The following is a 144,179-nucleotide window of genomic DNA, read 5'->3' as shown; positions in this document are numbered from 1 at the left end:
AGGGAAATGACCCCCTTCACAATAGCCACAAACAGTATAAAGTATCTTGGGGTGACTCTTACCAAACATGCGAAAGATCTGTATGGCAAGAACTTCAAGACTCTGAAGAAGGAAACGGAAGAAGACCTCAAAAAATGGGAAAACCTCCCATGCTCATGGATCGGTAGAATCAATATAGTTAAAATGGCCATTTTGCCTAAAGCACTATACAGATTCAATGCAATACCCATCAAAATCCCAACTCAATTCTTCACAGAGTTAGAAAGAGCAATTATCAAATTCATCTGGAACAACAAAAAACCCAGGATAGCTAAAACTATTCTCAGCAACAAAAGAAAATCTGGGGGAATCAGTATCCCTGACCTCAAGCAATACTACAGAGCAATAGTGTTAAAAACTGCATGGTATTGGTACAGTGACAGGCAGGAGGATCAATGGAACAGGATTGAAGATCCAGAAATGAACCCACACACCTATGGCCACTTGATCCTCGACAAAGAGGCTGAAAACATCCAATGGAAAAAAGATAGCCTTTTCAACAAATGGTGCTGGTTCAACTGGAGGTCAGCATGCAGAAGAATGCGAATTGATCCATCCTTGTCTCCTTGTACTAAGCTCAAATCCAAATGGATCAAGGACCTCCACATAAAGCCAGACACTCTGAAGCTAATAGAAAAGAAACTGGGGAAGACCCTTGAGGACATCGGTACAGGGAGAAAGTTTCTGAACAGAACACCAATAGCGTATGCTCTAAGAGCAAGAATTGACAAATGGGACCTCATAAGGTTACAGAGTTTCTGTAAGGCAAAGGACACCATCAAGAGGACAGATCGGCAACCAACAAATTGGGAAAAGATCTTCACCAATCCTACATCACATAGAGGGCTAATATCCAATATATATAAAGAACTCAAGAAGTTAGACTCCAGAAAACCGAACAACCCTATTAAAAAATGGGGTACAGAGTTAAACAAAGAATTCTCACCTGAAGAACTTCGGATGGCGGAGAAGCATCTTAAAAAATGCTCCACTTCATTAGTCATTAGGGAAATGCAAATCAAAACAACCCTAAGATTTCATCTTACACCAGTCAGAATGGCTAAGATTAAAAATTCAGGAGACAGCAGGTGTTGGAGAGGGTGCGGAGAAAGAGGAACACTCCTCCACTGCTGGTGGGGTTGCAAATTGGTACAACCACTCTGGAAAGCAGTCTGGCGGTTCCTCCGAAAACTGGGCACCTCACTTCCAGAAGATCCTGCTATACCACTCCTGGGCATATACCCAGAGGATTCCCCACCATGTAATAAGGATACATGCTCTACTATGTTCATAGCAGCCCTATTTATAATTGCCAGATGCTGGAAAGAACCCAGGTATCCCTCAACAGAAGAGTGGATACAAAAAATGTGGTATATCTACACAATGGAGTACTATTCAGCCATTAGAAACAATGAATTCATGAAATTCTTAGGCAAATGGATGGAGCTAGAGAACATCATACTAAGTGAGGTAACCCAGACTCAAAAGGTGAATCATGGTATGCACTCACTAATAAGTGGCTATTAACCTAGAAAACTGGAATACCCAAAACATAATCCACACATCAAATGAGATACAAGAAGAAAGCAGGAGTGGTCCCTGGTTCTGGAAAGACTCAGTGAAACAGTATTTGGCAAAACCAGAACGGGGAACTGGGAAGGGGTGGGAGGGAGGACAGGGGAAGAGAAGGGGGCTTACGGGACTTTCGGGGAGTGGGGGGGGGCTAGAAAAGGGGAAATCATTTGAAATGTAAATAAATTATATCAAATAAAAAAAAAGAAGACAAAAAAAAAAAAAACATTTCATCCCATTTAATGTGAATGATGAATATATACAAATACAAATAAGTACAAATACTTGGACACAAATGTACATAGAGATACTTGTAATAGTTGAAAACTGGAAACCAAAATGTCCCTCAGAAGGGTGCACATAAGTATTTGTACACCAATCTGATAAAATATTAGTTATCAAGTAAAAGATTTGAAAACATTGAGTGGAGACTCTAAAATATCTATGTCCACTGGTGAAAGTCAGACAAAACTGATCTGTCCTAACATAAAACACTAGTGGGTGTTTATGCAGGTGGGGAATAAGAAGCACAGGAGCCTATAGAGGACACTTTGAAATGTCATCATGCTTACTATCTTTATGGAGATAGTAGTTTTGTAAGTATGGACATTTAACCAAACTAAGTTTATTATGTAAAATATATTCCACTGAATACCAATTGTTCTTCAAACAACCTAAAAACAAATGAACAAATCTGATGGTTTTTTTTTTTTTTGAGATTTATATGTGTTTTTTTTTGGGGGGGGGGGATGGTTGGAATGGATTTTACTTTGAAAGAAATTATAGCATCGTAATCTCTGCTGACCATATATGCATATGTAGATATGAAAGCCTAAAGAGATAAAACAAGAGGTTCTTGCCACAACAGTAGAGATAAGAATGCAGTTGTGAATATTCTTGTAGTATTATTTGCTGTCTGAAATCTTTCAATAATTAACCAATAATGTTATCCAAAGACAAAGTCTTATTTTTATTTCCTTATTTTTACTAGATATTTGCTTTATTTATATTTCAAACGGTATCCCCTTTCCAAGTTCCTCTGAAAAATCCCCTATCCCATCTCCCCTCCCCCTGCTCACCTGCCCTTCCCAATTTCCTGAATTGCATTCATTCCCCTATTATGGGGAACTGAGCCTTCACAGCACCCATGGCCTTTCCCTCTCATTGATGTCTGAAATGGTCATCTTCTGCTACATATGTAGCTGGAGCCATGGGTCCCTCCATGTGTACTCTTTTGTTGGTGGTATAGCCCCTGGGAGCTCTGGGGGTACTAGTTGGTACATATTATTGTTTTTCCTGCAGGTCTGCAGACTTCTTCAGACCCTTGGGTCCTTTCTCTAGCTGCTCCATTGGAGACCCTATGTTCATTCTGTTGGTTGGATGTGAGCCATGGGTATTTTGATGCACTTTCCAATAAGGATCAAAGAATCTACACTTTGGTCTTCCTTCTTCTTGAGCTTCATGTGGTCTATGAGTTGTATCTTGGGTGTTCTGAGCTTTTGGGCTACTATCCACATATTTATTTACTATAAAAAATAAATAGATACATAAAATAGACATCAATAAAGTTTTTAATACAGTGAGCAACTGGATTATCTAACCTTACAATATATAATAAATATTGGACACACACAAAAAAGAAAGAAAGAATGTTGATTTTGTACCTAAGTGGCACATACAATGGAGAATTTCCCTAAAAGATGAATTTATGGAAATTTACTTCAATTCCTTGCTTTGCTTGCTGCATCTTCTCCCTGCCTTGGCTCCCTATTATAAAGCTGATAAAGCTGGAACTAATAATTGTGGCTGTAGAAAGCCTCCGTGCCTGGACTTTAGTATGGTGTCTATGATTGTGACTAGTGCCATTATAGACAGAGTTAATCTAGATGCTGACTCTTTTGTTTTCTGGAAATAAAGTATTATTAAACACTTCATATGAATTTTTTATATATACCCAGTTTCTTCTTCCCTGATACATTGGCAGAGTTGGGTGATGACTAAAGAGATCACATGGCCCACAATGGCTTAACATAGTTGACTGAACATTTATTTTTTAAAAATTATAACAATCCATAATAAACTATGCTTCATTTTCTTCAACTTCAAGACTCTGAAGAAGGAAATGGAAGAAGACCTCAAAAAAATGGAAAAACCTCGCATGCTCATGGATCGGCAAGATTAATATAGCTAAAATGGCCATTTTGCCAAAAGCAATATACAGATTCAACGCAATACCCATCAAAATCCCAACTCAATTCTTCATAGATTTAGAAAGAACAATTCTCAAATTCATCGAATAACAAAAAATCCCAAGATAGCTAAAGCTATTCTCAACAACAAAAGAAATTCTGGGGGAATCAGTATCCCTGACCTCAAGCAATACTGCATAGCAATAATAGTGTTAAAAAACTGCATGGTATTGGTACAGTGACAGGCAGGCAGATCAATGGAACAGGATTGAAGATCTGGAAAAGAACCCACACACCTATAGTTACTTGATTCTTGACAAAGGGGTTGAAAACATCCAATGGAAAAAAGATAGCCTTTTCAACAAATGGTGCTGGTTCAACTGGAGGTCAACATGCAGAAGAATGCGAATTGATCCATCCTTGTCTCCTTATACTAAGCTCAACTCCAAATAGATCAAGGACCTACACATAAAGCCAGACACTCTGAAGCTAATAGAAAAGAAAGTAGGGAAGAACCTTGAGGACATCGATAGAGGGGGAAAGTTTCTGAACAGAACACCAATAGCTTATGCTCTAAAATCAAGAATTGACAAATGGGACCTCATAAAATTACAAAGTTTCTGTGAGGCAAAGGACACCATCAAAAGGACAAATTGGCAACCAACAAATTAGGAAAAGATCTTCACCAACCCTACATCAGATAGAGGGCTAATATCCAATATATACAAAGAACTCAAGAAGTTAGACCCCAGAAAACCAAATAACCCTATTAAAAATGGGGTACAGAGTTAAACAAAGAATTTTCACCTGAAGAACTTCGGATGGCGGAGAAGCATCTTAAAAAATGCTCAACTTCATTAGTCATTAGGGAAATGCAAATCAAAACAACCCTGAGATTTCACCTTACACCAGTCAGAATGGCTAAGATTAAAAATTCAGGAGACAGCAGGTGTTGGAGAGGGTGTGGAGAAAGAGGAACACTCCTCCACTGCTGGTAGGGTTGCAAATTGGTACAACCACTCTGGAAATCAGTCTGGCGGTTCCTCATAAAACTGGGTACCTCACTTACGGAAGATCCTGCTGTACCACTCCTGGGCATATACCCAGAGGATTCCCTAGCATGTAATAAGGATATGTGCTCCACTATGTTCATAGCAGCCCTATTTATAATAGCCACAACCTGGAAAGAACCCAGGTATCCCTCAACAGAAGAATGGATGCAAAAAATGTGGTATATCTACACAATGGAGTACTATTCAGCCATTAGAAACAATGAATTCATGAAATTCTTAGGCAAATGGATGGAGCTGGAGAACATCATACTAAGTGAGGTAACCCAGTCTCAAAAGATCAATCATGGTATGCACTCACTAATAAGCAGAAATTAACCTAGAAAACTGGAATACCCAAAACATAATCCACATATCAAATAAGGTACAAGAAGAACGGAGGAGTGGCCCCTTGTTCTGGAAAGACTCAGTGTAGCAGTATAGGGCAAAACCAGAACAGGGAAGTGGGAAGGGGTGGGTGGGAGAACAGGGGGAGGGAAGGGGGCTTATGGGAGTGGGGGGCCAGAAAATGGGAAATCATTTGAAATGTAAATAAAAAATATATCGAAATTTAAAAAAGGACACAGAAAAAAAAACAGGCTTAAAAAAACTATGACAATCCATAATATACTATGCTCATTTTCTTCAACTGGCACAAAACTATCCTCAGTAGAAAAATATGGTAATTCTATAGATTTCATGATTTTCCTTTATCTGTCCTCTAACTTAATGAACCTCACTCCCTGCTGCAAATTTATTTACTTATATATTTATTTTTCATGCTGCTGAAGATGTAGGTACTCTCTTGCCAAGCTAAGAAGAGAGAAAAATCATTTTACGTTTGGTCATACAGAGGTCTTTGTGAAGAATCTGGAAATTAAGTCTGGAACTAAAAACAGACAATGAATTTTAAAGCAATAACAAATAGAAAAGAGAATGAATTCATAACTAAGCTGCGGGAGGTCAGAGCACTCAAATTTTAGTCAAGTGAGTGTTTGTGAACCAGACTGGCATGTTCACACAGGTCAGTAGGAGACAGGGTCAGAAGTCAAAGGTTATTGAGAGAGTTCTTCACTCTGTGTCCCTTCCAACATTCTCCCCAGCCCCAGGCCCACACAATCAGTGTCTATGTTTTCAGATCTTTATGTTGTGTACATGCAAATTGATGTTTGAAAGACAAGAACAGAGAGACTCATGCGGATGCATGAAACTGGGTTTTCAGAAGATTGCAGCCTTCATCCCAAACTGGGTGACCTTGGGTAAAAAAAATAAATAAATAAAATTAAAGTCCCAAGCTTCAGTTTCTTTATGCGAACCCGTGGGCTCTGAACTTTCCAACTCTCCAACTCTGTTCCTGTGGCCAGTAGACCTCAGCTGAAGGGAGAAGGTTAAATAGTTAAGTTTTTGAGGGTCTAGATTAAGGCGGGTTTCAAAAGGAACTAGAGGGGAAAGGAGAAAGAAAAACAAAACCTGTAACTTCAGCTAAAAATCGCGTGGTTATTAAAATATCTAATGATCAGAATGTTGAAAGGATTTCTTTTATTTTCTGTTCTAATTCATTGGTTTTCTTTTCTTTTTAATCAATTAATTATTTAATTTCAAACACCAGATTTTATTCCTCTCCCAGTCCACCCTCTGACTGTTCCACATCCCATACTTCCTCCCCACCCCACCCCAACCCCCATTCACCATTCTACCAGACTTCTAAACTCCCTGGAGCCTCTAGTCTCTTGAGGGATAGGTGCATCTTCTCTGAGTAAACCCAGCCCTGGCAGTCCTCTGCTGCATATGTGTTGGGGGGTCTCATTATCAGCTGGTATATGCCACCTGGTTGGTGGTCCAGTGTCTGAAAGATCTCGTGGGTCTAGGTTAATTGAGACTGCTGGTTCTCCTACAGGGTGGCCCTCATCATCATCATCTTCTTGCTTTCCCCTAATTCAACCCCAGGGGTCAGCAGCTTCTCGACATTCTGTATATCTGCATCTGACTCAGCTGCTTGCTGGGTCTTTCAAGAGGGCAGTCATGATAGGTCTCTTTTTGTGAGTACTCCATAGCCTCAGTGATAGTGTCAGGTCTTGGGGCCTGCCCTTGAGCTGGATTCCACTTTGGGCCTGTCGCTGGGACCTTCTTTTCCTCAGGCTCTCCTTCATTTCCATCCCTGCAGTTCTTTCAGACAGGAACAATGACTGGTCAGAGTTTTGACTGTGATGCCCTGTCTTTCTGCTGGATTTGGGCCCCACAAGTTCCCTCTTCCCAATGTAGACCATTCATCTAAGGTCCCTCCCTTTGAATCCTGAGAGTCTCTCACCTCCCAGATCTCTGGTACATTCTTGAGGGTCACCCCCAACCTCCTACCTCCTGAGGTTGCCTGTTTCCATTTTTACTGCTGGTCCTCAGAGCTTCAGTCCTTTTCCCCAACCCAATAACAAATCATGTTTCCCTCTCTCTGCCCGTTCCCTTTCCTCCTCATGTCCCTCCCTCCATCCCCCCATGTGACTGCTTTCTTCTCCCTCCCAAGTGAGTCTGAGGCATCTTCACTTGGGCCCTTCAGCTTGTTGACATTTTTTAGTTCTGAGGACTGTATCTTGGGTATTCTGTACTTTTTTTGGTGGTGGGGGGGGGGCTTAGTAGTGAGTACATGCCAGGCATGTCCTTTTGGGTCTGAGTTACCTCACTCAGGATGATATTTTCTAGTTCCATCCATTTGCCTGCAAAACTCAGGATGTCCTCGTTCTTAATAGCTGAGCAGTATTCCATTATGTAGTTAAACCACATTTTCTGTATTCTTTCTTCTGTCATAAGACATCTGGGTTGTTTCCAGCTTTTAGTACAAAATCACTTACCAGTATAGATACCTTCTTAATAAAAGAACCATATCCCACTATGTCTGTTTTTATTAGTACTTTTATTAGACGCATTAACCTATATGACACAGATCATACAAAAGGAGCAGTGGTGAGGAAGGCAAGGAGAACCTCTGTGCATCCAGCAGAAGCAAAGCTATCTCAGCAGCTTCAATGTTAATCAGAAAAAGTTACAAAATGGATTGCTGTTTGGTTGTAGCCATTCCACTAAGATGGTTGCTATCTTTCTGTTTGAATTATTGTTGCAAAATCTTGCAGCCTTGAAACAAGTTTCCACACCTCACTCCCTCAAAAATAATTATGACATCAGCATTGCCAAAGGCACTAAATGATTTTATTTAACATTTTTATTTATATTCATTTAATATCTCTATGCACATGCTTGCCGTGGCACATATATAGAGGTCAGAAGGCAACCCTCTGGAGTCAGTTTTCTCCTTTCCTGTGTGGGTCTTGGCGATAGATCTCAGGTCTTCAGGCTTGATTGGGACCCATGGAGTCATGTTGCTAGCCCAAAAGCATGAAATGATTTTTTAAAAAGCATATACAAGTTGACAAAATACTGATATTTTTATTCCCAAGGAAAACATTTATTTTAATGTATTATTTTGTCTAATGACCCATTGGGAGAATTTATAACCTGTCTTTTTTACTTTTTAAAGATATTTTTATTATAAAAATTTTCCTCCAATCCACAGTAAGTATCTTTGACCATCTTTTCCAGATAAATACAGAGTGTCTGTCTACTTGAATCGATTGAATTCAATAGGTTCATTTCAGAATCTTTTATTTATGTCTGTCCACATTTAAAATAAATAAGGTTAATACTGATAGAACACAGTCCCGTGTGGGTCTTAGAAGGGCCTAGTTTTTTCATTACATCTCTTTTGTTTCCTCTTGCTTAGCAAATCAGATGCTAGATATATTTTGATTAGTTTGTACTTTAATGGATCATGTATGGAAGGTCCACCTTTCACACTGGGGCCATTAATTTTTCTTGAGTCTGATGGCAAAAACAGGTAGAGCTTTTTTGTGTGCTGATTGAAAAGTGATGGATTATTTTCATGTGGTAAGGGACAATGTTTTCTTTAGCACAGCAGGATATGATGTTTGCAAGGTCTAACAGTGAAATATTATGCATATCTGCTGCTGGCTGCCTGCCAGAAATGTAACAGCAGAACAGGAGAGATGCTGAATTTGAATCTTAAAAGCAGTGCATCCTACAACGCAGCTAATGAGCCATTCTAAGCTGAAAAGCATCTGTACTAGTAGATGATGCCTGCCACGCATGCTCGAGTTTAACAGAATGGTAAATAATTATTCATTTAACTGTTGCCTTGAACTTTATTTTAAGAAAAAAAGAGGGAGAGAGAGATTTATTTCCTAGTCATTTCCTATAGACATGGTTGCATGTTTTTTTTTTTTTTCCTCCTAAGTCAGAGGCCCATAGTATTTCCATCCTAGTGAAGGTAAGGTCTTCTTCCAAATAGTTTTTCTCCCATAGTGCCTGGACAATTCAAAGAAAATTTTATTTCTCTATTTTTTAGTATTTAAAAGTTGCCTTTTCAAATCAGTAGGATCATTAAACAGCTTTGAAATGTCATAGGAATAAATGTATGAATGTGGTTTGTAAAGACAGGGAAAGGGACGTTTGGGTTTTGTAGATGTCTTGGGCCTCTTTGTTTGAGAAGGCAAATACCTGGCCATGCATTAAAGGGAACCATTCATTTGTTCACTCACATCCAACTGACCAAGACTGCGCTTTATAACAACCGTTTGATATCTTAGAAGCCTTCTTTTCTGGACCTTTAAATATTATTTTATTTAGAACCAGGATGTTTTTTCACTAGTATTTAAAAGAGGTTAAATCTAGCAGAATATTTACTCAGTATGAACTGAGAACTACACATACAATCAGTTTGAAAAATACACTTGATATTACTGCCCCATTATAACAGAGAAATTAAATGGGAGGAGTCATCTACGATACTGTAATGCTTTGCGCTAGTCCATGTTACTGTATTTCACTCCGAGTTTTAAGGGTGCTGTTGACTTTAAGTCATGGACTTTGCCATTTTAGATCATAATCATCATTCAGGGAAGCGGGCCACTACTCAGCCTGCAAGGTACAGGGAGCAGCAGAGAACAGAGAGAAGCCCTGTGTGTTGTTCTGTCTTATCCATTAAAGTCTTAAGAGGGGCTGCTAATCTTCCTCAAGGACATCCAAGAGGTTCTCGAAAGTTTGCTATAGTGTCCACAGCCTAATCTGTACCCAAGTCCTGAAGAAGTGCTGGGGTGGCCTACTCACTAAAAACCCACAGCTTATTTTCTAGATAACCATGTTTTAAATGCCATTTTAAAAAGAGTTAAGGTTTCATTTGCTGAACACCTTAAATAATAGATTATCTAAAAGAATCCAGTGGTCACGTATCCCATATGGTAATCAGCTGACAATATCTCAAAGTCTTTATTTATTTATTTTTAAATAGAGCCTCGTAAAATATGCAAAAGAATGTGATATCAACTTAGATATGCAAAAGAATTGTGATATCAATCTCTTTTTTGAGATTGCCATGTAGCACTCACACATGGTAGAAAGTGCATTCTGGATTTAAAAAATAAAGTCAACCCTTTAAGACTATCTATATATTGGATTCATGTAAATTTAAACCTAGTTTGTCAAAATAATTTTAAAAAATCATTTATGTTAAAAGCTTATTAAAATTTAGAAATTAAAACCCAGATACCTTAAAAGAACATATTGATTTAAAAAAAAAAGCAAAAGACTTTAGTGCATATGTTTTTACACATAGTACGTCCAGGTATCTGGTGAAATATTTAAACATCAAAGCAAAAACTGAGAGTGACATTTAGGATACAGTGAAATGAAAAGACAATGTGAGACTTTCAGAGATACTAATGAAAATTGATTCTGGCTGAGTTTTCATTTTCATTGAAATTTTTTTTTTTATTTTAAATGAGGAAAGAGAGGAAAGGGGGAAGGAGAGGGAATGTCCTCCTTTTGTTAGTATAGGTGAAGTATTAACACATTAAATTAGGATTATAAAGCAGTTGTGAATACAACTGAAAGCATGAAATACATAATTTACATTTGCCTTTGTATATGCATTTATTATGTCTCTACTTGCAATGAACTGGACAAATCTGGTTTGTGCACAGCTTCTGGTTTCCTGCTCCAGGATGTGTACTTTGCTGAGTGCTTTCTCATTTCGGCAATCACTATGGTCTAAGCTCCTGTGCATCTTATGTGCCTGTGCTGTGTAGGGCTTAGCTCTGCTACACCTCGGCCAGCCTATACATTTCAAAGGCTTGGTAGCCATCTTCCCCGTTGGTCTTCATGTTGGCCTCTGAAACATTCTTAATTGGAATTAATATATTTTAAATATATATGTATCATATGTAACACATGTATATCTTTTCATATTTTAATATTTATGGGGATAAAGATCCCATTTTTAGAGCACGCTAAATATAAAAAGTAACCGTAATAACTAGTGATTTTAACTTGATGCCTAATTAACACTGATATAGGTAGGACTCTTCTGCTTCTTAGAATTTTATAATACAGTTAGTATTATTGACCAAAGTTTGAATTTTAGAAATCCACAAGTTCAAATTTTACATTGTGAAGAGTTAAAAATGAAGCAGCTCGTGAACTCTGCCTGTATGTTATTATTATACAAGCACATTTTGTCACTGAGCAATTGAGTGCCTTAGGTTTGTCAAATATACTCTGCACAAAACGAAGAGTTTGAAAGTAAAAAAAAGCAATTGCAGAGCAGAGGCAGGCAGATCACTGTGAGTTCAAGGCCATCCTGATCATACCTAGTTATAGAATGAGAGAGTTATATAGTGAGAACTTATCTTAAGGAAAGGAAAAAGGAAGAGAGAGAGAGAGAGAGAGAGAGAGAGAGAGAGAAAGAGAAGGGGCTTTACAATTCTGCTTCACACTTGTGATTATAAACATTTAAACAATTAATATTTCTGAAACTAAATTTAGATTTGAATTTAAAATCATTTTCTAAAAGCAATTTCCAAATATGAGTCACAATTATGCCTCTCCTCTGTCAGAAAAATAAAACAAAACAGAACAAACAAACAAAAATGCATATTTTTAATATGTTAAAAGTTTTTCCTAAAATGTTCTTGGCATGTTCACTCTTACCAAAATATTTCATAATTCACTAAAATTTAAATTTGCCTTTAAGACAGCCATTTCCCTTAGATTCCAGAAAAATCACAATGACCTTGATTGGATTAAATATTCACTTGTGTCATTAAAAATCTCTGTGAAAACAAACAGACCTCTTCAAATATCTAAACCTCTGGAAGAGACTGGCTTCTGCAATGTAAAGCAAGGGTGAAATTCTGACTGATTTAATTTAAATTTTAACTGATTTTAAAGTGCTGTCTTCTTTAGAGATTGAGTTTCCAAAAGTTGATCCTAAAAACTGACAGATCTTTTATGAATATTTGGGAAATTATCTTTAGCTTTTTTTTTGTAGCCCAGCAAAAATGCAAAAGAATCATAATCTGCATTTTGGAAATCTGTGTGGCGATACAACCGAATCCCTTGGAAAGAACAGACGGAAAATGGTAGCTATTATTAATTTAGAAAGGCAAAGCAAAGCCCAACATTTCAGTAATGCGGAGAGTTGTGTGCTCTTGGAGGAGAGAGGGCTTTGTAATTGGATTTTGAAGTAATTTAAAAGACGAGATAAGACGTAATGGTTGTGTGTTAGAGGTTAGAATGACAACAGAAACCCATAATGTGAGGGTTCATTGAACTGGGGGGAAATACAACAACAAAGAAAAGCAGCATTAACAGAAAATGGCCTGAGCAGGAAGCAAGGAGCTGAGGATGGGAAGGCCAGGAGGGCGCGTTCTGAGTGGGCAGAACAGTCAGCAAGCAGCTGGAGCGCCAGTGAGGCAGGCAGACCACACCTCTCAGCCCTCCTCCCACCCCCAACACAAATCCCTTTTCCTACTGGAGAATTCTTCCCCTGCCTCTCACCTGTCAGTCCCCACCTTGGCTCTTTTACCTGCTGGCTCCTGGGTTCTCTGAGCACATGTCCTCTGACAGTGGCTAAGCTCTCCCATCAGCAACCATGCACTCAGAGAACCGGGGCAGCAGGACAGACCTGCCTACCCACAACTGTGGAAATTCACACCCTTAGCACACTGGGGAAGACAAAGAAGACTCCAACACGGAAATGAAATCCTCCTGTCTTCACAGCCCACCAATATTCAGTTCAAGTCTTGGGCAAGTAAATAGATTTATCTTTATTTTTTAAAATCTCTTTCCAAGGGACACAGTCACCTAAGCTCCAGATCCCAAGATAGGCCTCAGGTGAGTGGCTATTTTGGAATAATAGTTCATATATTGGCATTGGCCAGAAGAGCTGGTTTCTACAATCAGAGGGCTGTTTCTGGCTGATGGTCTGTTTCCTGCAGGAGTGAATTGCTTCCCGGTTGCCAGCACTTGGCTACCCCCTGCTGGGCAGGAAGCTAAGGGCCTGCAGATCACACCATTATGCTCCAGGGTCATCTCCCTGCAAGGCCTGGAACAGAATCCACTTACTTCCTGTCAAATTGTTATCACACATTCTTGACATGAGGCTGAAGTGTGAAGTTACCATCCAGTGCAGGAGAGGTGTTAAAGATTTTTTCCTCCTTCCTTCCGAGCTCTTTGTGTGCCGGTTTGAGCAGAACAAATCTATTTATTTCTTTGTATGTGTGTGTGTGATGATGAGTTTATTAAAAGCACACCAATAACTTGTAAAATAAAAGGATGGCAAACTTTGTTCAGCATGAAAAGCGTGCCTGCTCAAACCCCACTTCTAAGACTTCGGTGAGTGGTGAGTGAGTCCTGTCATCTTGGGGCAGAAAACAGGGCTTGTGCTGTGAAGACCCCAGGCTTTGGAATGAAGTCTGGTCCTGAGCCTTCTTCTCAAATCCGCTTTTCTAACACTAAAACCAAACCAAACCAAAACAAAACAACAAAAAAATCAAAACAGACACACAAACAAAAAAAAAATAGCCACACAATGAAACACACTTTGGCAAATATGTAAAAAGCAAGTTTAATCAGATCAAGATTTTTAATACAGATGAGCACGTTTGAATTGTCTTTCAAACTATTTTAAGAAAACCTGAACTGAAGGATGTTTCATGCTGTCATTGTAATGCATATATGTTGTTAAGACAGATAGGAAACCACAGACACATTTGAAAGACAGATCTCAAGGGCGACTTTAGTACCAAATAAGTAAAATGCAAATAAGAGGGGATTTAGATAGTATCCGAGAGCAGTGACAGGCAGGGACATGTAAACAGAGGGAGCTTCCAGTGGCCCGAGTGTGTCTTTCAGATTCCCACAGTTCTTATTCTGACTTGGGTTTTTTTATTTCACTAATTTTGCAGATGAGGCAGAAGTTAGGCAAACACTCCAAAGTAAGCAAGCTAGAGCCCCCTGTGCAGCACCAGCCTGGTAGACAGCTTCTGTTTACTCAGGGCACAAAAGTAAAGTAAAGACACAGTGTCTAAAGGTACAGCAACCCTTCTTGTGCTTACCCCATGTAACCTTAGAACCCAAATCTATTCACTAACAAACATACAAAGGAGGAAAAGGCTTCTAGCTTCGTTGTGCAAGTGTTAGAACACCTAAACTCTAAATCATAGGCAACAGCAGAAGTAAAAATTATTATTTCTTTCTGTTGGAAGTGAATAAACAACTGAAGATTTCATTAAATTTCTAGCTGTTTGAGTCATATGTTGTGGCTCAAATTAAGGCTGACACTTTTTCCAAATGAGGCTAACTCTTGATGATACCTTCAGCCCGTAAAAACTGGTGAAGGAAGCAACTTTACCATGACAGGGGTCATATCTCAAGGATTTACACCTTTACTTCATCATAAACTCATTTTTTTGGTGTTGTTGTTCATGCCCAGGTATTGGGTGACGAGCTGGGGTGGGTATGAACTAGAGAAGTCTTTCTCTGGTGTAGGGAAGGTGACCCTGAATTAAGTAACCCAACCCAGCTCGCCCAATTAGAAACTAGATTCTGCCAGATGAAAATCAGTACTTTAATCTCAATCTCTCCTAAGCCAATTGAGTGATTTCCTTTCTCCAGCTCTTGGCAATCTGTCAGCCCCAACTCCTTTCTTCTTTGAGTTCTTTCATCTTTCCATTTTTTTGGAACACTCATCACCCGCTTTTTATTCTCAAGAATTTCCTTACAATACATTCATCGCCCTTGAGATAGCTGGGATCTTGCATGTGTTGCTATTTCACCCTGAGCTATGGGAAATATAAAACTGACCCCACCCTATACTGCAGTATCATATTCTTAGAAAAAAGCATCTGAAACTAATAGTAAACAACAGAATATAAACAAAATTTAAGTAATAAAATCATGACAGTGAAAGATGATGAACTTCAAAGAAAAAAGGGGGGCAAAGAGATCATTCAGACAATGGTGACAAGGAGACACATTTCAAGTGAACCAATAATAAGAAACATGATTTGGCTAATCTGAATCAGATGCTATTATAAATACTTTTGTATACGTGATATTTTTTAATCTCCTTCACAATCCTATGAACTACGTATTATTTCTGTTCAGGTGAGACCATGAACCAAATCTCGGAGTTCAGGATTGCAGAGTCTAAGACAGACCAATCATCTTGACTTGCACAGAAAAAAGTATATAAGAGAGGCTTTTATTGCTTGTTACCATGCTTACAGAAATAGCTTATGAAAGGAAAGGGATGAAAAAGCAGCAATTTTTAATAGCAGCGAAAGCATATGATGAGTGTTCTTCACATGGTGAAACTAGGTATAGCCCTCAAGAGCCTCCCCTAGCCACCTGCTTCACACAGACAGACTAGCTCCTGAAGGTTCTACAGCATCACAAGTTGGCATATCTGCTGAGGAGCACAAAGGCGGGGACTGGAGCCAATAGGTTGAATCCACCTTTGACATTCTAGATTGCTGATTTTTCTGAGGGAGGAAGGTATTGTCTTGACGGTAGGTATCTTCAGGGGCAGCAGGTGAGAGCAGCAGCACGTGGCACCGTCTAGCTTTATAGTCCTCACGTCGGCTTTGGTGGTCAAGGCCCTTAAGTCCCATGTCGACCTAGGAAGTCGGGATTTAACAGATTTAAGCTAGTATTATAGCTCTTAGCCCTAAAGATAGGACAGTTTTCTCCAACTCTTCTGATAACCAAGGCCAACAGGTTCTATTCCTTGGCTCCACACAGCTTTTGATTCGTCTTTGGTGTTAGCTCTCTTGCTGGTTCTGTACTTCCAGAACCCTTGCTCTTCCTGCTGTGGTTCCCCAGTAACTGCCTCTTCACTCATAATCGGCTGGTTATTGTGCCACTCTCAGAGCTTGGGCTCTCCCTGCCTCTGTTGGGACTCTTGCTCTGTTGACTCTGCTGCTGTGGCTGATGTTTTCCTTTGAGGGACTAGGTTCGTTCCATGTTTAAAGTAGCAAGAAGTGACTGTTGGAGAGAAACCTTTCACTGGGTCTATGTTGCAACACCAAGGGAAGAAACACAAAAGTGTTTGGAGATGAGCCACTAAATACCTACACGCCCTGCTTAGACAGACAGAGGCCAGATCTTTAGGGGAATCATAGCACACCCGAGGCACAAATGGAGCCTTGTACTTACTCCAATCAAAGCCTTGATTCTTTTTTTTTTTTAATTTTTTTATTCGATATAATTTATTTACATTTCAAATGATTTCACCTTTTCTAGCGCCCCCCACTCCCCAAAAGTCCCATAAGCCCCCTTCTCTTCCCCTGTCCTCCCTCCCACCCCTTCCCACTTCCCCGTTCTGGTTTTGCCAAATACTGTTTCACTGAGTCTTTCCAGAACCAGGAGCCACTCCTCCTTTCTTCTTGTATCTCATTTGATGTGTGAATTATGTTTTTGGTATTCCAGTTTTCTAGGTTAATAACCACTTATTAGTGAGTGCATACCATGATTCACCTTTTGAGTCTGGGTTACCTCACTTAGTATGATGTTCTCTAGCTCCATCCATTTGCCTAAGAATTTCATGAATTCATTGTTTCTAATGGCTGAATAGTACTCCATTGTGTAGATATACCACATTTTTTGCATCCACTCTTCTGTTGAGGGATACCTGGGTTCTTTCTGGCCAATAGCAACCCCCTCCCTGCCTCTGGCTTCTCCAGTAGACTACCATAAGAAGTGTTCTTAATCCGGAGATAGCTTCAAGGTCACCTAGAGTTCAACCAGATTTGTGATATCCCAAAATCTGGTGCAAACTATTTGAAGCATTTCTAGCTGAGACTGTGCCTTCAGGAGCCAAAGCTATCAGCTCTGATCACTGTATGGTTTTTCTTAGGGATTCTGCGGAGTTTCCAGACAACTGGTGCTGGCATATGGGCAGTAGATCTGGCTGGTCGACTGCATTAGCAATCAGGCACATCCATGGACAACTAAAAACGACTTCTTGCCAATCAGGTATCTTTACAGCCAGCTTTTGAGGAACCCAGTAACAAGACACATCATCTCTAGCTGCCCAAGATGTGATATTGTCACTCCTAGCTTGTGTCCCTTTGCGCATCCGCCACAGCCCCACTAAAAGTCAGAAAGGGAGTCTAACAGGTGTTAGTTAGAAGGTCAAATTGCCCCATAGATTAATATCTTTGCTTATTCATAGGAAATTTAACATTAGTAAGTATGCTTATAATAAAGGCAAAAAGTACTAACTATTCACATTAATAGAGACTAACCTCTTCCCCATCCCCCAGGGAGAAATGAGTCCTAATACTATCTCAGTATTAAAAAACACCCAAGTCTGCTTTACCAATTTGAAAGCTCCTAAAATTTGGCTGAAGAATATATGCATTTTTATTTTAATAAGTTTTCCAGGTCATTTTGATACATGAGCCACATCCAGGCCTTGATTCTTCTCTTCTTATGTTGATATTTTTAAATTTGAAAGCATTTATTTAATTTTATGTGCATAATATGTGCATGCGTTTTTAAGTACTTATGTGCCCACCATGTTTGTACAGGAGCTCATGAAGGTCAGAAGAGGAACTGGATCTCATGGAGCTGGAGTTAGAGATGTTTATAAGTCAGCATGAGAATGCTGGGAACTGAAACCAGATCCTCTACAAGAGCAGTAAGGAATATTAACCACTGTGCTATCTCTGCAGCCCCGCACTTCTTTGAACAAGAAAGCACAGTGAAGTGTTTGCATTGATATTCACTGTGTAAAACCTACGTTTGTACTGGAAAGAGGCAATGGCTGGCTTAATCTGTTGCCAATAATTTCTTTTCAAGAGCTCACAGACTGATAAAGATACAGTCACCTTCTTTACATAAAGCCACATTTGCCATCTATTCAGTCTCCATAGAGATGTTAACAAACCCTTTGGTTCCAGGGTAGATCTCCATAAGAAATACATCTGACCCACAGATCTGGATTTTCATCCAAGAGGTGTGTTTCTACCCAGGATTCTGTCTTTATTTAGCTATGTTCTTTAAAGTGGATGAAAAATGAAAGATATTTCAAAAGAAAGAAAGTATAAACACAGAGGACTCTTAAGAAAATCACTTCCATTTCTCTATCCATTGCCATATGTGTAATCCAAATACAATTTATCTTTGGCATAGGAATGGAGTGCCACTTTTTCCTTACACAGTGTTTATCGAGAACACACTATCCATACCAGATACTTTCATTTCCACAGTCTTTGAGTGAGGTCCTCTACTTGAAAAACAAGAAGGAGAAGCATAGATTTTCTGTCCTTACTAGCTATCAACAGGATGGCTTTTCTCTGCATCATTTTCTTGACCTGTTTCTAGTAATTTCCATAAGGATAAAAGACACTATTTGTAAATCTAGGCTGCATAGTGGTTAACATGTAGAAATTGCTTTTACCTCATGGAATACCATAGACAGAAGTCACATTCTTATGGAGAAGAAGGTCACACATAATTCCAAATGTATATAATCAAGGATTAACTACATAACTTGAATGATTCTAGATTTGAGGATATCATTCCATGCCCTTCCCAATGTAATGCTTATTAAGAGGGCCTCTCCGAAGTTACTTGCTTCTATGCCCAGTGAACTCCATGGCTTGTGGTAACACGATCCATCATGAGTTGCTGCAATAAGCTGACATTTTCCACATGTAAATCCTGCACTTTGTAATGCAAGAACGATTACTTTTATGGATAAAACCTTTCCAATCCACCATTTCAAATCCTTGTCTTGCCATGTCATAGTCAAAACATCTGTCTATTAAATCCAATGTAAAGTATACTAAACCAAGTGTATTTGCTTGGGAACATCTGCTTCTTTCTACTGGTATGAGAACTATTCTAAATTAAATGGGTTCAGTCTGCAGGGCTTTCACAAAAACTTTTTAGTCATCTTCATGGGGATTATCAAGTAGCCCACAGTTTTGACTGTCATTTCAGGTTCAAATAAAATTCAGAGTTCAGTAAAGGATTCAACCAAATGATGCGATAATAACAGCGATAGTGTAAAGAATACAACCTTTCTCTATGATGCTTTCATATAAAATGTTTGATACACTGATTTAATTATTTTATGTATGTACTATAATGGCATCTTTTATAATGAGTTGCCTTTATTGTTAACATTATTGATATTTTCCCTTGTTCTTCTGCATTCTTTCTTGGTATAGTCATTGTTTTCCTATCACTAGAAGAAGGAAAACAAGGCACAGAGACTGAGTTCAGGAGACCATGGTCACAGGGGCTCCAGGCTTTGCCCTCTCTCCTCCAATGTCTTTATTGAATCTATTCAGACAGTTTTCACAGGAACCTGAAACTATAATGTTTTACTATATTCCTAGGAAATAGTCTACTAATAAATATGAGTCTGGAACTCAGTTGTAAATTTACCCAGGCATAATTAGATTTTTGGAAGTGTCTAGGAAAGAGTCAAGGAATGTTTGTCCTTGTTGAATGTAACCAGCAGTTGTCTCAAACAAAAAAGGTGTCGTAAAGTATCACCCAGCTGGATGACACTCCACATTCCTGTCATTCACTGATCACTTCCCATCATTCGTTTTCTTCCCAGTGTACATCAGTATGGTTTAATAGGCAGAATAGAGACTCTGGAACCAGATAACTTTGCTTACATCCCAATCAAGTTCTTATAAAACACTAACAACGAATTTGGTAAATATAATATGTCATTTATTTTCATTAACTTACAGAGTCAATCTATACTGCTGCAAAGAGACCAGTGTCATCTGAATAGAGTTGGAATAGGGACAATGTTAATCATTCACCAAATGCCTGTGTGCTGACTTTATTTAAGGTGTAGATGGTCCTTTAAAATGTCCCCAAATGCTTCTCTAGGTCTTCACCAGTACAAAGTGACTTTGCTCTTCTTCCCACAGACATGAGGTCTATTGCCCTACTCCTTGATGTGCCTCAGCCTAATGACTTGTTTTGGACAATAAAATACGACAGAAAAAATCTTCTGTTGTTTTGAACCTGGTCTGCTATAGCACCAGAATCCTACTGTGAATTGGATGTAAAATGTTCAACACAGGATCATGTGACAGAGACTTAATTGTCATATGACAAAGCTTTGGAAAGTTTAACTGGACCATGAAGCTTCTGACTTCATGAATGTGATAAACAGAGTAATCATCTTTGTTTAGATTTTTAAATTAAATGTGTTCTTTGACAACTTCATACATGTAGACAATATATTTTTAAGGTGTGTAATCTTTATTATTTAAAAAACTTATAGATAAATAACATCACACACCAAAATTAACCAGACTCAAAGTCTAAATAATTTAATGAACAAACCCATATAGTTAGCATATACATTTAAAACGGAGGCTGCATAGCTTCACATTAAATGTTACACTTTCAATATGAAATATATTTTGTAAACTCATCTACTACCAAACCCACCACCACCAACAGCAACAACACATGAGAGAATTAAAAAGGAAAATGTCAGCTTTGCAACTCTAGCTCCTATTTTTTCTCTTCTCATTCTTGCCCCTCTCAACCCCTGTACCCCACAGACCCTTTTCTGGAATTCTTATAATTTTTGTTGTTGTTGTTGTTGTGTTGTGTTTTTTGGGGGGTTGTTTTGTTATCCAGTGAGTTTAACCATGTCCCTCTGTGGCAAGGGTGAGATGGGGAAAGGGAGGGGACAATCTGTTGGACCTTGCTGGGCTTACTTAGAGTATACAAATGAGAATATGGAGTCATAATTTAATGGTGTTTTTAGAAACTTGTGGAAATTTAAGAGACAAAGCCTACTTAGATGAGATGTGTCACTTTGAATACACCCTTGAAGGGCATACCTTATGCGTAGACCCTCTTGGTCTTTCTCCTGTTCACAAGGAGGTGTCCTGTTTTACTGCAGTGTGTTCTTACCACCATTGCGCTTTGTTTTGCTTTAGCAACAGTAGCCAGGGAGTCAACTAGTCATGAACTAACATCTCTGAGAACTGAGTCAAAATAAGTCATTTCTTTTTTAAAGCTGTTTGGATCAAATCTATCATAGTAATGGGAAACAAATTAACACAGAGCTCCAAGAATAGCCTAAGAGCTTTAGATTATCCCAGTAGAGAAATAAGTCATGCCTTGAGAGAAAAAGGCACCTGAAGGTAAAAATCCACACAGAGGATAGTCCTATGCCAATCTATCCCTAGACCCATGCTTGCACAACAGAGATTGCTGGAGTTTTCTGAGACTTGTTCCAACTTCTCACCCAATGTGTAGTCATGAATGATATAATACAATTGTTATATTTAATTACTGGAATTTTGCATCACTTATTATCAGCCTGTAAGCAATATACTTGTGTTTTTTTTCATGCTTGCAAATCTTAGATTAACTCTCTGAAATAATAGTTCCATGGGAAATTAACATAAAGGAAACTTACACTAGGCTTGGATTGAATTTATATTTGATATTTCACAAACCACCAATTGATACTGCAATTGTAACTAGCAACAATGTCATGAAACTCTTTCTCCTCAACATTCTACAAATTAGAGTGGAGAAAAAGAAACTTTCAGTATATAACATTAATGTTCTGACTCAGAGTATAAGTCAGGTCACTCTTCAGTGTTACTAAGAAACACTATTATTTCCCACTAGTCCAAAAACCCTTTGTTAGATCTGGGGAACAGTAGAATAAAGCATGATATAATTTTCAGGAAAGTCTAAATCATTTCTATTGTAATGGAATGATTAGTTTCTCACACTAGTGGAAATAAGTGTGCTAAATATTGTCTCTTTAAAGAATTAGACTCTCCTAGAATCTCATAGCTACAAGGAAGTTTAGAAGTAATCTGGTCATTGCTTCCTATATGGCCTCCAATAGCTGATATCCTACACTTGCTCAAACTTATCTAGCAAGCTCACAGCTGCTGGGCCAAACTAGGCATCTGATCCTAGCCCAATCAGTGCTGTCTTTCATATATAGCTAAAAACTCCAGAGTCATTGTAATCTTGTATAGGATTTCCCACTACCAGTCACTTGGAAAATAAATATTATTGTTTTATTCTCCTAACATAATAGAGCCATCTTTTAGGGTTTTTTGTTTGTTTTTTTTTTAAATTGTGTTTTGTAGTCATTTAAAGTTATGCCTCAAGTCTTTCACAAAAGAGAGTATTCCCTTTCCTCATTTTCTAACTTCAAAATTATTTTTAAGACAGCATAAAGTGAAGTTCATAAAAATGACCACTCAGTTAGAGCAGCTCAATTTCTACTGTGCCATTAATGGTTCTTGACTATATTTGGACTGAACACCAGTGAGCAATTCAGTTTTTTTATCTCCGTGCTTGGCTGTATTTTATAGCTCACTTTGGGCTACAGCTAATACAACTGAACCATGACTGTATGCAACACGTGTTTATGCTTCATCTTCTCAACCCAATGAGGTTCCATGAGAGTAGAGGTTAGACCTTTAATATCTGCCTCTTCAGTGCCTAGCAAATTCTGGGATTATGGAAGAGAATCAGGGGTAAAATCATTCAACTATTGTTCTAAGCTTATTGCCACCTTTTCCCAGGAGTTATTCTATTTTTTTTTGTCAACACCCTTTTCTCAAGAAAGTTATCAAAGAAAGAAATGCACTCTATTCAGAGCATCTAGAGGGATCTCTGAGGATCTCTTAAAATTATTTATTTTTGATACTTATGTGTTGAATCCACTGAGATCATGTTTACCATTGTCTTTTCTTAACTCTACCACACTCTCTGTAGCCAACCATTTCCCATCCAATTTTGAGAGAAAGAGACACAGAAAGAGACAGAGACAGAGAGACAGAGACAGACAGAGACAGATCAGGTTTTGTGCAGATAGCTCCGTTAGTTGTTATGTGTTCATGGTTTTGATAGCCATGTCCAGAAAGCAGCATTTCACGATGCTGGTCAACTCTGCCTTTTATAATATTTCTAACCCCATCTTTCATATGTTCTCTGTGACTTGAATGAGACAATACAGATGTCCTGTTTAGTTCTGAGCACATAACAGTCACTTCCTCTTGGAGCTTTGACCAGAGTGACAATCCACTTCAATCATCATCTCTAAAGAAAGAAGCTTCTCTGACTGAGGCTGAAATTAGCACTAATCTGCATACACAACATGAAAACCATATTTAGGAGGTGGTTTGGCCACAGGTCAATTTAGCAAACCACCAGTAGCACATTCACCACTAGAGTCTGTGATCTCATAAGCTTTTGATGGGAATTACTATACCAACTATGTATTCTGTTCTGTGGAACAATACTCAAATCAATCAGGAAATGGTTTGTTAACTCCACAACACTCTTGTCACTATTACAGCAGAGGACAAATTAAGATCAAAAGTATAGCATGGAAGATCCACTGCTGACTAAGTTTGTTGATGGCTTTTCTTCCTATCAGTTTGGATAGCATCTTCTGGCACTATGAAAGTTAGCCAGAAGGGAGGCTGTTTTTCTACTCAGTTCCTAGCTTGATTTCTCTGTGTCCTATATGCAAGATATAGTATGTTTTCAGAAATAGGAATTTGCCATCTAGTTCTGGCAGGTAACAAAGAGTAGAACAGTAGCTTATATTGTTTGGAAAGTCTCTGGAAGCTCTATAAATATAAGAAAAGAATTCAGAGAGCAGTATCTAACACCTAGCCCCTAGATTTTCATTTGGAAATCTTTGGCTTCTGATAACATAATTATGAACTCATGCAAGGTACCAGCATATAGTCTCATATTCTCTCTCTCTCTCTCTCTTACACACACACAGACATTGACACAGACACAAAAACAATACACACAAACACACTATAGATAGATAGATAGATAGATAGATCTACCCCTATTTCTGTAACAAGAATCTGATACCATCTATCTTCTGGCCTCCACAGGCCCCAGGCATGCATAAGGTGAATATGAAACTAAGGAGGCAAAAAAACACATGGTTAAAATAAAAATGAAAACTCGTATGTGTATATATACATACACTTATATACACACATATATATCACAAACACACTATATATACATATATATGCACATATACACAATTACTCACTATATATAGTATCTAATATTATATATAATACCTATCATATATACAATATATACTATATTATACAGTTGTAGGTTTTTATCTTTTAACAATGATTTCAGAACTCAAGGGCAGTCACAATTTAGATACATAAATTATAAATAGTGAAAGGCGTGGTGTTACCTCAGTGTAGACCTACACCTGAGGGGATGTTTGTAGAGTAGAGGTGCCTGTGTTGACCCTCAGTGACTCAGAAAAGAAGAATATATGAAAGAAAAAGAAAACTGTGATGGATTCAACTAAGGAATGGACATGAAGTTCACAAAGTAGACCTCTTCCCCTCCCTGTGCAGTAGATCAGAAAACCATCGGACTGACCTCTGTTAGATTTTTGTAAGCTAGGTATTTGCTTCTCTATCAGAAAACCTTTCTTTGGGCAAAATAAGAGAGCAGTATATTTTAACCTGAAATATTCCATAAAGCACGTGCCTTTTCTTGGAGAGCTAGCATATTTTTCTCTCAGAACGATCTCTGCTTTCATATGCCTAATTAAATTTTAGAGGTCCCCTGCTTAAATAAAGATTTATTAGCTGTTAAAGTTATAGCATAATTCTTCTGCCACCTACAAGCTATCCTTGAACATATTTATAAGCAGATTCGTTTATCCACTATAAAAATATGAGTGATTTAATGCTGTTGTGTTATTGGTGTCAATTACCCCAAATTCAGCCTCACAACAGAGCTTCCTGAAGACATTGTCACTTGACTCTCAAAGTCCATGTGGTTGAAGAAAGAGGGGTCAGAAATCTGAACTACTAAGTGTTGGAACTAGTTAAACTAATGGAAGCAATCACCCTGTTGGGAACCCTGAATGCAGGGCTAACATAAGGTTGCATGCTTTTCTGTGTACAGACATGGTCACATCATGACAAAAGCCCCTCTAAGTGGGCAAATAAATGCAGTGGCACGGAATCCTTGACATGCTCAGAAGACTTCCCTGGGCTCACAAACACTATCATATTTTGAAAAAGAATCAAATACTGTCAGTCTTATAAATTCCCCTTTGTCTTGAACTTTTAGCTGTAACTTCACCAATTCAAAATTTTAGCCACATATCTACAACACTCAGGAATATTCAGAAGCATTTGAAAACTTTTAAGGTCCTGTTCAATGTGTGCATTTCTCAGCATCATTTTCAAAGTACCTGTTTCTTAGGGGAATTAATCTAATCAGAACTATAGTTCATGAAATCTCAGGACATGGAGTCTGGGGATGTAGCAAGAATACCAAGAGTTCCAGGCCAGTGTTTTCTCAGTGCATGAAGTACTCACTGAGTCCCTGCACCCTCATTCAAAACTGGTTGTGGTAATATGTGCCTATAATACCAGTGCTGGAGTGGCAGAGACCAGAGGATCCTGGGAATAGTGTAGCCAGTCATTCTAGACAATTGTTGAGCTCCATGGTCAGTGAGAGAAACTAACTCAAAAGAGAAGGAATAAAAGAAGGAAGGAATGAGGGAGGGAGGGAAAGAGGGAAAGCAGGATGGAGAGGAGAGAGGAAGGGAGGGTAGGAAGGGAAAGGGAGGGATGGTAGGAAGAGAGAGAAGGAGGGAGGGAGAGAAGAAAGGAAAGAAGGAAAGAAGGAAGGAAGGAGGGAGAAAGAGAAGGATGGAGAGAGAGGAGACAGGAAGGGAGGGTAGGAAGGGAGAGAAAGAGAAGGAGGGAGTGATGGAGGGAGAGAAGGAAGGAAGGAAGGAAGGAAGGAAGGAAGGAAGGAAGGAAGGAAAATGATGTGATTCAAGCACTAACTTGCCAAAATCTGATCTTCCAGGGCTGAACTCTGAGTTGTAGAACAAAGTCTGAATGATAACATGGGCTTAAGTAACATTACCTGAGGCCTGGTTCTCTCCACAGAGTCAACAGGACATGCTTAGTACTGTTTAGAAGTCAAACACCACTGGGGAGCCTTCTGTGCACCGCCCACCAGGGAAGAGTGATCTCCCAACAGTTCACTTCTGAGCTCTGAGGTGAGATCTCCACCTTCTCCCTGGAGTAGAACAGCTGGGAGTGCACAGGGCATTTAATCAGTGGAGCAGTTCTGATGGAAGTCTTCAGGCCGCTATTTGCATCAGAGAGCCAGGTGGCTTCACAGTCTTCTGTGCACAGACCCTGCCAGAAGACAGTTGGTCCCCCAGGAGTACAGACACAGGCTTACAGGCCCACAGGAGGGACAAGCTCCAGCCAGAGACAGCAAGATCAATTAAAACCAGAGATAACCAGATGGTGAAAGGCAGGCACAAGAACCCTACCAACAGAAACCAAGGCTACTTGGCAACATGAGGACCCAGTTCACCCACCAGAGCAAGTCCCAGATACCCCAACACACTGGAAAAGAAAGAGTTGTATTTAAAATCGCATCTAAAGAACACTCATGGAATGCACTCAATGATAAGTGGATATTACCTTAGAAACTTAGAATACCCAAGACACAATTCACATATCAAAAGATGCCCAAGAAGGAGGAAGAACAAAGTATGGATCCTTGGATACTTTGTAGAAAGGGGGAAAAATACTCACAGAAGGAGATACAAAGACAAAAGGTTTAACAGAGTCTGAGGGAAAGACCGTCCAGAGACTACCTCATCCAGGAATGCATCCTATATACAGTTACAAAATCCAGGCACTATTGTGGGTGCCCACAAATGCTGGCTGACCAGAGCCGAATATAGATATTACCTAAGAGGCTCTCATAGTGCATGACAAATACAGAGAAAGGCACTCTCAGCCAGTCACTAAACTGAGCACACGGTCCCCAATGGGGGAGCTAGAAAAAGGTTCCAAAGAGCTGAAGGGGCTTACAGAGCCAAAGGAGAAACAACAATATGAGTCTCCAAGTACTCCCAGAGCTCCCAGGGACAAAAACATCAACCAAAGAGTACGCATGGAGTTACCCATGGCCCTAGACACATCAGCAGCAGAGGATAAACTTGTTGGATACCAAATGGGGGAGAGGCCCTTGGTCTTAGAAAGACATGATGCTAGAGTGTAGAGGAATAACAGGACAGGGAGGTATAGGTGGGTTGATTAGGGAAGGGGAGATGGCTTATGGGATTTTGGGGGGAGGAGGGAACCAGGAAAGGGGACAACATTTGAAGTTTAAATAAAGAATATACCTAATTAAAATAAATAAATAAAATCGCATCTCATGATGCTGATAGAGGACTTCAAGAAGGACATAAATAACTCCCTTAAAGAAATACAGGAGAACATGGTTCAACAGGGATAAGCCCTTAAAGAGGAAACACATAAAATCCCTTAAAGAATTACAGGAAAACACAATCAAGTGAAGGAATGAAACAAAACCATCCGGGATAAAAAAAAATGGAAATAGAAACAATGAAGAAATCACAAAGGGAGACAACTCTGGAGATGGACAACTTTGGAAAGATTCAGGAGTCATACATGCAAGCATCACCAACAGAATACAAGAGATAGAAGAAAGAATATCAGGTGCTGACGATACCATAAAAAAGATTGACTCAACAGTAAGAGAAAATACAAAAAGCTTGTAACCCAAAATATCCAGGAAATCCAGGACACAATGAGAAGACCAAACCTAAGGATTATAGGCATAGATGAGAGTGAAGATTTACAACTTAAAGGGCCAGCAAATATCTTCAATAAAATTATGGAAAAAAATTCCCTAATCTGAAGAGAGAGATGCCCATGAATATACAAGAAGCCTACAGAACTCCAAAGAGACTGGACCAGAACAGAAATACTTCCCGTCACATAATAATCAAAACACCAAATGTACTAAACAAAAAAAGAATATTAAAGGCAATAAGAGAAAAAGGCCAAGTAACATATAAAGGAAGACCTATCAGAATCACACCAGACTTCTCACCTGAGACTATGAAAGCTAGAAGATCCTGGGCAGATCTCATGCAGACTCTAAGAGAACACAAATGCCAGCCAAAACAACTATACCCAGCAAAACTCTGACTCACCATAGATGGAGAAACTAAGATATTCCATGACAAAACCAAGTTTACCCAATATCTATCCACAAACCCAGCCCTACAAAGGATAATAGGAGGAAAAGACCAATACAAGGAGGGAAACTTAACCCTGGAAAAAGCAAGATAGTAACCTTCTCTCATCAAACCCAAAAGAAGTTAACCAATCAAATTTAAAAAATAACATCAAAAATGACAGGAAGTAACAATCACTATTCCTTAATATCTCTTAACATCAATGGACTCAATGCCCCAATGAAAAGACATAGACTAACTGACTGGATACGTAAACAGGACCCTACATTTTGCTGAATACAGGAAACACACCTCAGGGTCAAAGACAAACACTACCTTAGAGTAAAAGGCTGGAAGACAATTTTACAAGCAAATGGTCTCAGGAAACAAGCTGGAGTAGCCATTCTAATATCAGATAAAATTGACTTTCAACCCAAAGTCATCAAAAGAGACTCTGAGGGACATTCTTGTTGGTCAAAGGAAAAATACAACAAGAAGAACTCTCAATCCTGAACATCTATGCTCCAAATGCAAGGGCACCCTCATTCATAAAAGAAACTTTACTAAAGCTCAAAGCACACATTGCACCTAACAGAATAATTGTGGGTGACTTCAACACAGCACTTTCCTCAATGGACCGATCAGGAAAACAGAAACTGAACAGGGATACAATGAAACTAATTGAAGCTTTGGACAATTAGATTTAACAGATATATATAGAACATTCTATCCTAAAGCAAAAGAATATACCTTTTTCTCAGCACCTCATGGTACCTTCTCCAAAATCGACCATATAATTGGTCACAAGACAGACCTCAACAAATATAAGAAGATCGAACTAATCCCATGCCTGCTATCAGATCACTATGGAGTAAAAGTGGTCTTCAATAGCAACAAAAACAACAGAAAACCCACATACACTTGGAAACTGAACAATATTCTACTCAATGATACCTTGGTCAAGGAAGAAATAAAGAAAGAAATTAAAGAGTTTTTAGAACTTCATGAAAATGAAGATATAACATACCCAAATCTGTGGGACATAATGAAAGCAGTGCTAAGAGGAAAACTCATAGCCCTGAGTGCCTCCAAAAAGAAAATGCAGAAACATACACTAACAGCTTAATGACACACCTGAAAGCCTGGAACAAAAAGAAGCTAATTCACCCAGGAGGAGTAGAAGGCAGGAAATCATCAAATTCAGGGCCGAAATCAATCAAGTAGAAACAAAGAGCACCAGACAAAGAATCAACAAAACCAGGAGCTGGTTCTTTGAGAAAATCAACAAGATAGATAAACCCTTAGACTAACCAAAGGACACAGAGACAGTAGCCAGATTAACAAACTTAGAAATGAAAAGGGAGATATAACAACAGAAACTGAGGAAATTCAAAAAATCATTAGATCCTACTACAAAAGCCTATACTCAACACAACTGGAGAATCTGGAGGAAATGGACAGTTTCCTAGAAAGATATTAGACACCAAAACTAAACCAGGATCAAATAGATCAACTAAACAGTCCCATAACACCTGAAGAAATAAAAAGGGTCATAGAAAGTCTCCCAACCAAAAAAGCACAGGACCAGATGGCTTCAGTGCAGAATTCTATCAGACCTTCATAGAAGACCTAACACCAATACTTTTCAAACTATTCCACAAAATAGAAACAGAAGGAACTCTACCCAACTCGTTCTATGAAGCCACAATTACGCTGATACCAGAACCACACAAAGATCCATCAAAGAAAGAGAACTTCAGGCCAATTTATCTTATGAATATTGATGCAAAAATACTTAATAAAATTCTTGCCAACCGAATCCAAGAACACATCAAAACGATCATCCACCATGATCAAGTAGGCTTCATCCCAAGGATGCAGGGATTGTTCAATATAAGAAAATCCATCAATTCTATCCACTACATACACAAAGTCAAAGAAAAAAAACCATATGATCATCTCATTAGATGCAGAAAAGCATTTGACAAAATGTAGCATCCTTTCATGCTATAAGTCTTGGAAGGAACAGGAATTCAAGGCCCATACCTAAACATAGTTAAAGCAGTATACAGCAAACCAGTAGCTAACATCAAATTAAACGGAGAGAAACTTGAAGCAATCCCACTAAAATCAGGGACTAGACAAGGCTGTCCTCTCTCTCCATATCTTTTCAATATAGTACTTGAAGTTCTAGCTAGAGCAATTAGACAACATAAGGAGGTCATGGGGATACAAATTGGAAAGGAAGAAGTCAAATTATCACTATTTGCAGATGAAATGATAGTCTACTTAAGTGACCCGAAAACCTCCACCAGAGAAATCTTACAGCTGATAACCAACTTCAGCAAAGTGGCTGGTTATAAAATCAACTCAAGCAAAGCAGTTGCTTTCCTATACTCAAAGGATAAGCAGGCTGAGAAAGAAGTTAGAGAAATGACACCCTTCACAATAGCCACAAACAATATAAAGTATCTTGGTGTGACTCTAACCAAACAAGTGAATGATCTATATGACAAGAACTTCAGGTCTCTGAAGAAGGAAATCAAAGAAGACCTCAGAAAATGGAAAAATCTGCCATGCTTGTGGATCAGCAAGATTAATATAGTTAAAATGGCCATCTTGCCAAAAGCAATCTACAGATTCAATGCAATCCCCATCAAAATCCCAACTCAGTTCTTCATAGAGTTAGAAAAAGCAATTCTCAAATTTGTCTGGAATAACAAAAAATCCAGGATAGCTAAAACTATTCTCAACAACAAAAGAAATTCTGGGGGAATCAGTATCCTTGACTTCAAGCAATACTACAGAGCAATAGTGTTAAAAACTGCATGGTACAGGCACAGTGACAGACAAGTGGACCAATGGAATAGAATTGAAGATACAGAAATGAATCCATACACCTATGGTCACTTGATCTTTCACAAAGGAGCCAAAAACATCCAGTGGAAAAATGATAGCCTTTTCAACAAATGGTGCTGGTTCAATTGGAGGTCAGCATGCAGAAGAATGTGAATTGATCCATTCTTATCTCCATGTACTAAACTTTGCTCCAAGTGGATCAAGGACCTCCATGTAAAACCAGACACACTGAAAGTAATAGAAAAGAGACTGGGGAAAACCCTTGAGGACATGGGCACGGGGGAAAAGTTCCTGAACAGATCATCAATAGCTTATGCTCTAAGATCAAGAATTGACAAATGGGACCTCATATAATTACAAAGTTTCTGTAAGGCAAAGGACACTGTTAAAAGGAGAAAGTGGCAACCATCAAATTGGGAAAGGATATTCACCAACCCTACATCTGATAGAGGGCTAATATCCAATATATATAAAGAACTCAAGAAGTTAGACCCCAGGGAACCAAATAACTCTATTAAAAATGGGGTACAGATCTAAACAAAAAATTTTCACCTGAAGAAATTCGGATGGCCCAGAGGCACCTTAAGAAGTGCTCAATATCGTTAGTCATTAGGGAAATGCAGATCAAAACAACCCTGAGATTTCACCTTACACCAGTCAGAATGGCTAAGGACAAAAACTCAGGAGACAGCAGGTGTTGGCAAGGATGTAGAGAAAGAGGAACACTCCTCCACTGCTAGTGGGGCTGTAAGATGGTACAACCACTTTCGAAAGCAGTCTGGCAGTTCCTCAGAAAACTGGACATGACACTTCCAGAGGACCCTGCTATACCTCTCCTGGGCATATACCCAAAGGATTCCCCTGCATGCCATAAAGGCACATGATCCATTATGTTCATAGCAGCCTTATTTATAATAGCCAGAAGCTGGAAAGAACCCAGATGCCCCTCAAAGGAGGAATGGATACAGAAAATGTGGTATATTTACACAATGGAATACTACTCAGCAATTAGAAAAAATGAATTCACAAAATTTTTAGGCAAATGGTTTGATCTGGAAAATATCATCCTAAGTGAGGTAACCCAATCACAAAAGAATATACATGGAATGCAATCTCTGATAAGTGGATATTAATTAGCCCAGAAGCCCTGAATACCCAAGGCACAAATCACATAACAAATGACTCCCATGAAGAAGTATGGAGAGGGTCCTGATCCTGGAAAGGATTGATCTAGCATTGGAGGGGAATATAAGGACAGAGAAAAAGGAGGGAGGTGATTGGAGAATGGATGGAAAGAAGAAGGTTCATGGGACATATGGGGAGGGGGATCCCGGAAAGGGGAAATCATTTGGAATGTAAACAAAGAATATAGAAAATAAAAATATTTAAAAAAAGGAAAAAAAAGAAAATTCAAAATGCACAAAGCTTATAACCCAAAACATCCAGGAAATCCAGGACACAATGAGAAGACCAAACCTAAGGATTATAGGTATAGAAGAGAGCTGAATTTCTTAAATTTTCAAAACTTTGCTTCAGTTGCCTGCCATACAAGTATACCATATAATCTACATAGGATATATTCAAAAAATATAAGTTTAAATAGTAATTTTCATTTTTATATGTTATGCATGTGTTTGTCTTAATTCTAAGTACTAGTTTGGTACTTCTCTGTCAGATATACCAAATATAATACTTGTACCTTTTTGGTTACACATTAAATAAGAGGTTTTGAAATGTGTTCTAGTATGTTTATGTCTGTGTTAGCTAGTGGGAAATGAACACATTTTTTTACATAGAGACTTTAATACACAGGCCATTTCATCATTACTGATTTGTTTGTGAGTCAAGGAGTTTAAATGCTAAGTCACCAGCAAATAGCCCTAAAGCACTGATAAGTAAGAAATAATAAATATGCCATTAGAAGCTTTTAAAAGATCTATCATAACTGATGCCAGCATAAGGTATTACTAGCTAGAAAAGAGGAAGGCCAGGTAGGGTCAAATGGAGCTCAAAAATGCTGGGAACTTACTGGCTTACAGCTAGCAGAGACTTTCCTGTGGATATTACTTATGACTCTAAATCAAAAGCTACACTTGTAAAAGAACCACACTGCCTTATTAACGTTTCTTTGATTTTTATTACCAACTCGTTTTAAGTGTCAGAGAAAAAGGAAGTAGGGAAGCCAGACTGAGATATAGATGTATTTTGGAATTTATCAAAACGTAAACTTTTAATATTGTATCCCATTTGAAAGAAAACAATGTGTATAAATATGTGTGTTTGTGAACATGATTTTTCAGATTTCTTAATTAGGCTATTATAATATCCTTTGAATCATAAAAATAGCTATTACGATTTCAGAAAAACTATAAACTATTTGGATAATGAGTCTTCAAGGCATAAACATCTAGGTGCTTTGCTCTGGAAATATAGTTACTGCTGAGAGTATATATATATATATATATATATATATATATATATATATATATATATAGAGAGAGAGAGAGAGAGTGAGAGAGACATAGAACTATAGATAGATATAGATATTTAAAGCTGGTATATATCACAATTGCCTCATTCTATTTGGAACAACTTGACTAACTTAATATACTTTATTAATAACAGGAAGAGACAATAGGAAATAATAAATTTTTATAATACCCAGAATTAAATCATCCTGGATATTAATAACTGCATACTTTATTATATTCTGTGTAGCTTCTTATAAACTATAGAGTAGTGATTATATGGAATTATTTAATGGGAGTTATTAAAATGGAAGTTCATTTTCAGGGTGCAATATGTCTTCTTATGACATGAATTTTCTCTTCTAGGAAAAACAATATAATAAAGTTTAAGGTGTATAATAAAATGATTTGGGAAGCTTTCTCCAATCCTGAATTAAAAAAAAAAAAAAATATATATATATATATATATATATATATATATATATATATATATATATATATATATATTTCTCTTGCCTCCTATTCACACACACATGGCAACACACGCTTCCCCAAACACAAGAACATGAGTACACACACACACAGAGAGAAACACCCATACATGTATATATACACATGCACAAACACAGATACACACAGGTACACACACAAACACAAACCCTGAGTGTTGGAAAGTATTCCATGTTCTTTTCAGAGAAACAAAACCAATAGTGCATACTTTGTAAAAATGATACATTTAAATATATATATATACATACATATATATATGGTAACTAATATATGTACTTATAGTAGCTGAGAATACCTATGATCTGAAAGCTGAAGACCCAGGAGCTGAGTCTGTGATTCAGCCATCCTGTCTATCTACCATGAGAAAACTCAAGACCCAAGAGAAAGGATGGTGTGATGCTGTCTGCATCTAAGTGGGTTTGAATCTTATACTGGTTTAAGACTCAGTCAGAAACCCAAAGAAAAGGCCACCCAAAATCCAAGTCTAAATTCATGAGATGGGTATCTTATATCAACAGGGCTAGGGGGGGAGAGAAAAAAAGAGAAGAGAGAAATGGGTCAAATGGACCCCTTTGAAAGGGAAGAGGGGAGAGGGGTGATGAGAGAGGGGTGAGGGGAGAGGGGTGAGGGGAGAGGGGTAAGGGGAGAGAGGTGAGGGGAGAGGGGAGAGGGAGAGGGAAGAAGACAGGAAAGAGGGGAGAGGGGTGAGGAGAGAGGGGTGAGGGGAGAGAGGTGAGGGGAGAGGGGAGAGGGGAGAAGACAGGAAAGGGAGGAAAGGGGTGAGGGGAGAGGGGTAAGGAGAGAGGGGATTGGTGAGAGGGGAGAGGGGAGGGGAGAGGGGAGAGGGAAGAAGACAGGAAAGAGGGGAGAGGGGTGAGGGGAGAGGGGTGAGGAGAGAGGGGATTGGGGAGAGGGGAGAGGAGAGAGGGGGTTAGGGAGAGGGGAGAGAAGAGAGGGGAGAAGACAGGGAGAGGGGAGAGGGGTGAGAGGAGAGGGGTGAGGGGAGAGGAGAGAGGGGAGAAGACAGAGGAGAGGGGTGAGGGGTGAGGGGAGAGGGGAGAGGGGAGAGGAGAGAGGAGAGAGGGGAGAAGACAGAGGAGAGGGGTGAGGGGAGAGGGGTGAGGAGAGAGGGGATTGGGGAGAGGGGAGAGGGAAGAGGGGAGAGGGGTAAGGGGAGGGGGAGAGGGGAGAAGACAGAGGAGAGCGGTGAAGGGAGAGGGGAGAGGGGTGAGGAGATAGGGGATTAGGGAGAGGGGAGAGGGAAGAGAGGTGAGGGGAGATGGGAGAAGACAGGGGACAGGGGAAAGGGGTGAGGGGAGAGGGGAGAAGACAGGGGAGAGGGGTGAGGGGAGAGGAGAGAGGGGAGAGAGGAAAGAGGAGAGGGGAGAGGGGAAAGGGGAGAGGGGAGAGGAACAAAGACAGGGGAGAGGGGTGAGGGGAGAGGAGTGAGGGGAGAGGGGAGAGGGGAGAGAGGTGAGGGGAGAAGGGAGAGGGAGAGAACACATTGATCCCTCTATATATTCCTCTATCTCTATAGTTTGGACTCACTACATTGGACAACATCTGCTCAAGTTTGTGACAACACTGTCTTTACTTAGGCTACTGACTAAAATACAAATCCATTCCATACACTGGTGCACAGGTCACAAAGACCTGTGTATGGTCCTCCCTTTTCATCTAGTCAACTCAGCATATAAAAAGTAATGACCACACTTTCCATTTCCATTTTATTTTCTCTCAAAACTTTTCCTTCAGGTGCCTTTGGGATATGATTTCTGCTAAGTTTTTACCTACCCCTCAGGTGTATTGAAGGCCTTAGCACCATCACTTATACCTTTAAATATCTCTGTCTACCACCAGAATATCATTGATGTATAATTTCTCAATTTTATCTATTTTTTAGCTACAAATTACTCTTCTGTACCTTTAGTCCTGGAATTTAAACTTGAATATATATATATATATATATATATATATATATATATATATATATATATATATATGAATGAATAGGTCACACTTTTTATCTTTGCTGTATGATTCTTTTGCACACTGTGCATTTCTAGATTCATCAAAAATAAACAAAAGCCCATGCCCCATCAAAGAAAAATCAAGCTAGAACAGACCAGGAAGTTTCCTCTCTGCTGCCTAGTTTTCATAGAGCTAGAAGGTACCTGACAAGGTATGAGGTGACTGTCATCAAACCCTCAGAGTATTCTGCATAGAACACTACTTACAGGCAAAGCCAAATGTACTCACTGGTACACCAGTGGCAGTATGGTTGTTGGAGAAACCAACTACTCTATGAATGGATTTGAGGCCAGTTAATCAAAGACAAATTCAATTCATGCCTAGTACAGTACAAATTTAATCAAGAGGAATATCTGGTGAGACCATAGGTCCTAAAGAGGAACCACTACAGTTACTATGCTAAATGTATAGACGTGTGGTAGGGCTGGATAGAAGGCTCAATGGTTATGAGCATAGGCTACTCTTCCAGAAGATCTGGACTAGATTCTGAGCACCTACATTGTGGCTCACAACCAACAGTAATTCCAGTCCCAGGAGCTCCAGTTCCCTCTTGTCTCCATGGCATTGCGTGGATGTAGTGCAAAGGCAAAGTATATGCAGGTATATACTAATGTACCTAAAATAAAAATAAATGAAATCTTTAAAAAAAAAGAGCTCTTGTCAAACTTGCTTTGAAATGTTTATATTTATGGTCATTGATAGTTACTATTATAAACCTGACTAAGAGAAGCTTCTTCTGGCAGTGGGCAGCAGTCAACTACAGAGATTCCTATCGATCAAAATGATGAGATTAAGTTGTGGTTAAGTCAGTCATACCTAGTGTTGGTTTTTCCATGCAGTTCGTCTGCCTGCATGCTGCACAGGTCACCTGTTTGCCCGTTGCATGAGCTGCGGGAATAAGGAGGATATGCAGGCCGCAATGAAGTCACACCAGGCCAAACAGTTCCACATGGGACTTTATTTAACATGGGGAAAGGTGCAGCGGGCAGGAAGAAGGAAGGAAAGAAAGAGAGAGAGGAGAAATGCTACCCAATTATATACGAATGATGACGTAAATTACAGGTAAAGTTAGGCCATTGAATTCTGGGTATATGGTGTTGTTGCCTTGGCACTGTGCTAATTGTCGCTTATATCATGCCACAGGTCTCGCAGGTCTCGGTACTAACACCTAGGGAATCTGTATCAACCCTCCAAAGGCTCAGGGCACAGAACAGAAGGGGGAGATGGAAAAAGTGTAAGAGAACAAGAAGGAATTCTCTTTGGAACATAAAATAGTTAGTACATGCATGAATTACAGTATTTGTGAGTGTTGCACAAGACCTGTCCACACAAGATTTAGTCATTTAATCTTGCATGGAGCAGCTCAGGAGGCTCCACCCCTATCTAATGGATGTTGGGGGAGAGGAAGTCAACTGTTCGTATGGAGTGTGGCTGCTAATATGTTGCCAGTGCTCTGGTGGATGAAGCATGGGATGGATGCATGCACAAGTAGGCACTATAAAATGGACTCTGTAATTTAGGTTTCTTAAAAGAAGAGAACATGAATTTAGAAAGGAGAAGTATAGGAGATTGAGGAGAAGTAGGAAATATGAGTTCTTCTAGCTTCATTTATGATTTATTTCAATTCACTTACAATTAGTTCTCATCAAAAATGAAGCATGAATTTATGCTGGCTTTCCTTGAGATTAGATTTTCTCTCTGAAGCTTGATTCCATTGAATGTAGCTTTGTGTTTTAGTGTTCTCCTTTCTTAGAATGAGTTTTTTTTAGAAGACTTTGCTTCTTATTCATGGGCTCCTCTAAATGCATCCAAAATCCCTACAGATTTGATTAGGTCTAATCATGATGTATAAATCAATGCCAGCACCCTTTGTGGTCTATCAACAGAAAAATGGACCAAGAAGCATTGTGTGTGTGTGTGTGTGTGTGTGTGTGTGTGTGTTATGGTGTAGGAGTTAGGTCCTATGAATGCTCTCAGTTTGACAGTTTACTCTTTATGAGTCCTTATGGAGAAGGTTAGTTGATTCTGTAGATTTTTCTGGTAACCTAACCACTCTATTATCCATCCTTCTCCTTTTCCACAGGATTCCCCAAGCTCCACTTAATGTTTGGCTATGGGTCTATGCATCAGTTTCCAGTAGTTGCTAAACCAAATTCATAAACAAAATTTAAGAGTATATCAAAAAATTCACCCACCATGATCAAGTAGGGTTCATCCCAGGGATGCAGGGGGTAGTTCAAGATATGAAAATAGATCAATGCAATCTACCAAATAAACAAACTAAAACAAAACAAACCCCACATGATCATCTCACTAGAAAAATGAAAAATCCTTTGAGAAAATTCAACTTCCCTTCAGGATAAAGGTCTTGGAGAGCTCAGAGATTCAAGGCACATACCTAAAGACAATATAAGCACTGTACATCAAACCAATAGGCAACAATAAATTAAATGGAGAGAAATTTAAAACAATTCCCCTAAAACAAGGGACAAGGCAAGGCAATCACTCTCTCCTTATCTATTCAGTATAGTTCTTGAAGTTTTAACTAGAGCAATAAGAATACTAAAGAAGATCATGGTTGTACCAATTGGAAAAGAAGTCAAATATCACTATTCATATATATGATAGTATATATAAGTGACCCCAAAAATTCTTCTAGGGAACTCTTATAGCTAATAAATACCTTCAGCAAAGTAGCTGGATACAAAATTATTCAAAAAATAAAACATAAAACAAAAACTCAATAGCCCCCATTTATACAAATGGGGCTTATACAAATAGACCGAAAAACAAATTAGAGAAGCAGCACCCTTCAAAATAGTCACGAATAAAGTAAAATATCTAAAACTCTAGTCAAACAAGTGAAAAAACTGTGTGACAAGAACTTCAAATTTTTGAAAACAAAATTAAAGAAGAAGGTATCAGAAGATAGAAAGATTTCCCATGCTCATGGATCGGTTCCAGGAGCCATCCTCACTTAGAACTCAATGCCAAGAACTCTCCATACCAGGAGCCATCCCTACCTGGCTCTCAATGCCAGGAGACCTCGATTCCAGGAGTCATTCTCACTTAGATCTCTATGCCAGGAACCATTCCTAAATAAATCTTAAAACCCCATCCTTTTGAAGTTCATCTGTAGATAGGTTACTATAGCAACCCCTTTCCACTGCACCTTCTCATGACCCCCCTTTATCATGCAAGAATTCCAGCAGCAATAACTAACTTTACCAGAAATTATGAGAAACTGTTTCACAGAAATGATGCCAACCCCTTGAGATTGTTCCCCCCTTTACCCCTCCCAAACCTTGTAAGTTTCCCTTTATATTGACTTGTGTAAAAATTAAAATTTGACAGCTTGATCTGGATTAGACTTGCTGTCCAGCCTCTCTCTATTGTCTTGTTGCCCCATCACCTTTCTTCTAGGTGGCTTAAGAAACCCTGTTGATTGTTCTGCGGGTTGGGACACTCTGGCGCCCAGCGTGGGGCACCTGTGGAGTGATCTAGAGAAAGGAGGTCGGGGCTAAAGGAGGAGGGCCCTCTGCATACGGCTCCCAGAGAGGAGCGAATTTGGTTGAAGCAAGGTTGACCCACCAGGGGAAAATTTCCACGACAACTTCGTCTCAGAAGGTGAGACCCCATGGGGCAAGCTTTTACTCAGCAATCTCTGTTCATTTCAGGGCTAAAGGAATCTCTCAAGACATGGGGCTGTGTTAAGAAAAGGAGATCTTAGGTACTTCTTTGAGAATACTTAGGGTCTTAAGTATTATGTCGGACAAATTGTCCCTGCTTCCCAGAGGAAAGAACCATAGATAAGAAAACATGGGCTAGAATAAGAGTTACTATGCAACTTTTGGTCCGGGAAAAGAAAAGAAAAAAAAGTTCCGGTTAGTGCCTTTAACTACTGGTCTCTGATTAATGACATTATTCAGAATTCTTCCTGTTTCCAGGATTTAGTTCTCTGAAAAAGTGCTCATTCAGACACTGTCTCTGTGCTCTCTTATCCCTTCTACCTCTGATAGATATGGAGGAGGGACTTTTAAGACGGTCTCTGTCTCTGACTGCTCTTTTCCCTAATTTCTCAAAAAGACCAAAGTCTATCCTTTTTTAAAAACTCTGAAATCTAGTCATAATTCAGGTGCTGACACTCTATCTCCCAGGGAGGAAGCCAACTTGGAGGAGAAAGCTGCCAGCAGAAGAGCCACTGAAAAAAAATTTCTTCTCTCTGCCAAATGATAGCTGCAAGGAGCAAGTAGCCCTCTTAAAGGAGCCACGAGACTTAAAAGGACAAATGGTCACTCTAACTTCAAGATTTATTTTAAAGACAAATAGCTAGAAAAAAACCAGAGTCAAAACAATCCCCTTGACTTTAAAATTTTAGCAAAATTAAGGTCCACAGTCACAGCCTATGGGCGGACTGCTCCCTTCACTTTGGCACTTAAAATCTTCCGCTGAGGGCTGGCTTACACCTGAGGAATTTATCCAGCTTGCCTGAGCTGAGCTCTCTGGGGGAGAATTTATTCTTTGGAAGTCAGAGGCAGCTGAAGCAGCCGGAGAAATCGAAAGTAAAAACCACTCACAGGCAGAATGTAAGTCCTGGACTGCAAAGAAATTCCTGGGCTCTCCTTCCCTCCTACCTCTCTCCACATGGTTATGGCCAGTCTGTACTTATCTACACACACACTCTCTCTCTCTGCCATTCTCTGTCTCCACAGCCCCATTTACTCTGTCCTGAATAAACTATTCTATACCATGTCTGTGTGTGTTTGCCTAGGCACCCCCCTTCTCTACTCTGCTGTATATCACATTCTCTAAACTTCTTTCTCTTTTTATAAACCCAATAGGGGTTAAAAAAAAAAAAGCAGGGCAGTATGGAGTAACTATCAGTGGATGCCACTGTACCTCCCCTCCCTTCTCTGGCAGAATTTCCAGAAGAAAAAGAAGATAAGGAGTTAACTCTTAAGAAAAAAAGCAGGTTTCAGAAAAGCAGTTTTTTCATGTGCAGGACTTGGTATCAAAAAAAGAAAAAATGATTAAAAGCTATTTCAAAACTCTTCTGGGGAGGAGAGGAAAATGGAAGATGTTCTATTTTCTCTGAATCCTACTGGAGATATCCTTAGTTCTGGTTAAGATATTTGGATCTCTTTGGGACATCAAGTTCCCTCTCTGTCTGTTGTCTGTTTTTGGTGCACCAAAACCTGTCCATATGTGTGTCAATTTATGTTGTCTATTGTTTTGATTGGCTGAATGATTGTGTTTATGTTTTATGTTGAAAAGGAAAAAATGTATTTGGTTTAAATTTATGAGATTTGTGTGATCGCTTCATCTTTATTTCTAATTGATTTTAAGGTATAAATGTTTTACATGTCTTGACTATAGAGTATTGGCTCATAAGTTATTGGACATGATTAAAAAAATACATAATGATCAGGAAAAAATATAATGATGGTAACAAAAGGTAAGTTTAAAGCTGACAATTTAGTGTTAGCGCTATCTTAAGCAACACGTGACATGACACAACCCAAGAAAAACAGGTCTCTAAGATATTTCTAAATTGGCAAAATATTTTTATGTGGTTCTTATCCTAGAAATCAGACTTATAGAAAATAATGTCTGCCTCTGGGTGCACACCGGGTCTCCCGCACTTCCTTGAGACCGAGCGCTGTGGCTCTGGCCGTTCAGATCCCAAAGCAGGCACCCGAAGGCTCCCGCTGGGGCCCGCTGGATTCACCGGAGCACACCGACTTCTCTCCACTGGCCACCCGGAAGCCCCTCTTGCCTCTTGCAGGACCTGGAGATGTGGTGTTGCCACCCAGGCTAATCTGGATCTGAAAGCGGAGAGAGCTGAGCTGAGGGCTCCCGCCAGAGGCCTCAGGACTGGGACACAAGCTCTGGGCCACAGGAGCAAGCCCGCTGCGAGCTCCAATTCTACTAATTCTTAAATTTTACAATTATTTATACAATACAATTTTTAAAAAAAGTTTATTAAAAATATGCATATGATTATTAACACCTTCTCAGGGTTTCTAATTATAAATATTTTAACAGAAGAAACAACAACAACAAATAAAATTAGTCATCACATATGTTACCTAAACCCCCATGGCAAAACAGCCCAAAAAGCACACTCTAGTGCCTTAACAGAAAGAGCATCCTTGTCACAGCCATCCCCACCTGGCTCTCAATGCCAGGATACCTCAATACCAGGATTCATTCTCACTTAGATTTCCATGCCAGGAACTATTCCTAAATAAATCTCAAAACCCCCTTCTTTTGAAGTTCAGCTGTAGATAGGTTACTATAGCAACCCCTTTCCATTTCACCTTCTCATGACCCCCCTTTATCATGCCAAAATTCCAGCAGCAATAACTAGCTCTACCAGAAATTATGAGAAACTGTTTCTTAGAAATGATGCCAACCCCTTGAGATTGTTCCCCCCTTTACTCCTCCCAAACCTTGTAAGCTTCCCTTTATATTGACTTGTGTAAAAATTAAAATTTGACAGCTTGATCTGGATTAGACTTGCTGTCTAGCCTCTCTCTATTGTCTTGTCGCCCCATTGCCTTTCTCTTAGGTGGCTTAAGGAACCCTATTGACTGTCCTGTGGGTCAGGACAGATCGATAGGATTGACATAGTAAAAATGGTTTACCAAAAGCAATCTACATATTCAGTGCAATTCCTATTAAAATTACAGCACAATTCTTTATAGACTTTGAAAGAACAATTTTCAGCTTCATATGGAAAAATAAAAGGACTAGGATAGCTAAAACAATCCTGTACAATAAAAGAACTACAGGAGGTATCACCCTCCCTGACCTCAAGCTGTACTACAGAGCAATAGTAATAAACAGCACATGGAACTGGAGTAAAAACAGGCAGATCTATCAATGCAATTGAGTCAAATAATGAGAAGTAAGTCCACACACATATGGACCCTTGATTTTTGACAAAGAGTGACAAATAAGCCAAAACTATACAAGAAAGCAAAGAAAGCTTCTTCAACAAATGGCATTAGTCTAAGGAGCATTTTTTTTTTGTAAGAATTGAGTTTATCTCCCCAGGGTTCTGGAGTGAAAACAAGTTTGATGCTGCCATTTCTTTGCCAACAGGCATTGACAGAATGGAAGCATCATTCAAAATACCTGGTCAGGGTTATTACAGTGTATTACTCTTTGAACCAAGTTTTTGCCCTCCTTTGTATGCCCAAGTGCTGTTCTCACAGTCCATATTTTAGGAGCACAATTTTCTCCAACTATGTCTTTTTCCTGCTCTACTTAATTGCATCCTCTCCATTATTGATCGTGTTTCTGTAAGAGTACATTTGCCAAGGAAATGATGACTGTGCTATAAAAGAGGACAATCCATAGGATCCTGTATCTATACAATTTGTTGCTGCTGTTGAATTCCCCTCAGATAAATGGCCTGGACATGTATTCTGGAAGAATGGTGATAGAAATAACATCAGACCATCTCATATTTCCTCTCTGGTATCTAGGGATACTCTAGTATGAATGGTTTATTTGAGCATTAAACAAACAAAAACAAAAACAAACAAAAAACCCTCCACCTTAAATTTCCTTTTTAAATTTCTGTGATTTTTAGCATGGAACAATATGCCTATATGAACACCTTTGTACATTTCACCATTTCTGTTCTAACTCATGGTCTTTATTTTTGTTTCAGAAAGCTAACTATTACAATTGTACTCTTTGACCTTTTCAGTGCTGTCAATAAGTCATTATCCAACAACTTTCTGTCTTTAAGTCAATAAAATATAATTCAAAAGAAATTCTTTTATTATTTTTTATATTGTGCAGAATTAAAGATGGGAAAGACAGTAGTAAATCTGGGTCCAGTGAAGAAGAAACTCCATAGTCATTTGATCATAAAAGCTTAACAGAGAGGATTATTAATAACGTGAAAGGATATCCTATTAAGAATAGGCATTCTCACCAATGGAGGTAGGGTGAGAAGACTACAGAAACAGCAGGCATAGCCAATAGCCAAAATTGTTGGGCTGAAGTTGCTCAAGGGTCAGTCTCCTTGGAAGCAGGAATGATCAAGGGTCACTGGGTAGCACAGAAGTTTGTGCTTTAGTAAAGTTCTGTGAGCTTCCTTCTAGGTTTCTGCAGGCACTTTACAAGTAGGTGATGCTGACAACATGAGCCAGTACTAAGAGCCACTGGTGTCTGATCAGCTTCTGAGTACCTTATACTTTAGGAGCAGGCAAAGGGCACACCAGAATCAGGAAGACAAGCCTTTTTTATATCCAGTGTCTCCAATGCCCTCTACTGAAAGTAAATCATTATGCAGATGGCAAGGGAGATCCCATTTCCATAGTCTGTTATGTCAAGAACAAATATATACACCAGAAAATAGAGTTTTATATCTGATTTAACTACTTCCCTTAGCTATACATTGTGACTTTCCTATAATGGTAATTCCATGACACTGAAGCCTTTTTTGTCCAAGGCACAAAATTTTGCTTCCTGCACAAGTTGAGCTGACATGATCCAGTTGACTCTCAACCATCCACTGGTACATTCACTTCCATCTTCATTATCCCTGGGTCACAGTAGTTTACACATTTTGGCCAATGCTTTAATGTGCTATCTAGTATTGTAGATATATATAGTCTTAAGTCAAAAAACATAGATGTCAGAGACAATGGCACAAATAATTGTTCATTTTAATAATTTTCATCTCTTTCCCCATTTTAAACTGCTTTATGAGAACCAAATGATACAAACATAAGAGGGAGAAAAAGGATTTAAATAATTTAGATGAAGACAGGCATTGAGAGAAACTGGCTAATTAATTAACCCTTAAAAAGTTGAACTTGACAACACAGTGCCATTTTCTTCATTTTAATGATTGTTTCGACCATCCTTTGCCATGGAGCACCATATCCAGGTGGTACAGGGAGATAACTGGCCACCCAGGAGTGCAGAGAGGCCTGACAGCACAGGTAGCACGATCCCTACAGCTCAGAGGAATCAGCCCAAAACCCTGAGGACACAGCCTGGGACAGGAGTCTTCCAATTTCTGTCTGCACCCAGAGTTGATCCTAGGCCATAGAGATACATGGACAAATACCATCACAAGAGATCTGGTCTCCCAGGAGTGCCTACAAACCTGTGTGCACAAGTAAGGCTACCATCTCTCTTCAAATTCCTGGCTCAAGAGGAACATGCCCAGAGACATTAGGACACAGGAACCAAGGATCAGCTCGAGACAGGATCCTTCTGCCTTCTGTCTGTACATCTGAGCTTACCTTGTATCACAGCTTTCCATACCTAAATTCCTCCCAGAGAGAATGGAAAGCTGTGATACAAGGTAAGCCATACACAGGCTTGCAGGATAGATAAGCCACAGTCAGAGACAGCAAGGTCAGCTAACACCAGAGATAAACAGATGGCAAAAGGCAAACACAAGAACATTACCAACAGAAAACAAGGCAACATGACACCATCAGAACCCAGTTCTTCCACAACAGCAAATCCTAGATACCCCCAACATACCAGAAAAGCAAGAGCTGGACTTAAAATCACATCTCATGATGTTAATAGAGGACTTTAAAAAGGAAATGAATAATCCCATTAAAGAAATACAGGAGAACATGGGTCAACAGGTAGAAGCCCTTAAAGAGGAAACACAAAAATCCCTTAAAGATTTACAGGAAAACACAAACAAACAAATGAAGGAACTGAACCAAGTGAATTTAACAGATATCTATATGACATCTCATCCTAATATATCTTCTTCTCAGAACCTCATCGTACTTTCTCTAAAATTGACCATACAGTTGGTCACAAAACGGACCTCAACAGATATAAGAAGACTGAAATAATCTCATGCCTCTTATGAGATCACTATGAATTAAGAATGGTCTTTAATAGCAACAAAAACAACAGAAAGCCGACATATACGTTGAAGCTGAACAATGCCCTACTCAATAAGAACTTGCACAAGGAAGAAATAAAGAAATTAAAGACATTTTAAGATTTAATGAAAATGAAGGCACAACATACCCAAACTTACGAGACACAATGAAAGCAGTGCTAAGAGGAAAACTCATAGCTCTGAGTGCCTCCAAAAAGAAACTAGAGAGAGCATACACTGGTAGCTTAACAGTAGACCTGAAAGCTCTAGAACATAAAGAAGATAATATACCCAAGAGGAGTAGATGGCAGGATTTTATCAAACTCAGAGGTGAAATCAACCAAGTAGAAACAAAAAGAACTATAAAAAGAAATATGGAAACCAGGACCTGGTTCTTTGAGAAAATCAACAAGTTAGATAAACCCTTAGCCAGACTAAACAGAAGGCACAGAGACAGTATCCTAAAAAAATGGGGTACAAAGCTAAATAAAGAATTTTCACCTGAAGAACTTTGGATGGCTAAGAAGCACCTTAAGAAATGTTCAATATCCTTAGTCATCAGGGAAATGCAAATGATAACAACCCTGAGATTTCACCTCACACCAATCAGTATGGCTAAGATCAAAAACTCAGGAGACAGAAGGTGCTGGTGAGGATGTGGAAAAAGAGGAACAGTGCTCACTGCTAGTGGGATTGCAAGCTGGTAAAACCACTCTGGAAATCAGTTTGGTGGTTCCTCAGAAAATTGGGCATAATACTACTGGAGGACCATCCTATACCACTTCTTGGCATATACCTAGAGGATTCTCCAGCATGTAATAAGGACAGATAATCCACTATGTTAATAGCAATCTTATTTATAATAGTCAAAACCTGGAAAGAATCTAGATGTCTCTCAATATAGGAATGGATACAGAAAATGTGGTATATATACACAATAGAATATTACTCAACTATTAATAACAGTGAATTCATCAAATTCTTAGGCAAATGGATGGAACTAGAAAATATCCTGAGTGAGGTAATGCAGTCATAAAAGAACACACATGATATTCACTATCTGATAAGTGGATATTAGCCTAGAAGCATGGAATACCCAAGATACAATTCACAGACCAAATGAAGCTCAAGAAGAAGGAAGAACAAAATATGGATACTCTGGTCCTTAGAAGGCAGAACAAAATATCCACAGGAGGATAGACAGAGAGAATTGTGGAGCTGAGACTGAGGGAAAGACCATCTAGAGACTGCCCAACCTAAAGATCTATCCCATATACAGTTACAAAACCCAGATACTATTATAGATGTCAACAAGTGCTTGCTGACAGGAGCCTGATATAGCTGTCTCCTCGGAGGCTCTGCCAATCCATGACAAATACAGAGGGGGACACTCTCAGCCTATGATTAAACTGAACACAGGGTCCCCAATAGAGGAGCTTGAGAAAGAAGCTGAAGGGATTTGTAACCCTATAGGAGGAATAACAATATGAACCACCCACTACTCCCAGAGCTCCCAGGGGCTAAACCAACAACCAAAGAATACACATTGAGGGACCCATGGCTCCAGATACATATACAGCAGAGGATGGCCTTCTTGGATATCAAAGGGAGTAAAGGACCTTGGTCCTGAGAAGGCTCGAAGCCCCAGTATAGGGGAATGCCAGGCCAGGGAACAGTAGTGGGTAGATTGGTGAACAGGGTGAGGGAGATGGATTAGGAGATGGGGGGTGGGGCAGAAAGAGAGATATCATTTGAAATGTAAATAATGAATATATCTAATAAAAAATAAAATAAGTTAAATTAATGGTTTTTGCAAACCAGTGATTTGAAATATTTGACACAGTGGAAGTCCTATAAGCCACACTGACCTATTAACAAAAACTCAGACTCCTAACAGCCAGAAACAGTACAGGTCTTCTTTATTTCTTATACCTCAACAGTGGCAGTGACCCTGGGAGGCTGTACACCAATAGTGTGGAGGCCTTCAGGTTTCTACTGACATCTCTGTTTGTCAGGTGAAGTTATTTCCAAAACTTTCATTTATTTAATCCTCCAGCTGTCTAAAACATCTTTATGGGTGGCCATTTTTAGCCTGCCCTTTTCCCCTTTGCTCTCTGAACCCATCAAGATCCTCCCTTGAGACCCCCTAAAGGTCTAAGATCAGTGGGGAAAGAAAGTAAAAAAGAGATGTCTAATGATACCCTAGTCAGCTGGCAACCTTCCGTAAAATGACTTTGAAGGAGAGCTGCTGGGAGAGCTGCCACTGTGGATTTTATTCCCACTATCACAACACAAAATAATTAATGGGCAAAAATACTTTTTGTTTAATAATTGCTGTTCTTCCTTAATGTGAACCAAGGGGACAGTCTGGGGGAGACAATAACAGCTGCCCCCCACACACACATTTCATTATCACCAAACTTCACATTTCACACAAAAGCATTGCCAGCGTGGCCTTACAGCTTTAATTAGTTTCTGCCATAGCTGTGAAGGTCAGCCAATTATTGTGTGTGAAATTTCAATATGCAATGGCTGAATCGAATCGAGCATTGCAACAGTGTAAGGATTCTGCTGTGCTGTGAATGCACTTTTTTGCAACCCACTTTTTGAAACACAAGGTAACATAAAATAATCATCAGGTATGCATGGCTTCAAGGCTTGCTGGTTAATTGAACATGTGCTTAATGGGGGAAAACACATAATTTCTGATTGTTTCTTAAATTCCCTCTTATTACATTGTCATTATCTATGACACATTGTTAAGGTTGAATTGTGCTTCATGATTAACTTTCCCTTACTCACTTAGATCTCCATGAAAACATTTGATCTGGGAATCAAACTTAGTTTCATCATATTTATATGATAACAAGTTAGCATCTATGTTTACATACATGTGCAAATATATATGCATCAACATATATTTCCAGTATTGGTCAGAATATGTGCCTAAAACATGCATATCTTAAGTATATATTAAAATATATACATTTAAACATGAGTCTATAAGCTTGTAAATATATGTAACATATTAGAACGATTTAAGAATGCTATTTACTGAAAATGTTTTAGCAGGGACGACTCACTTCATTTAGGATCAACAAAGTGACAGTTGGAAGCAGCCTGGAATCTCATCTTTTCCTGCTCCATGTATTTCATAAATGAAGAACCAGGCTCAAAAGTGACACAGGCTTCACTAAAGTCACATTGCTCCTTAGAGAAAGACAAAGGCTAAAATTGTAACTTCTTTGTCTGCCTTTTGGTTGACTGGGGGTTTCTGAGACAAGTACTTAACATATATATGTTTCATGATGACCTCAAATTCTTGACCATCTTCCTCACAGCACACATGTCCTGTACTGGGATTTCAGGTACAGATCGCCACACCCAGCTCCTTTCACTATCTTTGATGGGACTGTTTGAGCATCACATAAAAATGCAGACAAGATTGTACCATCCAATTGATAAAGGTTCAGTTTTTTTTCCTCAAAGATTTGCTTGAGTGTGAAGCCATTTTGTCTTATTGTTTTTGTATTGCACACACTAACAGTTCTTACAGAGACAAAGGTTTACAGAGATCTTCTCCTTGTAGACTCCATGAAGAGCATTGTTGATGTCTGAAATGAATAAAATATTTATGAGTTGATTGACCAACAAGGTAAATAAGACAAAGAAGAAGAGAAAGAAGAGAAGGGGAGATAAAGGCAGGATAGGATCAAGGAAGACAAGGGTTGCAGCTGCAGATGAGAAACTGCAGAATATTTATCAGCATCCTCAGCCACCACTGCTAGGCTCCATCATGTGACTTCACTCCTCCAGGTATGACAACAAATACTCCTCACACTGCCACCCCATGTTTCCAGGTAGGGGCAAAAGGACAGGTAACCCATGGAAGCAACACTGACCTAGATGTGGAACTTGAATATGACCCATCTTATTAGGTATCTTTCCCTTCCCAAATAGAGAATGGACTTTGTTAAGATGAGTTACTCTTTTGGTTCTTTTCTAATTTCCAAGGCAACCAGCTAAAGAGGCTGTAGGGTGGACTTCAAAGCCTTAGAAACCAAACACTGAGTAGAGTTCTTAGATTGAATCCTGTGGTGACCTGTGGAAGAAAGTTAAGATTGAAAAGATCTAAGGGGACTGATTGAGCAGTGAGGAATCAGTTGTGACTGTGTGTGGTTCTTCCAAGTGATTAAAAATCAGAACAGGTTGCTTCAGCTTCTCTGGGGAACTGTAGGGGTCAGCACTCTCCACATAAGGAACTGTCCCCATGTGGAGTGGCAAGTCTTTGTTGAAGCTGGAGAGGGGATGGCCAGTGAATCTTTGTCTTCATTGGTTTCTGTCCATCATTCTGGCTTCTACCTACAAGATGCTAGTGACACTTCTCCCTCAGTTCTGACAACCCAAAAGGCCTCTAGATTTCGCCAAATGTATTAAATCCTTTCAGAATGTGAATCACCATGTAAAAAAAAAGAGACTTTTGTTAGTGAACTTAAAACAGAGAAAACCTAAATAAGTTTTCAGGAAGAAAAGACAAGAGAATTGGAGAGTGGATCCAAAGGAAGAGTAGGCGATGTAGAGGGAGCCATGTTGGGAAGGATAACGAGATGGAACCATTACTTTGATCAGATAATGGGCTTCTTGGTGAATCAAGGAAAGGCTGTGCAACAGGCAACTGATCTTAAGAGCAATTAACTCAGTGGGTCTTATCTTTTAAGTATCAGAGCGGTGAGTTTCACTAATGACTGGAAATTCATTCAAACTTTGGGCAGCAAACTGCAGGTCACGGCACAAATTTATAGCAGAATCACAAAAAAAGAAAACCAGAAAAAGAAAAAGCACAGCTAAGTTGCCACAGTTGCTGCTTCCTCAGTTGGCCTTTACCTAACTGGCTATAGGAGCATAAGTGGACACTTCTTTCAACCTAGAATTATCAAAACAAGGTAGCCCAAGGACAAGAAACTAAAGCCAGGCAGAACAAGAAATCTGGGTGCTTGCATGTGACACAGACTTAGGTACCAGACAAAAAAGAGAGCCACAGCTTGGGAAATCATGGAAGAATCAAGGTATCATGCACCCCAATGTTTGCACTGTGGGCCACAATCTAGTATCCACATCAGATGCTCCCTGCTGAACCTGTCACCTCCTATCCACCCTGCTCAGTGATATTTGGAAGCATCTGTACACAATTTTTGTCACTGATGATTGGTGCTGGGCTTTGGCATGCCGGGGTGTGTGGCCGGGAAACTACTGAGTCTATGGACAGAAGGGGGTTGGAAGGTATTGTTAACCTTCCTGTAATGATCATCATTTCCACCAGGACATCATTAATGTCACTGTTCAGAAACCCATTTCCACATTGAAATTATCTTGTAAGTTATCTAATATAAACTCTTAGGCAATCTTCAAAGAAAATTAACCTGTTATATTTTAGCATCATTTTGGAAAGAACAGGTTTCTGGTTTCTTCTTTTATTCATTCATGCATTCAATAGCTCATCCAAAATGAGTTACCAACTCTTAATGCACACCATGCCAATCACTAAGCATGCAAAATAAATAAATAAATAAATAAATAAATAAATAAATAAATAAATAAATAAACCAAACCTGAACGCAGAGAAAGCCATCCATATAGACAGACTGTTCTCCCAAATTCCTTTACTGAAGACCTAACCTCCAAGATAATTACACTTAGAATAGGATCCAGAGAAGGAAGTTACAGTTAAATTAGATCATAGTGTTAGCCCTTGCAGACAGCTGGTGACTACAAGCTAGGAAAGTAGACCTCACCGGAAACTGTTAAGCCAGCTATTTAAATCTCCCACTTCCGGATTCAGAACGATGAGAAGACAAACATCATAAGCTTAATCAACCAATCCGAGCAGACAACAGCAAGCACACCCTCCTGGGTCTTCAGGTTTATTATGAAGCTTCTCCTAAGCATGTGTCAAAAACATAGATTATCCCAAACTCTTTCTTATGCTAATCTAACCCATTTTCATGTTCTCTGTTTCCTTCAGCTTTGCCAGCATGGTAAAGACTATGATTCAAATCCTAGCATCTGGTAGTTGAAACACCAAAAGTTCATCTTTTTTGAGCCACAGTATTTTCTTTATAACATGGCCACAAGACACACACACACACACACACACACACACACACACACACTGGCAGATGCAGGAAGAGATTAATGAAAAATCAAGGAAGAGTGTCTAATTCTGTCATAGTAAGAGACATACCAGTCCCTCGGCAGATAATAGTCCCAATGTCCCCTAGGATTTGAATTTATTCAAAGTTTGTTTTCAAGAATCATTCGGTTTATTACTCCTAAGTGTCTTAATAGATGTTGGCCCAGAGAGGCTGAAGTTTTGTTTCTGCCAAACATCTCCCAGAGGATTTTAGTAACTACAACATTTTTATTGCCTAACAATCAAAATACCAACAATGAAGTTGCTGTCTCTCAAAGGGCATAAAGCAATTATAGAATTTTGAAGAGTTGGCCCCTGACTAGTACCTGAAATAAAATAAATATGTAGTTCCACCTTAAAAATTAAACGAAATTCAATGAAGTGTAACTATGTTTATTTCTAGCATATGAACCACTTAAACCCACATCACAGGACATAAAATGGAGCAATAATGAACCCACAGCCCATATACCTATCTGTTTCTCCAGGTTACTACATGCTCATATGTGCCAAGTACTGTGCTCAACTACTGCCATCTGCTAGCACATATAATCCACACAACCCTTACTTCACTAGCACATCTGGCTAGGATATGAAATGAGGCACACGAGCCACCATTGGATATCACCGTAGTTCCATCCTCCGTGGGATGAGCGAAGCAGTATAAACTGACTCCTCTTGCCAAGACAAACAGAATGGTAACGACACCTCGAAGAGCTGGATGGGGGCTGACTACAAGCATCTCAGTCAGTTTCATTTGGCAAAAGATTACCACAAGTTTTAGAAACATTTCTTGGTACATTTCTCTGAAGCATGTGAGAGTACTCTTATCTTTCTCTTCTATGAAATATCAGCAAAGAACACAAAGACTGTTTTCATGAAGAGTTTTCACACTCTGATGTTCCTTAAAATGCACACACTCACACAGAACTTGTGGTTGGGGAGGAAAAAGGCGAGGTTAGTGTATTCCCCAGAGAAGTAGGAAATGTGGCTCCAGTTGCTGTGCAACCAGGTAAGGACACCAGATCTTCCAACAGGTCCGGCTAACAGAGAAAACAAAAGAGATTCAGAAGCCAAACAAATGAGTGGTGTGTACTCATTAAACCACACCCTGCCCTGTTTCCTCTAGGCTCCAACATCCAAACTGGAGCCAAGGAGTCAGAGGCTTTAAAGTGTCCTCAGACTTTGGTAGACTTGCTTATGCTCTGGGTTCATTGTTCATTAGTGGGGGTGAGGGGCAGTGCTCGGGCCTTCTCTGCCTTTAACATTATTATGTCAACAGTGTATCAGCCTGCAGGGACTATCGTAAGCATTTCAGATATGTTTTTATGAAAGAAGGAAGACAAAGATACCATCCTGTGCCCCAAGGTGAAAACATAAAAAGTGATCAGTAAGTAGACTGGGATTGCTCTTCATTATCTCTCTGAAACCAGCTATAGAGGGAGTCTTATAATTCTCCCTGAGTTCGCTTGCTTTACTGGGACTCAGGTTCCTTGGCTTGCTCTGTCTCCCAAAAGTTCATGGTATGTTCTCCATCCAAGAGGTCTTCTTTTGTATTTTCTTGTTTCTCCACTGTGTGTTTCTGGCTTCTATGTCAGTATTCTGTATTTAAAAAGCATACTAAACTTTATGTACAGCCAAAAAATAAACGAGTATATCTGTGTACTGAACCAAAAACAGATATGTAGATCCATGAATTCTAACACAGGACACAGAAATCAAACCAAAAAGCTTGAGATACGTGACAGGCATTGGCAAGAGGGAGAGATAACTCAGTGTTTAAGAACATCTTACACTGGGTTCATTCAAAGGACTCAAGTTCAAGTCCCAGATATGGATCCCAGCTCCCAAATGGCACAACTAAAAACTAGCTGTGATTCCAGTTCTAGAGAACCTAACAGCACTCTCTGGATTTCATGAGTATCTGCAGGCATCTTGTGCCTGTCCATATACTAAAACACACATGTATATGTGTGAAATTGTAAGGCTCCATGATTCACCAAAGAATGATAGCCTGAACTCAAATAGTACAGAAATACAAAGAATGTTTTATTCTGCAGAAGGCCAGCATGTAAGACAACCAAGTGAACTTGAATGCCTGGTTTAAAGCCCATTAGGGAACCCCGCGTTAGGTGAAATCTATGTTAATCTGATAGGGCCATTTCTATGAACATTCTATCACCAGAGTGTGGGGTCTGGAAACTTGCTCGGAAGGTCTGGAAACTGTTGGTGAGGAAGTAGCTGAGAAGTTTAGAAACTGCTGCTAACCCATGAGCAGCTTCTGAGGCCTAGACTTGCCTGGAATTGCCCAATTCTTGCAAACAAAGATTTAGGCCTAGTCTCCATAACTGCCCATTTGAAGCCTGTCATAGAATCAGCCTAGCCTTCTCAAAATAAAGCAAAGAAATCTTAAAATACTTCAGAAAAAGAAGGCTGTTGCTTCATTATATAAAGCTAAAAAAAACTGTATATTCACATGTAGAAGAATTAAATTAGATCTCACTTTCTCACCTACACATGGATTAACTCAGAATGTATAAACATATTAATGTGAAATGTGAAAGTCTGAAACAGTTAAAAGAAAATAAATGAAATACCTCAAAACAAAGGTACTGATAGGACTTTCTAAGAATAATAGGACTCCAAAAGCACAGGGAAAACAAATGGAGTCACATGGAACTGAAAAGCCACAGTGCAACAAAAGAAACCACCAGAGCAAGGAGACAGCCTGAAGAATGAGGAAAATGTACCACCTACACGTTAGACACAAGATTAGTATCTAGTAGCTATAAAGAACTACAACAACTAAGCACCAAAAGAAAAAATAATTGCCTTATGGTCTGACCAGTAAGTTAGAATAATGAGCAATTCTCAAAAGAACAAATGAACCATAAAAATTCAAAGAGTGTCCCATTCCCATAGCTAGAAGAGAATCAAAACAGAAGACCACCCGGAGGTCCATCTCTCCCTACACAGAGTGGCCATTCTGACTGGTGTGAAGTAGAATCTCAGGGTTGTTTTGGTTTGCATTTCCCTGATGATTAAGGATACTGAACATTTCTTTAGATGCTTTCCAGGCATTCAGTATTCCTCAGTTGAGAATTCTCTGTTTAGCTCTGTACCACATTTTTTGTGTTTTTTTTATTAATTTAATATAATTTACAAACAATTTCCTCTTTTCTAGCCCCCCACTCCCTGAAAGTCCCGCAAGCCCCCTTCTCTCCCCCTGTCCTCCCACCCACCCCTTCCCACTTCCCCGTTCTGGTTTTGCCGAAAACTGCTTCACTGAGTCTTTCCAGAACAGGGGGCCACACTTCCTTTCTTCTTGTACCTCATTTGATGTGTGGATTATGTTTTGGGTATTCCAGTTTTCTAGGTTAATATCCACTTATTAGTGAGTGCATACCATGATTCACCTTTTGAGTCAGGGTGACCTCACTTAGTATGATGTTCTCTAGCTCCATCCATTTGCCTAAGAATTTCATGAATTCATTGTTTCTAATGGCTGAATAGTACTCCATTGTGTAGATATACCACATTTTTTGGATCCACTCTTCTGTTGAGGGATACCTGGGTTCTTTCCAGCATCTGGCAATTATAAATAGGGCTGCTATGAGCATAGTAGAGCATGTATCCTTATTACATGGTGGGGAATCCTCTGGGTATATGCCCAGGAGTGGTATAGCAGGATCTTCTGGAAGTGAGGTGCCCAGTTTTCGGAGGAACCGCCAGACTGATTTCCAGAGTGGTTGTACCAATTTGCAACCCCACCAGCAGTGGAGGAGTGTTCCTCTTTCTCCACACCCTCTCCAACACCTGCTGTCTCCTGAATTTTTAATCTTAGCCATTCTGACTGGTGTAAGATGAAATCTCAGGGTTGTTTTGATTTGCATTTCCCTAATGACTAATGAAGTTGAGCATTTTTTAAGATGCTTCTCCGCCATCAGAAGTTCTTCAGTTGAGAATTCTTTGTTTAACTCTGTACCCCATTTTTTAATAGGGTTGTTTGGTTTTCTGGAGTCTAACTTCTTGAGTTCTTCATATATATTGGATATTAGCCCTCTATCTGATGTAGGATTGGTGAAGATCTTTTCCCAATTTGTTGGTTGCCGATTTGTCCTCTTGATGGTGTCCTTTACCTTACAGAAACTTTGTAATTTTATGAGGTCCCATTTGTCAATTCTTGATCTTAGAGCATACGCTATTGGTGTTCTGTTCAGAAACTTTCTCCCTGTACCATTGTCCTCAAGGGTCTTCCCCAGTTTCTTTTCTATTAGCTTCAGAGTGTCTGGCTTTATGCGGAGGTCCTTGATCCATTTGGATTTGAGCTTAGTACAAGGAGACAAGGATGGATCAATTCCCATTCTTCTGCATGCTGACCGCCAGTTGAACCAGCACCATTTGTTGAAAAGGCTATCTTTTTTCCATTGGATGTTTTCAGCCTCTTTGTTGAGGATCAAGTGGCCATAGGTGTGTGGGTTCATTTCTGGATCTTCAATCCTGTTCCATTGATTCTCCTGCCTGTCACTGTACCAATACCATGCAGTTTTAAACACTATTGCTCTGTAGTATTGCTTGAGGTCAGGGATACTGATTCCACCAGAATTTCTTTTGTTGCTGAGAATAGTTTTAGCTATCCTGGGTTTTTTGTTATTCCAGATGAATTTGATAATTGCTCTTTCTAACTCTGTGAAGAATTGAGTTGGGATTTTGATGGGTATTGCATTGAATCTGTATATTGCTTTTGGCAAAATGGCCATTTTAACTATATTGATTCTACCGATCCATGAGCCTGGGAGGTTTTCCCATTTTTTGAGGTCTTCTTCCATTTCCTTCTTCAGAGTCTTGAAGTTCTTGTCATACAGATCTTTCACATGTTTGGTAAGAGTCACACCAAGATACTTTATACTGTTTGTGGCTATTGTGAAGGGGGTCATTTCCCTAATTTTGTTCTCAGCCTGCTTATCCTTTGAGTATAGGAAGGCCACTGATTTGCTTGAGTTGATTTTATAACCTGCCACTTTGTTGAAGTTGTTTATCAGCTGTAGGAGTTCTCTAGTGGAGGTTTTTGGATCACTTAGGTAGACTATCATGTCATCTGCAAATAATGATAGTTTGACTTCTTCCTTTCCAATTTGTATCCCTTTGACCTCCTTATGTTGTCGAATTGCCCGAGCTAGTACCTCAAGTACAATATTCAAAAGATAAGGAGAAAGGGGGCAGCTCTGTCTAGTCCCTGATTTTAGTGGGATTGCTTCAAGTTTCTCTCCATTTAGTTTGATGCTGGCTACCGGTTTGCTGTATATTGCTTTTACTATGTTTAGGTATGGGCCTTGAATTCCTGTTCTCTCCAAGACTTTAAGCATGAAAGGATGCTGAATTTTGTCAAATGCTTTTTCAGCATCCAATGAAATGACCATGTGGCTTTTTTCTTTGAGTTTGTTTATGTAGTGGATTGCATTGATAGATTTCCGTATATTGAACCAACCCTGCATCCCCGGGATAAAGCCTACTTGATCATGGTGGATGATCATTTTGATGTGTTCTTGGATTCGGTTGGCAAGAATTTTATTGAGTATTTTTGCATCGATGTTCATAAGGGATATTGGTCTGAAGTTCTCTTTCTTTGTTGGATCTTTGTGTGGTTTTGGTATCAGCGTAATTGTGGCTTCGCAGAAGGAATTGGGTAGTGTTCCTTCTGTTTCTATTTTGTGGAATAGTTTGAAGAATATTGGTGTTAACTCTTCTTTGAAGGTCTGATAGAATTCTGCACTGAAACCATCTGGTCCTGTGCTTTTTTTGGTTGGAAGACTTTCTATGACTCCTTCTATTTCTTTAGGCATTATGGGACTGTTTAGATGATCTATTTGGTCCTGATTTAATTTTGGTATTTGGTATCTGTCAAGGAAATTGTTCATTTCCTCCAGATTCTCCAGTTGTGTTGAGTACAGGCTCTTGTAGTAGGATCTGATGATTTTTTGGATTTCCTCAGTTTCCGTTGTTATATCTCCCTTTTCATTTCTAAATTTGTTAATTTGGATACTTTCTCTGTGCCCTTTGGTCAGTCTGGCTAAGGGTTTATCTATCTTGTTGATTTTCTCAAAGAACCAGCTCCTGGTTTTGTTGATTCTTTGTATGGTTCTCTTTGTTTCTACTTGGTTGATTTCGGCCCTGAGTTTGATGATTTCCTGCCTTCTACTCCTCCTGGGTGAAATAGCTTCCTTCCATTTTTAATTTGTGGAATAGTTTGAAGAGTATTGGTATTAGGTCTTCTTTGCAGGTCTGATACAACTCTACACTAAACCCATCTGGTTCTGGGCTTTTTTTGATTTGGAGACTATTAATGGCTGTTTCTATTTCTTTAGGAGTTATGGGACTGTTTAGATCATTTATCTGATCCTGACTTAAATTTGGTACCTGGTATCTGTCTAGAAAATTGTCTGTTTCATCCAGATTTTCCAGTTTTGTTGTGTATATGCTTTTGTACTAGAATCTGATTTTTTTTTTATTTCCTCAGTTTCTGTTATGTCTCCCTTTTCTTTTCTGATTTTGCTGCTTTGGATACTATCTCTATACCCTCTGGTTAGTTTGGCTAAGGGTTTATCTATCTTGTTGATTTTCTCAGAGAATCAGCTCCTAGTTTGGTTGATTTTTGTATAGTTTTTATTAGGCAATGTGAGGTGCTGAGAAGAAGGTATATTCTTTTGTTTTAGGATAAAATGTCCTATAGATGTCCGTTAAATCTATTTGGTTCATAACTTCTTCTCTTAGTCTCACTGTATCTCTGTTTAGTTTCTCTTTCCATGCTCTGTCCATTGATGAGAGTGGGTTGTTGAAGTCTCCCACTATTATTGTGTGAATTGTAAAGTATTCTTTGAGATTTAGTAAAGTTTATTTTATGAATGTGGGTGCCCTTGCATTTGGAGCACAGATGTTTGAAGTGAGAGGTCTTCTTCGTAGATTTTTCCTTTGATAAGTATGAACTGACCTTCCTTATCTTTTTTGATGACTTTAGGTTGAACATAGATTTTATTTGATATTAGAATGGCTGTCTTTGTCATTAAGGTGGGTTTCTTGTATGCAGCAAAATGTTGGGTCCTACTTATGTATCCAATCTGTTTATCTATATCTTCTTATTGAGGAATTGAATCAATTGATATTAAGAGATGTTAAAGAAAAGTGATTGTTGCTTTCTGTTATTTTTGTTATTAGAAGTGTAATTATGTTTATGTGGCTATATTCTATTTGGTTTGTTAAAATTAGATTAGTTTCTTGCTTTTTCTAGGGTGTAGTTTCCCTCTTTTTGTTGGAGTTTTCCATTTATTATCCTTTGAAGAGCTGGATTTGTGGAAAGATATTGTGTAAAGTAGTTTTTGTCATGGAATACCTTCGTGTCTTCACCTTTGGTAATTCAGAGTTTTGCTGGGTATAGTAGTCTGGGCTGTCATTTGTGTTCTCTGGGGGTCTGTATGACATCTGTCTAAGATCTTCTGGCTTTTATAATCTCTGGCAAGAAGTCTGATGTAATTCTGGTGGATCTGCCTTTATAGGTTACTTAACTTTTTCCCTTACTGTTTTTAATATTTTTCCCTGTTTTGTGCATTTGGTGGGGTTTTTGTTTTGTTTTGTTTTTTGTTTTGTTTTTGTTTTTTCAAGGCAGGGTTTCTCTGTGTAGCCCTGGCTGTCCTGGAACTCACTCTGTAGACCAGGCTGGCCTCAAACTCAGAAATCTGTATGCCTCTGCCTCCCAAATGCTGGGATTAAAGGCATGTGCCATTACCATCTGGCTGGTGTTTTGATTATTATGTGACAGAATGAATTTATTTTCTGGTCCAATCTATTTGGAGTTCTTCAGGCTTCTTCTATATTCATGGGCATCTCTTTCTTTAGGCTAGAGAAGTTTTCTTCTATAATTTCTTTCCCTATTATCCTTAGGTTTGCTCTTCTCTTTGTGTACCAAATTTCCTGGATGTTTTGGGTTAGGAGATTTTTGCATTTTGCATTTTCTTTGACTGTTATGTAAATGTTTTCTATGGTATCTTCTGCACCTGAGATTCTCTCTTCTATCTCTTGTATACTGTTGGTGCTTGCATCTATGACCCCTGATCTCTTTCCTAGATTTTCTATCTCCAGAGTTGTCTCCCTTTCCAATTTCTTTATTGCTTGTACTTCCATTTTTAGATCCTAGATGCTTTTGTTCAATTCCTTTACCTGTTTGTTTGTGTTTTCCTGTAATTCTTGAAGGGATTTTTGTGTTTCCCCTTTAAGGGCTTCTAGCGGTTTACCTTTGTTCTCCTGTATTTCTTTAAGGGAGTTATTTATGTCCTTCTTAAAGTCTTCTATCAGCATCATGAGATGTGATTTTAAATCCAAATCTTCCTTTTCCAGTGTGTTGGGGTATCCAGGATTTGCTGCTGTGAGAGAACTGGATTCTAATGATGCCATGTAGCCTTGGTTTCTTTTGGTAAGGTTCTTGTGCTTGTCTTTAGCCATCTGGTTTTCTCTGGTGTTAGTTTGTCTTGTCATCTCTGACTGGGGCTTGTCCCTTCTGTTGGCCTGTCTTTGTCAGCACTCCTCGGCGACCATCTCTCTCTTGGCAGGACCTGTGTACAGAGGGTTGTGGGACAGCCCTAGATCCAGTGTGTAGAAAGTGACCAGAAAGATCTTGCCCTAGCTGCTCCACTGTTCCTGCACTTTGAGTGCTCCTGTCTGGTCCCACCCGGCACAGTTATTGGAGAGAATGTGAGGATCTCACCTCCAGGTCTGAGATTGAGAACACTCCCAGGAGACCAGCTCTCTCCTTGCAGAACCCTTGCACAGAAGGCTGTGGGACAGCCCTAGCTCCTGGTTGCAGATGGCAACCAGAAGGATCCTGTCCCAGCTGCTCTACTGTTCCTGTGCCCTGTGTGCTCCTGGCCAGTCTTAACTTGGACAATCACCTGAGAAAAAAATGACAATCTCACCTCCAAGCCTGGGAGTCAGAGCACTTCCTGGAAACCAGCACTCCCCTGTCAGGACCTATGTACAGAGGGTTATGCAACAGCCCCAATTCCAGGGTGCAGATGCCAACTGGAAGGGCCAAATGAATTTGTTTTAATGTGTTAAATATAGACGTGGAATAACTTTAAGTCATTGAGCAGAATTATAAATGTGTTTTATTTAACTAGATGAAACAAATCAACTTCACAAAGAAAAGAGCTACATGCTTTCTCTTTCACTTAGGTATAAAATAAATTTAAGTGTGTTTGTGTTTGAGTGTGTGTGTGTGTGTGTGTGTGTGTGATAATAAAAATAGAAATGGGACCATGAAAGGGTAAGAAGAGATCTCAAAGGAGGGGAGGAGAGACAGAGCAATGGAATTCATGTGATATGAGAGAAAAAATGGACTATTTTCAGGGTTGAAGTACAAGAGGGATGAGAGAAGGTGAGGGGGAAGACAGACAAATCAGAAAAAAGCGTAATGACAGGTGTGTGTGAAAATGCCGTAATGTAACCTATCATGTTGTGTGCTGACTTTAAAAATTAAGGAAAGATGTTATTTATTTACTTGTTTATCAAATAAAATAGTCAATGTGACTAGATTTGACTTTTCAACAACGCAGCCCTTTTTATAGTTTAAAGAAAACAAAACTTAAAAAATCTGTACAGGAATTTTCTCATCAAAGAAAAATTAATTTAGAAAAATTCTGAAAACTTTTATCAAATGCTTCTGCCTTCCTCAGACAAAAGATAATGTATGGAGAAATGAGATTATGGAGCAGAGGCCTATAGAAAGCAGGGAGTAGGAAAAACACATTTTAGGTAATGGGGAGCTGCTGTCTTCAGTGATTTGACTAATGGGTTCCTTCTAACAAGTAATAAACAGCTCTCTAGAAGTCATTTTTTACATCACTTACAAAAACATCTTCCAAGGATTTCTCTAATATGGTTTCCTAGCCCTTGGGACTCAATATTTTGAGAAATACCTTTAAGCCAACTCAAATTGTAGAGTTTTCCTATTTCCTATTTTTCCATTTTCCTATTTCCACTCAACTCTTGCTTTCAGTTTTAATATTTCTAAGACAACATTGATTGATTTACTGTGGTAAATTATGGGGATTTTTTAATCTGTTTTTTTCTTGAATATAATTTTATTATTTTTTTTAATTTTCTATATTCTATGTTTACATTCCAAATGATTTTCCCTTACCCAATTCCCCCCTCCCCATAAGTTCCCTAACCTTTTTCTCTCTGCCCATTCTCCTATCAACCCCCTCCTACTTCTCTGTCCTAGTGCTCCCCTACAATGCTGGAACAAGCCTTTTCAAGATCCAGGACCTCTCCTTCCTTATTCTTGGGAGTCATTGATATATGAATTGTGTCTTGGGTATTCAGAGTTTCTGAGTTACTATCCACTTATCAGTGACTGAATTCCATGAGTGTTCTTTTGTGACTGGGTTACCTCATTTAGGATGATATTTTCCAGTTCCATTCATTTGCCTAAGAATTTCATTAATTCATTGTTTTTAATTGCTGGGTAGTATTCCATTGTGTAAATACACCACATTTTCTGTATCCATTCCTCCATTGAGGGACATCTGGGTTCTGGCTATTATAAATAGGGCTGCTATGATCATAGTGGAGCATGTGTCCTTATTGCATGCTGGAGAATCCTCTGGGTATATGCCCAGAAGAGGTATGGCAAGGTCCTCTGGAAGTGTCATGCCCAGTTTTCTGAAGAACAGCCAGACTGATTTCCAGAGTGGTTGTACCAACTTGCATTCCCACCAGCAGTGGAGTAGTGTTCCTCTTTCTCCACATCTTAGCCAACACCTACTGTCTCCTGAGTTTTTAATCTTAGCCATTCTAACTGGTGTAAGGTGAAATCTCAGGGTTGTTTTGATTTGCATTTCCCTAATGACTAGTGATGTTGAACATTTCTTAAGGTGCTTCTCAGCCATTTGAAGTTCTTCATGTGAAAATTCTTTGTTTAGCCCTGTACCCCATTTTAATTGGGTTATTTGGCTCTCTGGCATCTAGCTTCTTGAGTTCTTTGTATATATTGGATATTAGCCCTCTGTCAGATGTCGGGTTGGTGAAGATCCTTTCCCAATTTATTGATTGTCATTTTGTCTGCTTGACAGTGTCCTTTGCCTTACAACAATTTTATAATTTTATGAGGTCCCATTAGAGCATAAGATATTGGTGTTCTATTCAGCAAATTTTCCCCTGTGCCCATGTCCTCAAGGGTCTACCCAGTTTTTTTTTTCTATTAGTTTCAGTGTGTCTCATTTTATGTGGAGGTCCTTGATCCACTTGGAGTTGAGCTCAAACTGATTCCATGCCTCCTATCAGATCACTATGGAATAAGAGTGGTCTTCAACAGCAACAGAAACATCAGAAAGCCCACATACACGTGGAGGCTGAACAACACTCTACTCAATGATAGAAGAAATAAAGAAAGACTTTTTAGAATTTAACAAAAATGAAGGCACAACATACCCAAATCTATAGGACACAATGAAAGCAGTACTAAGAGGAAAACTCCTAGCCCTGAGTGCCTCCAAAAAGAAAATGGAGCGAGCATACACTAGAAGCTTAAGGGCACAACTGAAAGTCCTGGAAAAAAAAAGAAGCTAATTCAGCCAGGAGAAGAAGACAGGAAATCATCAAACTCAGGGCTGAAATCAATCAAGTAGAAACAAAAAGAACCATACAAAGAATCAACAAAACCAGGATCTAGGTCTTTGAAAAAAAAAAAATCAACAAGATAGATAAACCCTTAGCCAGACTAACCAAAAAGCACAGAGACAGTATCCAAATTAACAAAATCAGAAATGAAAAGGGAGATATAACAACAGAAACTGAGGAAATTCAAAAAAATTATCATATCCTTCTACAAAACTCTATACTCAACACAACTGGTAAATCTGGGGGATTTCTTTTTTAACATTGGATGAAGCATGACTTATTTGTAATCTCTTGGCACCTGATGTTTTATAGAACAAGTTTAAAAGGTTCAGCATAGCCTGGCAAAAATGGGCTCACTTCTTTTTTTTAAATTTTTTTAAAATTTTCTATATTCTTTGTTTACATTCCAAATGATTTTCCCTTTCCTGGTTTCCCCCCTACCGATAAATTCCACAAGCCCTCTTCCCTTTGCCCATTCTCCAATCAATGCCCTCCCACTTCTCTGTCCTGGTAATCCCCTACAATGCTGCATCAAGACTTTCCAGAACCAGGGCCCTCTCCTTTCTTCTTCTTGGGAATGATTTGATATGTGAATTGTGTCTTGGGTCTTCAGAGCTTCTGGGCTAATATCCTCTTATCAGTGACTGCATTTCATGTGTGTTCTTTTGTGATCGGATTACCTCACTAAGGATGATATTTTCCAGATCCAAACATTTGCCTAAGAATTTCATGAATTCATTGTTTTTAATTGCTGCGTAGTATTCCATTGTGTAAATATACCATATTTTCTGTATCCATTCTTCCATTGAGGGACATCTGGGTTCTTTCCAGCTTCTAGCTATCATAAATAGGGCTACTATGAACTATAGTGGAGCATGTGTCCTTATTGCATGCCGGGAATCCTCTGGGTATATACCCAGGAGTGGTATAACAGGGTCCTCTGGAAGTGTTGTCCATTTTCTGAGGAACCACCAGACTGATTTCCAGAGTGGTTGTACCAACTTGCATTCCCACCAGCAGTGGAGGAGTGTTCCTCTTTCTCCACATACTCGCCAACACCTGCTGTCTCCTGAGTTTTTAATCTTAGCCATTCTGACTGGTGTAAGGTGAAATCTCAGGTTTGTTTTGATTTGCATTTTCCTAATGACTAATGATGCTGAACATTTCTTAAGGTGCTTCTCAGGCACTTAAATTCTTCATGTGAAAATTCTTTGTTTAGCTCTGTACCCCATTTTTAATAGGGTTATTTGTCTCTCTGGAGTCTAACTCCTTGAGTTCTTCATATATATTGGATATTAGCCCTCTGTCAGATGTAGGATTGGTGAAGATCTTTTCCCAATTTGTTGGTTGTTGTTTTGTCCTTTTGACAGTGTCCTTTGCCTTCCAGTACCTTCCAGTAACTTTATGAGATCCCATTTGTCAATTCTTGATCTTAGAACATAAGCTATTGGTGTTCTGTTCAGGAACTTTTCCCTATGCCTATGTCTTAAAGGGTCTTCCCCAGTTTCTTTTCTGTTAGCTTCAGTGTGTCTGATTTTATATGGAGGTCCTTGATCCACTTGGAGTTGAGCTTAGTACAAGGAGATAAGAATGGATCAATTCTCATTCTTCTGCATACTGACCTCCAGTTGAGCCAGCACCATTTGTTGAAAAGCCTATCTTTTTTCCACTGGATGATTTCAGCTCCTTAGTCAAAGATCAAGTGAACATAGGTGTGTGGGTTCACTTCTGGGTCTTCAATCCTATTCGATTGGTCTACCTGCCTGTCACTGTACCAATACCATGCAGTTTTTAACAATATTGCTCTGTAGTACTGCTTGAGATTGGGATACTGATTCCCCCAGAATTTATTTTACTGTTGAGAATAGTTGTAGCTATCCTGGGTTTTTTGTTATTACAGATGAATTTGAGAATTGCTCTTTCTAACTCTATAAAGAACTGAGCTTGGAATTTGTTGGGGATTGCATTGAATCTATAAATTGCTTTTGGCAAGATGGCCATTTTTATTAATGCTGTCAATCCACGAGCATGGAAGATTTTTCCATTTTCTGAGGTCTTCTTCAATTTCCTTCTTCGGAGCAGTGAAGTTTTTATCATACAGATCTTTCACTTGTTTGGTTAGAGTCATACCAAGATACTTTATATTGTTGGTGGCTATTGTGAAGGGTGTAATTTCCCTAATTTCTTTCTCAGCCTGTATATTCTTTGAGTATAGGATGACTACTCATTTGCTTGGGTTGATTTTATAACCAGCCACTTTGATGAAGTTGTTTATCAGCTGTAGGAGTTCTCTGGTGGAGTTTTTTGATCACTTAAGTATACTATCATATCATTTGCAAATAGTGATAGTTTGACTTCTTCCTTTCCAATTTGTATCCCTTTGACCTCCTTATGTTATCTAATTGCTCTAGCTAGAACTTCAAGTACTATATTGGAAAGATATGGAGAGAGGGGGCAGCCTTGTCTAGTCCCTGATTTTAGTGGGATTGCTTCTAATTTCTCTCCATTTAGTTTGATGTTGACAGCCTCACTTCTAAGGTCATGAAAATGTCCCTCACACAAGTGGCTCCTTTGCTCACACACTAATTCCACACTGTCTTGGTCATGAATTGTATCAATACTTTAGTAACTAATGATTTCAAACATCTGATTCCCAACTATTATGAGTCAATCTGTCATGCTGAAAGGACCACGTTCCACAGGAGTGATGGAAGCTGTTCTACTTGTCAAAAGTCATTGGGGAAGCCTAAAGTTCAGCTTAGTTAAAGACAGCAAAGGTCTAATTTCAGACATTAATTGTTAAGGTTTCTATTTTGTCTTCTCACAGCTGTGAGATCTGCCACGTGCATCCCTTGTAGGAGTATGCACTTCCAAACAATATTTCTCAATGGTATTTCCCCTTTTTTCTTAATGTCCCTAGTGAGCTGCAAAGAATTTGGTTATTAGCTTTTACTTATCATATGTCAACAACACAAACATCTTGTTCCCTATTAGCATTGCCTCTAAAGACAATCAGTCCCCAGTTTCTGCATTTGAGTTAGTCTGTACCCTCGGCCCTATGACTAAGAACTGGTTTCTAATTGCTACTCATTCTTCTGCCTACTTATGTTGACTACTAACATGTCACAGTCCATAAGGAAAATTTACTTTCAAATCATGAGTTCTCACCACCCTTGCCACAATTTAAACACTTGCTCCCTGTCCTGAATGAGGTGAGAGACTAACTTCTTGAACATTAATGCTCCTTTTGATTTCTCTTGGTCATTTAGCATTTGTTCCACTACAAGTCATAACCCTTAGTGCTGAAAACTACAACCACTTGACTTAGCCCATGTGTCAGGTGTGGCTGGGCTAGTCCAGATTGGTCTTCTGGTCTCACCTGTCCCTTATTGTGCTCATTCATCTATCTATGGACTTTGGTATGTAACTGGAAATGAATTGAACCTATCTCCAAAGTTCTCATATTTTTCCCTTGTTCATGGGTGGTGGCTGAGGATAAAGCCTCTAAGCCCCTGAACACTGAATGCAGTATTCTGTTATAATATCTGTAACATTTAGTTGGTCAAAGCAAGTTATTAGGTCAGGCAAATTTAAAGGGCAAGGAAGTACATTCTCCCATCCTTGTGGCAAAATTCAATGTCTGTTTTATCGCAATCAACTACAGCTTCTTACACTTCCTTTAGGTATTACTGTTCCATATGTTCCTCAATATTTCCCCCAAATATGTCCTTTATTTCCCTGTTCAACCTCAGATTAACCCTCTTTTATTCATAAACCATTTTAGACTCAGCATTGTTGTGATAACAGAGTTTGGATGAAGGGACAATACAATTGCCCCCCTTCTAAGATCCTTCACTTACCAACTGAATTTGTTTTTTCTTGTATGGAATGGTTCTTATGGATTCTAGGAACTTGAACTTGGATATATTTAGAGATTTTACTAATCATCTCCTAACACATGCTGTCCCCTTAGCCCATGACTCCTTCCCTCCCTTGCCACCTAATCAATCCTCCTTGGCATTTATACGATAAAGGTTCATTAAAAAAAATCAATTCTAATTTGATAAGAACTAGTGCTTTTTTTAAAAAAAAATCACTTGTTTGTACTCTGCAGTAGAATCAACAAAGGCTTCAACACTTTTCTGGATAACTTATATCAAAGCATTGGTGGTTTTCAGAGTGCCATTACCTCACAAACTGATTTATAAACCTTCTATGCAAGCATTCTTCTCGCTCAAGTTGTACCTTCATTGGGAACTTTGGGTGTGTAAAGGAGGTAATAATCACATTTCTGACCCTTTCCTATACTTCTGTGGTTCCTAGAATTTTATTCTGCCACTCACTGCTTATTTTTTAATTCTTTATACTTAAGCCCCTTAAGAAAGAGAATCACAGATCTTCCTGAATAAGTGTTAGTGGGTGAATGGCTATGATACATATAGTCTTGAGGTTGAACTAAATCTCATGTTGAGTTTGAGCATAATGATTATAATGATGCTGTGAGGTGGCCTGTTAAAGTGACTTTTATTTGCCTGACATAATTGTCATCTTGGAGGCTTACTGCCTCTGCTAACCTAGTTTTAGTCCTGGAACCTTCTAGCCTTGATACAATCTAATCTAAGCCTTGAATTTTTTCAGCCTCTGAGACTTACTACTGAATACAAACATCCTTTTTAATTCTTTCTGAACTCTGTGGTTGGTTTAACTCAGATGTTTTGGGTCAAACTCTTCTCGAAGCTGACTTCTCAAATTGGCTTCTCTCTCAGCCTCTGATTGAATTGCTCTACTTGTCCTCAAACTAACTCAGGCAATCTGTTCTAATCTTTCTGTCTCCTTCACATTTTCTGGCTCATTCTGTCTTCACCTGTGTCTAATTTGTTCTCTCTTCAATCCATCTCTGTAAAACTTTCCCAATAAAACTACATCCTCTCTCTGTGCTACTCTTTAAAGATGCTCTTCCATTCTGTCTCTTCTGAGAGTTGGGCATATCCTATCTCTAACATGTGCTGTCAAATCTTTCTCTGATCCATCACTTTGTCTGCTCCTCAATTACAAGTCACTTTCAAACATGGCTGCTTCCTTCTACTAATTAACTTCACCTTCATTGTTTGGGATTAAACATGTGTATAGGGTGTGTTTGTAATTTAGCCAAAGCAGCACTTTTGTTGCATTAAAATTCTTCTACAGTTGCCCAACAAAGTTAGCAAAAGTGTCTGCATAGCGTATAACATGTGGGGCCCTCATGTTGCAGAAAAACATTCACTTACCCAACTGACAGAATCCTACGTGGAGCAAGACATGAAACACTGTCTTTGAACTAGTTTAACAAAGGAAAACACACTTTGCACAGATCTATAAATGCCTCCTAACTTGTCCTGATTAATGTGGAGTATAAGCTCAGCTTTCTTAAGAGAAGGGACGTAGCCAAGTCTGGTGAGGAAAGTAAGCTGTGTGTATTACTTGCTGGGTTCATAAGGAGTGGATGCTATAAATAAGCTTGAGAACTAGTGAAAACAAATCTCCAATCTGTCTAGCATGAAATACACATGCACTCATATTCATATGCAACCCACTGCACTGACCTAAGGCTTTCCAAAGGGAAAAGCATTAAGGACAGAGTGGGAAGGGACTAAGGACTGGCAATCTCTAGTGACATGTTTACTAAATATGCTCTGAAACATTAGACATAGCATTAAAAAGTAGAGGAGCAAAAAAGTTTTAAGGTGGGAAGCACTGACTCAAGCTTAGACTCTCACATGTTTTTCCAGCACTTTGCAGCACTTGGCTTCACAACCAGAGTTCAGCCAAATGAATCTGCATCTTTGGAGTCTCCAGGCAACTCCCAAATTGGCATTTCTGTCACAGGAGAGCTAGCCAGGAAAACCCCTTTGGAGAGGAATCATTGGCTAGAATCATTCCAGCACCATCCAGACATCATAGTCAATTACAAACACACAGGGCTAATGTGACAGCCAGCTCTGTAAGTAGTAGACACTAGACATCCCCAGGGACTTGGCTTGGCTCCAGCGAGCACTCCCTGTGACAAGAACCCTTTTATGCAAGACACTCCAAGGATTCAGCAGACTGCAGTAGCACTCTGTTACCATTCTACTACCCACCTTCAGAAATGCCAGGCTTCTCTGGAAACCATGAGAGTGAAAATCCCAGGCAATAAGATCATTTCCAACATTTAAAATAGACAAATACACTCCTAATCACATCTCTACTTCCCACCCATCTGGCACAGAATTTTTTCAGATGGTAGCCAAGGAAAAACAAAGGAATTTTATGAAAACCCTTGGCCCGTGAATTAGGCTTATAAGAAGTTATAGTTCACTTTAGAAGCTTTTGTTATGGTTCTGATTTTTTTCTTCTTTTTTTCTTTCCCCTACAAGAAGTTCTTTGGCAAAAGACTGAAAATTTAGTCATGAGTATTCAGATTTCTGGGCAATAGATTAGTCAAATGATGTTACAAAGAAGCTATTTGTACTTACAGAGGGATTGTCAGCTGAGGGATCAGACTTCTTGGGAAAGTGGAGAAAAAAGTGTTACAATACTAAGTATTGACTGTCTGAACGCCTTGAGAAGAATGCTGTGCCTCCTTCCCTCACATGGGTGTGACCTTGGCAATGGGACTTGTTAAAGGAAAAGTCAGATCAATGACTTGATTAGTCACACTACTCCAGAGCCATCAATAAGGTACCCATCAATAGTCACAACTTGGTCAATGTCAGTCTGCTCAATTGAGCTAGATCCCTGTGACAACCATTAGCGTGGAGGTTTCTCCATATGCAGGCTATTATTCAGATTGCCACTACACGTGGATCTTGGCTCTGAGGAAGAGCTTATTGAGGCTCAGGTTTCTCCTCATTCTAGCCATGAACTCTTCTGTTCAAGGAGCCCAGGGACCCAGGTGTTAATCCTGGTGACATGTGAGGGAGCTTTGCCAGTCTTCTCAAATAGAGCCATAATGTGGGCCTCTAACTAGCTTTTTCTCAAGAAGAAACATTTTTTTCTATAATAAATTCTTTTTCTTTTCTTGAAAGATTATCCAAAAATTATAACAGCTTCACATTCCAGTAATCCTTGGCATTTCTCACTTGGAAAGAATCCTCAAGTAGCATTTTCTTACTTGTGTTCCAATGTCATTCTACACACTGCCCTTTGAAGCTTAGATTATAAGAGCATGTCTCATGCAGGATCCTCCCTCTTCAGCATTCTAAAAAGGTCTGTGGCAGAATACCAGAGCCTCACTTCCCATTCTCTACCAATCCTGGAGGAAATCTGAGTCCAGAAAGAAAGGCCTCCTAATAGAATGACCTTTCTGAGGTTTGACATCTGCCGCCCTGCAAGCGTCTCACATCCTCAGTCTAATCCAGCTGGAGGCTCCTCAGCTTGATGGAGGGTAGTTTTTTAAAAGCCTTTAGACTGAGAGCCTTGTCGTAGATACGAAGCACGTAGGCTGCTGAGGATGCCGAGGCTGGGGCAGAGAGAGAGGGAAATATTCTGTAGACTGGGTACAATTCTCAACACTTTTTAGGATGAGCTCTTATCTAAGAACAACTTTATTGGTATGAAAGTCAAGGTAAGGCTACCTAATAGAATGGAGGCTTCTGGCTTCCCAGAGTGATGTAATGGTGAGCATAAAACTCACCTCACTGACAAGAGCCAAAGAGCCTAACTCTAGAAATTTACAATCCACAGAGGATCAACAGCTTCTCTTCTAGATATCTTAAACGTGAATGTTCTAAAACACCCCTCTGTGGTGATGAAACCCTGGACATCCACGGTAATAAATAATCTGATCTGTTTCTTACAAAAACTAAGGCAAAAACCTAAACTCAAATTTGAACTGGCTTTTTTATTTATATCCTTGGCCAGAGAAACAAACCCAGAAATGGAATTTCTAAAAATAATGAAGCCATATCTCTCCAAGGATAGGGAGGGAGGGAGAATAAAAGTAAGAATAAGAGAGAGAGAGAGAGAGAGAGAGAGAGAGAGAGAGAGAGAGAGAGAGAGAGAGAGAGAGAGAGAGAGATTGTATAATAGGATAATTGTTTTTCCGAATCACAAATAAAAAATTCATCTGTTAAAAAAATTAAGAATTGAAAATGTTATTTTTTTATAAAAATCTGTAAAGCAGGAATTAAGATTGCTACATGCTGCCCAAATTCACTTGACAGAAAAATTATTTACATGTTTAATGAAAGAAAAGCTTGCTCAATTTTAGTAATTTTTCTGGTATTGGAGAATTTCTTGTATGGAAAAATATTTGCCATTAATCAACAGCTTACTTTTTCTGTCTCACATATTCATGATTAGACTGTAGATATATAATCTATTTTCATCACTATTGTTCTTGTGGAAGTCTGGAAATTAACAGGCATCACCATACTGTAGCCTCTAAAGTGTGCCTATAATTGAATATTAAAACGTTAAAACGTGTGAGAAAACTAGTTGAGGGAAATCAGGTAGTAATGTGTACAATTCTGATGATAACAAAATACTGACAATAATGAAATTTCTGACAAAAACAGCAAATAATTGACTAACTTAGCTTCATGTTTTAATAAAGTGATAGTCTAGAAACACAGTGACTTATACAAGGTCATCTTGCCAGAAAGCTATGATTAACATTCCTGATTCCCAATCTCATACTTCTGTAGCAGAGATGCTTCATTTAGTCTCAATGGGCCACATTCCAGAAAAACTAATAATGTCTTCAAATATTGTGTGAGTAAATGATTGATTTTTACCAAACTTCCATTCTACTGGCAAAAGATACCCGTGTTTTTCATGAGCTAAAAGAGAGGTCATTTCTCTCACTGAACAACAGTGGGACTCCTCTGCACTGCCAAGTTCACACAGATCAGATAAAGTGCAAAGATGTGAGGTTGGAAGCTAGAGAGATGCCAGATGCCTTTATAGATTATGCAGGTTTGGTTCTGATTGTACACATACAACCTTAGGATGGACTGGGCTTAACTCAGATTCCAGGGGATCCAGCATACTCTTAGAAGTTCTGAAAGGACCAAACATAGTGTAGTTACAAACCCTTATACCGATAAAATAAAAACAAATCATCAAGATATAAGATTATAGTGGTTTTATATGTACCAATTGAGATAATGCTACTAAGAGCAACTTGAGATTGAATAAATTGGAGAGCACTGCAAGTTTTGACTGCTTTCAAAAGTTAAAGTACAGGCTTTTTTAATGATAAAAAATGAAATGATTGCAGTGATATAAAGGTCTTATTTTAATATATTGCTCTGTATTTGTTTGCTACATTTCAATAATGAATGAACATAATAATTTGTAATAACTTGACATGTCTTGTCAGTTACCTTCTAATTTAAATAAAAGTCAATGGAAAAAGTATTTTAATCCCAGAAAGCTATTATATAAGAGAAAAAGATCCATGATTCTAAGTAGGACTGAAGCATCCACACTTTGCTCTTCTTCGTGAGCTTCAGATGATCTGTGAATTGTTGCATGGGTATTCCGAGCTATTTTCCTAAAATTCACTTATCAGTGAGTACATACCATATGTGTTCTTTTGTGACTGAGTTGCCTTGCTGAGCATATTTTCAAGTTCCAGTCACTTGCCTGCGATTTTCATGAAGTCATTGTTATTAATAGGTGAGTAGTACTCCATTGTGTAAATGTAACTCATATTCTGTATCCATTCCTCTGTTGAGGAACATCTGGGTTGTTTCCAACTTCTGGCTATCATAAATAGGGCTGCAATAAACATAGTGGAGCATGTGAGTCTGTTATATGTTGGAGCATCTTTTGGGTACCTGCCTAGGAATCTTTCTCTACATCCTCTTCAGCATCTACTGTCACCTGAGTTTTTGATCTTAGTCATTCTGACTGGTATGAAGTGGAATCTCAAGCTCATTTTTTCTTGCATTTCTGTGATGACTAAGGATGTTGAACATTTCTTGTAGGTCCTTCTCAGCTATTTGAGATTCCTCTGTTGAGAATTCTTTCTTTAGCTCTGTACCTCGTTTTTAACAAGGTTATTTGGTTCTCTGGAGTCAAACTTCTTGAGTTCTTTTTATATATTAGATATTAGCCCTCTATAGGATGTAGGGTTGGTAAAGATCCTTTCCCAATCTGTAGGTTGCCATTTTGTCCTATTGACAGTGTCCTTCACCCTACAGAAGCTTTTCAATTTTTTGAGATCCCATTTGTCTATAGTTGATCTTAAAGCCTGAGCCATTGGTATTCTGTTCAGAAAATTTTCCCCTGTGCAGATGTGTTCAAGGCTCTTTCCCATTTTCTCAGCACTCTTGCCATTAGTGGATTTCCTCTATTGCTTCACCATCTTTGTCCCAACTCTCCCCTGAAACAATACCTATGCATTTCTTTTGTTGGCATCAAAATGGGTTAGCAAGTTCTCTTTTTTGTTGTTGTTTTTTTGTTTGGTTTGGTTTGGTTTGGTTTGGTTTGGTTTGGTTTGGTTTGGTTTTGGTTTTGGCTTTGGTTTTGGATTTGGGTTTGAGTCTGTGTCTGTGTCTGTGTCTGTGTCTGTGTCTGGGTCTGGGTCTGGGTCTGGGTCTGGGTCTGGGTCTGGGTCTGGGTTTGGGTTTGGGTTATTTTTCCCAGACAGGGTTTCTCTGTATAGCCTTAGCTGTCCTGCAACTCATTCTGTATACCAGGCTAGCCTTGAACTCAGAAATCTGCCTGCCTCTGCCTCCCAAGTGCTGGGATTACAGGTGGGTTAGCACATTCTATCCCTCCACTTCTGACTCCAAAATCTGTGCTGTCAGAGAAATGCATTCACACCTGAGAGAGCAAAGAAGCCTCAAAATTCCAAAGAAACTAATGCTTTCTAGCAGACACAAATATGTCCTTTCTACCTTATGACTCAGGAAGAACTATAGCAACCTGGTTGATGGACTTGTATGAGCCAAACCACGCCATACCCCACTTAGACCATTCATTAGCCTCCCATGACATTTACTTACATCATATATTTGATCCTTTCTAATATCTTCTTCATTCAGCACCAGAGAAATTTGGACGAAGCCATGGACAAAGTTGGCTTTTTGATCTAGCAACTACCTTTACTCTACATGTATGTCTGGGTACATGCCATGATTCAATGACTTCTCAGCACACTTGTCCTATGGAACCCCTTCAGTATTCTTCATCTTTCTCTAACATTGTATGCCTTAAGTCTTCCTTGCAACCAGAAACCATCTTTTATCTTCTTGAATATGTAATGTTAATAACTAAACATTTTACCCCCTGCTGGGGACATTATACCCACTCTCTTTGACCTAGTTTAAAGCCAAGTATCTTCCAATAGATGATTAATTATCATCCCCTCAATTTATCCTATAGACATTATCAGAGTCTCATAGTATGATCTCTCAATAAAGCGCACATCTTCACTCCAATACCTGAGAAAATGGCTTTTATGTTGTTACTTATTGGGAATATAAGCATGGGAACATGGGACACTCCATGACAGTGCCATACAGAACACCTGATGGATTCCGGAAACCTGAGAAAACATCACAGACTTTTATTAACATGTCCATATAGGTGCCAGCTTAGGGTTTACAATCTGAGGACATAGTGCTATTATGTCCTTAGACTTTTGAAACAGTTTGTACAAAGCTCTTCATGTGGCATGCTATTCTGTGACCTAGAGCAGACAACATTCCCTTGCTGGATATATGCACTCCATCGCAACTCTTCAGGGGTCTTTGGGTTAGAGGCTCTGGGTCTCTAGTTGGGAGGGTTGAGAGGGCCAGGAATAATGAAAATGTTCCAATGACTTAGCAGACCACTATAAGAAGTCTTTCTCTGAGATTTCAAAATTACATTTACTTATTTTATTTATAGAGAAAGGTGAGTATATGCATGCCAGGTTGTAGATACAGATGTCAGAAGATAACTTTTAGGAGTTAGTTCTCTATTTCCATTGTGTGGGCTCCAGGGGCAAACCCAGGTCCTTAGGCATAGCAGCAAATATCTTTCCCCACTGAGCCATCTGACTACCCATATAATTTCTTCTGAGCCTATAGCTTTGTTTATTGTCTGGTCACACTAGGTTTCTCATTTCTGAGAACCAGGGTGCAATAAAAGAGTTATCTACACTGGCAGGGTTAACTAACCAGATTCACCATGAAGAACTGACTTTTCTGTTTCCAAGTACTTAGCAACAAACATATGTGGAGCTTGACATGAGGTACTTCTTGGCATTGCCATGGCTGTAAGAACAGCAGAGGAACATTGGCAGCAACCATACACTGACCAAGGCTAGTTCCTACAAAGCAATTCATCAACTGGCTGAGAGTGAGGAACATCCAGAATGGCAGGTAAGGAGGGGGATCATGAGCAATGTTAAGCTTGGCCCTGGCTGTAGTAGAAATGATAACAGATATCAGCCTAATGTTTTTCTGATGAGCCGAGAGCAAGGTGGTCATAAGACCTTGAGTTGGGCAGGAGGTAGACCATGGAAACCTTTGACTCACTTCAGACTTAACCTGTAGCTCCTCTAGGAAGTTTGTGGGTCTTTTCTGTGCCTTCCTCAATTCCTATGGTATCCCAATACTTCTGCCTTTGAAATGTTTCATAAATCAAGGCATCTCTGACAGGCTGCTGATTGTAAGACCAGACTAGAAGTTCAGAATACATATCCTTGGGGAACTGTCAGCACATAATCATGTATGCAAGTGGAATGGAGGGAAACTGCTTACATTCACTGAAGTTGTTCAGGTTAGTGGAAGTCTCCACTAAAAACAAACAAAAAACCACCAGGAACAACATTAACTCAGTTCTTTTAGGAACGAATGATTCTCTCCAGTGTTTTCTAGACTACTATCCAGTCCTGATACTTACATTCCTAATCTACCCAGAAAGACATCAAAGCCTAACTCCATTTTCCTATGATTCTATATTCAAACCATCTCTTGAGGGTTCCATAAATACCCTTCCTCTTACCTATAAAGTTTCTGCTCCACCTGCTGTCGGTAGACTAGGTTTCTCCCAGAAACTGCTCTGGGGTCCTTGGTGCCACCATGTTTACTCTTCAGATTAGAGGCTGAATTGAAGTATGATTTCATTTTTCCACTGAGAACAGGTGGATTTTGAGGAAAGCCTGTCCCAGCACAATTTCATGTAGCAAGCCATCTTTCTGAAGCATTACATTAAAAAAAAATTAGATCTCACTAAAACTTAAAAAAAGATAACATTTTCTTCATTCTAAATATTTAAGTGTCTATGTTATTAAAAAACAAGACTGTCCTTAATGATAGGGCTCTGTAATCTCTAGGAATGACAAAAGTTTCTGTGTATTTTCCATTCTAAAGTTGTTGCTTAGAGCACCGTGAAGCAAAGGACAGAGAAGCCACCTTGTCCTCAGCGGAAATGAGTGCTCAGTGAGGCAACATTGGTTAGGAGACATACAACTGGCCTTGACTTAGTCCCATAATTACAAGCCATTAGTCACTAGATCGAATCTGTCCATGCTCATTCATTTATTGATTTCCCCACAGCTGCTTCTTCACGACCACAGAGAAGACTTGCACAACAGAATAGGTGATCTACAACTTTAGAAAAATTGTTCTCTGACTTCATACTGAGGGAGAAAAAATGTAGTGAACTGGATTCTAGTTTAACCATCCTATTTTATAAGTACTAGAATTGAGTGTATTTTCCTGGGCTTTTTTCTTTCTATCTAAATCTTCAACTCTAGCTAACTAACCAGACTGAGTGACTACAAATGAAAAACACAGTTGTTAGGCAAAGGAGCCACAGTAAACAGAGAATGAACCATGGCCCAGGCTCTCTAACCGTACCCCAACCATACGTTTACTTCACACATAATGTTTCTGAGTTTTGATGGAGAGCTTGTTTATCATGTGTTTTTGTTTACCTGAAAAATTAAAATAGTATGATTTTGGCAGAAATAATTTAAAAAGTGTATTTAATAACTGTTAATATATTTCTTCCTTGGTAAATGTTACTATTGCAGCATTGAGAGGATTATATGTGCTCTAATATTATAGATAATTCTGTAATAATACATAATATAAAATATACAATAAAATATTAAGAATAGTATAAGATCATTTGGAATTGCATTGGCATAACAAACACATTTTGACTACAGCTGAAGAAATCACGTGGCCTATATTTGGGTTGCAGCTACTGGTTATGCAGCAATAAAACATGGCTAGTCTAAACTAAGACATATTGTACATACCGGATTTCTAAATCATTCCATGAAAAAATAAATGGGAATTTTATTAATAGTAATTTTAAAATAATATTAAACATCGAAATGATCAGCATAATACATTAAATAAAATGTGTCATTATTTTTGCTATTTCTTTTCCTTTTTTTTGAGACAGGGACTCACTATATAGCCATAGCTAGCCTAGAACTAAGTATGTAAACTAGCCTCAAACTCACAGAATCTGCCTCTACCTCCTAAGTGCTGTGATTAAATATGTACATCATCATGCCTGCTCTTTGTACTTTCTCAATGTGGCTGCAAGACATTTAAGATCATCTGTGTGGATTGCATTTTATCTCTCTAGGGTCTGCTCCATTGGAAAAAAGCAAAATTCAATTTGAAGGCTCACCCAGTCATATAAGAACATTGATAATCACTTGTAGAAACTTGTAGAAAATATGCTGTTATCACATGTCTCTGCTGATAGGTGTCACCTGACGTCATACCCTCAACTACACTGTGCAAAGAATAGAATGGCCCAGAATGCCAGCATGTACTTATTAAGCAGCATGAGATATGTGAGCTTGTGTCTCATGATTAAGGGTCTGGTCATCAATTATTCCTTTAAAATGCCTTGAAGCAGCCCCACAGATTTAAAGGACAGTCCCTCCCCAAACATCCAACAGAGGAACAAAACCCCAAAATTCTCTTTTAACCTGGCATGAATTATGAGAAATTTATAATCCATAGACTGTTGTGTAAGCAGTCTTCAGGAAATACCACATGGCAAATCATGATCCCTTTTTTACCTCAGCAAGGACAGTTGCAGAGCCACAAGGAGACATAACAAACACTCATGGAACATTGCAGAGGATTGCACAGCTTTTTGAGAATGTCACACAAGTCAGAGTGTGACCTTGGTCCCTGATGCACCAGTCTACCTTGAAAGCAGCCTTCCCAGACATAGTTCCAAGTGAGATAGACTTAGAGACCATTATCTTTTCTGTGACACTGGCATCAAATCATGGGTACTTTGGCACAGCCTTCTTCAAGACGTATCTTCTCCTGATACCAGATCTGAGTTGTAAAAATTGGCATGTAGTTGCTTTCTATTTTTGTTGAGTTCATATGCTATAGATCTGGGGCACTGCAACTGCTGAGAATACACATGACTAAACTGTGAGCCTTCCAGTACTATCACTCAGTGCAGAGCCACCACTGCCTGCTGAGCAGCTGCATGGAGAGCCACTGAGCTAGCCACCTTAAGCTTTCCTCAGATAGAGCCACTCACCATCTGTATTGGACTTTCTTGTGATCAGTTAAAAAAAGAAAAAAGAAAAACCTCTATAAATCTTACCATGGAAATTTACAGGTTTAATTATAATGGCAGCCAATCTAAGCTGACAGAGCTTTGGCCCAGTTTTAAGGAAACATTGTTCAGTAAACTGACCACAACATGAGAGCCATTTGATTTCATAATAAAGTCCTCGTGTAATCACCAGGGCAAAGCTATCCATTGGGGTGCTGGGTGAGAATCCAGACAAGTGCACAATGAGATTTCAACACATCGTCAGCTTCTACACAGGACATAAATTGCACTAATACAGTAAAATATAGAATTCTCAGGCCAGACGTTTATCATCGGGTTAGAATGTGATGACACAGGATAAAGACTTATGGCAGATTTTGTGCTGAGGTCACATTCTCATTAGAGGGCTAGGAAAAAAATATTGTTTGTGAAATGATAGCCCAGGATTTGCTGCCAAAGGCAGCCTTTGGTGCAGCTGTAACTTGGAGGTAATCAACAACTTTGACATTAGATTTACCCTTTGAAACACTGTTCTGCTGACTGGCCCATCCCTGGCCAGAAGCTGCATGTCACACTTTAATGTGGCTGCTCGGTGGGCCATCTGTGTGCCAACCCGGCCAGGAGGTTGTTTATCCGGGCCAGTTTGTGCACCACTGCCATTTTGACTACGGGAAGCCAGAGAGACCTAGCAGGCAAAACCAAACCAGCTAACAGGCATAGCCCAAGGAGGACATAGCAGGGGTCTCAGACGGTCAGGCCCTGGACTGCCCCCAGGCCCTGGGCTGCTCCTTGGGCCATCTGTGTGCTGACCCAGCCAGGAGGTTGTTAGCCCAGCAGACTCTCCCAGCACTCTCAGGGAACTCGCGCATGCCACCATCCTAGCCACCTGACACACCCAATTAACACCCACAGCTGAGGGGAGCTTTGCACCAACATTGGCCTACCAGGCTTTTGCCTAGACTCAGGGCCTGAGCAGCTAGGCTAGCCTTGTGTGCACCAACCCAGTTGGGAGTTCTGCTGCCCAGATCAGCCTGGGCGGCAGCACCACATATCCAAGTCCTGCAAGTGGCTAGCTGGGTTTCCGGGTGGCTAGCTGGGTTTCCGGGCGGCCAGCTGGGAGAAGTCAGTGTGCTCCAGTGAATCCAGCGGGAGCCTTCGGGTGCCTGCTTTGGGATCTGAACAGCCTGGGCAGCAGCACCCTGTCTACAAGCAGCGCAGGAGGTAAGCTGTGCACCAGAGGCCAACTGGGAAGGGGCAGCTTGCACTGGTGAGTCCAGCACTGACAAGAAAAACTAACACCAGTGAGAACTAGATGGCAAAAGGCAAATGCAGGAACGTCACTAACAGAAATCAAGGCAATATGGCAACATCTGAACCCAATTCTCCTCTACCAACATGTCCTGGATACCCCATCACACCAATAAAACAAGATTTGGATTTAAAATCACTGGTCATGATGCTGGTACAGGAACACATGAAGGACACACTTAAAGAAATTCAGGAGAAAATGGATCAAAAGTTAGAAGCCCTTGCAAGGGAAACACAAAAATCATTGAAAGAAATCCAGGAGAATACAAAAGCCAACAAGGAGGAAATGCAAAAAACACTTAAAGAAATACAGGAGAACTTTGCTCAACAGGCTGAGGTCATGAAAGACGAAACACAAAAATCTCTTAAAGAAATACAGGAGAACTTTGGTCAACAGGCTGAGCTCATGAAAGAGGAAACACAAAAAATCTCTTAAAGAATTACAGGAAAACACAAACATGCAAGTGAAGGAGCTAAGCAAAACCATCCAGGATCTAAAATCAGAAGTAGAAACAACTAAGAAAACTCAAAGGGAGACAACTTTGGAGATAGAAAGCCTTGGGAAGAAATCAGGGGACAGAGATACAAATATCAACAACAGAATACAAGAGATAGAAGAAAGAATCTCAGATGCTGAAGATTCCATAGAAACCATGGACTCAACAGTTAAAGAAAATGCAAAATGCAAAAAGCTTGTAACCCAAAATATCCAGGAAATCCAGGACACAATGAGAAGACCAAACCTAAGGATTATAGGCATAGATGAGAGTGAACATTTACAACTTAAAGGGCCAGCAAACATCTTCAATAAAATTATGGAAGAAAACTTCCCTAACCTAAAGAGAGAGATGCCCATGAATATACAAGAAGCCTACAGAACTCCAAACAGACTGGACCAGAACAGAAATACTTCCCGTCACATAATAATCAAAACACCAAATGTTCTAAACAAAGAAAGAATACTAAAGGCAGTAAGAGAAAAGGCCAAGTAACATATAAAGGAAGACCTATCAGAATCACAGCAGACTTTTCACCTGAGACTATGAAGGCTAGAAGGTCCTGGGCAGATCTCATGCAAACTCTAAGAGAACACAAATGCCAACCCAAACTACTATATCCAGCAAAACTCTCAATCACCATAGATGGAGAAACTAAGATATTTCATGACAAAACCAAATTTACCCAATATCTATCCACAAACCCGGCCCTAAAAAGGATAATAGGAGGACAACACCAATACAAGGAGGGAAACTTCACCCTGGAAAAAGCAAGATAGTAACCTTTCATCAAACCCAAAAGAAGTTAAGCATTCAAATTTAAAAAATAACGTCAAAAATGATAGGAAGTAACAATCACTATTCCTTAATATCTCTTAACATCAATGGACTTAATGCCCCAATAAAAAGACACAGACTAACTGAATGGATACGTAAACAGGACCCTACATTTTGCTGCTTACAGGAAACACACCTCAGGGTCAAAGACAAACACTACCTTAGAGTAAAAGGCTGGAAGACAATTTTACAAGCAAATGGTCTCAGGAAACAAGCTGGAGTAGCCATTTTAATATCAGATAAAATTGACTTTCAACCCAAAGTCATCAAAAGAGACCCTGAGGGACACTTCTTGCTGGTCAAAGGAAAAATACAAAAAGAAGAACTCTCAATCCTGAACATCTATGCCCCAAATGCAAGGGCACCCTCTTTCGTAAAAGAAACTTTATTAAAACTAAAAGCACACATTGCACCTAACACAATAATTGTGGGTGACTTCAACACTGCACTTTCCTCAATGGACCGGTCAGGAAAACAGAAACTAAACAGGGACACAATGAAACTAATTGAAGCTTTGGACCAATTAGATTTAACAGATATATATAGAACATTCTATCCTAAAACAAAAGAATATACCTTTTTCTCAGCACCTCATGGTACCTTCTCCAAAATCGACCATATAATTGGTCACAAGACAGACCTCAACAAATATAAGAAGATAGAACTAATCCCATGACTCCTATCTGATCACTATGGAGTAAAAGTGGTCTTCAATAGCAACAGAAACAACAGAAAACCCACATACACGTGGAAACTTAACAATACTCTACTCAATGATACCTTGGTCAAGGAAGAAATAAAGAAAGAAATTAAAGACTTTTTAGAACACAATGAAAATGAAAACACAATATACCCAAATCTATGGGACACAATGAAAGCAGTGCTAAGAGGAAAACTCATAGCCCTGAGTGCCTCCAAAAAGAAAATGGAGAGAGCATACATTACCAGCTTAATGACACACCTGAAAGCCCTAGAACAAAAAGAAGCTACTTCGCCCAGGAGGAGTAGAAGGCAGGAAATCATCAAATTCAGGGCCGAAATCAATCAAGTAGAAACAAAGAGAACCATACAAAAAATCAACAAAACCAGGAGCTGGTTCTTTGAGAAAATCAACAAGATAGATAAACCCTTAGCCAGACTGACCAAAGGGCACAGAGAAAGTATCCAAATTAACAAACTTAGAAATGAAAAGGGAGATATAACAACGGAAACTGAGGAAATCCAAAAAATCATCAGATCCTACTACAAGAGCCTGTACTCAACACAACTGGAGAATCTGGAGGAAATGGACAATTTCCTTGACAGATACCAAATACCAAAATTAAATCAGGACCAACTAGACCATCTAAACAGTCCCATAATGCCTAAAGAAATAGAAGGAGTCATAGAAAGTCTTCCAACCAAAAAAAGCACAGGACCAGATGGCTTCAGTGCAGAATTCTACCAGACCTTCAAAGAAGAGTTAACACCAATACTCTTCAAACTATTCCACAAAATAGAAACAGAAGGAACACTACCCAATTCCTTCTATGAAGCCACAATTACGCTGATACCAAAGCCACACAAAGATCCAACAAAGAAAGAGAACTTCAGACCAATTTCCCTTATGAACATCGATGCAAAAATACTCAATAAAATTCTTGCCAACCGAATCCAAGAACACATCAAAACGATCATCCACCATGATCAAGTAGGCTTTATCCCGGGAATGCAGGGTTGGTTCAATATACGGAAATCCATCAATGCAATCCACTACATAAACAAACTCAAAGAACAAAACCACATGGTCATTTCATTGGATGCTGAAAAAGCATTTGACAAAATTCAGCATCCCTTCATGCTTAAAGTCTTGGAGAGAACAGGAATTCAAGGCCCATACCTAAACATAGTAAAAGCAATATACAGCAAACCGGTAGCCAGCATCAAACTAAATGGAGAGAAACTTGAAGCAATCCCACTGAAATCAGGGACCAGACAAGGCTGCCCCCTTTCTCCTTATCTTTTCAATATTGTACTTGAGGTACTAGCTCGGGCAATTCGACAACATAAGGAGGTCAAAGGGATACAAATTGGAGAGGAGGGTCTTATGACATCTCTACTTTCAACTTTTAAGCTCTTCCATAGTGATTTTCAAGTACAAGAATAACTATTCCAACCAGCAACATATAATGGCTTCTTTGTCCATATCATGGCTGTCATTTGTTGTTGTTGTTGTTGTTGTTGTTTTGAGGACTACCATTCTGAGAAGGGTGAGATTTTTCTAGAATAGAATATTAAATACAGGAGCAGCCACAACTACTGGATAAGTCCACTATGCAAATGCTACTCTATCCACTTAAGAAGAGTATTCTCCCTAACCTTAATAACTATGAGAGTATAAATGGTATTAGATAGTGTCTGTGTACTAGCATATTTATAAAGATAAAGAATAAGAGAGCAGGCTGGGTGTCCGAGTTACTTTTCCTGGTGCTATGATAACATAACTAACAAAAGCAACTGAAGGATGGAAGGGTTGATTTGGCTCACAGTTTGAGGACACACAGTCCATCATATAAAGAAGACCCAGGAGAAGCTGGGGCCTGTTGGTCATGTTCCCTCTGCAGTTAGAAGCAGAAGGTATGAATGCTTGAGCTCAGCTAACTTTTTTCCTTGTACACCATCCACACTCAGTGTGGTGGCAGGAGGGGTTCCTTCCCATTTTAGTTAACCTAATCAAGAAAATCCCTCTCAGGTATGCCCAGAGGCTTATGTCCTGAGTGAGTCCAGATCCTGTGACATGGACCATCGGAACTAACATTACTGGGTGAGCATAGTGATTAGTGTTAGTGTTATTAGTATTCAATCAACTCATATTAAAACCTGAAGTCAAAAGTTGCTAGGCAACGTTGGAATACTGCCAGGATCCAGACATTTTAATAATTATTGAGTTTATAGAATGTTATAATTAAAAAGTGAAAAGAAGAAATGAAGAAAGAGGGAAAATATAGGAAGGAACATAATTCTATGAGTTGAGTACAGGAAAAATATTAGAGAATATACAATATTAGAAAGGGTGGAGAAGCACACCAAAAAATTAAAAAAACTAAACAAGGAACTTCCGGTTTCTGTCTGCACCTGGAGCTGATCCTGTGCCACAGAGTCCAAATAGTACTAGTAAAGACCTAGACTCCCATGAGTGAAGAGAAGCCTGAAAGCACAGGGAAACCCACCACTGTTGCTAGAGGGTCCCTCCTGGAACCCTCAGGACACAGGAACCAATTAACAGCCTTGAACAGGAGCCTTCTGGTTTCCATCTGCACCTGGAGCTGATCCTTTGCCACAGTAATACATACACAATTACTGCAAGGAGAGAGTTGCTCTCCCAGGAGTACCTACATACCTTCAAGCACAGGAAAGATTACCACTTCTCTTCAAATTTCTCGCCCAAGAGAGACCCTTCCAGAGCCATCAGGACACAGGAACCAAGGAACAGCTGGGGACAGGATCCTTCTGGTTTTGATCTGCACTCCAGAGCTGACCCTGTACCACAGCTCTCCATACTTAATTTTCTTATGGAGAAAACTAGTCTCCCAGGAGTACTGACTCAGATAATTGCAGGAGTGACAAGCCACAGTCAGAGACAGCAAGACCAGCTAACACCAGAGACAACAAGGTGGTACAGGCATGCACCACCACTGCCCGGCTAATAATTCTTTTAAAGAAATGCAGGAGAACACAAGTAAATAGGTAGAAGCCCTTAAAGAGGGAACACAAAAATTCCTTAGAGAATTATAGCAAAACACAAGCAAACCGGTGAAGGAACTGAACAAAACCTTCCAGGATCTAGAAATGGAAATAGAAACAAAAAAGAAATCACAAATGGAGACAACCCTGGAGACAGTAAACCTTGGAAAGAGATCAGGAGTCATAGATATAAATATCACCAACAGAATACAGGAGACAGAAGAGACTCTCAGGAGCAGAAGATACCATAGAAAACATTGACACAACAATCAAAAAAAATGCAAAATGAAGAATCTCCTAACACAAAACATCCAGAAATTCCAGGACAAAAAGAGAAGATGAAACCTAAGGATAATATAAGATTCCCAATTTAAAAGGCCAGTAAATATCTCCAACAAAATTATAGATGAAAACTTCCCCAACCTAAAGTAAGAGGTGCCCCTAAACAAAGAAGAAGCCTACAGAAATCCAAAGATATTGGAAATTCCTCGTGTCACATAATAGTAAAAACACAAAAGTCACAAAACAAAGAAAGATTATTAAAAGCAGTAAGAAAAAAAGATAAAGTAACTTATGAAGGAAGACCTGTAAGAATTATACCAGACTTCTGATCAGAGACTATGAAAGCTAGAAGATCCTGTAAAGATCTCATACAGACTCCAAGAGAATACAAATGCCATCCCAGACTACTAAACCCAGCAAAATTCTCAATTACCATAGATGGAGAAACCAAGATATTCCATGACGAAGCAAAAATTACTAAATATCTTTCCACAAATCTAGCCATATAAAGGGTAATAAATGGAAAATTCCAACATAAGGAGGGAAACTACATCCTAGAAAGAAACAAGAAAGTAATCTTTCAACAAGCCCAAAAGAAGATAGCCACATAAACATAAAAACTACATAAAAAGTAAAATGAAGCAACAATCACTATTCTTTAATATCTCTTAACATCAATGGACTCAAATCCCCAATAAAAAGACATAGAGTTACAGACTGGATATATAAATACAACCCAGCATTTTGCTGCATACAGGAAATGCACCTCATTGTCATAAAGAAATATTACCTCAGAGTAAAGGACTGGGAAAATTTTTTCCAAGCAAATGGTCCCAAGAAACAAGCAGGAGCAGCCATTCTCATACCTGATAAAATCGACTTTCAACTAAAAGTCATCAAAAAAGGTAAGGAATGACGCTTCATCCTTACCAAAGGAAAAAATCTACCAGGAAGAACTCTCAATTCTGAGCATCTATGCTCCAAATGTAAGGGTACCCACATTCATAAAAGAAATTTTACAAAAGCTCAAAGCACACATTGCGTTTCACACAATAATAGTGGGAGACTTCAATCCCCCATTTTTATCAATGGACAGATCATGGAAACACAAACTAAACAGAGACATAGTGAAACTAACAGAACCTATGGACCAAATGGATTTAACAGATATCTATATAGCATTTCATCCTAAATAAAAATATACCTTCTTCTCACCACCTCATGGTGCCTTCTCCAAAATTGACCATACAACTGGTCAAGAAACAGACCTCAACAGATATAAGAAGACTGAAATAATCCCATGCCTCCTATCAGTTCACTATGGATTAAGGCTGGGCTTCAATAGCAACAAAAACAACAGAAAGTCTACATACACATGGAAACTGAACAACACTACTCAATGAAGCCCAGATGCCAGACAGATCTAACAGACAGCACCAGGTACACAGACATAGCCCAAGTCTAACATCACTTGGGTCCTAGCCTGTCAGACTTTTGCCTGCACCCAGGGCCTGGGCAGTTCTGCAGGCCATCTCTGTGCCAACCATGTCAGGAGTCGCTTGCTCTACAGAGTGATTGATCAATACTTGGAAAAAGTCACCTCCATCTTTGCTCCCTGACGGAGCAGACGGGCAACACCAGATTCACAGAGACAACCCCAGTATAACATTGCTTGAGGCAAGCCACACCAGGGCTCCAAGGGCACCAAAGAGGATGGCAGCACATCAGCAATCTGTGCCAGGGGAATCACAATCATCCAGTGGTGCAGAAATAGCCTTACAGGCTCACAGGAGGTTCGAGCACCATCCAGTAACAACAAGACCAACTAATGCCAGAGATAACCAGATGGCAAAAGGCAAACATAGGAATGTTACTAACAGAAATCAAGACAATATGACAGCATATGAACCCAATTCTCCAACAACAACAAGTCTTGGATACTCCCACACAACAGAAAAACAAGATTTGGATTTAAAAATCACTGGTCATGATGCTGTTAAAGGAACACAAGAAGGACATAAATAAATCTCTTAAAGAAATACAGGAGAAAATGGATCAAAAAGTAGAACCCTTACAAGGGAAACATAAAAATCATTTAAAGAAATTCAGGAGAATATGGCTCAAAAGATAGAAGCCAATAAAGAGGAAATGCAAAAATCACTTAAAGAAATACAGGAGAACTTCGGTCAACAGGCAGAAGTCATGAAAGAGGAAACACAAAAACCTCTTAAAGAATTACAGGAAAACACAGACAAACAAGTGAAGGAACTGAGCAAAACCATCCAGGGTCTAAAAACAGAAGTAGAAACAACTAAGAAATCGCAAAGGGAGACAACTTTGGAGATAGAAAACCTTGGGAAGAATTCAGGAGTCATACATGCAAGCATCAACAACAGAATACAAGAGATAGAAGAAAGAATCTCAGATGCTGAAGATACCATAGAAAAGATTGACTCAAAACAGTCAAGAAAATGCAAAAAACTTGTAACCTAAAACATCCAGGAAATACAGGACACAATGAGAAGACCAAACCTAAGGATTATAGGTATATATGAGAGTGACGGTTTACAACTTAAAGGGCCAACAAATATCTTCAACAAAATTCTGGAAGGAAACTTCCCTAACCTAAAGAGAGAGATGCCCTTGAATACACAAGAAGCCTACAGAACTCCAAACAGACTAGACCAGAACAGAAATACCTACCGTCACATAATCAAAACCCCAAATATACTCAACAAAGAAAGAATATTGAAGGCAGTAAGACCAAAAGGCCAAGTAACATATAAAGGAAGATGTATCAGAATTATACCTGACTTCTCACCTGAGGCCATGAAAGCTAGAAGATCCTGAGCAGATCTCATGCAGACTCTAAGAAAACACAAATGCCAGCCAAGACTACTATACCCAACAAAACTCTCAATCACCATAGATGGAGAAATCAAGATATTCCATGACAAAACCAAATTTACACAATATCTTTAAACAAACAAAGCCCTACAAAGGATAATAGGTGGAAAACTCCAATAGAAGGAGGGAAACTACACCCTGGAAAAAGCAAGATATTAACCTTCTTTCATCAAACCCAAAAGAAGATAACCACTCAAATATAAAAAATAACATCAAAAATGACAAGAAGTAATAATCACTAGTCCTTAATATCTCTTAGCATCAATAGACTCAATTGCCCAATAAAAAGACATAGACTAATAGTCTGGATACATAAACAGGACCTGTTTATGTTGCTACATACAGGAAACACACATCAGTGTCAAAGACAAAAACTACCTTAGAGTAAAAGGCTGGAAGACAATTTTACAAGCAAATGGTCTCGGGAAACAGAGTAGCCATTCTAATATCAGATAAAATTGACTTTCAACCTAAAGTCATCAAAAGAGATACAGAAGGAAACTTCTTGCTGGTCAAAGGAAAAAATCCACCAAGAAGAACTCTCAATTCTGAACATCTATCTTCCAAATGCAAGGGCACCCTCACTCATAAAAGAAACTTTACTAAAGCTCAAAGCATACATTGCACCTAACACAATAATTGTGGTGACTTCAACACTTCACTCTCTTCAATGTACCGATCAGGAAAACAGAAACTAAACCGGGACTAATTGGTTTTAACAGACATATATATATAGAACATTCCATCCTAAATCAAAAGAATATACCTTTTTCTCAGCACCTCATGGTACCTTCTCCAAAATTGACCATATAATTGGTCACAAGACAGACCTCAACAAATATAAGAAGATCGAACTAATCCCATGCCTCCTATCAGATCACTATGGAGTAAGAGTGGTCTTCAATAGCAAGAAAAACCACAGAAATCCCACATACACATGGAGGTTGTACAATACTCAATGATACCTTGGCCAAAGAAGAAATAAAGAAATAAATCAAAGACTTTTTAGAATTTAATGAAAATGAAGGCACAACATAACGAAATCTATGGGACACAATGACAGCAGTGCTAAGAGGAAAACTCATAGCCCAGAATGCCTCCAAAAAGAAACTGGAAAGAGCATACACTAGCAGCTTAATAGCACATCTGAAAGCTCTGGAACAAAACGAAGCTAATTCACCCATGAGAAGTAAAAGACAGGAAATAATCAAACTCAGGGCTGAAATCAGTCAAATGGAAACAAAGAGAACCATACAAAGAATCAACAAAACCAGAGTATTTTCCGCCATGCAGTAAGGAACGCATGCTCCACTATGTTCATAGCAGCCCTATTTATAATAGCCAGAACCTGGAAAGAACCCAGATGTCCCTCAATGGAGGGATGGATACAGAAAATGTGGCATATTTACACAATGGAATCCTACTCAGCAATTAAAAACAATGAATTCATGAAATTCATAGGCAAATGGTTGGCACTAGAAAATATCATACTAAGTGAGGTAACTCATTCACAAATGAACATGCATGGAATGCAGTTACTGATAAGTGGATAGTACCCCCAGAAGCTCAGAATACCCAAAATACAACCCACATATCAAATCATTCCCAAGAAGAAGGAAGGACAGGGCCCGGGTCCTGGAAAGGCTTGATGCAGCATTGTAGGGGATTGCCAGGACAGAGGAGTGGGAGGGGGTTGATTGGGAACTGGCAAAGGGAAAAGGACTTATCGGACTTAGGGGGAGGAGGGAACCAGGAAAGGTAAAATCATTTGGAATGTAAACAATGAATATAGAAAATAAATTTTAAAAAAAAAGAAAGAGAGAGAGAGAGAGAGAGAGAGAGAGAGAGAGAGAGAGAGAGAGAGAGAGAGAGAGAGAGAGAAACAGGATAACTATAAGGCCCAGAACATTAAAAAAAAAACAAAAAAAAAAAAAAACACTCTACTCAATGAGAACTTGTTCAAGGAAGAAATAAAGAAGGAAATTAAAGACTTTTTAGAATTTAATGAAAATAAAGGTACAACATACCCAAACTTATGGGACACAATGAAAGCAGTGCTAAGAAAAAAACTCATAACTCTTCTGAGTGCCTCTAAAATGAAATAGGAGAGAGCATACACTAGCACCTTAACAGCACACCTGAAAGCTCTAGAACAGAACAAAGATACACACCCAAGAGGAGTAGATAGCAGGAAATAATCAAACTCAGGGCTTAAATCAACCAAACAGAAACAAAAAGAACTATACAAAGAATCAACAAAACCAGGAGCTTGTTCTTTGAGAAAATCAACAAGATAGATAAACCCTTAGCCAGACTAAACAAAGGGCAGAGAGACAGTATCCAAATTAAAAAAAAAAATCAGAAATGAAAAGGGAGATATAACAACTGAGGAAATTCAAAAGAACATCAGATCCTACTACAAAAGCCTATACTCAACACAACTGGAAAAGATCTCCCATGGTCATGGATTGGCAGGATTATTATAATAAAAATGGGCATCTTGCCAAAGCAATGTACAAATTCAATGCAATCCCCATCAAAATTCTAACTCAATTCTTCATAGAATTAGAAAGAGCAATTATCAAATTCATTTGGAATAACAAAAAAACAGGATAGAGAAAACTATTCATAACAATAAAAGAACTTCTGGAGCAAGCAGCATCCCTGACCTCCAGCTGTACTACAGAGCAATAGTGATAAAAAGTGCATGGTGCTGGTACAGTGACAGGCAGATAGATCAGTGGAATACAATTGAAGACCCAGAAATGAACCCACACACCTATGGTCACTCGTTCTGTGACAGAAGTACTAATACCATCCAGAGGGAAAAAAAAAGACAGCATTTTTAACAAATGCTGCTGGTTCAACTGGCAGTCAACAAGTAGAAAAATGCAAATTGATCCATTCTTATCTCCTTGTACAAAGCTCAAGTTCAAGTGGATCAAGGACCTTCACATAAACCCAGATAGACTGAATCTAATTGAAGAGAAAGTATGGAAAAGTCTCGAACACAGGGACACAGGAGGAAAGTCCTCGAACAGAACACCAACAGCTTATGTTCTTAGGAACAAGAATTGACAAATGTGAACTCATAAAATTGCAAAGCTTCTGTAAGGCAAAGGACACTGTCAATAGGACAAAATGGCAACCAACAGATTGGGAAAAGATCTTTACCAATCCTCCATCTGATAGAGGGCTAATATCCAATATATACAAAGAACTCAAGAATTAGACTCCAGAGAACAAAATACCCCTATTAGAAAATGGGGAACAGAGATAAACCAAGAATTCTCAACTGAAGAAACTTGAAGGACTGAGAAACCCCTAAAGAAATGTTCAATATTCTTACTCATCAGAGAAATACAAATCAAAACAAACCTGAGATTCTACCTCACACCAGTCAGAATGGCTAAGACCAAAAACTCGGGGACAGCAAATGCTGAAGAGGATGTGGAGAAAGTGGAACACTCCTCCATTGCTGGTGTTGCTGATACAACTACTATAGAAGTCAGTCTGGCAGTTCTTTAGAAATTTGGACATAGTATTACCTGAGGACCCAGCTATACCACTCCTGGGCATATACCCAGAAGATGCTCTAACATGTAATAAGTACACATGCTCCACAATTTTCATAGCAGCCTTATTCATAATAGCCAGAAACTGGAAAGAACCCAGATGTCCTTCAACAAACAAATAGCTACAGAAAATGTGGTACATTTATACAATGGAATACTGCTCAGCTATTAAAAACAACTTCATGAAATGTGTAGCTAACTGGATGGAACTTGAGAATATCATCCTGAATGAAGTGACTCAGTCACAAAGGAACAAACATGGTATGTACTCGTTGATAAGTGGATATTAGTCCAAAGGTTCAGAATACCCAAAATTCAACTCACAGACCATAAGAAGCCTAAAAAGAAGGAAGACTAAAATGTAGATGCTTCAGTGCTTTTTAGAAAGGTAAACAAAATACTCACAGGAGGAAATATAGAGACGCATTGTGGAGCAGAGACACTAGAAAAGGTCATCCAGAGACTGCCCCACCTGGGGATCAATCCCATATACAGCTACCAAACCTGGATGTTGTAGTGGATGCTGGGAAGTGTTTGCTGGTCGAAACCTGATATGGCTGTCTCCTGAGAGGCTCTGCCAGAGCCTGACAAATACAGAGATGGAAACTCACGTCCAACCATTGGACTGAGCTGGGGGATCCTGGATAGATGAGTTGGAGAAGGCACTGAAGGAGATGAGGGTGTTTGCAGCCCCATGGTGGGAACAACAATATCAACAGGCCAGACCCCCCAACTGCTTCCAGAGATTGGACCATCAACCAAAAACTGCACACGGAGTGACCCAAGGTGCTGGGCACATATGTGGCAAAGGATGGTCTTGTTGGACATCAATGAGATGAGAGGCCCTTGGACCTAATGATGTTAAATACCCCAGTGTAGGTGAATGTCAGGGTAGGAGTACAGGAGTGGGTGGGTGGGGGAGCACCCTCATAGAGGCAGAGGGAGGGGGATGGGATGGGTGTGTTGAAAGGAAAACCTGGAAAGGGGAAAACATTTGAAATGTAAATTAAAAATTCCAATGAAAAATTAAAAAACAAAAAATAAATAAAAATAAAAAGCCTACCTAATACACACTTAACAAAATACACACTTAAGCAAGACCATTAAAAATATCTATACAAAGGTAAAAATTACTAATGTAAAAATAATAGGTCAAAGCCATTTAAAAGTATTGATAAACTATCACGCAAATGAAAGACAATATAACTGAAGTATGCTAGATTTTAAAGTGTTGCACCAGCATTTCTTCCTTGGTGGAACATGTTTGAAGTCTTTCCCAGTATGTGATGTTACATGTAGCTAATTATACTAATCAAGAACATACAATTTATCATCCCCATTCAAACCTACAGGAAGAAATTTAGTACAGTGTCCTGCCAGTGAGTTTCCACCCAAAGGCACAAGGTACATCTCAGCTCACTTCTGGATGCTTTCCCCAGCTTAGCACTCCATCTAGGGGGTGGGAGTCTAGAGAGCCATTGCTGACCTCAGCAGCAGCCTAGGCAAAACCACCACAGTTTCATAAGGTCACACTTAGCTTTGGCCAGTACTGACCCTTGGGATCTCTGCTGGTAGAAGCATGGAGAGCCCTGGGTTCTGCCCAACTCCCAGCTGTGTGATGGCTCTGCCCTTGAATATTCCAGGGTGCTGGTGTTCATGGGAGGGGAAGTTTTATGTCTTTGTCTGACAGTTCCCATTGATCTCAACTGAGATCTGTACTTCAACACTTCAGTTCCTGGACCTCACTGACCAGATTCTTATCCATCCAGCTGTTGCTGAATGGTGTGTGTGTGTGTGTGAAGGGAAGCACTTCCCTGATTCTAGATGAGGCCCAAAGATTTCAGGAGAGTTGCAGATAAGTATATATCTTGGAACTTTGCTTGCAACCTGAAGATCTGCCTTAATCTTGGAAGTATTTCCACTCAGATAATGCTGGACTCTATTTGTCCACAGCAAAGATTTTCAGTACAAGTCAGTATGGAGCATTTAACATAGTGCATTCAATAGATATTTGAGTATGACCTACAAGACAAGAGGTACTTGGGAATAAAGTATGCCATGCACTCTTTAGTGTGTTTTTTCATTGTATTCATGTAGTTGCTAATGTGTTTGTGGTGGTTTAAAAAGGTTTAGCCCATAGGAAGTGGCTCTATTCGGAGGTGTGTCCTTGTTAGAGTAGGTGTGACCTTGTTGGACACAGTGAGTCACTGTGGGGGTGAGCTTTGAGGTATTCTTAAACTATGCCCAGGGTAGAAAAGAAACAGTCTCCTCCTGGCTGCCTTTGGATCAAGATATAGAACTCTCAGCTCCTTCTCCAGCACGATCTCTGTGTGGATGTTGTCATACTTCCTGCCTTCATGATAATACACTGAACTTCTGAAATCATCAGCCAACCCCAAGTAAAGGTCTTAAGAGCTGACATGGTCATGGTGTCTCTTCATAGCAATAAAATCCTAATGAAGACATATGTTATAGGATTTGTTGTATATTTAGATACTAACCCTTTATTTGATCTCAAGTTTCAAATATTTTTTCCAATCTGTAGGCTGCTTTAGAGTCAATTTTTAAAATATGGAAAGTGCATTTTATCGTGACATTTATATTTTTATACGTATGTCATTATTGTTTCCTCTTATTTGTCTCCCACTGTCCTTTCTTATCCCTCCTCACCTCATTTTTCTGGTCCCTTCCTTCTGCTTTGGTGTCACATGTATTCCATTAACTTCTTTTATCTCTCCTCTCTTCTCTTTACACATCACCCTATCTTCTCAGACTCTATTTCTTGAAAATTAGACTGCCATTTGTATGTGCAGAGATGGGGGTGGGGTATCAGTTGAACTTGTGAGCTCATGTCTTTCCTATTCCTATTCCTCATGCTGGTATTGGACTCATCATGTCTGCCAAAGCAGTTTCTACTTTAAAGCACCCATTATTTGTGTACCAAGAATCTCTCTGCCACATTCTGCTTTGCAGAGTGTTAAACAAGTTTTCCTTCCTGCCCAGATTGTATGCAGAGAGCAGGTGAGTTGTTTGTTCTAGGACGTGAGATGTCTCCTAAGTAGTTTGGAAGTATGAAAAGCAGCCATGACACTGAGATCTGTACAAATAGAAGACCTAGCTTTGTAGTTTGGGTCTTCTAAAGTATTAATCACTGTGCCAGAGTGATACAACTGTGGGTGTCAGGAAGATGGAGAAGCTCCAGAGTTCTGGAGCTCTACAGTAATGAATGGAAAATGAATAAGTCTAGATGAGGTTTCATCTGAAGAGCACAGGTCCAGTGCTATCACCTCCCAAGGTTACTATTCTGAGTTTACACGATGTGCTCCTAGCCACTGGGGGAATGGCTACTTTTCCCTGAAAATTTGTCTCCTTCATCTCTCTTCACTAGGGAGCCTCGTGGATGAAGCCATATTTGGCTTGGCTCAAATATTTTCAATGTGCCATACATCTTTACTTCTGCAATTTTTAGGCATCCTTTGGAAATTTTTGAAGCTCTTCCTCACATTTTTTCTTTGGGATAAACTTCATATTGTTTTTTCGTTCCAATTCTTTTCCCCCTGCATGTCACACAAAGGCAGCTTTGGCCCAACTCTTACCCAAGAATTTTCCTTTTCATCTTGTGGATTGTTTACCTTACTGCCAGAAGCATTTGGTCTTATTAATTAATTCCACTATAGGCTGTAATTTTCCTTTTGTTAATATGTACTTTGGGTGTCTTAGCTCAAAACTTTTTGGTAAGGCCAACATCAACAAAATCTGTCTTCTTAGAGGTTTTGAAGTTTCCAGTCGCATTTTAATCTGCTTTTTTCCCTTCATTTTATTTTATGTGTATGAGTGTTTGTCCTATGTGTGTGTGTGGAGGGGAGGGTGCACACAGAGGTGTGTTGCCAATGGAGGCAAGAAGAGGGTCTCAAATTCCCTGGAACTGGAGTTATAGACAGTTGTCAGGTGTCATGTGGGTGGTGGAAATTGAACCATGTTCTTTCAAGAGTGGTGTTCTTCCTTACCAAACCATCTCCAACTCAGAAGTTATCTTTTTTATGACATGAGACAAGATCCGAATTTTATCCTTTTGCTGCTTGAGATTTAATTTTCCAAATACCATTTACTAAAATATTACCTTTCCTTCTAATGTAGATTCTAGGTATTCTTGATGAAAACGACTTGACCATACATGCTTGATTTATGTCTAGACTCCTTCGAGTCTTAATCAAAAATTATATCTTAAATATTAAAAACAAACAAAGAAAAACATTATTTAGTAACTGGGGATTTGGCAGACTGGTAGAATCCAGCTACTCAGAGCCCTAGCTTCAGTACCTAATATTGAAAAAAAAAATCAAAACCAAACCTTAATCATTTAAATAGCATGATCTTGATTACAGTAAAAAAAAAAAAAAAAAAAAAAAAAAAGATACCAGATTCTAGATTCAATACAATATATGAAAATCATGTGATTTCAGCTGCATTGAAATTGAGCATATCTTTTCTGTGTTATATAAACTCCTATAAGAAGCATCTTAAAAAATGCTCAACTTCATTAGTCATTAGGGAAATGCAAATCAAAACAACACTAAGATTTCATCTTACACCAGTCAGAATGGCTAAGATTAAAAATTCAGGAGACAGCAGGTGTTGGAGAGGGTGTGGAGAAAGAGGAACACTCCTCCACTGATGGTGGGGTTGCAAATTGGTACAACCACTCTGGAAATCAGTCTGGCGGTTCCTCCGAAAACTGGGCACCTCACTTCCAGAAGATCCTGCTATACCACTCCTGGGCATATACCCAGAAGACTCCCCACCATGTAATAAGGATACATGTTCTACTATGTTCATAGCAGCCCTATTTATAATTGCCAGATGTTGGAAAGAATCCAGGTATCCCTCAACAGAAGAGTGGATGCAAAAAATGTGGTATATCTACACAATGGAGTACTATTCAGCCATTAGAAACAACGAATTCATGAAATTCTTAGGCAAATGGATGGAGCTAGAGAATATCATACTCAGTGAGGTAACCCAGACTCAAAAGGTGAATCATGGTATGCACTCACTAATAAGTGGATATTAACCTAGAAAACTGGAATACCCAAAACATAATCCACACATCAAATGAGGTACAAGAAGAAAGGAGGAGTGGCCCCTGGTTCTGGAAAGACTCAGTGAAACAGTATTCAGCAAAACCAGAACGGGGAAGTGGGAAGGGGTGGGTGGGAGGACAGGGGAAGAGAAGGGGGCTTACGGGACTTTCGGGGAGTGGGGGGGCTAGAAAAGGGGAAATCATTTGAAATGTAAATAAATTATATCGAATAAAAAAAATTTAAAAAAAACTCCTATATTCTGTAGTCTGTAAGCCATTGAAATTATGAATTGGCTCATTAATATTTATTGCTAATGACTTCTTAACACCTGTTTTGTGCCAAACTCTCTTCTAGCTTCTGAACTATTAATTAATATATTGTGCTTTGTGTCAGAACCTTACCCTATATGTTTTAAAATACACAGATTATTCTCAATGTGAAAAGATCAGAAGTTAATCATTCATTTTAGTAATTGATTCTTGGTTCTCTGACTCTGTGGCAAGACTGGTGTAATGACTCCTGGTAGTACCACTTTACTTTAAAGTCAAAATACCCTTATTATAATAGTGTTGAAATGAAGTAATAAGAGTAAAAGGAGAGGGGCTGGAGAGATGGCTCAGTGGTTAAGAGCACCGACTGCTCTGCCAGAGGTCCTGAGTTCAATTCCCAGCAACCACATGGTGGCTCACAACCATCTGTAATGGGATCTAATGCCCTCTTCTGGTGTGTCTGAAGAAAGCAATGGTGTATTCGTATAAATAAATAAATCTTTAAAAATAAAAGAAAGAAAAGAGTAAAAGGAGAAAGGGGGGCTGTTGAAACGTGTTCCCATCATGGGCCTGCAGTGCTTGTATTTCTGGCTCAGAAGATGCTCCGTCATAACAGACACATGAGTCTGAAGCCCAGTTTGAAATTAAACACCACAGGAGTGCTTACAGAGGCAGTGGTGGCAGGATAACATGCCCAGGCTATTTAGCTATAAAGGGTTATTTCCCAGACTCTTGGGTGGACAATTCTTGATAGTTCACACTTACTATACAATAAACCCAAAGTCTGAAGTTCTAGGTGATTTTTATGTAAGTTGTTTTAAAAAATCAAAGGTTTTCTTATATAAATTGTTATGGAAAATTGTTTGGCTATCCTTACTAATTACGCCATTCCTTGGTGTTAACTACAAATTACATGGTGCTACTATGCTATCTGCCCCATTCCCCAGTGCTATCCAAGGGTTTAAGCTTATTGTGCTGCTCTGGTCCCATATAGTCCTTTCTTCTTCTCAAGATTCAGGGGTTTTCTACAACCATAGGGTTTGAAAATTTCAGAACAGTTATAGTGGACCCTCCTCCTGCTCTTATAAAAACTTTTATCAAACTTCTTTTTAAAGAACTACTTCCTGCTTATACTGCATTTCTGTCTCAGTTCTATCCAAGGTTATTTCTCAGCAGTCTAGAGAATTACATTAATTCTGACAATCCTAAGGACAGCAGAGAAAAGGTAATATTTGGTTTTGTTGCCCCATGAGATTGCTTTCTATAATCACTATTGAAATTTAATTAAATTCAAAATAGTGTGGCTATATTTAGAGTAACACAACAATTAAATGAACTAAATATTAGTTTTGGACAATCTGACAATAGCATTCCATTAGGATAAAAAAATATGCAAGGAAGCAAAAATAATACATAAGTAAGTCTGTTTAGTACTGGAAGTCAGAACTAAGGGACACACCAAGGTACTATTGCTTCTATACCTTTCTCTCTGGATCCTAGTTGAGGTTGAGTTGTCACAATAACACCACAGGAACATAGCTTAGAATCAACAGGTAACACAATCAATGGATGCAGCAATTAGCATCCTAATTTGTAAACTCTTCTAAGTTATAAATCCACCAGTAGGGGAACCCAGCAGATCAGCCACCTGAAAGGGAGCTTCCTGTACCTACATTGTATCCTCCATCAACTCTCCCATCTATAAAGAAGTATCTCTCTCCTGCCGTCTCCTCTGACCTGGAAGTCCTTCCTATTCCTTGCCAGTAATTGGTCCCCTGAAATCTTTTTTTTTATTCGATGTATTCTTTATTTACATATCAAATGATTTCCCCTTTTCTGGGTCCCCACTCCCCGCAAGTCTCATAAGCCCTCTTCCCTCCCCCTGTTCTTCCATCTACTCCTTCCCACTTCCCTGTTCTGGTATCCCCGTATACTGTTGCATTGAGCCTTTCCAGAACCAGGGGCCACGCCTCTGTTCTTTTTGGACATCATTTAATATGTGGATTATTTCTTGGGTATTCCAAGGTTAATATCCACTTATCAGTGTGTGCATACCATGATTGATCTTTTGAGACTGGATTACCTCACTTAGTATGATGTTCTCCAGCTCCATCCATTTGTCTATGAATTTCATGAATTCATTGTTTCTAATGGCTGAACAGTAATCCATTGTGTAAATATACCACATTTTTGTATCCATTCCTCTGTTGAGGGACACCTGGGTTGTTTCCAGCTTCTGGCTACTACAAATAGGGATGCTATGAACATAGTAGAGCATGTGTCCTTATTACATGCTGGGGAATCCTCTGGATATATGCCCAGGAGTGGTATAGCAGGGTCCTCTGGAAGTGCCATGGCCAGTTTTCTGAGGAACCTCCAGACTGATATCCAAAGTGGTTGCACCGTCTTACAATCCTACCAGCAGTGGAGAAGTGTTCCTCTTTCTCCACATCCTCGCCAGCACCTGCTGTCTCCTGAGTTTTTGACCTTAGCCATTCTGACTGGTATGAGGTGAAATCTCAGGGTTGTTTTGATTTACATTTCCCTAATGATTAATGATGTTGATCATTTCTTAAGGTGTTTCTTAGCCCTCCAAAGTTCTTCAGGTGAAAAATCTTTGTTTAGTTCGGTACTCCACTTTTTAATGGGGTTATTTGGTTCTCTAGGTTCTACCTTCTTGAGTTCTCTGTATATATTAGTATTAGCCCTCTGTCAGATTTAGGGTTGTTGAAGATCCTTTCCCAATCTGTTGGTTGACGTTTTGTCCTTTTGACAATGTCCTTTGCCTTACAGAAACTTTGTAGTTTTATGAGGTCCCATTTGTCAATTCTTGATCTTAGAGAATAAGCTATTGGTGTTCTATTCAGGAACTTTCCCCCTGTGCCCATATCCTCAAGGGTCTTCCCCAGTTTCTTTTCTATTAGTTTCAGTGTGTCAGGTTTTATGTGGAGGTCCTTGATCCATTTGGAGTTGAGCTTCGTACAAGGAGATAAGAATGGATCGATTCGCATTCTTCTGCATGCTGACCTCCAATTGAACCAGCACCATTTGTTGAAAAGACTTTTTTCCACTGGATGCTTTCAGCTCCTTTGTCAAAGACCAAGTGACCATAGATGTGTTGGTTCATTTCTGGGTCTTCAATTCTATTCCATTGTTCCGCTTGCCTGATATTGTACCAATACCATGCAGTTTTTTCACTATTGCTCTGTAGTAATGTTTGAGGTCTGGGATACTGAATCCCCCTGAAGTTCTTTTACTGTTGAGAATAGTTTTAGCTATCCTGGGTTTTTTGCTATTCCAGATGAATTTGAGCATTGCTCTTTCTAGCTCTATGAAGAACTGGGTTGGGATTTTGACGGGGATTGCATTGAATCTGTAGATTGCCTTTGGCAATATGGCCATTTTAACTATATTAATCCTGCCAATCCATGAGCATGGAAGATTTTTCCATTTTCTGAGGTCTTCTTCGATTTCCTTCTTCAGAGATCTGAACTTCTTGTCATATAGGTCTTTCACTTGTTTGGTTAGAGTCACCCCAAGATACTTTATGCTGTTTGTGGCTATTGTAAAGAGTGTCATTTCCCTAATTTCTTTCTCAGTATGTTTATTCTTTGAGTATATAAAGGCTACTGATTTGCTTGAGTTGATTTTGTAACCTGCCACTTTGCTGAAGTTGTTTATCAGCTGTAGGAGTTCTCTAGTAGAGTTTTTTTGGGTCACTTAATTATACTATCATATCATCTGCAAATAGTGATAGTTTGACTTCTTCCTTTCCAATTTGTATCCCTTTGACCTCCTTATGTTGTCTAATTGCTCTAGCTAGGACTTCAAGAACTATATTGAAAAGATATGGAGAGAGGGGGCAGCCTTGTCTAGTCCCTGATTTTAGTGAGATTGCTTAAAGTTTCTCTCCATTTAGTTTGATGTTGGCTACCGGTTTGCTGTATATTGCTTTTACTATGTTTAGATATGGGCTTTGAATTCTTGTCCTTTCCAAGACTTTTATCATGAAAGGATGCTGAATTTTGTCAAATGCCTTTTCAGCATCTAATGAAATGATCATGTGGTTTTTTTTTCTTTGAGTTTGTTTATGTAGTGGATTGCATTGATTGATTGCCTTATATTGAGCCATCCCTGCATCCCTAGGATGAAACCTACTTGATCCTGGTGGATGATCATTTTGATGTGTTCTTGGATTCGGTGGGCAAGAATTTTATTGAGTATTTTTGCATCAATATTCATAAGGGAAATTGGCCTGAAATTCTCTTTCTTAGTTGGATCTTTGTGTGGTTTTGGTATCAGCGTAATTGTGGCGTCATAGAAGGAGCTGGGTAGTGTTCCTTCTGTTTCTATTTGGTGGAATAGTTTGAAGAGTATTGGTGTTAAGTCTTCTTTGAAGGTCTGATAGAATTCTGCACTGAAACCATCTGGTCCAGTGCTTTTTTTGGTCGGAAGGCTATCTATGACCCCCTCTATTTCTTTAGGGGTTATGGGACTGTTTAGATGATCTATTTGATCCTGGTTTAATTTTGGTATTTGGTATCTGTCTAAGAAATTGTCCATTTCCTCCAGATTCTCCAGTTGTGTTGAGTACAGGCTTTTGTAGTAGGATCTGATGATTTTTTGAATTTCCTCAGTTTCTATTGTTATATCTCCCTTTTCATTTCTAATTTTGTTAATATGGATGCTGTCTCTGTGCCCTTTGGTTAGTCTGGCTAAGGGTTTATCTATCTTGTTGATTTTTTCAAAGAACCAGCTCCTGGTTTTGTTGATTCTTTGTATGGTTCTCTTTGTTTCCACTTGATTGATTTCAGCCCTGAGTTTGATGATTTCCTGTCTTCTCCTCCTCCCGGGTGAATTAGCTTCTTTTTGTTCCAGGGCTTTCAGTTGTTCTGTTAATCTTCTAGTGTATGCCCTCTCGAATTTCATTTTGGAGGCACTCAAAGCTACGAATTTTCCTCTTATCACTGCTTTCATTGTATCCTATAGATTTGTGTATGTTGTGCCTTCAATTTTGTTAAATTCTAAAAAATCTTTGATTTCTTTCTTTATTTCTTTCTTTACCAAGGTATCATTTAGTAGAGTATTGTTTTGTTTCCATGTATATGTGGGCTTTCTGTTGTTTTTAGTGTTATTAAATACCACTTTTACTCCATAGTATCTGATATGGGGCATGGGATTATTTCAATCTTCTTATATTTGTTGAGGTCTGTCTTGTGTCGATTTTGGAGAAGGTACCGTGAGGTGTTGAGAAAAAGGTATATTCTTTTGCTTTGGGATGAAAAGTTCTATATATATCTGTTAAATCCAATTGGTCCAAAGCTTCAATTAGTTTCACTGTCTCCCTGTTTAGTTTCTGTTTTCCTAATCGGTACATTGATGAGAGTGGAGTGTTGAAGTCACCCACAATTATTGTGTTAGGTGCAATATGTGCTTTGAGCTGTAGTAAAATTTCTTTTATGAAAGATGGCGCCCTTGTATTTGGAGCATAGATGTCCAGGATTGAGAGTGCTTCTTGTTGGATTTTTCCTTTGACCAGCAAGAAGTGACCTTCCATGTCTCTTTTGATGACATTAGGTTGAAAGTCAATTTTATCTGATATTAGAATGGCAACTCCAGCTTGTTTCCTGAGACCATTTGCTTGTAGAATTGTCTTCCAGCCTTTTACTCTAAGGTAGTTTTTGTCTTTGACACTGAGGTGTGTTTCCTGAATGCAGCAAAATGTAGAGTTTTGTTTACGTAACCAGTCTGTTAGTCTATGTCTTTTTATTGGGGAATTGAGTCCATTGATGTTAAGAGATATTAAGGAGTAGTGGTTATTGCTTCTCATCATTTTTGATGTTAATTTTATACTTGTGTGGTTATCTTTGGGTTTGATGAATGAAGCTTAATATCCTGTTTTTTCCAGGGTATAGTTTCCCTCGTTGTAATGGTGTTTTCCCCCTATTATCCTTTGTAGGGCTGGGTTTGTGGAAAGATACTGTGTAAATTTGGTTTTGTCATGGAATATCTTGTTTTCTTCATCTATAGTGATTGAGAGTTTCACTGGGTATAGTAGTCTTGGCTGGCATTTGTGTTCTCTTAGAGTCTGCATGAGCTCCACCCAGGATCTTCTAGCTTTCATGGTCTCTGGTGAGAAGTCTGGTGTAATTCTGATAGCTCTTCCTTTATATGTTACTTGCCCTTTTTCTCTTACTGCCCTAAGTATTCTCTCTTTGTTTAGTACATTTGGGGTTTTGATTATTATGTGATGGGAGTTAGTTCTGTTCTGGTCCAGTCTGTTTGGAGTTCTGTAGGCTTCTTGTATATTCATGGGCATCTCTCTTTAGGTTAGGGAAGTTTTTTTCCATAATTTTATTGAAAATATTTGCTGGACCTTTAAGTTGTAAATCTTCACTCTCATCAATGCCTATAATCCTTAGATTTGGCTTTCTCATTGTGTCCTGGATTTCCTGGATGTTTTAGGTTACAAGCTTTTAGCATTTTTGCATTTTCTTTGACTGTTGAGTCCATGGTTTCTATGGTATCTTCGGCATCTGAGATTCTTTCTTCTATCTCTTGTATTCTGTTGTTGATATTTGCATCTATGGTCCCTGATTTCTTCCCAAGGTGTTCTATCTCCAAAGATGTCTCCATTTGTGCTTTCTTAGTTGTTTCTACTTTCGTTTTCAGATCCTGGAAGTTTTTGCTCAGTTCCGTCATTGACTTGTTTGTGTTTTCCTCTAATTCTTTGAGAGATTTTTGTGTTTCCTCTTTCATGACTTCTGCCTGTTGATCAAAGTTCTCCTGTATTTCTTTAAGTGATTTTTGCATTACCTCCTTATTGGCTACAAACTTCTGACCCATATTGTCCTGAATTTCTTTAAGTGATTTTTGTGTTTCCCTTGTAAGGGCTTCTAGCTTTTGATCATTTTTCTCCTGAATTTCTTTAAGAGATTTATTTATGTCCTTCATGTGTTCCTCTAACAGCATCCTTACCAGTGCTTTTAAATCCAACTCTTGTTTTTCTGGTGTGTTGGGGTATCCAGGACTTGCTATTGTTGGAGAATTGGGTTCAGATGCTGCCATAATGCCTTGGTTTCTCTTTGTAACGTGTGGATATGGCTTGCCTTTAGCCATCTAGTTCTCACTGGTGTTAGATGGTCTTATTGTCACTGGCTGGTGCCACAACCTATTGTGGAACTTTAGGGCTATTTCTGAGACATGCGATGACTGGATTTCTTCTGGCACAGATTACTGATATGCTGCCTTCCTCTTTTGTGCCTTTGGAGCCCTGCTCAGTCTTGCCTCAATTATACTTGAGCTGTCAAGGTGAACCAGGTGTTCTCAGACTGCTCTGTTATGGAGCAAAGATGGTAAGTGGGGGGTCACTCCCTCTGTTGATTCTCAAGTAGGATACAGGCCCCATGACAGACCAGCTTGCAGATAAACCACCCATGTTCTTAGGTCCTGAGCACAGGCAGACCCCTGGAGATTTGCACCCCCAGAGATCTTAAGCTCAGGATAATACAGTACCTACTGTTGTTTTTCTGCCCTGGTAGGCCACAAAGATGGCCACAGGAGTTGCTCCCTCTGCTGTTCTCTGCAAAGGATACAGGCCCCACGACCTACCAGCTGGGAGATAAACCACCTGGGTGCTAAGGTCCTGGGCACAAGCAGACCTCTAGCAGTTTGCACCCCCAGAGATCTAAAGCTCGGAGTGATACAGTACCTAGTGAAGCTCTTCTGCTCTGGCAGGCAGCGAATATGGCTGCAGGGATTCTCTCCCTCTGCTGGTCTCCAGGCAGGACATAGGCCCCATGCCTGGGGGACTTGCTCTGATCTTGGGTGCAGGCAGACCCCTGGCGATTTGCACCCCCAGAGATCTAAAGCTTGGAGTGATACAGTATCTAGTGAAGCTCTTCTGCCCAGGCCAGCAGCGAATATGGCCCCTGGGATTCTTTCCCTTTGCTGGTCTTTAGGCAGGACACAGGCCTCAGCCTCTACACTTACTTAGATATACAGCTTGGTTTTCACGCAGGTCTGCTGAACACCTAGAGCTGGGGTTCACCTGGACTCTGTTGCCAGACTATGGATCCTATTTCCCTAACTGAGATATATCCTGTTTGGCCTCAGTGAAAGAAAATGAACCTAGTCCTGCAGTGACTTGAGATGCCAGGATAGGTTGGTACCCAGCGAGGACCTCCCCCTTCACAGACATAAAGGAAAAGGGTAAGGGGACCTATGAATAGGACACTGAGAGGAAAGAGGGGCTTTGATTGGGATGTAAAGTGAATAAGAAAAATTTTAAAGTCAATAAAGACATAATTATTAATGGACAAAAGAGAAAGGGTCTACGGAAAGAGACGACCGCAAGAGAAGGTGAAGGTACTAAATACAGGGAGCTTTGGGAATGGGACAAACAATTTCGCCATCTACATCATAGGAAATCAGCTATAGTCATGGTTTGTGTATCTTCTCACCATCATTCCACTTTCATCACCATACCATCTCATTGGTTTCATCTTGCCGCCATCATCCCCTGCATCACTGTAGCCATCAACTGGGTTCTAACAAGCCACATTGAATGTAATACCTTTGAACTAAAATAAATTTTTCTATCATCTGAGATTGAAATGTCCAAGGTAGTCTGCATTCGGCTATAGTCACAGGAAGCTGACATAGGGTATGTCAATCAATGGGATGCCTCAGGGGACCTTCATGTACCCTTTCTTTCTCCATGTAGCTGGTTTGGGATTAATTTACATCAGGCAGACTACATGTTTGCATGGTATCCAGGTTCCTTAGTGATGTGAGCAGAATATATAAATCTCTTACCATTCATGATGGTAGACAAATAGACTCCAGAGGAGGAGGAGGAGATTATGGGATTCTAAAGCCATGATTCTTCATCTATCACACCTACCCAGCTAATGTCATTCATCAAGCCAACCCCAAAACACCCAAGTACATTTCCCCTTCTTAGTCAGTGAATCATATTCCCTCTGCCTTTGAAGATTCCCTGATACCTGAAGTCAAAACAGTTTAATGAAACCAAATGTTTCAAATTAGTGTCTGCCTTATTGTTTCTGCTAGTTGGAGAGAGGATCAATATTAATGAAGAGAGAAGTAGTAAACACTGTTAATGAGGATAAAGTAGAAGAGACCCAGCTAATGTGGGGATGAGTTTTAGCAGGCAGGGAAGGAAGATAACAGTGGGTAAGAAAGCCTGTATCTCTAATGTCCCTACAATAATAACAATATCAAAGTTAACACAATGAGTAAATTTTGGCAAATGATGTCTCACAAACATCTTTTTGCCTGAACTAAAGCCCAAAGACTATAATAGAGTCAAAGCCCCAGTCAGTTAACAGCAGAAACATGTGAAGAATTGATTTTCTTATTCTCAGCTGTCAGAGCTGCTACAAAGAGTGAGTTTTAATTCTGGGATGTTATTAAACTCCTTGCTTAACTGGCAGGAAAAATGGAACTGCTAGCTAGGTGACGATAGAGCTACTGTCGTATTGAATGACACCTGTCAGAGGATGATGAATGACCCTCTCTTCCCCACAATCCTGGGTTCTGTCACTCAGGTGAGGACCATTAATCTTCATCCTGGGCCTGTCAGATTAGGAACCCTTGATGACAAAATGCCTTGAAGCATTTATCCACAAGATACATGGAACAATGTGATCTTCTCATTGTCAGAGCCATATCAAATTAGCATAATTTATTATGATTTCCCTCCCCCTCGCTACCTACCTCTGTACCACTCCCCAAAAGTAAATGGGGACTAGATGGTATTAGACAGATGGAGTGTAGGACCAGACTGCCAACTATCAAGCTCCCTGCTGAGCCTGATGGGGATGGGGGCATCTCTGCACACCAATCAAAAAGCTGGCAGTTCAATTACAGAGTAATAAAGGGACATTCATCATTCAATTAGGCACCTGTCATGGTTTCACAAAAGGGAAAACTTCTAACCTGAGAGTGGAAGGGGAAGATGCTACAACCAGGAGACAGGGAAATAAATGAAAAAAGGACAAAGTCAATTACAAGCCAACGGGTCAAAAGGATATACTTTAAAAATAAAGGGAAAGTTCTCCCTAGGCAAAAATCAGAAAGTCAGATGGCCTCACCCAGATTAAAAGAGGCCACTATGCAGAGTAGCACGGCGTCCTCCTCTACAGAGCATCTCATGATTGGATTTCCCCTTTAGAAGCTGACCTGAAAACTGAATTTTAAAGGAAAAAAGAATCAAGATGAAAGAGTAATACCATTACTCAAAAGCATTGTTCCTTAAGTGACTGAGACAGAAGGGCAAGGAGGAGAAAACCATCATGGACACTCAGCACTGACATCCTGCTGTGTTGAAGGTGGTGATCATAAATGGTATTTTGAAGACATGATGCTTTGCCAGTCACTGCATATAATTGTCAACATTTATACATATTTGTACTTGCTGGTAATTGGGATGAGAACAGGGTTTGTTATGGAAATAAATCTTAAATTATTTAGAGTTTATTTTAAACAAATTTATATTGTTACAACCTACTATCTAAGTTTCTACCCTCATTCGTGTTAATGATTCCAAAAAAGTTTTATCATGTAGCATAAACACATGGATATGGGCTCTTAAAGTTTGGAGTAATGTCGACAATGACCTCATAATCTTTACTTGCTAAGATTTACCCTACATTTTCTCTAGTTAAAATACACAGCCAAAATGAAATTAATTTTGAGAACAACTAAAAAGCTGACTGATGAAATATACTCTACATAGAAAATAGATAATCTGGGACTTAGTGGAAATACAGGAAAATGGAATTTTTAGGTTTTAAGGTCATTTACTAGGGGAAGGAAAACATGTGTTATATATTAAGCCAATAAACGTGCATGACTATATATGCATACTAATTACAGGAGATGCTCACATACATGCACATATATCAAACAATACACTGTAGATTTATTCTTAAAAGTATGTGGTTTGAATTTTCATCTGCTAACAAACATGAATCATAGGCTTCCTTCTGTTGCTCTTTGGGACATGCTGGTAAGCCCTTCCTGCTTTTGTTCTCATATTCCCTTAAATTTCCTCACTTTAAAGTAATGTGTTTTCTCGTTTAATAGACATCAAACATACATTTGCTGACTTCTTGGTTGGAGTGGGCAGAGAGGAAGAAAGGTGTTTCCCAACATCCTTACCTTTCTTATTATAATGCTGGTGGTGCACAGTGTCCTTTTCAATCCAAGAGATATGGCAGCAATTTTTCAGATTTGCATCTGGAAACAATTCAATAAATGGAGCAAAGGGTGAAAACCATCAGGATTATAGCTACTTAGTAGTAAAATTTCAGTGAGCCTGTAAGAATGCTCAGGGGATAAAAACACCAGCCACCCGCGAAACCTGACATGGCTGTCTCCCGAGAGGCTCTGCCACAGCCTGACAAATACAGAGTTGGACTGAGCATGGGGTCCCTGATGGAGGAGTTGGAGAAGGGACTAAAGGAGATGAAGAGGATTTTAGCCCCATGGGGGGAGCAACAGTGTCAGCAGGCCAGACACTGGGAGCTCCCCGGGACTGGACCACCAACCAAAGAATACAGATGGACGTACCCATGGCTCTGGCCACATATGTGGCAGAGGATGGCTTTGTTGGACATCAGTGAGAGGAGTGGCCCTTGGGCCTGAGGGTATTCAATGCCCCAATGTAGGGGAATGACAGGTCAGGAAAGCTTGAGTAGGTGCATGGGTGGGTGGGGAAGCATCTTATAGAGGCAGGAGATGGAAGGATGGAATAGGGGGTTTCCGGAGGGGAGACTTGTTTTTTGATGTAATTATATATTTTTTAAAAAAATTTAAGAATATGAAAAGTAGAAAAAAATTAAAATCTATTTCACTTATATACACTTATATACACTTTATACAACTATCACTTTGGGCAAGTAGTGTGTATAAATATAAATAATATAATAAGCTAATTTGCCTTTGCAGTTTTCTTTTTTTCTTTTCTATATTCTTTATTTATATTCCAAATGCTTTTCCCTTTCCCGGTTCTCTCCCCCATAAGTCCCATAAGCCCTCTTCCCTCTGCCCATTCCCCAATCACCCCCTCCCATTTCTCTGTCTTGGTCCTCTCCTACAATGCTGGATCAAGCCTTTCCAGGACCAGGGAGCTCTCCTTCCTTCTTCTTGGGAATCATTTGATATGTTAATTGTGTCTTGAGTATTCAGAGCTTCTGGGCTAATTAATATCCACTTATCAGTGAATGCATTCCACGTGTATTCTTTTGTGACTGGGTTACCTCACTTAGGATGATATTTTCCAGTTCCAACCATTTGCCTAAAAATTTCATGAATACATTGTTTTTAATTGCTTAAATGCAAATCAAAACAACCCTGAGATTCCACCTCACACCAGTCAGAATGGCTAAGATTAAAAACTCAGGAGACAGCAGGTGTTGGTGAGAATGTGGAGAAAGAGGAACACTCCTCCACCGCTGGTGGGAATGCAAGCTGGTACAACCACTCTGAAAATCAGTTTGGCGGTTCCTCAGAAAACTGGGCATGACACGTCCAGAGAACCCTGCTATACCTCTCCTGGGCATATACCCAGAGGATTCCCCGGCATGCAATAAGAACACATGCTCTACTATGTTCATAGCAGCCTTATTTATAATAGCCAGAAGCTGGAAAGAACCCAGATGTCCCTCAATGGAGGAATGAATACAGAAAATGTGGTATATTTACATAATGGAGTACTACTCAGCAATTAGAAACAATGAATTCATGAGGGGAGACCTTGAAAGGGGATAATATTTGAAATGTAAATAAAGAAAATATCTAATAAAAGAAAAGACAAAACAAAAAAAAGACAAAAAAAAAAAAAATAACCATTAGCCACTGAGCTTTCCCAGGTCCATTTAGTGGAAGGCTAACTAACAACATTTGGCCTATGACTTTTATAGGAACAGCTTACTATGGGACACATGCATACACATGTATGCCACAGAGAGAGAGAGAGAGAGAGAGAGAGAGAGAGAGAGAGAGAGAGAGAGAGAGAGATCCAGACAGAAAGAGAGACAGACAGGGAGGAAATAAAATTAAATTTAAGCAACCTTCTTGGAAATTAGACTATACTTTCAAACTCAAATTTATGTTCTTAACTAGTAAAAATGGACAACCATCACTGCTGATAGAACAAAAAAAATGCTGTTTTTATATATAACCAAAATATATATATTTCTACATTTTATGTCAAATTTTACCTTGCCAGAATAGGTTATGATGGTGCCAGAACACACCATTTGTGCTGAAGGACTAATTACTAAATAAGAAGTTGTAAGAAATACATAGATAGCATCATTTCTTTGAATTTAGCTTCTTCATCTGCAAAATGAAGCAACTGAATTAACTCATATGCCAGTACCTCCTCCTTTTTTTTAATGTAAAATTGTTTTATATTTCTAAATTTTTATTCTAAGCTTGTGCTTGCATAGTTTCCCAAACTGTTCTGGAGGAGAGAGGCCTATCGTGGTCTGCGCGCGTGTGACACACACACACACACACAGTACTCCAAGGAAGAATGGGAAGTTTGCGACTTACATTCCTTTGCTGTTATAAAACAGCACGGCCAAAAGCAACTTGTGGGAGGAAGAGTTTATTTTGGCTAGTTCCAGAAGAATAAGAGAGCTGGTGGGGAGAGACCGCGGCTGGAGTACATCATGGTGGTGAGGCACAAGATGGCAGCAGAGGCAGAATGCTGAACAATCCAATCTCAACCCCAAGCACAAAGATGTGAGAGATGTGGGTAGACGCTTCGAACTCTCAAAGCCTACACCCCCTTGACCTACTTCCAGCCAAGGCTGCAGGGCCTCACAACCCTTCCCCACATTGCCACCAACTGGGGATCAAGTATTCAAATGTCTCATCCTAAAAGAGACATTTCTCATTTGAACCACCACAAGACTGTATGTTATTTAACTCCACATAATCCATTTTAAAATGTGTAGTGTGGACACCACAGTGAATGCAGGAAGAACCCGTGAAATCTTCCCATCTGAAATGGGGACACAGGATCCAGAGTTCTAGGTGAACTATCCCATATGTTGCCTTCTATCAAACAATGTAGTGAGCTACACTAAAATCAGATAGAAGGTAATGTGTAAGAAAGGAGAAATCAATCCCGAGCTAGCTCTCCTGTAATATGATCAACACTACACTTGCAATGATTTTTGAAATTTGAAGTTGAATTCTGTCTTTTTCCCCCATAAAACTCAAATGGGGGAACCACAAGAGCTTAAGATGGTTCCTATGTGTTTCCTGCTAGGACATACACTAGCGATGATGGGAAACTCAGACTAGAGATTCAAAGGTATATCATTATTTTATACAATAATAAGAAATCTAGACATAACAACTCCTACCTTTACTTGTGATGCTTACCTTCTTCTAGCATGCCTTTCTGTCTGTGAGTAGACCTTCCTTTCTTCGGAGCACTAGATTGGCTGTTCCTTTTGTCACATGTTTAGTTCCACCAATATCACACTTAATGCATGTTTCTCTTTGTTCCTGCCTTTCTTGCCTGCAAGAATAGTTTTGCTTCAGTGATAACTAGTCATTGCAATGTATTTTGTTGAAGATACTTTCAGAGAAGCAGCCTCATGTAAACAGTGTAATGCACATCACTCCACTGAAGTTAAGAAAATAAGCCTGTACAGCTATGGACAGGATCAATAATGTACAATAATGGCTAGTATCACTGCCACATATCCAAAAGTAAGCATAAAATGTTGATAAGAAAACAAATTCCATTTTCAGAGATGTAATGAGGGGAAAAGAATACACTGAGGATCGTGCCACAGGATGTTCACGCCATCTGTAGCAACCAGTTTGAGGACCTCATGTGTCTCTTCCCAGTGGTCAGCGTGACTCACTGGTGGCCCAAGGCCTACAGGGAGGACTCCCAGATTTCAGCAAATAAGACTCCATATGACTAGTCACGATTCTGTGGATTTGCAGCATCTGGGAATATGGTTACTTGTCGCTGGCTTTGTGGTCTGCTCAGCCAAAGCTGAAGAATCTCCTTTTGCTGCATTCACTTTCCTTCTGTTTGCTTGGAGTTCCTTTTCTAAGAGCGTTAAAAAAAAATCTCTGCTCTATTCTTTACTTGAATAGTCAATCTGCCCTTCAGACAGTGATAACGTTACTGTTCCTATCCCTATCTATCTAGGACTAAACCAAAATCATATTTCCAGTTCTGTGTCACCTTGTTGTTAGCTACACAGGCTAACAGCTTTGGACAGTTTGGGTCAGTACCACGGCCCCTGCTCCTTCCTTCACTTCCTGAAAAATGCTAAGTCATTTTCTTGTTGTCCTTGAGGGAGCAAGTCATCAGATTTCTCACAGCAAGTCCACTCTGTTTCCTACTTCTGAGCTTATTCATCCTCAAGCTCTCTGGTCCGTATCTGGAAAATGCACTGAAATGCCTCTGCTACATGTATTTATTGTAAATGTATCCCTAAAATTGCACATGATTTCAGTGTGTGGCTGGCTTTAATTTCTACATAAATATATAAAATAAGCCTGTGTACAACTGGGCAGCTTCCAGACCTGTGTGTTGTACATCAGACCTACAGTTATAGCCTCACCTGCACGATCCAGCTCATAAATGTAAATTACTAGTTTCCTCTTTCAGTTGGGTTCCTGTGGAAGTCGATTTTATTTCATTTGGAAACCTGTGGATAGTGCTGAGGTCTCCACTTCAAAACCTTCAATATAAATAAGACTAAGCATTGGCTATGACGCAGTGCTCAGAGCCTTTCATTCATTCCCCACTCACACGTTCTTTATGACCCATTCTCTAGGAACTCACCATGTAGTAGGGAAAGCCATCTATAAAGACAATTACAGTGCAGTACACGATGTTGAATGTAAAGCTAAGTTAAAGCATCAGAAAGCACAAAGTCTAAGTACCCTTACTCTCTGAGGAAGCTACAGTTCTCCAGAAATAAACTCTGATTATCCAGTGTGACATCCTGAGTGGCTATTGAGGAGAGGCAGAAGGTGTTTGCCCAAAACAAAGGGGGAACTGAGGAACAGAAGGCTTTGTTTACACTCCAAGTGAGGAAATGGAGGGTTAAAAAAGTAATCACACCAACGCAAAAAGAGGAGGACGATAGCAAAGTATGAGGACTGCAGCTGGATGAATAATTGATGAGCTGATAGCCTTACCGAGCATCTCATTAATACGATGCTGCGGGTTCATTAAGCACTACTCCAGGCTTGTCTTAGAGGGGCCTCCTGAGTCTTGATTAGAGATTGTGTGGCTTTTGCTTCGACATCAGAACTTTGGGTTTTAGGTTCTGACAACTGCTGCTTTCGCTTCTGTCCTTTACCCTGGCCCCTTTTGGAAGCTCTGCTCTATTCCCCCTCACTAATCATGGGCTTCTAACCATGACAGTCAGTCCTAGTAAATAATATATCAAGATAAATGATAATTGTTCTCTTTTAAGTGTCTCCTAATGAGCATCATAAATTAAAAATTAATATTGCAAAGACTGTATGAATAGCATCAAATCCATAAACAAAGCAGCAGGCATCACGCTTGCAAATGAAAGCTAAACACCTCCCTTGTCCTCTTTATCATTCCCCACCCCGACCCACCCTCCCCCACCTCCTTTACCATCTCTATCCTAGATTTTCAGAACTCAAAATTAAGCTACTAGGAATTACACTGCAAACAACACACACACACACACACACACACACACACACACCTGCTACCTAGCCTTCTGGGTTTCATGTGACTTGAAGTCTCAGCTAAAAAAAAAAAAAAAAAAAAATATTTTCCTTAGCCTAAAACCAAGTTTAGATAGACAAAATAAAGTTAATTTACAAAACGCTTTCAGAAAGGCCTACAAAATAGGTCAATTCCCTTAGAAAGGTTAATAATAAAGTGACATTTATTAGCATCAAATAAATTCTGTCCTTCCTCCTCAGAGAACTGAGTTTCAGACTAAATCAGCATTTTGGAAAAGACTGCACCACAAAGCTACCAAAGATTTGTCCTCTCTGTGCTGGGATTATTACTTCCCTTTAGTCCCTCCCCTCCTTCTTTTATAGTGCTTTTCTGAATTTCAAGTTTTCTACACTTAATATCATAAAATCTGTAATAGAAAAGTAAGAGAAAATATTAACAGAAGTGAAAGACACTTTGATCAGGCACACCTGTTTGGTCACAAAGGTTACAAGGCTAACATTTTAGGAGCCATTTTGCAGTTCACTAGACACTCTACAATGTCTTTCTTCTATATCCTTCACAACAGCACTGAAGGACAGATAACATAATTCCTTCTCTCTGACCATTGGCTGTCTAGAGGAAAGAAAGGCTTTGTCAACAAGCTGCCCAAATCACTTTGAAGGTGGGTGTATGGATGGCCTTGGCATTATCAAGGAACTAGCGTTTATAAAGTAGCCTCATACCATCCTCAGTACTGAGGGGTGCACACTGGTCCTGCCCATGTAAAGATGCCAGCCTTAGGGCAGTCGCTCATCTCACTGTACATGAGACATGAGATTTGTGCGATGTAAAACTCCACCTGGGTTGCTACTGGACTGAAAGGACAAAGTTCCCTAAACTGTCACCTACTGCTGAGCTCTGCAGCAAGTCTCTATGTCTCTAAATATTCACTGCCAAGGCATTCACTTGGATTACTAAACCAAAGGCTACATCTAGTCTTCACAGAACTACAAATGGAGAAAATTCAGAAGCCACCCATTTTGGCAATTGAGCTATGAAACCAATGACTGTGCTTCTCTAAACCAAAAGCAGCTAATGTTCCTTAAAGGTATTTAACCTGCTTCAAAACCAGGAGAATTTAAAAAACCAGCAATAGCAGGTCTTTATTTCATAAAAAATATCACTACAGAAACAATAGAAATACAGTGCAACACTGAGTTTCTATTGTTATTCTAATGTTCAGGAAGTTATTCTATGTTATTCTAATGTTTAGGAAGTCTGCCAACACTTTAGAGAAACTTCTGAAGCACCACAAATACATTCACAGTCCTAGAAATGTTGAGGTCATGAAAAGAGTACATAAAGAGAGACAGTTTCCACAAGAATTCAAGCACCAGATGAAAGATTGCGAATCTCACACCCTTCGAACAAGAGATCAGGAGAGTCACACAGATGCAACCTGTTGAGTAATGTAGGTTCAAGGACTTTGCTTCATTCCTCTAGGCCATGCATGTCAGTAGAATTCAGGAAATTTGAAAGTGAAAAGGAAATGAAGAAAGGGTTTTTCTCCTGTCCCCTTAACATTCAAATGGCCAATCACTTGGTCTGAAATCAGGAGTTAATCCAGACATGGCCACTAGCCACTGCTCTTTCTGTATTTCTAAAAGCAAAGTTAAGTAATAACATTAAATATTTCCTATATTCAAGTCTCTAATTAACTTTTAAAAACATTTAAATGCAGCAAAACCATCAATATGGTGTATTTATAGTATATATATTTTAAGACTCATATTTGATATAAAATTCCTATAACTGCATATCAGCTCTATTCATGTTTCATATATCAATATGTTCATATTTCTGTTATATATACATATATGTAATTGCAGATAGATACATAGATAGATACTAGATAGGTACATAGATAGACACATAGAAAGATGAATGGATGAACAGATGGATGGACAGACAGACAGACAGACAGATGATAGTTACTTGAGTGTGCACAAATAATATATTTGCTAAGTTATGCTACCTGGGCCTCATTAAAACTACCAGAACTCACTGTAATAGGAATTTTACTTTGGGCTCCAATCAACCATCACCAACAACAAAAATATGAGATCTAAACTCTATTAAATGTTGGGCTACCTTGCACTAAGCACCTACTGCTGAAACCTGAAATATCTCTAAACTCAGTACAACATCTTATAGCTTACTACATGGAAACAAAGTTATGAAGCCAGAGAGAAGGGCAAGGGGGCAACACAACTTCCATGAGTTAAGATGTATATTTCTTCCCTCTTCAAATCAAACTTTGGGGGAAGCAGAAAATGAAATATACTTTGTTCCTGGCATATAGACAGCCAACATTTTGAACTGAATTGGTGCTGAACCAGGAGATGGAAATTTATACTTCATGCTCAGCTCCTGGGTCATGCAAAATACCTGACAATGTTTTGAATAATTCTGAGCTCCAGCTGAAAAGAGAGTCTTGGACAAGGGGGACATCTCCTTTGAAAACATTTTTTGTGGGATGTTAATAACCAGCCCATAGAAACCTTTTATAACCAGGAGGTCCATAGGTCCTTTCACCAACTTTATGCCCTCTATCCTCATCTGGGCTTTTGTGAGCCTCCAACAATTTTTAAGTTTGTGTCTCAGAGAAAAAGAAAATGCTTGAACAGAGGGAAAGATAAGAGATGGAGGAAAAACCAAGGAAGCAAAAACAAGTCACTCTGGGCTTCTTCAATGATGATCTGAGTAACCAACTCTAAAACCCAGATACTCTCCCATTGTTCAGATACGGAAAGATGGTTTTGCCTGTGAACTATTGACCTCTATTATTTTCGAAGGATATGTTCTTCTGTAGCTAAATGTAAACACACACACACAGAGACACACACACACATACACACAGTATAAATAAAATGTATTTGTATTTGAAGTCTAAACGATGACATCTCAGAGGCTAATCTAGTGCAGCTCTGTGTGGACCACTTTAGAGGTCTGGAATTAGCTATTGTTCCCCTCGACTACTCCTGTGACTGTGACAGTGAACCAATAATCCAACTTCAAACTCACCATTGCTGTCTTCAACAGCTGCAACTGTGGCATGCTGTGGCATGCCAAAGGAAAGAAAGATAACCACCCTGAGGATGTTCTCGGTATGAGTAGCTAGAGACTGTGGCTTTTCTAAGGAATCTCAGTGATGAAAGGGGCAAATCACAGAGGCGTTGCCTCAGTTTCCTTATGCAAAGTAAAACTGACACTAGAATCAAACTAGTGAGTTGTGACATTAAACATAAAATTTCTTGCACAATTAACCCAATATCTGAATACATAGAAAATAGTCAATAAATATTTCTGGCTCTATTATGGTGTCACTGAATTCAGATCATAATCATTAGATCAAATATGATGAAGTGTTAAATAATGTGTTGGTTGACGTGACATTCTGCTGTACATGATAAATTTGAAAGACGAACTGAAAAATCACTGCTGCTTTCATGGTCTATGTAGTTCACTTGACTAAACAGAATGCCTTGAAGGGTTAAAGGAAATCAGCTGGCCAGCCCTAGATGGTGAACCATGCCTTTATTTTATGGGAAAAATAAGCATACAGGAATGCATAAAATTACAATATGTTTTGGAACAAAGCTCTCTGGGCTGCTTTTACTCTGTGATCTTTAGGCTCTGCCATTCTAAACAACTCTCACAAAGCCTTGGTCTTCTACTCTGTGGTTGCTCATCATCTCTATGAAGTTAAATACGTTTTTTTTTTTTTTAAATCATGAGGAAGTGGAGACAAGCATGGTGAGAGAACAGCAATTTGTCTGAAGTGTGGACCATCTATTCAAGTAATTTGGACACTGTGTTCCCAAATGTGATAATGAGCTGGAGGGCGATGCCACCCTGAAACCAGCCCCCACGTGCAAATTAGGGTAGGACTCACTTATTTCATAAGCTGTGGGGGTGACAAGAACAAGTCTTAATTTTCCTACGTATGTGTACTGCATAAACGCTTGACAGGCTGACAGTATTTTTGTGGGGTAGAGGAGAATAATAATACACACTAATTGAAAGATATTTGAAGAATAAAAAGAATGACCCAGTCTATCCACAAACCATACACTAGAAATGAATGAGTTTTTTGGCATTTGGGACATTTTAGTGTTATAAAAATATAGACTATAGAGCTATTATATCAAGTAATTTATGGGATGAATATTATAATTCATTGAATGTCACGACTTATCTTTTATTCATATAGTTACTGTTTCATTACCAGAGAGGGAGGTTTGTCAAAGGTTAATTATTTTAAATTGCTCTGGCAAACTTATTTTGATTTGTACAATTTTTTTGAATAATCATAGGTCTATCTATTCATACATCTTTATGAGGCATCTTTTTAAAAAATAATATTCTTTGATGAGGTGGTTAAAGCTAGATAAATTCATCCATGATAGCTTTAAAATATATTCCCATTAACTCCGGATGTGGCTTAACAAAGAATTATTACTTTTATTGATATTATCATCTATTTTAGAACTTTTGTTTTTCAAGAAATATAAATCCAATTAAAAATTAGCCAAGATGCTATATGTGGTAACATAGGCTTATAATCCTTGGGTATTGAAGTAAGGAGGTTAGGAGTTCAAGGTTATTCTCAGCTACATAGTAAGTTCCAGGTTAGTGTGAGCTCTAAAAAACTCTCTGTTTTACATACATATAAATATACATGTATATGTATATATATGTATGTTGCATACATATAATACACATACAAATAGACAGACAAACACATGCATGCACATACATACAACTGAAAGTTGTGAACCCCATGGAGTTAGTTGATAGTATTGTTCATCTCTGGACCATTATTAGGAATCCCCTTAAAGACTGAGTGAGAAGATTTCCAACATCTTTTAGCCCTCTACTTCTGTGTCCTGTAAGATTGTCCCTTAGCCAGTGATACACATTCTCTCAATGTGCTTGTAGGAGATTTCTGGGAGTCAGGACACATACCTTCAAAGATAGAAAAGAAATTTTGAATTATGAGATTAAATTAGAAAGAAGTCAGACTTGAAATGAAAATTAAGACTGCAATGCATATTCTATATGCGGTATATTATGTGGATTCTCCCTCACACTCTCTTCTTCAAAATGTAGTTTCTTCCATGAAGCATTTCGCATTGTGTCCATAATGCTTTTATTATATGTCAAAAGTTTTTGTGTTTGGTTTATATTTTACTAATATGTTCTTATCATTATGTGGATCTTTAACTGTTTATATACATATGAGAGTTAGAGAGGAATAACTCTGAACCAGTGACATAAGAGACATTCTCCTTGTGACAATGGCAAAATCAAGCTCAGTCTTTGGTCACTGTCATGGGAAAAATGCTTCATTTGAAATCAGAAGACCTGGTTAAGCTTTCTGGCTGCTTATATATAGGTTAGATATATTAATTACTCTCAGGATCCTCTTATTTTATGTCTTAAAGCAGCAAGAATAGCAACCTACTTGTTTCTCAAACTCAGTAAATTTCACCTAATAACCAAACACTTGCTCCAAGTTTACAGAACTCTGGAGTATCTACTTTGAGCTAATGTCTCAAAGAATAGTATGATACATGAGCACCATTATTATCTAGTTTTAGGAATCTAAGCATTAAATAAGTTGGGTGAAATGCTATTTTAACCCAATAAGTCATTATCTTTAGTAATATAGACTTTATTTCCTTCATTTCATAGTAAAAGTGCCAAGGCTACAAGTCCTATTGATCTTTTAAGAAGTAGATTGTTCCACTTCTATCTCCTTTTCTTCAAATGTTCTTTTCTTTTAGGTGGCTTTATGAACATATTCATAAGGTAGATTTTGCTTATATAATGTAGTTTGCAAAACATAGCTGAATTTATATAAATATATTGCCAAAATAACAATTTGTCTGTCAGAGGGAAATAATAATGTACTATTAGACAAGATTATCACTTTTAATCAGTTATAAAAGACTTCTGTATGTGGTACACATGTTTCTGAAATATAGACTAAAAGGCATGGAAACAAAATGACAGTTAAGTCTGTAACAATTACTTAAATTAAAGCCAGGGGACAAGGCCCTGAAGAATAAACTCTGGTTTGGATAGAGGGGATGTGAAGTGTTTTCTAGAGTAAGCAAAGTGCCATTGGAAGAACCGTGTTTGTTTGTACTACTCAATTCAATATCTTAAGTACTTGACAAACACTTGACAATAAATACTGACTCAGTTTAGTGTCTCTTATATTACTATTGGTAAAATCCTAAAAATACTTGAAACTTTCAGTAATGAAGCACCTTCGTTTTGAAAAAGATTCTGAATAGAAAAGCAGTGTCCAATGAGCCAGTAAAGGAATCTAAGGATATTTAAAGTGATTCAGATGAAATTAATTAAGGATTGCAAATATAGCACAGTGTTATGCAGTTTTAAATGAAAGAAGTAATGCTGTCTAAGTAGATATGTAAATACGTGATAGAAGGTGGTAGAGTGAGAGTAGAAAATTCTAGAATGAGTTGGTCTTCTGCTGTCGAGTTTTGTTCAAAATGTGTTAGGCACATGCACTGTGTGTCAGCACTTGACTTCCATTGTCCAACTGAAAAACATTCTCTTCTATAAAAATTATTATTATAAGAAAACCAAGGTCCAAAACAGCTAAATAACTGCCAAACTTGTGGTGGTCATGATCTCAAGTAGTGGACATGTTCACTTTTTTGGTTAGGTGGTATTGACACACTGTTAGGATAATTTTGGCATGTGTCACCAACTCGACAGTGTTTTCTCCACTGAGGTGCCAAGATACTATAACCAGTTTCTAATTTTACTGGAAGACTACAGGAGAGAGAGAACTGATCTACATGTGTATGTATAATATACTATGAAAATATTTCATTCTTACACATATTTAATGGTACAATTAGATCTCTTGGAAAACCAAATTAGAGATTTACTCTTCAAAACAATAGTCTTGGCCCTAAACCAGCGACATAAAAGACATTCTCCTAGTGACAATGGCAAAATCAAGCTCATTCTTTGGTCACTGTCATCAAAGACTCCCAGAAAAAACTGCTCTCTGTCCAATGTCTTCTACCATAGGCAATTGGGATATTTCTATTTTTTATTTTTCCATAACAAAGACCTCTAAGTACAAAATCTTCCTCAATTTCCACAGAGTGCTTTCTGATCACCTCTTCATGTTTCTGAGCTGCTCTGGGATAACATTGGAAGGGGAGGACCCCCAGGGGAACAGCTGATTAGATTTTGGCAAGACCCGCCAAACATCTGCTTCAAACAAAAGACATCTGCATATTTCACATTTATTTTTCATAATTTACAGAAGCAACCTGCCAAAATTCAGCAAGGGAGAATCAGCTAGCACATAATTAGCTTAAAGTTTGCTTGCTTTAGGAGTGCAAGCTTGAAGCCCAGGCACTCACCTGGGAGGACATCAAGGGTGGAACTGCAGCTTAATTCTGCAAAGCTGTCTTGGACCTTGTATAGCAGAGCAGAAGACTAAGCCTCGCTAAGCTTGTAAAGAAAGACTAAATAAGCCAGCAATGATGCTGTGGACTTCCTTTGTCTTCATGTCAAATAGAAGGCCTCCAGGCCAGGCTGAAAGATTTGCTTCAACCACATGTTACTGGAATGGCCAAGTAGATGAGGATTTCAATTTCAAACTATATCTAGGTTGCATGCACATATATATATATATATATATATATATATATATATATATAATCTGTGTGTGTGTGTGTATATGTGTGTGTGTGTGTTTAGCATGGTGATAAAATTATGTGGATAAATTATGTTTCAAAGCATCTCCAAATCACTACCAAAACAGGTGATACCTTTGCTAAACAGAGAAGTGTATTTGTAATATGCAATGAATACATAAAGAGAACAGCATGACAGACATGATCAGTCAGTCACTACTAACACAGCCTGTGGAATGTGCCCGATAAATTCTGCACTCCGTAAGTGATATTTTACCAGCTGAAATTCAAACTTTTCAAAGTAAACTGTTGCATTAATTTACTAGGGATTGCCTGCTAAAAATTTTTTTAATCAGAAGAGATTTATTTTTCTTTTTAGAAAAGGAATTTCAACCCTATTTGCAGTAGCAAAGATCTGTGTGAGTGTGTGTGTGTGTGTGTGTGTGTGTGTGTATCTATGTGTATGTGTAAACATATACACACTTTCAATCAAAGGAAAAAGCATATGTATATTATAAACAATGGTCTACAAAACATTAGGCATTATCTCAAAACATTTGAGATTAGACTCCTGGTGAGAGGAGAAAGTGGGTCTGATGCAGGTAACAGTCTGTGATCTTCTAATCTTAGTCATTGTATAGAAGACGGGTTGTGTTCCCAGCTTAGTGATTTATCAAAGGACACATGCCAAACCTCCACAAATCTCTGAAACAATACTGTGGTCACTCCAAAAGACATAAAATTAGACACACAGTATAGAAGTACCACGTCCAGTCTTGCCCTGTGAATAATTGGTGAGTGAGGATCAGTTATAATAGAAGTGAAACATGTCTATCTGCGATTTGGCCTGCTAAATGTTAGGTTGTCTATTTAGTTTTAGTTTTGGTTTTAGCTTGTGAGAAAGAGTCATCACACTGACCTTAATCACATGCTCCTCCTGCCTCTGCTTCCAGGTTGCTGAAATTAAAAGTTGCACTAGCACACCTGGCTGTTTCTTGTGTTCGGGGATCTATTTTAGTATTTTGACTGTAATATGCATATGCCATACTGATATACAAAACCTAAATTCAACCAGGAATTAATATAAACACAATGGCTTTTAATTATGCACTAACTCATTGCTTGAGGGTTGCTCTTCTGAAATATTCATTGTTTTGCTTCTAAAGCACCAAAATTTTAAACTAATATTTTGGACACACAACCTTTTCAGATATGTTGCAGAAATTTTTAATTCCAATCCAGGGTTTCTACACTGGCTTCAACCACTTAGTTCCCAGATAAATGATACACACAACCTTTATATTTACAATTAGCCTTAATCAGCACAAGAGGTGGGCAGATATCTACCCTCTCTGCTGTTAAAATCTGTTTTGTATCAATAACCCCAAGTTATTAATTACTGTGTTTCATCTGGGCTGCTCTTAACTCCAACAGACCATCCTTCAGGATCATGTTCTCTTGAAATCACCTAACTCATGGTGTAGTTTCTCTTCTTCTTCTCCTCATCATCGTCCTCCTCCTCCTCCTTCTTCTTCTTCCTCTTCTTCTTCCTCTTCTTTGCTTTCCTCCCCCCCCCTCATCTTACTTCTTCACTTCCTCCTCCTTCTTATGGTTATCCTCTGACCCTAAGCCCAGGAAACTTAGATCCAATCTATGTCACTTCTGCCCAACAACTAGCTGTTGGTATCTTTTTATTTTAATCCAATATATTCTTTATTTACATTTCAAATTATTTCCCATTTCCTGGATCCCCCCTCCCCGAAAGTGCCATAAGCCCTCTTCCCTCCCCCTGATCCCCCATCCACCCCTTCCCACTTCCCTGTTCTGGTATTCCCCTACACTGCTGCACTGAGACTTTCCAGAACCAGGGGCCATTCCTTCCTTCTTCTTGGACATCATTTGATATGTGGATTGTGTCTTGGGTATTCCAAGCTTCTAGGCTAATATCCACTTATCAGTGAGTGCATACCATGGGTGTTCTTTTGAGACTGGGTTACCTCCCTTAGTATGATGTTCTCCAGCTCCATCCATTTTTCTAAGAATTTGATGAATTCATTGTTTCTAATAGATAGTACTCCATTGTGTATATATACCACAATTTTTGTATCCATCCCTCCATTGAGGGACATCTGGGTTCTTTCCAGCTTCTGGCCACTATAAATAGGGCTGCTATGAACATAGTGGAGCATGTATCCTTATTACATGCTGGGAAATCCTCTGGGTATAAGCCCAGGAGTGGTATAGCAGGGTCCTCAGGAAGTGAGGAACCTCCAGACTGATTTCCAGAGTGGTTGTACCAGCTGGCAACCCCACCAGCAGTGGAGGAGTATTCCTCTTTCTCCCCATACTTGCCAACACCTGCTGTCTCTTGGGGGCAGGGTCACTTGGGTCTATATGGAGACTACAGGTCTTGGAGGCCTGCACTTAGCATTACAATAGACAGCAAGAACAAACCTCAACAAGGGTAATTACAAATTCTCTTCTCTTTGGCCAGAGGCTTTTAACAAAGTTAAAGCTTCTTTGAAATAGAAGGAAGTCAGGACAAGGTCAGTGGAGCAGCTAGGATAGAAGTCTTCCCACCACCATTTGTACCAGGGAGCCAGGAGACTCCACAGCCTTCTGTGCACAGCCCACCAGGAGAGAGTGATCTCCCAGCAGTGCCTTCACTTTTGAGCAAAGAGGTGAGATCTCCACCTCTCTGGAGGGGACCATCTTGGAGCACACAGGGCGCAACATCAGTGGAGCAACTGGGACAGAAGTCTTCCCACTGCCATTTGCACCAGGGAGCCAGGAAACTCCACAGCCTTCTGTGCATAGCCTTCCAGGAGAGAGAGAGATCTCCCAGCAGTGCTTTCCCTTTTGAGCTCAGCTGAATAAGGACACAGGCTTACAGGCCCAAAGGGGGAACAAACTCCAGCCAGAGACAACACAAACTAGCACCAGAGATAACCAGATAGCAAAAGGCAAGCACAAGAACCCTACCAACAGAAACCAAGGCCACATGGCAACATTAGAACCCAGTTCTCCCACCACAGCAAGTCCCGGATACCCCAACACACCAGAAAAGCAAGAGTTGGATTTAAAATCGTATCTCATGATGCTGATAGAGGGCTTCAAGAAAGACTTAAATAACTCCCTTAAAGAAATACAGGAGAACATCAGTCAACAGGTAAAAGCTCTTAAAGAGGAAACACAAAAATCCCTTAAAGAAATACAGGAGATCATGGGTCAACAGGAAGAAGCCCTTAAAGAAGAAACATAAGAATCCCTTAAAGAATTACAGGAAAAAACAATCAAGTGTAGGAACTGAACAAAACCATCCAGAATCTAAAAGTGGAAGTAGAAACAATAAAGAAATCACAAAGTGAGACATCTCTGGAGATGTGAAAACCTTGGAAAGAATTCAGGAGTCATAGATGCAAGCATCAACAACAGAATACAAGGGATAGAAGAAAGAACCTCAGGTGCTGAAGATACCATAGAAAACATTGACTCAACAGTCAAAGAAAATGCAAAATGCATAAAGCTGGTAACCCAAAACATCCAGGAAAACCAGGACACAATGAGAAGACCAAACCTAAGGATTATAGGTATAGAAGAGAGCATGGATTTACATCTTAAAGGCCCAGTAAATATCTTCAACAAAATTGTAGAAGAAAATTTCCCTAACCTAGAGAAAGAGATGCCCATGAACATACAAGAAGCCTTCAGAACTTCAAACAGGCTGGTCCAGATCAGAAAATCCTTCTGGCACATAATAATCAAAACACCAAATTCACTAAACAAAGAAAGAATATTAAAAGCAGTAAGGGAAAAAGGGCAAGTTAGTTATAAAGACAGACCTATCAGAATTACATGAGACATCTCACCAAAGACAATGAAAGCTAGAAGATTCTGGTCAGACCACATACAGACCCTAAGAGAACACAAATGCCAGCCCAGGCTTCTATACCCAGCAAAACTCTCCGTCATCATAGATGGAGAAACCAAGATATTCCATGATAAAACTAAATTTACACAATATGTGTCCACAAATCCAGCCCTACAAAGGATAATTGATGGAAAATGCCAATACAAGGAGGGAAGCTACACCCTAGAAAAAGCAAGAAAGTAATCTTGTTCCAACAAACCCAAAAGAAGATACTCACACAAACATACAAATAACATCAAAAATAACAGGAAGCAACAATCACTATTCCTTAATATCTCTTAACAACAATTGACTCAACTCCCCAATAAAAAGACATAGACTAAGAGAAATATTTCTCATGTAAATCTTCAATTTTATCAGAAAATGTTTGTAATTTCCCTTTTAACTAATTTAGTAATGCTTTTTTATCTGCATTATTTTTCATAATCTTCAATTTTTAATGTCTTTCTATATATTTCCTCATTTCATCAGAAATGTTTTCAATGTAAATCTTTGATTTTATCAAATGTTTCTAATTCCACCTTCAATTAATTTAGAAAGAGTTTTTATATCTACCATTTTCTATGTAGAATTTTCCATGAAATAGTCAATTTTAACTTGTCTATATTGCCTATATTTCTTGAATTTTAACAGAAATATTTTCCATGAAAATCTTCAATTTTATCTGAAAATGTTTATAATTCTGCATTCAATCAACTTAGAATTATCTTTATGCCTATCATTTTATCTGTATAATTTCCATGATAATCTTTAATTTTAACATGTTTTTCTATATATTTCATTAATTTTATCAGACATATTTTCCATTTCAAACTTCAAGTTTATCAGAAAATGTTTATAATTCCACTTTCAGTAAGCTTACAAATAATTTTTTTAACACTTTTTTTTATTCGATATAATTTATTTACATTTCAAATGATTTCCCCTTTTCTAGCCCCCCCACTCCCCGAAAGTCCCGCAAACCCCCTTCTCTTCCCCTGTCCTCCCACCCACCCCTTCCCACTTCCCCGTTCTGGTTTTGCTGAATACTGTTTCACTGAGTCTTTCCAGAACCAGGGGCCACTCCTCCTTTCTTCTTGTACCTCATTTGATGTGTGGATTATGTTTTGGGTATTCCAGTTTTCTAGGTTAATATCCACTTATTAGTGAGTGCATACCATGATTCACCTTTTGAGTCTGGGTTATCTCACTTAGTATGATATTCTCTAGCTCCATCCATTTACCTAAGAATTTCATAAATTCATTGTTTCTAATGGCTGAATAGTACTCCATTGTGTAGATATACCACATTTTTTGCATCCACTCTTCTGTTGAGGGATACCTGGGTTCTTTCCAGCATCTGGCAATTACAAATAGGGCTGCTATGAACATAGTAGAACATGTATCCTTATTACATGGTGGGGAGTCTTCTGGGTATATGCCCAGGAGTGGTATAGCAGGATCTTCTGGAAGTAAGGTACCCAGTTTTCGGAGGAACCGCCAGACTGATTTCCAGAGTGGTTGTACCAATTTGCAACCCCACCAGCAGTGGAGGAGTGTTCCTCTTTCTCCGCACCCTCTCCAACACCTGCTGTCTCCTGAATTTTTAATCTTAGCCATTCTGACTGGTGTAAGATGAAATCTTAGGGTTGTTTTGATTTGCATTTCCCTAATGACTAATGAAGTTGAGCATTTTTTAAGATGTTTCTCCGCCATCCGAAGTTCTTCAGGTGAGAATTCTTTGTTTAACTCTGTACCCCATTTTTTAATAGGGTTGTTTGGTTTTCTGGAGTCTAACTTCTTGAGTTCTTTATATATATTGGATATTAGCCCTCTATCTGATGTAGGATTGGTGAAGATCTTTTCCCAATTTGTTGGTTGCCGATTTGTCCTCTTGATGGTGTCCTTTGCCTTACAGAAACTTTGTAATTTTATGAGGTCCCATTTGTCAATTCTTGCTCTTAGAGCATACGCTATTGGCGTTCTGTTCAGAAACTTTCTCCCTGTACCGATGTCCTCAAGGGTCTTCCCCAATTTTTTTTCTATTAGCTTCAGAGTGTCTGGCTTTATGTGGAGGTCCTTGATCCATTTGGATTTGAGCTTAGTACAAGGAGACAAGGATGGATCAATTCGCATTCTTCTGCATGCTGACCTCCAGTTGAACCAGCACCATTTGTTGAAAAGGCTATCTTTTTTCCATTGGATGTTTTCAGCCTCTTTGTCGAGGATCAAGTGGCCATAGGTGTGTGGGTTCATTTCTGGATCTTCAATCCTGTTCCATTGATCCTCCTGCCTGTCACTGTACCAATACCATGCAGTTTTTAACACTATTGCTCTGTAGTATTGCTTGAGGTCAGGGATACCGATTCCCCCAGATTTTCTTTTGTTGCTGAGAATAGTTTTAGCTATCCTGGGTTTTTTGTTGTTCCAGATGAATTTGATAATTGCTCTTTCTAACTCTGTGAAGAATTGAGTTGGGATTTTGATGGGTATTGCATTGAATCTGTATAGTGCTTTAGGCAAAATGGCCATTTTAACTATATTGATTCTACCGATCCAGGAGCATGGGAGGTTTTCCCATTTTTTGAGGTCTTCTTCCATTTCCTTCTTCAGAGTCTTGAAGTTCTTGTCATACAGATCTTTCACATGTTTGGTAAGAGTCACCCCAAGATACTTTATACTGTTTGTGGCTATTGTGAAGGGGGTCATTTCCCTAATTTCTTTCTCAGCCTGCTTATCCTTTGAGTATAGGAAGGCCACTGATTTGCTTGAGTTGATTTTATAACCTGCCACTTTGCTGAAGTTGTTTATCAGCTGTAGGAGCTCACTAGTGGAGTTCTTTGGGTCACTTAGGTAGACGATCATGTCGTCTGCAAATAATGATAGTTTGACTTCTTCCTTTCCAATTTGTATCCCTTTGATCTCCTTATGTTGTCGAATTGCCCGAGCTAGTACCTCAAGTACAATATTGAAAAGATAAGGAGAAAGGGGGCAGCCTTGTCTGGTCCCTGATTTCAGTGGGATTGCTTCCAGTTTCTCTCCATTTAGTTTGATGTTGGCTACCGGTTTGCTGTATATTGCTTTTACTATGTTTAGGTATGGGCCTTGAATTCCTGTTCTCTCCAAGACTTTAAGCATGAAGGGATGCTGAATTTTGTCAAATGCTTTTTCAGCATCCAATGAAATGACCATGTGGTTTTGTTCTTTGAGTTTGTTTATGTAGTGGATTGTATTGATGGATTTCAGTATATTGAACCAACCCTGCATTCCTGGGATAAAGCCTACTTGATCATGGTGGATGATCGTTTTGATGTGTTCTTGGATTCGGTTGGCAAGAATTTTATTGAGTATTTTTGCATCGATGTTCATAAGGGAAATTGGTCTGAAGTTCTCTTTCTTTGTTGGATCTTTGTGTGGCTTTGGTATCAGCGTAATTGTGGCTTCGTAGAAGGAATTGGGTAGTGTTCCTTCTGTTTCTATTTTGTGGAATAGTTTGAAGAGTATTGGTGTTAACTCTTCTTTGAAGGTCTGGTAGAATTCTGCACTGAAGCAAGCCATCTGGTCCTGTGGTTTTTTTGGTTGGAAGACTTTCTATGACTCCTTCTATTTCTTTAGGCATTATGGGACTGTTTAGATGGTCTAGTTGGTCCTGATTTAATTTTGGTATTTGGTATCTGTCAAGGAAATTGTCCATTTCCTCCAGATTCTCCAGTTGTGTTGAGTATAGGTCTTGTAGTAGGATCTGATGATTTTTTGGATTTCGTCAGTTTCCGTTGTTATATCTCCCTTTTCATTTCTAAGTTTGTTAATTTGGATACTTTCTCTGTGCCCTTTGGTCATTCTGGCTAAGGGTTTATCTATCTTGTTGATTTTCTCAAAGAACCAGCTCCTGGTTTTGTTGATTTTTTGTATGGTTCTCTTTGTTTCTACTTGATTGATTTCGGCCCTGAGTTTGATGATTTCCTGCCTTCTACTCCTCCTGGGCGAAAGAGCTTCTTTTTGTTCTAAGGCTTTCAGGTGTGTCATTAAGCTGGTAATGTATGCTCTCTCCATTTTCTTTTTGGAAGCACTCAGGGCTATGAGTTTTCCTCTTAGCACTGCTTTCATTGTGTCCCATAGGTTTGGGTATGTTGTGTTTTCATTTTCATTGTGTTCTAAAAAGTCTTTAATTTCTTTCTTTATTTCTTCCTTGACCAAGGTATCATTGAGTAGAGTATTGTTCAGTTTCCACGTGTATGTGGGCTTTCTGTTGTTTCTGTTGCTATTGAAGACCACTTTTACTCCATAGTGATCAGATAGGAGGCATGGGATTAGTTCGATCTTCTTATATTTGTTGAGGTCTGTCTTATGACCAATTATATGGTCGATTTTGGAGAAGGTACCATGAGGTGCTGAGAAAAAGGTATATTCTTTTGTTTTAGGATAGAATGTTCTATATATATCTGTTAAATCTAATTGGTCCAAAGTTTCAATTAGTTTCATTGTGTCCCTGTTTAGTTTCTGTTTTCCTGATCGGTCCATTGAGGAAAGTGCAGTGTTGAAGTCACCCACAATTATTGTGTTAGGTGCAATGTGTGCTTTTAGTTTTAATAAAGTTTCTTTTACGAAAGAGGGTGCCCTTGCATTTGGTGCATAGATGTTCAGGATTGACAGTTCTTCTTTTTGTATTTTTCCTTTGACCAGCAAGAAGTGTCCCTCAGGGTCTCTTTTGATGACTTTGGGTTGAAAGTCAATTTTATCTGATATTAAAATGGCTACTCCAGCTTGTTTCCTGAGACCATTTGCTTGTAAAATTGTCTTCCAGCCTTTTACTCTAAGGTAGTGTTTGTCTTTGACCCTGAGGTGTGTTTCCTGTAAGCAGCAAAATGTAGGGTCCTGTTTACGTATCCATTCAGTTAGTCTGTGTCTTTTTATTGGGGCATTAAGTCCATTGATGTTAAGAGATATTAAGGAATAGTGATTGTTACTTCCTATCATTTTTGACGTTATTTTTTAAATTTTAATGCTTAACTTCTTTTGGGTTTGATGAAAGGTTACTATCTTGCTTTTTCCAGGGTGAAGTTTCCCTCCTTGTATTGGTGTTGTCCTCCTATTATCCTTTTTAGGGCCGGGTTTGTGGATAGATATTGGGTAAACTTGGTTTTGTCATGAAATATCTTAGTTTCTCCATCTATGGTGATTGAGAGTTTTGCTGGATATAGTAGTTTTGGTTGGCATTTGTGTTCTCTTAGAGTCTGCATGAGATCTGCCCAGGACCTTCTAGCCTTCATAGTCTCAGGTGAAAAGTCTGCTGTGATTCTGATAGGTCTTCCTTTATATGTTACTTGGCCTTTTTCTCTTACTGCCTTTAGTATTCTTTCTTTGTTTAGAACATTTGGTGTTTTGATTATTATGTGACGGGAAGTATTTCTGCTCTGGTCCAGTCTGTTTGGAGTTCTGTAGGCTTCTTGTATATTCATGGGCATCTCTCTCTTTAGGTTAGGGAAGTTTTCTTCCATAATTTTATTGAAGATGTTTGCTGGCCCTTTAAGTTGTAAATCTTCACTCTCATCTATGCCTATAATCCTTAGGTTTGGTCTTCTCATTGTGTCCTGGATTTCCTGGATATTTTGGGTTACAAGCTTTTTGCATTTTGCATTTTCTTTAACTGTTGAGTCCATGGTTTCTATGGAATCTTCAGCATCTGAGATTCTTTCTTCTATCTCTTGTATTCTGTTGTTGATATTTGCATCTCTGTCCCCTGATTTCTTCCCAAGGCTTTCTATCTCCAAAGTTGTCTCCCTTTGAGTTTTCTTAGTTGTTTCTACTTCTGATTTTAGATCCTGGATGGTTTTGCTTAGCTCCTTCACTTGCTTGTTTGTGTTTTCCTGTAATTCTTTAAGAGATTTTTGTGTTTCCTCTTTCATGAGCTCAGCCTGTTGACCAAAGTTCTCCTGTATTTCTTTAAGAGATTTTTGTGTTTCGTCTTTCATGACCTCAGCCTGTTGAGCAAAGTTCTCCTGTATTTCTTTAAGTGTTTTTTGCATTTCCTCCTTGTTGGCTTTTGTATTCTCCTGGATTTCTTTCAATGATTTTTGTGTTTCCCTTGCAAGGGCTTCTAACTTTTGATCCATTTTCTCCTGAATTTCTTTATGTATGACCTTCATGTGTTCCTGTACCAGCATCATGACCAGTGATTTTAAATCCAAATCTTGTTTTACTGGTGTGCTGGGGTATCCAGGACATGTTGGTAGAGGAGAATTGGGTTCAGATGTTGCCATATTGCCTTGATTTCTGTTAGTGACGTTCCTGCGTTTGCCTTTTGCCATCTAGTTCTCACTGGTGTTAGTTTATCTTCTCAGTGCTGGACTCACCAGTGCAAGCTGCCCCTTCCCAGTTGGCCTCTGGTGCACAGCTTACCTCCTGCACTGCTTGTAGACAGTGTGCTGCTGCCCAGGCTGTTCTGATCCCAAAGCAGGCACCCGAAGGCTCCCGCTGGGGCCCGCTGGATTCACTGGAGCACACTGACTTCTCCCAGCTGGCCGCCCGGAAGCCCAGCTAGCCACTTGCAGGACTTGGAGATGTAATGCTGCCGCCCAGACTGATCTGGATCCGGAAGCGGAGAGAGTAGAGCTAAGGGCTTCTGCCTGAGGCCTTGCCCCAGATTGTGTCTGTGGAGCAGATGGAGCCCGTGTGCACTCCCAGGGAGTGCAGACGGTGTATGCTACTGTGACCTCCCCTGTGTTCCGCTCACTCCGCTGGGCAGCCGATCCGCCAACCGGGCTGTTGCACACAAGGTTAGCCTGGCCGCCCAGTCCCTGAGTCCAGGCAAAAGCCTGGGAGGCCACGGTCCGAGCAAAGTTCCCCTAGGGCTATGACTGTTAATTGGGTCTGCCAGGTGACTAGGATGGCGGGCGTGCGCGCCTGCGCTCCCTGAAAGCGCTGGGAGAGTCTGCTTTGCTAACAATCACCTGGGCGGGTTGACTCACAGATGGCCCACCAAGCCGCCCAGTTCTTGGGGTCAGTCCTGTGCCTTTTGGGGCCTGGACCCCCGCTTTGTTAGCCTTAGGCTATGCCTGTTACAGGTCTGCCCGCCTGAGCTCTCTGTCGTCCTGCAGGCAAAATGGCGGCGGCGCGCTCGCAGGCCTGTGCAAAAAAAACCTCCTGCCTGGATTAGCACCCCGATGGCCCCCCCGACCCGCCCAGGGCCTGGGTGCAGGCCAACGCCCGTCGGGCTCAGACCACCGAGGTGTTGGCCTCGGATTATGTTTGAGTACCTCAGGCCGATCCGTGGAGTATGGAACCAAGATGGATGCGCCTCTCCTGACTGGTGGGAGGCCGAGTTCTGAAGTGGCCTCCGTGCAGGAAAGGCACCACACAACTGCAGCTGCTTGCTGCCTGGCTGGTCAGCGAAGGTCAGTGGTCGTGGGCGCGGGGCCTAACTGGTCCCTGTGACGCCTTGGTTCCACTGCTGATGGCCCTTCAGCTCGAGCAGCCACTGCTGCCGCTGCCGCCGCCGCCGCTGCCGCTGCCGCCGCTGCCGCTGCCTACTTACAAATAATTTTATGCCTACCATTATTATATCTATATAAAATTTTCCATGATAATCTTCAATTCTAACATTCTTTTCTACATTTTTCTACAATTTCATCAGAAATACTTTCCACGTAAATCTTCAATTCTATCATAAACTGTTTCTATTCCACATTTCAATTAATTTAGCAATGTTTTACATGTCTACCACTTTACTCTATAATTTTCCATGCAAATTGTCAATTTTAACGTGTTTATCTGAAATATTTTCCTTGTAAATCTTTAATTTTATCACAAAGAGGTTTTACTGCCCTTTTCAATAGAAAAAAAAAAAAAAAAAAAAAAAAAAGGTCAGACTCAGGAGCCTCAGACTCACTTCTGAATTGTGAATCAGCCATCTGTAACTATGTGTGATAATTGACCTTGGCTGTCTACTAGACAGGATCTAGAGTCAAATAGACACAAGCCCTGGACATCCTGAGAGAGACTTTCTTGATCGATTGTTTGGGGCTGCGAGATCCAGCCTATGCATAGGCAACACCTTCTGGTGGAAGCCCAGATGAAAGGACATAGAGGACGTAAACCTGCCTTTTCCTGCTTCATTCATGCCACAATGGTTATATATTTATCTACCTGTTGCTGTTGCATTTCTTTGCTGATATTAGAAAAGGCTGGACTATGCATCTAATTCTAACTGAAGGCCAGAAGTTCCCAAAAAATCCCCCAAGCCTCAGAGACAGAGCAGGACTGGTGAGAAAGCTAACCTCATCCTCAGAGAAACTACAGGAATCTCAGGTTCTCCTATAAGAGAATATATATATATATATATATATATATATATATATATATATATATATATATATATATATATATATATGTATATATATATCCTCTCAGTTCTATTCCCCCAGAGCAGAGCTTCTCAAACTTTCTAATGCTGCAATCATTTAATACAGTTCCTCATATTGTGATGACTCCTAATCATAAAATTATTCCACACCTACATCTTAATTATAATTTTGTTACTGCTGCAAATCTTGATGTAAATATCTAATATGCAGGATATCTGATATACATCCCTCAAGGGGTCATAGCTCACAGGTTGAGAACTGCTCGTTCTAGAGGGTTCTGACTTATACAGCTGAGCAATCTTTTATTGTAAGGATTAAATGAGCTAGCTATGAGGTACCTAGGCTGTACCTAAGGTAGCATTCTGATTAGTCAAAGATCTTAGTTTTCTAGAATTTAAGTGGCTTGTACCTCAGAGCTCTTTGAAAGAAACCTACCACAAAGATGAGATCAGATCAAGACAGAAGATAAAGGTGAAAATGAGCCTCCAAGTTAGCAGAAAAGAAAAATGTTGATATCAGTCCATATACTTTCTAATACAGGTATCATTTTTGCCAGACTGCACATATTAGTTCATTAGCCTCTTTAAAAGTTATCAAACACTTTTATATAGAACTGAATCAAATCCAGGGCCTTTCACAAAAGAAGCAAATACTCAGTCACTAGAATACATGCCCATTTCAAAGGCTGTTAACAGTGTAAAGAACAGAACGGAACCAACCAACATCAAAGCAAAAGTATAAAAATAAATAAAACAAATCTTTGTCAAATAACATATTAAATCAGCAATTAACAAAAGACTCCACCTCTCCTTCCAAAAGTCAGAACCAGTTACATTCACTCCTGAATTCTTTCATTATGCTTATGTGTATGTGTGGGGGTGGGGGGGTGCTTATTCATGTACATGTATGTAAACATATGCATGCTACAACACATATGTGGAAGTCAGAAAACAGCCTTTGGGTGGTGTTGTTCCTTACTTCACCATCATGTGAAAGAATGTTCTTACCTCTGTGTGCATGAGCTCATCTGAGCCATGAAATTCGGGGAATTCTTCTGCCCCCACCTCCCATCTCCCACAGGTTCAGGCTAGAATTAAAGAGTTCCTTGTGCCCAGTTATTGCGTGGGTTATGGGATTTGAATTCAAATCATCATATTTGTACAATAAGCAATTTTACCTGCTGGGTATTCCCCCAGTACCTTCCCCCAAACCTTTAAAGAACTAATACGAATGTTAAAATGATTCACAAAATTAAAATAGAATGAGTGATACCAACCTAAACTTTTCCTATAAAGCTTGGGCTGGCTTACAGTTTTAGAGATTTAATCCATTATCATCATGGCAGAGAGCATGAAAGCACTCAAGCAGACATGGTGCTAGAGAAGTTGGGTCTACAGGCAGCAGGAAAAGAGAGTCACTGGACCTGAGGTAAAGGAATGGGAGGCCAGTGACCAGCCCAACTTGGGATCCATTCCATGGATGGGAACCAATCCTTAACACTATTACTGATGCTATGCTGTGCTTGACAGGAGCCTATCATGGCTGCTCTCTAAGAGACTCTATTCAGCAGCTGACTGAGATAGACGCAGATACCCACAGCCAAGCATTCGATGGAGGTCAGGGCATCCTGTGGAAGAGTTAGGGGAAGGATTAAAGGAGCTGAAGGGGATGGCAACGCCACAGACAGACCAACAGTATCAACCAACCCAGACCACTGGGAGCTCCACCAATCAAATAGCACAAATGGCCTGGTCCCAGGCACCCTGCACTTTTGTAGCAAAGGACTGCCTTGTCTGGCCTCAGTGGGAGAAGATGTACCTAATCCTATAGAGACTTGATACCCCATGGTGGAGGGATATTGGGGGAACTCAGAGGCAAAGGGAAGGGGGTAATGGTGAGAAGAACTATGTGAGGGGGCTGGGAGAAAACAACATTTAGGATGTAAATAAAATAATTAATAAAAATAAGCAAAAATATAATAAAATTAATTAACTAAAAATGCAGTTTTAAAAATGTAAAGAAAACAAATAACACTAAAGACTTGGGAGAACGTGGAGAAATTGGAACATTTAGCCAATGATGGAATTTAAATTACTCTGGTTACCATAGATATCTGTATGAAATTTCCCCCAACCCTTAAAGCATCTCTACTATAAGACCCAGATCCAGCACTAGACTCCAAGCCGACATATAACAGACATACTTGCACATCAGTGTTTATTTCAGCTACATGGATAAATTATAGAATAAGCTTAGGTAATAGTCAATAGAGGGTTGGATTAAAATTGTGGCATATGTACACACTGGAATTTTATTCAGCTGTAGAGTAGAATGAAATTCACAGGAAAAAAGTATGCAGTTAGACATGATCATATTAATTGAACTGAGTCAGACTGAGAAAAAATAAATGTTGGGGATGTTTTTAAAATGTGTGGATCCTAGATTTCATATGGCTATATTAAATCACATATACGTGAAAGTAGAAGTCACCCTGCAGAAGGAAAAAGGCTATCAAGAAAGGGCAGGAAGAGAAAATGAAGGCTAACAGAGTGTGAGTTGTATACTCAAAGTACATGATATACTTGTAGGAAAATGTTTTCAATGAGAACCAGTATCATGTATGAAACATACACACCAACTTACAAGCAACATGGCACCAAGTCCTAAGATTCATATCATATGCTACTGGCCAAGAGTATCTAAGTCTACAAGATGCAACTCCTGCTTAGTGTCTGTCATTGTCCCTTTATTTCCATGATAAGAAGCAAACAGATGCCCATCACTTCTTAGATGCTGTATTGCTCTGGATTATTATTTTTGTTAGAAATATAAAACTTGATTTTAGGCGTATCTGAAGAAAACAGCTATTATTGCTATCCTTTTATCCGTCATTTTTATCTTGCTGAAAAATTATGTCTGATGAGTTGGTTATTGCTCAGTCTTCAATCTTGTCATTGTGTCAGATTTTTCACTTACTTTAGATATTTTCACTTTGCACCCTAGAGTAAATTGAGATGAGAGGTAAAGTGAAAGAGAGGGGTCCAACATAAGAAGAATAAATAAACAAAACACAGACGGCAAACAAGGTCTCGCTGCCCAGTCTGTTAGAGGAAAACCACACACGTGAAGTGTTTGCTGTTTTAAAACATTAATCATGTGCTCACCCTGTTTATTTAGCCATCAGTGGTTTTTTTTTCCCCCCTTGTAACTCTGAGAATGTGTAAGTCATTTAGAATTAGGACTCCAGCTGAAGCTAAATGATATTCTGATTGTTTATACTGCCTGGTTTGTCTTGAAAGCCCAGAGTTGCTGTGTTTTAGTTTCCATTCACACCTTTTTAAGGGTCATTATTACATTGTATAATATGACACCTCAAATAACTTTTTTTCACCCACTTCATAGTCTGTTTCATTGTCACATTAAGTATTTAGGGAATGGTCAGACTCTACAGGAATCATACTTAAATTCTGGGTATACTTAGCTCTATGGATTGGCAAGCTACCCTGTGCCCTGTCTGAAACTTTTATACTCTCCCTTCTTAAGCAAATGGAAGAATATGAATCGCTGTGCCCACTCTGAGAGCCATGAATCTCATCTCTCTCAGAGCATGGGAATTGCTTTCTTTTCTGTAACACAGCTGCAGTTTGCAGAAGTGCCATTCTACTTCTACATGCTGAAGACAGGTTGCACAAGGTAGCAGCCCTGGAAGGTACTGTGTTTAGGAGGTGGGGCTTAGTGAAAGATTTTTAGGTCATTGGGAATGTGTCCCAAAAGTGAGTTCAGATAACACAGCCAGTCTAGTCATTCTTAGATTTCTGGCTCATGAAAGTGAGTGGTTTGCTCTGTCATGTGAGTCTTCAACGGTGTACTGCCTTCTTAGACTCCCAAAGATGAGAGAATGTTCAACCTTGTAATAGATCCTCCATGTTCATGTCTTTCAGTAATCGTGTGATAAGAACTTAAAGCTGGTTAATCACATCATCATTCTTATAACCCAAAGCTGACTAACTCCATCATCATCCTTGGGAAAAATGGCTATTTGTCTCCTTTTGTTTTTCTATATTTATGAGGTCAGAATGCCCACTGAATAAAAAAGAAGAATAAAAGCTTCAATGATCCCAGAGTCTAATTTATATTCCGTTCATGAATGTAAAGGACCTGCTGTAGGTGCAGTAAGTTCTGCATATACCCAATTCCACTTCTTTGAGTTCATCTAACAGTTTTCTCTCTCTCATTTTTTTATTGAAAAGGGAAGTAAAAACACTTTGTGATAAAATTAAAGATTTACATGGAAAATATTTCAGATAAACACGTTAAAATTGACAATTTGCATGGAAAATTAAAGAGTAAAGTAGTAGACATGTAAAACATTGCTAAATTAATTGAAATATGAAATAGAAACATTTTATGACAGAATTGAAGATTTACATGGAAAATATTTCTGATAAAATTGTAGAAAAATGAAGAAAAACATGTTAGAATTGAAGATTATCATGGAGAATTTTATTTAGATATAATAATGGTAGGCATAAAAGTATTTCTAAGTTGATTGAAAGTGAAATTATAAACATTTTCGGGTAAAATTGAAGATTTACATGAAAAATATTTGTGATAAAATTCAAGAAATACATAGAAAAACGCTAAAATTGACTATTTCATGGAAAATCATACAGATAAAATGACAGACATAAAAAACATTTCTAGATCAATTGAAGGTGGAATTAAAAATATTTTGTGATAAAATTAGAGATTTACATGGAAAATGTTTCTGATATAGAGAAAAACGTTAAAATTGAAGATTATCATGAAAAATAATGCAGATAAAATGGTAGAATAAAAATTACTAAATTAATTGAAAGAGGAATTACAAACATTTTCTGATAAAATTGAAGATTTACATGAAAAATATTTCTGTTAGTCTATGTCTTTTTATTGGGGAATTGAGTCCATTGATGTTACTTTCTTGCTTTTTCCAGGGTGTAGTTTCACTCCTGTGTTGACGCTTTCCATCTATTATCCTTTGTAGGGCTACATTTGTGGGAAGATATTTGGGTTTTATCATGGAATATCTAGATTTCTCCATCTATGGTGGTTGAGAGTTTTGCTGGGTATAGTAGCCTGGGCTAGTGTTTATGTTCTCTGAGGGTTTATATACATCTGCCCAGGATCTTCTAGCTTTCATCATCTCTGTTTAGAAGTCTGGTGTAATTCTGATAAGTCTGCCTTTATAAGTTACTTGACCTTTCCCCCTTACTGCTTTTTTCTTCTTTTTCTTTATTAGATATATTTTTATTTACATTTCAAATGGTTTCCCCTTTCCTGGTTCCCCCCTCAAAATTCCATAAGTCATTTCCCTTCCCCCTGTTTCCCAATCAACCCCCTCCTGCTTCCCTGTCCTGGTATTCCCCTACACTGCTGCATCGAGCCTTTCCAGAACCAGGGGCATCTCTTCCCTTTGATGTCCAACAAGGCCATCCTCTGCTGCCTATGCATCTGGAGCCATGAGTAACACCATGTGTACTATCTGGTTGATGTCTGTTCCTGGGAGTTCTAGGAGGACTGGGTAGCTCATATCTTTGTTCCTCCTATGGTGCTGCAAAACCCTTCAGCTCCTTGGATCCTTTTTCTAGCTCTTCCATTGGGGACCCTGTGCTCAGTTCGATGTCTGATTAAGAGTGGCCCCCTCTGTACTTGTCATGCACTAGCAGAGCCTCACAGATGACAGCTATACCCAGCTCCAGTCAGCAAGTACTTGTGGGCATCTATAATAGTGTCTGGGTTTTGTAACTGTATATGGGATGGATCACTAGGTGGGGTAGTCTCTGAATGGTCTTTCCCTCAGTTTCTGCTTCACACTTTGTCTCTGTATCTTCTTCTGTGGGTATTTTGTTCCCCCTTCTAAGAAGGACCAGAGTATCCATACTTTGTTCTTCCTTCTTCTTGGGCATCATTTGATATGTGAATTGTGTCTTGGGTATTCCAAGCTTCTGGGCTAATATCCACTTATCAGTGAGTGTGTCTGTGTGTGTGTGTGTATGCATGCACACACCTGACACTGTGTGCAAGTTTGGGAGCTGAGCTCAGGTTCTCATGCTTATGAAAGAGTCTTTACCTCTCCAGCCCCTGCCTGGGAGCAGCTTTTCTTTTATTATTTTTCTGTTTAATTTTTAAAACTCTTTTTGAGGTAATAAATTGCATCATTTTTCTCATTCTATTTTCTCCTTCCAAGCCTTTCCAAATATCACCCCTCCAACTTTCTTTCAAATTCACGGCTTTGTTTTTTTTTGTTTGTGTGCATGTACACATACCTGTGTGCTCCTGCATATGTAACTAAACCTGCTCAGTTCATATATTATGTGTTCCTATTTGTTTGAAGGGCTGTCACATTGGACATTATTTCCAGTCATGGATATACAATCTGGAGTAACCACACAAACCAGGGAATGGGGATGGTGAGTGGAACAATAGGCAGGATACAGAATAGGCAGGGTACAGGGGGTGATGGGAAATTGGAAGACTTTAGTTAGGAAGTGGGTAGCAAGATAAATACCAAAAAAAAAAAAAGTAGAAGGAGGGGGGCAAAATAACATGAATAATGTCTGAAAAATCCAAGAAATGATAGTATTATCTAAAAATGCCTATAATACACGTAAGTCAGTTTACACATATATACAGTTCAATAAAATTTTCCTCTCTGGATTTAAAATCCTTCTCCCAAGAATCACAGAACATCTAACAAAAGCCCCAAAAGCAGGCATGAGAAGCCATATTTTGAGTTGTTGTCCAAAATATTACAGGTTATAGCTGTTACTTTTGGTTGTGCCCCAGAGTTAAAAGGTTAAGTCCCTATTGATAAACACAACTGGATATATAAGAATGGACTGAAATAGAATTCAGTGAAGTTTCATTGACTCTGACACTTCCTGAGAAAATACTTTTCTTTCCTTTTTTAAAATCCTATTTTAAAATGTCCATACAAATATTTTCATTCTATTTTCCCACCACCCAACTCTTCACATAATACCCCACATCCCTACCCACTCACTCCAGGTTCATGCTTACTATGTCTCTTTCTTTTCTCACTCTCTTAAAAAATAAAATCAAAACACACAAAAATCCTATGTAAGTATATACATATGTATGTGCATGCACATATATACGTAATTTTGTGTTCTTTTAATTTTCCTTTGTTTGGGTATATGTTATATATAATATATGCATATTTTATATACATATAAAATACATATACATATATATGTATATATATGTCTATTTATTATGTATATGTTATACATATAACATATGTTCAACTTGTGTACACATATATTATACGTACATATGTTATATATATCATATAATATGTATAATATACATACTTACATATATATCCAAACAAAGAAAAATATAAAGTACACAAAACATATATGGAGTCTGTTTTATATTGGTCAACTACTCCTGAATTAGATTGTGGTTCATATCCCCAGTGACATTCTATTAGGGAAAACTGATTTTTCCTTTCCCAGTAAGTATCTGTTACGAATATCTTCTTAGTTAAAGGTGAGGCACTGGGTCTACTTCTTTTTCTCAGTCTTGGGATCTTGTCTGGTTTGAACCAGTACAGGAATTGTCCATACCACCACTGTCTTTATGTGTTCATAATGTGTATCAGCTCTTTTGTGTATGGAAGACACCAAGACCTTGGAGTCATCTACTACCTCTGACTGTTACAATCTTTCCTCCTTCTCTTCTACAATTGATCCTTGAGCATTTAGAAGAGGGATTTGATAAAGATATGCTATTTAAGGAGGAGTGCTCCTAAGCCTGTTATTCCTACACAATGTCCCATTGTGATTCTCTACATTAATTACATATCCATTAATCTATAACATAAAGAAGCTTCTCTGAGTGGATTGAGTTATGTCATTGATCCATGAATATAGGATTATGACAGAAGTAATTGTATTGCTATGTTTATTAAATAGAATAATAGTCATAGATTTACCCCTAGAGACTATGACCTAATTAATCTCAAAGTTTTGGCCACTTTATCAATGTCTGGTATAGGTTCCATCTCCTGAAGTGGGCCTTAAATTCAATTAAAAAGTGGTTGGTTATTTTTATACCATTTATGCCACTACTACACTAGTACATCTTTCCTTTAGAATTTAACATGAACACTTAGTAGTCTCCAGTCATGAGTGCCAATTTGCTTTAGTGGCTACATTTTACTCCTAGAAATTTGGGATCATTAACACCTCACTACTCAATTTTCTTTCCATTACAGCTCCAAATGGCCTTGTTTGTTTATACAATAATACTCTAAGGGGTTATTGCATACCATGAAGAGGCAATGAATGATTATTGACAAAGGGAGAATTAGTCTTCTCCAAAGAGGAGCCTCTTGACAGGTGATCCAATCCTAAGCAGTCTGCTTTAAACACATAAGCATTTGAGCAACAGTAAATTAAATCAACAGGTGGTTCATATGAATATCTGTGTGTATGTGTGTGTGTGTGTGTGTGAGAGAGAGAGAGAGAGAGAGAGACAGAGACAGAGACAGAGACAGAGACAGAGAGAAGAGAAAAGGGGGTGTGGTGGAGGGTGGGAGGGGAAAAGATGGAGAGTGACAAAATGAAGAGAAAGTATAAGATATCATCAATCTGAGAAAGATAAAATGATATAGATATAGTTCCCATATTGTACAATAAATACTCTAAAATAAAACTAAGAATCCTAAGTCCACAGGGAAAAGACAAGAATGCGGCCATGTTCATGGTGTGGCTTCTTACTTGCTTTCAAGTCTTTCTTCAGGCAACAGGACACCCCAAGTATCTGCATTTGACACAACTCCCCAGATAAAAGACAGACAGGGGTATAGGGGCCTGCTCCCATGTTGAGAATCTGCATCCACTCCTAAGAAAGCTTCTTGTATTCCTAGGGAAGTATGCCATTATTCTTTAAGTTTAACTTCTATAATAAACTCAATGTTCAACCTTTTAAATTTAAATTTAAATATCATGATTATCACTACTCTGTTTAATGTGACTAGTCAATGCTTGATTCCAGTACTTTGTACCAATTAAATTGCCTTCAAATATCAGTAACATGCTGATCCTACTTAGTCTATTGATTTGATAGCTGATATTTAGTTTACTATTCTTTCACCAAAAGATGCTTTGAGGATTCAATTTATTTACCTAAATAATTGATTATTAATTATTAAGATATATAGGCTCAGTCAAATAAAGAAATTTATTTTCCCAGAATTCTGCAGCCAAGTAACAGCAAAAGGTTGGGTTTCAAACTAGAATTCCAAGTCCATGTGCAGCACGAAGCTTCTATATTTAATAGTTGCATATTGTACTACAAAGAACTAACATGGCAGCAGCCAGTCTGCACACCTTCCTGTGACATGGGTCTGAGGCTCACACGTGCAACAGTGGAAATGTTGGAAATTCATCATTTCATTGTAAAACCTAAGTAGATAAAGATCATCTGCTTAATTTGGACACTGCTGGAACA

This window comes from Apodemus sylvaticus, chromosome 11 (genome assembly GCF_947179515.1).
Source record: "Apodemus sylvaticus chromosome 11, mApoSyl1.1, whole genome shotgun sequence".
In the NCBI taxonomy this organism is placed as follows: Eukaryota; Metazoa; Chordata; class Mammalia; order Rodentia; family Muridae; genus Apodemus; species Apodemus sylvaticus.
The sequence above is the reverse complement of the archived record's forward strand: the minus strand, read 5'-3'. Positions refer to the sequence as shown.